This window comes from Coregonus lavaretus (assembly GCF_964263955.1).
Source record: "Coregonus lavaretus genome assembly, chromosome: 12".
Lineage (NCBI taxonomy): Eukaryota > Metazoa > Chordata > Actinopteri > Salmoniformes > Salmonidae > Coregonus > Coregonus lavaretus.
The window spans coordinates 52,268,992-52,387,163 of record NC_139999.1 but is presented as its reverse complement, the minus strand read 5'-3'; the positions used below and the strand labels follow the sequence as shown (position 1 = coordinate 52,387,163).

The window sequence follows — 118,172 nt, the reverse complement described above, 5'->3', positions numbered from 1 at the left end:
TCTTCAGGGCAATTTAACTGATTCCAGCGGCTGACCCAAAACAACTCCGGTGGAGGAGAGGCACTCGGAGCGGCCTGCTGGTTCGACTTAGGAGGCGTGCACACCACCCACCGCTTCCAAGTATACTACTCGCTAATGTTCAGTCTTTGGATAACAAACTCGATGAGCTCAGGGCAAGGATTTCTTTTCAGAGAGACATCAGGGACTGTAACATATTTTGTTTCACGGAAACATGGCTCTCTGGGGATATTCTGTCGAAATCGGTCCAGCCAGATGGGTTCTCAGTTCATCGCACAGACAGAAATTAATATCTCTCCGGGAAGCAGAAGGGCGGAGGTGTGTGTTTCATGATTAACGACTCATGGTGTAATTGTAGTAACATACAGGAACTCAAGTCCTTTTGTTCACCCAACCTAGAATACCTCACAATCAAATGCTGACCGTATTATCTCCCAAGGTAATTTTCTTCGGTTATAGTCACGGCCGTGTATATCCCCCTCAAGCCGATACCACGACGGCCCTCAAAGAACTTCACTGGACTTTATGCAAACTGGAAACCACATATCCTGAGGCTGCATTTATTGTACCCGGGGTTTTAACAAAGCAAATTTGAGGACTAGGCTGCCAAAGTTCTATCAACATATCGACTGTTGTACTCGGGCTGCTAAAATCCTTGAACCGTTGCTAATCGAACTTCCGGGATGGTTATAAGGCCCTCCCCCGCCCTCCTTTCGGCAAATCTGACCACGACTCCATTTTGCTCCTCCGTTCCTATAGGCAGAAACTCACAGGAAGTACTCGTGCTAAGGACTGATCAACACTGGTCTGACCAATCGGAATCCATGCTTCAAGATTGTTTTGATCACGCGGACTTGGATATGTTCCGGGTAGCTTGCGAAAATAATTTAGACGAATACACTGAAACGGTGACTGAGTTTATCAGGAAGTGTATAGGAGATGTTGTGCCCACTGTGACTATTAAAACCTACCCTAACCAGAAACCGTGGATAGATGGCAGCATTCGCGCAAAACTGAAAGCGCGAACCACCGCATTTAACCATGGCAAGGTGACTGGGAATATGTCATAATACAAACAGTGTAGCTACTCACTCCGCAAGGCAACTAAACTGGCAAAATGTCAGAATACAAACAGTGTAGCTACTCGCTCCGCAAGGCAATTAAACTGGCAAAACATCAGTATAGAGACAAAGTGGAGTCGCAATTCAACGGCTCAGACACGAGACGTATGTGGCAGGGTCTACAGACAATCACGGACTACAAAAGGAAAACCAGCCACGTCGCCGATGCCAACGTCTCGCTTCCAGACAAGCTAAACACCTTCTTCGCCCGCTTTGAGGATAACACAGTGCCACCGACGTGGCCCACTACCAAGGACTGTGGGCTCTCCTTCTCCGTAGCCGACGTGAGTAAGACATTTAAGCATGTTAACCCCCGCTGCCGGCCCAGACGGCATCCCTAGCCGTGTCCTCAGAGCATGAGCAGACCAGCTGGCTGGTGTGTTTACGGACATATTCAATCTCTCCCTATTCCAGTCTGCTGTCCCCACATGCTTCAAGATGGCCACAATTGTTCCTCTACCCAAGAAAGCAAAGATAACTGAACTAAATGACTATCGCCCCGTAGCACTCAACTCTGTCCGGACGCTTATAAGAAATCCCGCTATGCCCTCCAATGAACCATCAAAGAGTCAATACAGGACTAAGATTGAATCGTACTACACCGGCTCTGACGCTCGTCGGATGTGGCAGGGCTTGAAAACTATTACAGACTACAAAGGGAAGCACAGCCGCGAGCTGCCCAGTGACACAAGACTTCCAGACGAGCTAAACCACTTCTATGCTCGCTTCGAGGCAAGCAACACTGAAGCATGCATGAGAGCACCAGCTGTTCCGGATGACTGTGATCACGCTCTCCGTAGCTGATGTGAGTAAGACTTTTAAGCAGGTCAACATTCACAAGGCCGCAGGGCCAGACGGATTACCAGGACGTGTACTCCGAGCATGTGCTGACCAACTGGCAAGTGTCTTCACTGACATTTTCAACATGTCCCTGACTGAGTCTGTAATACCAACATGTTTCAAGCAGACCACCATAGTCCCCGTGCCCAAGGACTCTAAGATAACCTGCCTAAATGACTACCGACCCGTAGCACTGACGTCTGTAGCCATGAAGTGCTTTGAAAGGCTGGTCATGGCTCACATCAACACCATTATCCCAGAAACCCTAGATCCACTCCAATTTGCATACCGCCCCAACAGATCCACAGATGATGCAATCTCTATTGCAGTCCACACTGCCCTTTCCCACCTGGACAAGAGGAACACCTACGTGAGAATGCTATTCATTGACTACAGCTCAGCATTCAACACCATAGTGCCCTCAAAGCTCATCACTAAGCTAAGGATCCTGGGACTAAACACCTCCCTCTGCAACTGGATCCTGGACTTCCTGACGGGCCGCCCCCAGGTGGTAAGGGTAGGTAACAACACATCTGCCACACTGATCCTCAACACGGGGGCCCCTCAGGGGTGCGTGCTCAGTCCCCTCCTGTACTCCCTGTTCACCCATGACTGCATGGCCAGGCACGACTCCAACACCATCATTAAGTTTGCCGACGACACAACAGTGGTAAGCCTGATCACCGACAACGATGAAACAGCCTATAGGGAGGAGGTCAGAGACCTGGCCATGTGGTGCCAGGATAACAACCTCTCCCTCAATGTGACCAAGCCAAAGGAGATGATTGTGGACTACAGGAAAAAAAAGAGGACTGAGTACGCCCCCATTCTCATCGACGGGGCTGTAGTGGAACAGGTTGAGAGCTTCAAGTTCCTTGGTGTCCACATCACCAACGAACTATCATGGTCCAAACACACCAAGACAGTCGTGAAGAGGGCACGACAAAGCCTATTCCCCCTCAGGAGACTGAAAAGATTTGGCATGGGTCCTCAGATCCTCAAAACATTCTACAGCTGCACTATCGAGAGCATCCTGACTGGTTGCATCACTGCCTGGTATGGCAACTGCTTGGCCTCCGACCGCAAGGCACTACAGAGGGTAGTGCGTACGGCCCAGTACATCACTGGGGCCAAGCTTCCTGCCATCCAGGACCTCTATACCATGCGGTGTCAGAGGAAGGCCCTCAAAATTGTCAAAGACTCCAGCCACCCTAGTCATAGACTGTTCTCTCTGCTACCGCACGGCAAGCGGTACCGGAGTGCCAAGTCTAGGTCCAAAAGACTTCTCAACAGCTTCTACCCCCAAGCCATAAGACTCCTGAACAGCTAATCATGGCTACCCAGGCTTTTTGCACTGCATGTGGCCAATACATTTTGATTTGATTTGATTTGTCATCATGAAGTGCTTTGAGAGACTAGTCAAGGATCATATCACCTCTCCCTTACCTGTCACCCTAGACCCACTTCAATTTGTTTACCGCCCCAATAGATCCACAGACGATGCAATCACCATCACACTGCCCTGTCCCATCTGGACAAGAGGAATACATATGTAAGAATGCTGTTCATTGACTATAGCTCAGTATTCAACACCGTAGTACCCTCAAAGCTCATCATTAAGCTCGAGGCCCTGGGTCTGAACCCCGCCCTGTGCAACTGGGTCCTGGACTTCCTGACGGGTCGCCCCCAGGTGGTGAAGGTAGGAAACAATATCTCCATTTCGCTGATCCTCAACACTGGGGCCCCACAAGGGTGCGTGCTCAGCCCCCTCCTGTACTCCCTATTCACCCATGACTGCGTGGCCAAGCACGCCTCCAACTCAATCATCAAGTTTACAGACGAAACAACAGTAGTAGGCTTGATTAGCAAAAATGACGAGACAGCCTACACGGAGGAGGTGAGGGCTCTGGGAGTGTGGTGCCAGGAAAATAACATCTCACTCAACATCAACAAAACAAAGGAGATGATCTTTAGGAAACAGCAGAGGGTGCACCCCCCTATCCACATAGACGGGACCGCAGTGGAGAAGGTGGAAAGCTTCAAGTTCCTTGGCGTACACATCACTGACAAACTGAAATGGTCCACCCACGCAGACAGTGTGGTGAAGAAGGCGCAACAGAGCCTCTTCAACCTCAGGAGGCTGAAGAAATTTGGCTTGGCACCTAAAATCCTCACAAACTTTTACAGATGCACAATTGAGAGCATCCTGTCGGGCTGTATCACCGCCTGGTACGGCAACTGCACCGCCCGCAACCGCAGGGCTCTCCAGAGGGTGGTGCGGTCTGCCGAACGCATTACCGGGGGCAAACTACCTGCCCTCCAGGACACCTACAGCACCCGATTTCACAGGAAGGCCAAAAAGATAATCAAGGACATCAACCACCCGAGTCATGGCCTGTTCACCCCGCTATCATCCAGAAAGTTTTGTCAGTACAGGTGCATCAAAGCTGGGACCGAGAGAATGAAAAACACCTTCAATCTCAAGGCCATCAGACTGTTAAATAGCCATCACTAGCACATTAGAGGCTGCTGCTGCCTATTGAAATCACTGGCCACTTTAAGAAATGGAACACTAGTCACTTTAATAATGTTTACATATCTTGCATTACTCATCTCATATGTACAGTGGGGAGAACAAGTATTTGATACACTGCCGATTTTGCAGGTTTTCCTACTTACAAAGCATGTAGAGGTCTGTAATTTTTATCATAGGTACACTTCAACTGTGAGAGACGGAATCTAAAAAAAAAAATCCAGAAAATCACATTGTATGATTTTTAAGTAATTAATTTGCATTTTAATGCATGACATAAGTATTTGATACATCAGAAAAGCAGAACTTAATATTTGGTACAGAAACCTTTGTTTGCAATTACAGAGATCATACGTTTCCTGTAGGTCTTGACCAGGTTTGCACACACTGCAGCTGGGATTTTGGCTCACTCCTCCATACAGACCTTCTCCAGATCCTTCAGGTTTCGGGGCTGTCGCTGGGCAATACGGACTTTCAGCTCCCTCCAAAGATTTTCTATTGGGTTCAGGTCTGGAGACTGGCTAGGCCACTCCAGGACCTTGAGATGCTTCTTACGGAGCCACTCCTTAGTTGCCCTGGCTGTGTGTTTCGGGTCATTGTCATGCTGGAAGACCCAGCCACGACCCATCTTCAATGCTTTTACTGAGGGAAGGAGGTTGATGGCCAAGATCTCGCGATACATGGGCCCATCCATCCTCCCCTCAATACGGTGCAGTCGTCCTGTCCCCTTTGCAGAAAAGCATCCCCAAAGAATGATGTTTCCACCTCCATGCTTCACGATTGCGATGGTGTTCTTGGGGTTGTACTCATCCTTCTTCTTCCTCCAAACACGGCGAGTGGAGTTTAGACCAAAAAGCTATTTTTGTCTCATCAGACCATATGACCTTCTCCCATTCCTCCTCTGGATCATCCAGAAGGTCATTGGCAAACTGCAGACGGGCCTGGAACTTCTTCCATTTTCTAATAATTGCACCAAGAGTTGTTGCCTTCTCACCAAGCTGCTTGCCTATTGTCCTGTAGCCCATCCCAGCCTTGTGCAGGTCTACAATTTTATCCCTGATGTCCTTACACAGCTCTCTGGTCTTGGCCATTGTGGAGAGGTTGGAGTCTGTTTGATTGAGTGTGTGGACAGGTGTCCTTTATACAGGTAACGAGTTCAAACAGGTGCAGTTAATACAGGTAATGAGTGGAGAACAGGAGGGCTTCTTAAAGAAAAACTAACAGGTCTGTGAGAGCCGGAATTCTTACTGGTTGGTAGGTGATCGAATACTTATGTCATGCAATAAAATGCAAATTAATTACTTAAAAATCATACAATGTGATTTTCTGGATTTTTGTTTTAGATTCCATCTCTCACAGTTGAAGTGTACCTATGATAAAAATGACAGACCTCTTCATGCTTTGTAAGTAGGAAAACCTGCAAAATCGGCAGTGTATCAAATACGTGTTCTCCGCACTGTATATACTGTATTCTATAGTATTCTACTGTATCTTAGTCCATGCCGCTCTGTCATTGCTTGTCCATATACAGCTGCAGAAAAAATTAAGAGACCACTGCAAAATTATCAGTTTCTCAGGTTTTACTATTTATAGGTATGTGTTTGGGTAAAAATAACATTTTTGTTTTATTCTATAAACTACTGACAACGTTTCTCCCAAATTCCAAATAAAAATATTGTCATTTAGAGCATTTATTTGCAGAAAATGACAACTGTTGTCAGACTTTGAATAATGCAAATAAAATAAGTTCATGTGTATTTTTAAACAACACAATAGTAATCAATATTTGGTGTTATAACCCTGATTTCCAATCACAGCTTTCATGCGTCTTGGCATGAACTCCACCAGTCTTTCACATTGATGTTGGGTGACTTTATGGCACTCCTGGCGCAAAAATTCAAGCATCTCAGCTTTGTTTGATGGCTTGTGACCATCCATCTTCCTCTTGATCACATTCCAGAAGTTTTCAATGGGGTTCAGGTCTGGAGATTGGGCTGGCCATGACAGGGTATTGATCTGGTAGTCCTCCATCCACACCTTGATTGACCTGGCTGTGTGGCATGGCGCATTGTCCTGCTGGAAAAACCAATCCTCAGAGTTGGGGAACAATGTCAGAGCAAAATGAAGCAAGTTTTCTTCCAGGACAACCTTGTACGTGGCTTGATTCATGCATCCTTCACAAAGACACATTTGCCCGATTCCAGCCTTGCTGAAGCAACCCCAGATCATCACCAATCCTCCACCAAATTTCACAGTGGGTGCGAGACACTGTGGCTTGTAGGCCTCTCCAGGTCTCCGTCTAACCATTAGACGACCAGGTGTTGGGCAAAGCTGAAAATTGGACTCATCAGAGAAGATGACCTTACTCACTTGATGTCATCCTACAGTTATTGAGTGACATTCAAATGAGTTGGCGGTCATCCCGGTCAGTAGAGAGTCGTTTTCGCCCTCTGCCGATCTGTAGCTTTGTTGTCCCCAATGTCTGCTGCTTGACCTTGTTCTTATGAACCGCCGTCTTTGAAATTTTAAGGATGGAAGCAACCTGACGCTCACTGTATCCCTCTGCCAGTAAAGCCAGAATTGAACCCTTATTTTCCTCACTCAAAACTTCCCTTTTCAACTCTTTTGGTATGGTCAATAGTTATTTTTTGATTAATATTACTTTTGAGGTACTATTAGCACTGTTTTTTCCATCCAGCTGGTCCTATTGCAAGAGGATAGTGATGACCACAGCAGTGGTTTTTATACTTTTCCTCGTTAAATAAGATTTGGTTCATGTGATCACCTAATCAGTACCCAATTCAGTAGAATGAGGTGTGCCTGTGTTGGAATTCAACAGACACTGGAATGGAATGGCTGTCATACATGTAGAGATGCTGATTTAAGAAAAATATGCAGTGGTGTCTTAATTTTTTCCAGAGCTGTATGTATATATTCTTAAATTCCATTCCTTACTTAGATTTGTGTGTATTGGGTATATGTTGTGAAATTGTTAGATATTACTGCACTGTCGGAGCTAGAAGCACAAGCATTTTGCTACACCCGCAATAACATCTGCTAAACACGTGTATGTGACAAATAACTTTGATTTGATTTGTTAGTGAGAATTTCTCCTTTGCCAAGATAATCCATCCACCTGATTTAAACAGCATGATCATTACACAGGTACACCTTGTGCTGTGAACCATAAAAGGCCACTCTAAAATGTGCAGTTTTGTCACACAATGCCATACAGTGGGGGAAAAAAGTATTTAGTGAGCCACCAATTGTGCAAGTTCTCCCACTTAAAAAGATGAGAGAGGCCTGTAATTTTCATCATAGGTACACGTCAACTATGACAGACAAATTGAGAGAGAAAAAATCCAGAAAATCACATTGTAGGATTTTTTATGAATTTATTTGCAAATTATGGTGGAAAATAAGTATTTGGTCATCTACAAACAAGCAAGATTTCTGGCTCTCACAGACCTGTAACTTCTTCTTTAAGAGGCTCCTCTGTCCTCCACTCGTTACCTGTATTAATGGCACCTGTTTGAACTTGTTATCAGTATAAAAGACACCTGTCCACAACCTCAAACAGTCACACTCCAAACTCCACTATGGCCAAGACCAAAGAGCTGTCAAAGGACACCAGAAACAAAATTGTAGACCTGCACCAGGCTGGGAAGACTGAATCTGCAATAGGTAAGCAGCTTGGTTTGAAGAAATCAACTGTGGGAGCAATTATTAGGAAATGGAAGACATACAAGACCACTGATAATCTCCCTCGATCTGGGGCTCCACGCAAGATCTCACCCCGTGGGGTCAAAATGATCACAAGAACGGTGAGCAAAAATCCCAGAACCACACGGGGGGACCTAGTGAATGACCTGCAGAGAGCTGGGACCAAAGTAACAAAGCCTACCATCAGTAACACACTACGCCGCCAGGGACTCAAATCCTGCAGTGGCAGAAGTGTCCCCCTGCTTAAGCCAGTACATGTCCAGGCCCGTCTGAAGTTTGCTAGAGTGCATTTGGATGATCCAGAAGAGGATTGGGAGAATGTCATATGGTCAGATGAAACCAAAATAGAACTTTTTGGTAAAAACTCAACTCGTCGTGTTTGGAGGACAAAGAATGCTGAGTTGCATCCAAAGAACACCATACCTACTGTGAAGCATGGGGGTGGAAACATCATGCTTTGGGGCTGTTTTTCTGCAAAGGGACCAGGACAACTGATCCATGTAAAGGAGAGAATGAATGGGGCCATGTATTGTGAGATTTTGAGTGAAAACCTCCTTCCATCAGCAAGGGCATTGAAGATGAAACGTGGCTGGGTCTTTCAGCATGACAATGATCCCAAACACACCGCCCGGGCAACGAAGGAGTGGCTTCGTAAGAAGCATTTCAAGGTCCTGGAGTGGCCTAGCCAGTCTCCAGATCTCAACCCTATAGAAAATCTTTGGAGGGAGTTTAAAGTCTGTGTTGCCCAGCGACAGCCCCAAAACATCACTGCTCTAGAGGAGATCTGCATGGAGGAATGGGCCAAAATACCAGCAACAGTGTGTGAAAACCTTGTGAAGACTTACAGAAAACGTTTGACCTGTGTCATTGCCAACAAAGGGTATATAACAAAGTATTGAGAAACTTTTGTTATTGACCAAATACTTATTTTCCACCATAATTTGCAAATAAATTCATAAAAAATCCTACAATGTGATTTTCTGGAGAAAATAAATCTCATTTTGTCTGTCATAGTTGACGTGTACCTATGATGAAAATTACAGGCCTCTCTCATCTTTTTAAGTGGGAGAACTTGCACAATTGGTGGCTGACTAAATACTTTTTTCCCCCACTGTAGATGTCTCAAGTTTTGAGTGAGCATGCAATTAACATGCTGACTGCAGGAATGTCCATCAGAGCTGTTGCCAGAGAAATGAATGTTAATTTCTCTACCATAAGCCACCTCCAACGTCGTTTTAGAGAATTTGGCAGTACGTCCAACCAGCCTCACAACAGCAGACCACGTGTAACCACACCAGCCCAGGACCTCCACATCTGGCTTCTTCACCTGCGGGATTGTCTGAGACCAGCCAGACAGCTGATGAAGCTGTCAGTAATAAAGACCTTTTGTGGGGAGAAACTCATTCTGATTGGCTGGGCCTGGCTCCCCAGTGGGTGGGCCTATGCCCACCCATGGCTGCGCCCCTGCCCAGTCATGTGAAATCCATAGATTAGGGCTTAAGAATTTATTTCAATTGACTGATTATCTTATATGAACTGTAACTCAGTAAAATCGTTGAAATTGTTGCATGTTGCGTTTATATTTTTGTAGTTTCATCATTACATGAAGCTGAAGTGGTGATAGTGAATGAGGCAGACATAGTTTCCATGGTTACCATCCCCAACCAGCTTTTGTATCCAATCTGGAAGAAAAAAACAAACATCATATTCTAGCATTCTCAATCAATGGCTCAGTACATACAGAGGAACTGCTAAACTCGATTGTGAATCATCACAACCAACGTTCTCTTACAAAAGAGACTATACGAACAAACACCTCTTTTCACTAGGTTGTGAAAAGAGGTGTCTGCTTCGTTGTTTATATAATTTTAAAAAGTGTGTAATTGACTATTACAGGTCTAGCTGGTGTTGCCAGTCGTGTTAGAAAGTCAGTCTGTGGAAAGCAGCTGGTATGTCTGTGGACTGTATTGACAAGATGGACACCACAGTGTGGGTTGGGGTGGAGTGTCTCGCTCCTGTCATAATTGCCCATGGCGGCTTCACTTCACCTCGTCACATCTGGCCATCAGGGACAAGAGAGACAGAGAGGAAGAGGCCTTATTGTTCACTGGGTTAGTTGTCCTGGAAATGCAGCCTTAATAGATTAAAACCAAACCCAGACCTTAAAACCAGGCTGGGTCCAATCTCAAAAAAAATTTATATCGCCATCTTTCTTTCTTTTTCTTTCTCTTCACTAGCTACGTTTCCATCCAATAGGCAACAGATTTTTATGTGAATATTCTAAAATCTGCATAAAAGCATTTTCCACCAGAGGGGTATTTCCATCAAATGGACTTGTTCAAATCAAATCAAATGTTATTGGTCACATACACATATTTAGCAGATGTTATTGCGGGTGTAGCGAAATGCTTGTGTTCCTAGCTCCAACAGTGCAGTAGTATCATAAAAATTCACAATACACAAATCTAAAAGAATGGAATTAAGAAATATAAATATTAGGACGAGCAATGTTGGAGTGGCATTGACTAAATACAGTAGAATACATATATACTTATGAGATGAGTAAAGCAGTATGTAAACATTATTAAAGTGACCTAGTGTTCCATTATTAAAGTGGCCAGTGATTCCATGCCTCTAAGGTGCAGGGCTGAGTAGCCGGGTGGTAACCGGCTAGTGATGGCTATTTAACAGTCTGATGGGGCGGCAGGTAGCTTAGTGGGTAAGAGCGTTGTGCCAGTAACCGAAAGGTCGCTGGTTCTAATCCCCGAGCCGACTAGGTGAAAAATCTGTCGATGTGCCCTTGAGCAAGGCACTTAACCCTAATTGCTCCTGTAAGTCGCTCTGGATAAGAGCGTCTGCTAAATGACTAAAATGTAAATGTAAAAATGATGGCCTTGAGATGGAAGCTGTTTCTCAGTCTCTCTGTCCCAGCTTTGATGCACCTGTACTGACATCACCTTCTGGATGATAGCGGGGTGAACAGGCCGTGACTCGGGTGGTTGATGTCCTTGATTATCTTTTTGGCCTTCCTGTGACATTGGATGCTGTAGGTGTCCTGGAGGACAGGCAGTGTGCCCCCGGTGATGCGTTGGGCAGACCGTACCACCCTCTGGAGAGCCCTGCGGTTGCGGGCGATGCAGTTGCCATACCAGGCGGTGATACAGCCCAACAGGATGCTCTCAATTGTGCATCTGTAAAAGTTTAGAATTTGTCCACCTTCTCCACTGCGGTCCCGTCGATATGGATAGGGACGTGCTCCCTCTGCTGTTTCCTGAAGTCCACGATCAGCTCCTTCATTTTGTTGACATTGAGAGAGAGGTTATTTTCCTGGACCCACTCTGCCAGGGCCCTCACCACCTCCCTGTAGGCTGTCTCGTCATTGTTGGTAATTAGGCCTACTACTGTTGTGTCGTCTGCAAACTTGATGATTGAGTTGGAGGCGTGCGTGGCTACGCAGGCATAGGTGCACAGGGAGTACAGGAGGGAGCTGAGCACGCACCCTTGTGGGGCCCCAGTGTTGAGGATCAGCGAAGTGGAGGTGTTGTTTCCTACCTTCACCACCTGGGGCGGCCCGTCCGGAGTTCAGAACCCAATTGCAGAGGGTGGGGTTCAGACCCAGGGCCCCGAGCTTAATGATGAGCTTGGAGGGTACTATGGTGTTGAAGGCTGAGCTATAGTCAATGAACAGCATTCTGACGTAGGTATTCCTCTTGTCCAGATGGAATAGGGCAGTGTGCAGTGCAAAGGCGATTGCATCGTCTGTGGATCTATTGGGGCGGTAAGCAAATTGAAGTGGGTCTATGGTGTCAGGTAAGGTAGAGGTGAAGTGATCCTTAACTAGCCTCTGGGCCAGCAGTCTTGCAAGGGTTAACACGCTTAAAACGAGGGCCCACAGTCCTTGGGAGTGGGCTGCGTCGGTGGCACTGTGTTATCCTCAAAGCGGGCGAAGAAGGTGTTTAGCTTGTCTGGGAGCAAGACATCGGTATCCGCGACGTGGCTGGTTTTCCCTTTGTAATCCGTGATTGTCTGTAGACCATGCCACATACGTCTTGTGTTTGAGCTGTTGAATTGCGGTAAAAGCCTGTGGGTGATGTTTTTGCGGTTAAATTCCCATGTATTGAATAAAAATACAAGTTAAATGGGTTTCCATCCCATTTTCAACTCTACTGATGGTTTTGTCGGTAAAAATGTGTTATATAGCGACAGGGACGGCTTGTTCAATAGGGCGATATGGGCGACGCACTGCCAAACGGGAAAAGGAAGGGATTTTTTTTCTAATCAATTATATCACGGCAACAGTAGTTATCAGTGTTGTAATCTGATCTGACTGCCACTAAATGTCAAATCAGGCTAAAGTCGTGCTTCAAATGGCCCCGCCCGTTTTTGGGGCGATTTCAGTCAGGTTGAAAATCGCCCAGAAGTCTCTCATAGCCTGTCATGTAAAATCTATTTTTTTCAAATTTCTAAGCTCTCAATACATTCTCTATGGGTGTCTGTGGGCTTGCACTTACGCGCTTTCGTCATACGTGACGTAACCATGAACGTAACTAAGACAATAGCGGATAGCAGCGTCTCTGTTGCGACCTGCAGTGTGGCGTTATTTTATGTTTTTAATTTGTAGACTTAGTTTACAAACATTCTGCCAACCATGGATTTCCAGTGGTTGGTTTTGGACTGATCTTGTTGATCGTGTACATACCCGCTACGAACGGACTAAATAATGAAAACGCTGCTGGCAGCGGAATCCCAATACAGCTGGGAGACTTGGCTGGATGACAGAGTCCCGGACAGAGAAGTGGAGCCGGCCGGCTTCACCCTGGTCAGAGCGGACCGCGATCCTGGTAAGAGAGCGACTCTGTACCCCGACATTGAACTGCTTTCTGTTGAACTTGTGTCATCCGTGAGTTCCCCCAATTGTTTGTTACCGTTGTGTACTGTTGATAATCACAAGTTTACTGGAGAACTGAGACCAAGTAGAGACTTTGGACAGGGTGGATATGGTATAATAAAGGCAGTTTATTCAGAGGTAAAGATATCTGGAATCGCGTGCACGGACTCGTTCGTCAAACTCTTAGGGAGAAGAGAGCCCCGAAAACATTGTGTGCAGACATTTTATACAATAAATGATGTAGGTTGAATCTAGTAGTTCTGATCTTCTGATTGGTCCTGATGAGTTGGGCGAGGTCCCCTCCACTGTTGCATTGGCTCTGAGTCGGGTTCTCTGTCTTCAAATGTTCAGCCTAAAGAGAGGGGATTTTTGTGTGTGTGTGTGTGTGTGTTTAACAGTGATGATGTGTGTGTGTGTGTGTGTGTGTGTTATCAGTGATGATGTGTGTGTGTGTGTGTGTCCTCAGAGCAAGAACTCGTGAGTTGGAAGAACTGAGAGACCTATGGCGTGGGTGTTGTCCTTGGCCACCTGCTGACAAGGCTGACAAGATAGGACTCTTTTGTCCATTGTTATAGGATAGGAACAGCATTGATTGAAAACAAACGCCCAACACAAAATGGGTCATGCACAAGATTTTAGTCAGACCAAGCTATAACATTATATATTTACTACGACAGTACATTCAACCAAAAGCTAATATAACAAAGGCATCAGAGATTATTTATAATCTGTCACAGAAACTGGAATCCATCTCCCCAGATCAGTCAATAAATGCTTCTGGTATTGACTTATATGCTGCCCCTGTCTTCATGTTGTTGCTGGACATATCTTTTTTAAAATGTGTGTAGGTCACCTAAATCATCAGAAAAATTGCCCCTCCTGAGAATTCTTTCAGGAGCCGCCACTGTATAGCGATTGTGCCCACTCTGGTCTTGGCACGTGCACTCTAACTAACAGCTCGCAGATACAGTGCGGGTATAGCGTACATGATGAGATTATTATGGACAAAATAATTAGGTTATTTTTATTTGTCAAACGGCAGCCAAGCATCGATCATCATGTCACCAGAATAAGACCCTCTATGTTTATTTGAAAGGAGCATCAAGCTCATCACCGTGCACTTTCACCACCCTGTGAAGTTCATCATAATTTATTTAATCTGTAGCCTAATAAACTGCATGCTTTCCCCGAGTCGTAGTGGGAGAACATATCATCGCGTGACTTCAAGTTCACTTCGATATGATGGTTATTATATCAATATTTGTGCATAAAGGATTTTCCACTACCATTTTTCGCATAATACATTTCACAGACACAAAAAGATCACACCTTTTCTAGCCCATTTTCTTTTGTCGACATTTGATAAGTTTACCGACAAATTAGCTGTTTCCATCAGGCCGGTTGTGACGTTTACTCGCAGAAAAAAGTTGGCTGGAAACCTGATCTTGTGATTTTTATTTTGTATCTTTCTCCGTCTCTCTCCCTACCTCTTTCGCTCTCTCTACGTGATAAGCTACATGTAGGAAGCCTACTACCATTTATTGCTGAATAATGCATTACTACTTAATCTACATTTGCAAATGTTCAAAGTTCTGAATAGCTTTACTCCAAATATGATCTACATTTGCTTTTAATAAACATTCATATTTCTGTAACAGGTTTTATGTATGTTACGATATATCATGCCCCAAATAGTTTTACTGAAGGATTACCAAATCATAAGTCAGTATATACCGCATGTGAACTGATTCTGTTCTTTACCCTTTAAAGACACTTTTTTTTCATTTGTGATTCATTTGGGGTAACAAAACAATAAGGCCTATATCATTAATTTAAAAATCCATATAGATGTACCAATCACAGAGTTAACCTTTAAGGCCTTAAAGTTAAACAACTATGTTACTAGCAAAGATTTTTTATAACTAACTTCCCCTTTTATCTGTGGTATTGTTGCCATATAACATGTTAGGAAGTACAGTATCCAATACATCTCCAACTATACTGATTCCATTTCACGTTGTAGAGTTTAACAGTACAGTAGTGCTACACCATAGAGACCATAAATCAATATTTATACATATGAAAGTCTTGCTCAAGTGTTGGTTTTCAGTCATTGGTTTATGTGCCCACCACAAAACATACATAATGAATATAGATTGAACCCCTGGGTCTTTGGTTGTGGTTTCTTTTAGATAAGAGGTCAGGGATGGACTGGGACCAGAGATTGGCACAGGCATTTTTAATATACCGGTCTAATTTTTTTTCCTCAAGGCCTCCATTATTAGCCAAATAAAGATAATTCTGCTCATCTGACCTTTGCCCGAACGGCCACTCAGCCTCTGTAAGAGGTTGATTAAATATAAGAGGTTGATCTAAATCAGGGTTGCCCAACCCTGTTCCTGGAGAGCTACCCTCCTGAAGGTTTTCGCTCCAACCCCAGGTGTTACTAACCTGATTCATCTTATCAACCTGCTAATTATTAGAATCAGGTGTGCTAGATTAGGGTTGGAGCAAAAACCTACAGGACGGTAGCTCTCCAGGAACAGGGTTGGGCAGTCCTGATCTAAATCATATTGCTTGACAAAAAAGGTTTAGTACTGTACATAGGACACTGCAGCGGCTTAGGTTTGACTTTAAAGTGGGGTGGGGGGGATACTGTATCATAAGAGAGAACAATTTAGCCTATGACAGGGGATCTTATGTTGGGGTATCTAACACCCCCACATATAGTAGGAGACTGTAGAATAAATTAAATTAAATGCCTAAACTAGCTTACTCTTAGCCTTAACCTCCATTCTACAGTGTATTAGTGCTAACAAACTTCGCCACAGATGAGACGTGTTATTGTACATTGTAATGGATACGGTGTCGTCTTTGGTAGGTAGGTTGCTGGCAGGCTTCGGCTACGGTACAGCAAAGCCAAGTCAGCCCATTCTCATGGTTTCTCACAGGGGAAGTGAAATAAATGATAGCCTACAATTACTTTACTTATGATGCACGTTGCAAATGACATGTAACAACACCCTGAGCGAATCGGACATGAAACACCATTACAAATGTAACAACAGTACAACAAAATAAGTTCCTTGAATTTTGAATTTTCTTCCGTGGGTGCCACTTGGGGCGACACGGGGAGCAGGGTTTGCAAAATGCAATTATACCATTTGTAAAATTGTCATGTATATGTTTTTATACAGACTAGCTAAAAAATAAGTGAACATTTTCAAATGGCTTGGAGGTGCAAAAGCATACGTTTACAGACCCTATTTTAATTTGCTTCATGGCTCAGGCGGCCAAGTGCAGGCTACAGCGAAAAGCTGTTTTGCTCATTTGCGACTCGCAAAGAGGAACTACTTTGCAGGTGTTTCTGATTAATAAACAATGCCATGCTGGTGGGTGATAACATTCAAATAAAACCCAGCCCTGAAACGAAACGTAGGCTAAAAATAATTTACACGTCATCTCATAGGAAAATACATATAATTGACGTGCATTTGCACAAAGTGGACAGTTCGGATTTGTCACTTCAAGCCCAAATGTCATACTTTGACTAAAACTATGACTTATTGACTTAATAATAATTGTGCAACATCATGGGTAAGCTCTGGCCATCGTCTTTCAGCTGGTGTTTAAAAATAATAATACTTACGTAGTCGCCAAAGTTCCCAAACGGCTCTTTAAGGGTGGTACTACCACTGCTGTCATTAGGTGTAATTAGGTCTGTGTCATAGTGCAGGGCTCCTTGGGGAGGCCCCTGGGGGCCTAAGGGGAAGATGGGGGGGGGGGATTTTGGATCGAACACTTGAAGAATCTGAATACTGTAGCAATCCTATGCATCTCAGACTAAAAGTGCTTATCTAGGATCAGTTTAGCCTTTAATAAGATCCTAATTAATAAGATTACTCGAACAGGGGGGACATTATCCTAAAGCAGTACTACTCTGGGACGCTTTATGAATATGGGGCAGACTGTAATTCAAGCACTATAGAATAGTTGTTGTATTTGCTTATGGCATTAGTTTGGAGCTTTGGGCAAATTAGGACAGTAGCCTACCACATGAACACTAACTTATGAAGTACTTTGCTATTATTGCTTGAACAATACGTGACGAGTGGTTCTAACCTTGAATATAGCCTATTTCATTCTGTAATATAATTTTTTAAGATGGATAGCCAAACGTGGAGGAAATCATATGTACACTTTGAAAGGCCTCTAACGATGTACAAAATTACCCCAGTAAAAGTATCTCTGAAGGTGGCAAATGAGCGAAAGGTTCTCCACAATCAGGGTGCATTTTGTGTTTGTAGCCTTTAGGCTACACTGCAAATCAAACAACTGAGTGTCAGTGTTTACATTGTTTATATATAGGCTATAAGAAAAACATTTGTTTTCCCCTATTTTTCTTTCTGTTGTCAGGTGGCCGGAAGACGCTGAGGTAGAAGAAGTATGTTCATTGCAGATTCTTCTCTGCATTTCAATTGGCTTCTCATAGAAGCAGGGTAGCCTCAGCCACGCGCACAGTCAGGGGCTCCGCGGCTCTACGGATAATCATATACGCCCAGCACTGCGATGCTGGTACCTGGTAAAGGGCTGAAAAAATCTCCAAGCTCCCCATGACTGTATTTCGATAGAATGATCCAGAAATCCGGCAACGGCGGTGTTTACACCGGTCCAGCTGCGGAGAAAAAGCTCAAAGTAGGCTTTGTCGGGCTAGAACCTGGGGCTACGGACTCGAACAAAGATGCAGCGCTCCTCATAGCAGGTGCAGACGTAGACGCGAAAACGCGGGGCAGCATCCTTAGCAAACCGAGATCCAGCCTCTCCGGCAAACCCAAGCCTCCGAAGAGAACTGTCTTCTACAGAAGACTGCAGAATTTTCTTTACAATGTTTTGGAGAGACCAAGAGGATGGGCATTTATTTACCACGCATACGTGTAAGTATTTGTTTAAATGGGTTAAAAAGCAAGACCAGGGGTGCAAAAAATTGCACCCAGGTTCCGACACGGTCTCGGGAGGCGTCTGAAACATTGTTTATTATTGTTTTCTTTATATAGGCAGTGAAGACATTAAAACTATGGACTCACGGAGAAGTGTAGCGGGAGGGTTGGGCGTGCAGTCACTCAGCATTAATGTATAGTTTCCCAACTGGGCACACCACCTCATTTCAACGTGGATATTGGGTAATATTTGGTTAAGACGTTGAGCATGCCAAAATTAAGGAAACATTCCAGTTAATGAGTGATACAAAGTATATTGAAAGCAGGTGCTTCCTGAGTTAATTAAGCAATTAAAATTCCATCATGCTTAGGGTCATGTATAAAAATGCCCAGTTGCCCATTATTTTGGCTACCATGGCTAGAAGAAGAGATCTCAGTGACTTTGTAAGAGGGGTCTCAAGGGAGCATAGGGGGTTTAAAAGTTGTTTGTGTGTCAGTCACCAGATCTCAACCTAACTGAACACTTATGGGAGATTTCTGGAGCAGCCCCCTGAGACCATGTTTTCCACCACCATCAACAAAACACCAAATGAGGGAATTTCCTGTGGAAGAATGGTGTCACATCCCTCCAATAGAGTTCCAGACACTTGTAGAATCTATGCCAAGGAGCATTGAAGCTGTTCTGGTAGCTCGTGGTGGCCCAATGTCCTATTAAGACACTTTATGTTGGTGTTTCCTTTATTTTAGCAGTTACAGTGGCTTGCGAAAATATTCACCCCCCTTGGCATTTTTCTTATTTTGTTGCCTTACAACCTGGAATTTAAATAGATTTTCTGGGGGTTTGTATCATTTGATTTACACAACATGCCTACCACTTTGAAGATGCAATTTTTTTTTGTGTGAAACAAACAAGAAATAAGACAAAAAAACAGAAAACATGAGCGTGCATAACTATTCACCCCCCCCCCCCCCCCCCCGCCACCCCAAAGTCAATACTTTGTAGAGCCACCTTTTGCAGCAATTACAGCTGCAAGTCTCTTGGGGTATGTCTCTATTATCTTGGCACATCTAGCCACTGGGAATTTTGCCCGTTCTTCAAGGCAAAACTGCTCCAGCTCCTTCAAGTTGAATGGGTTCCGCTGGTGTACAGCAATCTTTAAGTCATACCACAGATTCTCAATTGGATTGAGGTCTGGGCTTTGACTAGGCCATTCCGAGACATTGAAATGTTTCCCCTTAAACCACTCGAGTGTTGCTTTAGCAGAATGCTTAGGGTCATTGTCCTGCTGGAAGGTGAACCTCCGTCCCAGTCTCAAATCTCCGGAAGACTGAAACAGGTTTCCCTTAAGAATTTCCTTGTATTTAGTGCCATCCATCATTCCTTCAATTCTGACCAGTTTCCCAGTCCTTGCCGATGAAAAACATCCCCACAACATGATGCTGCCACCACCATGCTTCACTGTGGGGATGGTGTTCAAGGGGTGATGAGAGGTGTTGGGTTTGCGCCAGACATAGCGCTTTCCTTGATGGCCAAAAAGCTCAATTTTAGTCTCATCTGACCAGAGTACCTTCTTCCATATGTTAGGGGAGTATCCCATATGCCTTTTTGGCGAACACCAAACGTGTTTGCTTATTTTTTTATTTTATCAATGGCTTTTTTCTGGCCACTCTTCCGTAAAGGCCAGCTCTGTGGAGTGTACGGCTTAAGGTGGTCCTATGGACAGATACTCCAATCTTCGCTGTGGACCTTTGCAGCTCCTTCAGGGTTATCTGTGGTCTCTTTGTTGCCTCTCTGATTAATGCCCTCCTTGCCTGGTCCATGAGTTTTGGTGGACAGCCCTCTCTTGGCAGGTTTGTTGTGGTGCCATATTCTTTCAATTTTTTAATAATGGATTTAATGGTGCTCTGTGGGGTGTTCAAAGTTTCTGATATTTTTTTATAACCCAACCCTGATCTGTACTTCTCCACAACTTTGTCCCTGACCTGTTTGGAGAGCTCCTGGAACTACATGGTGCCGCTTGCTTAGTGATGTTGCAGACTCTGGGGCCTTTCAGAACAGGTGTATATACAGTTGAAGTCGGAAGTTTACATACAACTTAGCCAAATACATTTAAACTCAGTTTTTCACAATTCCTGACATTTAATCCTAGTAAAAATTCCCTGTCTTAGGTCAGTTAGGATCACCACTATATTTTAAGAATGTGAAATGTCAGAGTAATAGTAGAGAGAATGATTTATTTCAGCTTTTATTTATTTCATCACATTCCCAGTGGGTCAGAAGTTTACATACACTTAATTAGTATTTGGTAGCATTGCCTTTAAATTGTTTAACTTGGGTCAAACATTTCAGGTAGCCTTCCACAAGCTTCCCACAATAAATTGGGTGAATTTTGGCCCATTCCTCCTGACAGAGCTGGTGTAACTGAGTCAGGTTTGTAGGCCTAGTTGCTTGCACACGCTTTTTCAGTTCTGCCCACACATTTTCTATAGGATTGAGGTCAGGGCTTTGTGATGGCCACTCCAATACCTTGACTTTGTTGTCCTTAGGCCATTTTGACACAACTTTGGAAGAATGCTTGGGGTCATTGTCCATTTGGAAGACCCATTTGCGACCAAGCTTTAACTTCCTGACTGATCTCTTGAGATGTTGCTTCAATATATCCACATACATTTCCTTCCTCATGATGCCATCCATTTTGTGAAGTGCACCAGTCCCTCCTGCAGCAAAGCACCCCCGCTGCATGATGCTGCCACCCCCGTGCTTCACGGTTGGGATGGTGTTCTTCTCCTTGCAAGCAACCCCCTTTTTCCTCCAAACATAACAATGGTCATTATCGCCAAACAGTTCTATTTTTGTTTCATCAGACCAGAGGATGTTTCTCCAAAAAGTACGATCTTTGTCCCCATGTGCAGTTGCAAAACATAGTCCTCCTTTTTTATGGAGGTTTTGGAGCAGTGGCTTCTTCCTTGCTGAGCGGCCTTTCAGGTTATGTCGATATAGGACTCGTTTTACTGTGGATATAGATACTTTTGAACCTGTTTCCTCCAGCATCTTCACAAGGTCCTTTGCTGTTGTTCTGGGATTGATTTGCACTTTTTGCACCAAAGTACGTTCATCTCTAGGAGACAGAACGTGTCTCCTTCCTGAGCGGTATGATGGCTGCTTGGTCCCCTGGTGTTTATACTTGCGTGCTATTGTTTGTACAGATGAACGTGGTACCTTCAGGCGTTTGGAAATTGCTCCCAAGGATGAACCAGACTTGTGGAGGTCTACAATTTTCTTTCTGAGGTCTTGGCTGATTTTCCCATGATGTCAAGCAAAGAGGCACTGAGTTTGAAGGTAGGCCTTGAAATACATCGACATGTACACCTCCAATTGACTCAAATGATGTCAAGTAGCCTATCAGAAGCTTCTAAAGCCATGACATCATTTTCTGGAATTTTTCAAGCTGTTTAAAGCACCGTCAACTTAGTGTCTGTAAACTTCTGACCCACTGGAATTGTGATACAGTGAATTATAAGTGAAATAATCTGTCTGTAAACAATTGTTGGAAAAATTACTTGTGTCATGCACAAAGTTGATGTCCTAACCGACTTGCCAAAACTATAGTTTGTTAACAAGAAATTTGTGGAGTGGTTAAAAAACATGTTTTTATGACTCCAACCCAAGTGTATGTAAACTTCCGACTTCAACTGTATACTGAGATCATGTGACAGATCATGTGACACTTAGATTGCACACAGGTGGACTTTATTTAACTAATTATGTGACTTCTGAAGGTAATTGGTTGCACCAGATCTTATTTAGGGGCTTCATAGCAAAGGGGGTGAACACATTTGCACGCAGCACTTTTCCGTTATTTATTTTGTATAATCTTTTGGAAAAAAAATTCACTTCACCAAATTGGACTATTTTGTGTATGTCCATTACATGAAATCCAAATAAAAATCCATTTAAATTACAGGTTGAAATGCAACAAAATAGGAAAAACAAGAAGGGGGGTGAATACTTTTGCAAGGCACTATACCTGTATATTCACCCAATGAAAAAGACAGCCAAAAGTTAATTGAGTTGCGAATGTGTTATAACTGTGCTTTCAACCATTTAAAAGCACAGCAAAGTTCAAATGGGAATACAATGTCAGATATTTTGTTTATTTATACAACAGATTCATGTGTTATAACAGTGCTGCATCTAATAGCAGAACCAATTACTTGGATTGCAGTTGAAGTTACCTTTTTAAGTACATGGTGCAAGTGATCAATGCTGTTCAAGATTCTGCTTATTATTATTATTATTATTATTATTACAGCAATTTTGAAGGTCTCCACAGACCCGCGACGACCTATTTTGTTAACTTGTCAACAAGTTAATAGGCTACTTATTGTATTTCAAATGTGATATTTAATTCTGTTTGGTTGTCAACGCAACCAAATATCAACATTTAAAGGAGATGTATCTTCTGCTTGGATAGTTCCATCTGTGGAACTTAGTCTGGCTTGAATTCCAGTTAGTCTACAAATTAATAATTGATATGTTGGATTCACGCCTCCATATCAACCAAAAATCTAAGCTAAAGAGTAGGACCAACTACTTTATAACATTTGGCCAACGCGATAACGTCACAGCTATTGCATGTACAGTAGCTAGCTGTGTGATGCAGCACTCGGCGCACTTATCACGGCAGAACAGAAACTGCCTTTTCATGAAAACTCATTTGTGCTATTAGCTAGAGTGTCACTACACTAGCTAGAGGGAGTATTCAGCATTGTGTATGAACTGCCATTTTTAGCATCCCATTAGCATCCCTTTCATTTCATTATGGATTGATATGAGACTGTAAAAACTTGACCTGTAATCAGTTACGTTACCAGAAAAAATATTGCAAACAGATTGCAGATACTTTTGAAAAACTAGATGATTACTTCTTGGATTACTTTTAAATGTTTGCGAAAGAAACAAATACATTATGACACCTTTCTGTTTTCTAAATGACATTCAATTCAGCTTTGAAAAAAGGCGCAAGTTTAAGTTTGTTCCACCTGAGCGAGTCTGACCACAAGTCAGAGACCACTATGATGACGCACCTAATGTGCTTGATGGATCATTTTTGTCTTCTTCTCATGCTTCTTAAGGGAAAAGTAATCAAAAAGTAACAAAGTAATCCGATTACATTACTGAGTTTGGGTAATCCAAAAATTACGTTACTGATTACAATTTTGGACAGGGAACTAACTACTAACTGTACATTTAGAAAGTAACCTACCCAACAGATGCTAACGTTAGCTAGGTAGCACATTTTCGTGCACATTTTTGAATTTCATAAATACTGATTCTACAACCACAAAACACCTTAGCTATATGTAGAATTAGGTAGTGAAAACTTGCTCATGAAAAAAATAATCAATATTAACTACAGGTTTATCGTTTATGGTAAGATTAACTCTGACTTTTTAGAGGATGAAAGGGGTTTCAGAGGACGACGTCGCCTTGGTAATATTTTCTAGTGTTAGAACAGTACATTGTAGCCAAGCTCCTTTTGTGTTATGTGAGTGTTTGCGAGTTATCAGACAGATCCGTGCAGATGGCCGTAAGACAATGACCCTGGATGGGAGACCAAAGGGTAGCTGTAGATAGATCAAATCTCCAGTAGGAGGTGCTGCCAGCTTATAGTTTTTTAAATTTTTATAGTGGATATAAGATCTGATGTTGTTCAAAGGTACAAATTCAAAGGTTTGTCTCTGTTGAAATTTGGTGACATAATGACATAATCCTGTGGTTAAAATTTCACACTCAAAACAACGGTTTAGACTTTTGATGACCTTTCTCAAATCCAATGTATTTTCCACTTAGATTCCACGTCACAATACGTTGACAAATTACATGGAAACGACATTGATTCAACCAGTTTCTGCAAAGTGTCGGCGCGCGCAGAAATCATTTTAATATAATCATACTTATTAATTTGCCATACATATCTTTTTATATGGGTGTGAGTGGTGGTATGGGCTACATTGTTATTAGTTTGTGATAACGATCTACTCTGGGCTACTTGGCATCACTTTGAAATCAGTCATTACTTTACATTTTTGTTAATGTTGTTGACATTGCCTTTTAAATGGATAAAGTACAATCAATAGGCTACCTAGGCGATCCATGCAATTATGCTTTTAGGAACGTGGATTATGCATTTTTATATCAGAACATAGGCTACTGCTGTGTCGGTGTGAATATGGTGTGAATTCCTTAAATTACACAGATATGTCTCATGTTGAATTGTCAACGCTTTACCAGTGGCAGACGCGCCAGAATTTCCCCTCTAACCATAGTTACTACTCTCTGTTGATTTAAGGTGATTCCGACTGAGCTAATTGAGCGTACTGCTGCAACCCTTCCAGGGCTTTTGTCAATTCAGCACCAAAAGCAACTGGACAGCTCCACTAGCTGCTACTTTGTGCTCCTGTAAAGCAAAGCACATGGCTCGAACACTATTGCATTTGTGCCTAGAGGCAAATGGTTCCTACGATAGGAACCCAATTATTAAATCATTATATTAAGCTTTTTTTTCGGTCTGTATGTTTTCATTTGTTTTTCAATGCAGTATGGATATTTTTTATACCAGAGTAGAGCTTCTGATCAATGAGCATTGAAGGATGGAAGAGCAGTGAATCCTCACATTTTATTCATGTTCGTCTCTAATCTAGAATTTATACACTTTGTCTCTCCGCCTTCCCATCGCTCACATCCTGTTTTCTACATAAATACCGTTGTGGCCTCAGTAAGAAACATGAGATTCACATCCTTAGGCAGTTTTTCTATTTCTCTTTCCCAATGAACACAGTATTATTTGATCAAGTACTGTTATCCAATAATAGGCCTATGCCATTTATCTCTCTTTCTCCTTTCTATAGATTGAACATAGTATACCTTTATCAAGTAATATGCAGTTAGTCTCTCTATTTCTCCTTCCCATAGCCAAACACAGTAATAGGCTTTTATCAACATTATTACCTGCAAATGCACTACGTCTAGTCATTTGGCATCTTGGTCCTAGCAAATGGACTGCATTAGAATCAATCTGGGGATGCATAAAACATTGATTAGAGACAAATTAAAAGTCTTGCAACTGCTATGGGCATTTTCACACTGGCACAGATGTCACCCAGGCTAGTGGGTTCAGACCAATGATTTATATATACACTAGATCAGTGGTTCTCAAACCTCTACTCGGGACCCCCAGATGTTTCACCATTTTGTTGTAGCCCTGAACTAGCACACCTGATTCACTAATCAAGGGCTTGATGATTAGTTGACAAGCTGAATCAGGTGTGCTACCTCTGGAATAGTTCAAATACATGGAACGGCTGGGGATCCCCGAAGAGAGGTTTGAGAACCACTGCACTAGATGACTGACGCTGTGTTGAAGCCACCGCGCCTCCATCTTGGCGCACCCCCACCATTGTAAAAAATATTTTGGAAGCTATAGAAATGCATGAATTAATGTCTACATTTGTTTTTGCCACATTTATTATATTACAGACAGCTTAATGCATACTTTTAAATTATATTATGTGAGCTAAACAACAAATATATGTATAAAACCATTTTCCTTAAAGTATAATTTTTAGAGATTGCTAATGTTATTGTCCCCACTACAACAGAAAAATACTTAAATACATGTAATTTTGTGTCATTGAAATACTATACAATTCACAGGAGGTTGGTGGCACCTTAAGGGCGGCAGGTAGCTTAGTGGTTAAGAGCGTTGTGCCAGTAACCGAAAGGTCGCTGGTTCTAATCCCCGAGCCGACTAGGTGAAAAATCTGCCGATGTGCCCTTGAGCAAGGCACTTAACCCTAATTGCTCATGTAAGTCGCTCTGGATAAGAGCGTCTGCTAAATGACTAAAAAATAAATAAATAAATAATAATAATAATTGGGGAGGACGGGCTCGTGGTAATGTCTGGAGCGGAATAGGTGGAAAGGTATCAAATACATCAAACACATGGTTTCCAGGTGTTTGATGCCATTCCATATGTGCCGTTCCAGCTATTATTATGAGCCGTTCTCCCCTCAGCAGCCTCCACTGGTAGAATTCCATTCATTCATTCCTATGGAGGACTGCTTCTACTGGGGAGTGCCAATATGGCCTCGCAATGGCCAATACATAGCATCAGCAATTCAGGGTTTATATACGCCATTGGTTCAGACACATTGGCATTTTCGCCCAGTGGCGAGAGTTTGAACCCAGGTTAACCTGCCCAGAGGTGAAATGGTCAATGTGGAAATGCTTATTAAACAGAAAATCTAATGACAAGACACTTTAAACAACATGCTTTTATCTAGCATAAAACTGCTATCTATTCCAAGCCGACAATAACATAACTGTGAATGCTGTTTTGTTTTAGTTTTTTTTACTAGAACTCTGTGTTGCCAAGGATCCGGTATGCTGACCTTCTAGGCAGAGTTGCAAAGAAAAAGCCATATCTCAGACTGGCCAATAAAAAGAAAAGATTAAGATGGGCAGTCTGATATGGCTTTTTCTTTGCAACTCTGCCTAGAAGGTCAGCATCCCGGAGTCGCCTCTACACTGTTGACGTTGAGACTGGTGTTTTGCGGGGTACTATTTCATGAAGCTGCCATTTGAGGACCTGTGAGGCGCCTGTTTCTCAAACTAGACACTCTAATGTATTGTCCTCTTGCTCAGTTGTGCACCGGGGCCTCCCACTCCTCTTTCTATTCTGGTTAGAGACAGTTTGCGCTGTTCTGTGAAGGGAGTAGTACACAGCGTTGTACGAGATCTTCAGTTTCTTGGCAATTTCTCGCATGGAATAGCCTTCATTTCTCAGAACAAGAATAGAGTGACGAGTTTCAGAAGAAAGTTATTTGTTTCTGGCCATTTTGAGCCTGTAATCAAACCCACAATTGCTTATGCTCCAGATACTCAACTAGTCTCAAGAAGGCCAGTTTTATTGCTTCTTTAATCAGCACAACAGTTTTCAGCTGTGCTAACATAATTGCAAAATGGTTTTCTAATGATCAATTAGCCTTTTAAAATGATAAACTTGGATAAGCAAGCACAACGTGCCATTGGAACACAGGACTGATGGTTGCTGATAATGGGCCTCTGTATGCCTATGTAGATATTCCATTAAAAATCAGCCGTTTCCAGCTACAATGGCCATTTAAAACATTAACAATGTCTACACTGTATTTCTGATCAATTTGATGTTATTTTAATGGACAAAAAAATGCTTTTCTTTCGAAAATAAGGACATTTTGGGAAAATTGGGTTGAGGTTGGGGGATTGTGGAGGCCAGGTCATCTGATGCAGCACTCCATCACTCTCCTTCTTGGTAAAATAGTGCTCGTGCTAATATTTATATATTTCTTAATTCCATTCTTTTACTTTTAGATTTGTGTATTGTTGTGAATTGTTAGATACTACTGCACTGTTGGAGCTAGGAACACAAGCATTTCGCTACACCCGCAATAACATCTGCTAAATATGTGTATGTGACCAATAACATTTGATTTGAGATAGTGAGCTCACCTGAGTAGGACTGATAAGACTAAGGCACTGCCAGCCAGGCTAAATATTACATCTGGCTGCCTGGTACACTAACACCCCACATGGGTGATAACAACGGGAGAAATGGATTCCTCCTTCAACATGAGAACAGTGCCTGAAAGCCTGATTGGCATTGCAGTGATAAAGCAAGAGGAAAAAGACAGAAGAGAGAAGGAATTGTTTTGCAACACATTGGAAGATTGTCAAGGGATGAGAGGAGAGTTTCACAGCAGTCTCATAACGGCAGACTATTGTCAGCGTACATCAGATTGTACTGAGAGGGAGAAAGCAGCCACAATAAAAGCTTTGAGTGATATAAAGATCGATGCCAGGCACTCCTGTCAAATTGGTCCAGGCATTCGATCAGATTAGATGTTTTAGTTTTTTGTTTCCTAATCACCCAATACTGATAAGGATTCTCAAAATGACGTCGTCCCCACAGTGACCGTACGTGCCCCAACCAGAAGCCATGGATTACAGGCAACATCTGCACTGAGCTAAAGGGTAGAGCTGCCGCTTTCAAGGACCGTGACTCTAACCCGGATGCTTATAAGAAATCCCGCTCTGCCCTCCGACGAACCATCAAACAGGCAAAGCGTCAATACAGGACTAAGATTGAATCGTACGACACCGGCTCCGACACTCGTCGGATGTAGCAGGGATTGCAAACTATTACAGACTACAAAGGGAAGCAAAGCCGCGAGCTGCCCAGTGACACGAGCATACCAGATGAGCTAAATTACTTATATGCTCGCTTTGAGGCAAGCAACACTGAAGCATGCATGAGAGCATCAGCTGTTCCGGACGACTGTGTGATGGACAAAAGGAACACCTACGTGAGAATGCTGTTCATTGACTACAGCTCAGCGTTCAACACCATAGTGCCCTCAAAGCTCATCACTAAGCTAAAGACCCTGGGACTTAACACCTCCCTCTGCAACTGGATCCTGGACTCCCTGATGGGCCGCCCCCAGGAGGTAAGGGTAGGTAACAAACATCTGCCACGCTGATTCTCAACACGGGGGCCCCACAGGGGTGCATGCTCAGTCCCCTCCGGTACTCCCTGTTCACCCATGACTGCATGGCCAGGCATGACTCCATCACCATCATTAAGTTTGCCGACGACACAACAGTGGTAGGCCTGATCACCGACAACGATGAGACAGCCTATAGGGAGGAGGTCAGAGAACTGGCCATGTGGTGCCAGGATAACAACCTCTCCCTCAACGTGATCAAGACAAAGGAGATTATTGTGGACTACATTCTCATCGACTGCGTTGTAGTGGAGCAGGTTGAGAGCTTCAAGTTTGGTCACCATCACCAACAAACTAGCATGGTCCAAACACACCAAGACAGTCATGAAGAGGGCATGACAAAGCTATTCCCCCTCAGGAGACTGAAAAGATTTGGCATGGGTCCTCAGATCCTCAAATAGTTCTACAGCTGCACCATCGAGAGCATCCTGACTGGTTGCATCACTGCCTGGTATGACAACTGCTCAGCCTCCGACCGCAAGGCACTACAGAGGGTAGTGCGTACGGCCCAGTACATCACTGGGGCCAAGCTTCCTGCCATCCAGGACCTCTATACCAGGCGGTGTCAAAGGAAGGCCCTAAAAATTGTCAAAGACTCCAGCCACCCTAGTCATAGACTGTTCTCTCTGCTACCGCACGGCAAGTGGTACCGAAGCGCCAAGTCTAGGTGCAAAAGGCTTCTAAACAGCTTCTACCCCCAAGCCATAAGACTCCTGAACAGCTAATTTAATTGGCTATCCGGACTATTTGCATTTTTCCCCCACCCCTCCCCTCCACCCCCTCTTTTACGCTGCTGCTACTCTCTGTTTTTTTACCTACATGTACATATTACCTCAACTACCTCAACTAACCTGTGCCCCCGCACATTGACTCTGTACCAGTACCCCTAAATATAGCCTCCCTACTATTATTTTACTGCTGCTCTTTAATTATTTGTTATTTATTTTTTTTGTTATCTATTTTTTACTTCACTTATTTTTCTTTAAACTGCATTGTTGGTTAAGGGCTTGTAAGTAAGCATTTCACTGTAAGGTCTACACCTGTTGTATTCGGCGCATGTGACAAATAACATTTGATTTGATGTCCTTTTTCCACCTCTGGGATTTACACCGGTGCATGGCCGAAAGACTCAGCCTTTTGTGTTTCCATGGCTGAGGCTGAGGCCAAAGAAAAGTATTGGCTGGGCCCACATTGGTCCTATTCTGATTTAGTGCCACTAGGAAGTCTCATTATAATGTAGCCGAAGTGTGATTCATTTCAGCTCATTTCAGCTAAATTACCAAAATGTACAACAAAAATCTTCTTGGGAACATAGAGAAGGCGTAATCACAGCTGTTGCAGCATATAGAGAGGCAACATCTGTCTGGCAAACGGCTGTGGGCCAAGTGCCTAATGAGGCTGAAAAACAGTGACTGCCATTGGGTAAGGGTGCTACCAGACCCAGTCTCCCAGTTGGACCGGTGTGCCTGCCGAGCGCAGACTCCAGGCACTCTCACTGCTAACAAGGAAGATGGGTGCAGTATGTAGCAGGTGGTAGTGTGGTAAGCTCGTTCCCAGACCCTTCCGCCCAATGCTTTGCCCAATAGCCTGGGGACAAGGTTTTGTAGCGTGGTAACACTTTACTTAAAGCCAACAGGTAGGTTATATGCATGATGATGTGGTTATGTATTGTAAGACTTAACATGTATGACCCTTTTATAATGACTTAGTATCTTTTTATAATAACTAAATGCCTGCCATTTTGAATAAGTTGACATTTTGATACATTAGAAAAGAATAATATATGCCATTTAGCAGACGCTTTTATCCAAAGTGATATATAGTCATGCGTTCATACATTTTACGTATGAGTGGTCCCGCGAATCAAACCCACTACCTTGGCGTTACAAGCACCATGCTCTACCAACTGAGATACAAAGGACCACTTTCATTGGTGGACTTGTCATTAACATGCATGAGCCTTTTATAATGACTTAATTTCTTCTCATAATAACTAAATGCCGGCCATTTTGATCAGTTGAAACGTTGACACATAGATAGACAAAACATACAGTATAAGCTTTATTATAAGAAGTTACAAAGGCTCATACTGGCTTATAAGAAGTTATAAACTAAACTATGATAGCTGAAGACTTGAAGTAAGTGTTACTGGTAGTTTTACTGTACGTAGTTCTGTGTTTGTGCGTATGTTTGAGAGCATGTACAGAGCCAGTCTATGTACGAGGCTGTACATCTATGGGTGTGCAACCATACTGACATTCATGTGTTTATGTGTGCTTTCATGTGTGTGATGGCCGCAATGTGGACCGCAAAGTAAAACCCAGGCCATTTTAATTTTATGCACATGAACACTCACTTTGCACTATACACATGGCAATACACATAATATACATTACCAGTCAAAAGTTTGGACACACCTACACATTCCAGGGTTTTTCTTTATTTTTACAATTTTCTACATTGTAGAATAATATTGAAGACATCAAAACTATGTAATAACACATATGGAATCATGTAGTAACCAAAAAAGTGGTAAACAAATCAAAATATATTTTATATTTGAGGTTCTTCAAATAGCCACCCTTTGCCTTGATGACAGCTTTGCACACTCTTGGCATTCTCTCAACCAGCTTCACCTGGAATGCTTTTCCAACAGTCTTGAAGGAGTTCCCACATATGCTGAGCACTTGTTGGCTGCTTTTCCTTCACTCTGCGGTCCGACTCATCCCAAACCATCTCAATTGGGTTGAGGTTGGGGGATTGTGGAGGCCAGGTCATCTGATGCAGCACTCAATCACTCTCCTTCTTGGTAAAATAGCCTTACACAGCCTGGAGGTGTGTTGGGTCATTGTCCTGTTGAAAAACAGATGATAGTCCCACTAAGCCCAAACCAGATGGGATGGCGTATCGCTGCAGAATGCTGTGGCAGCCATGCTGGTTAAGTGTGCCTTGAATTCTAAATAAATCACAGACAGTGTCACCAGCAAAGCACCCCCACACTATAACACCTCCTCCTCCATGCTTTACGGTGGGAAATACACATGCAGAGATCATCCGTTCACCCACAATGCGTCTCACAAAGCCATGGCGGTTGGAACCAAAAATCTCAAATTTGGACTCCAGACCAAAGGACACATTTCCACAAGTCAAATGTCCATTGCTCGTGTTTGTTGGCCCAAGGAGGTCTCTTCTTCTTATTGGTGCCCTTTAGTAGTGGTTTCTTTGCAGCAATTCGGCCATGAAGGCCTGATTCACACAGTCTCCTCTGAACAGTTGATGTTGAGATATGTCTGTTACTTGAACTCTGTGAAGCATTTTATTTGGGCTGCAATTTCTGAGGCTGGTAAATCTAATGAACTTATCTCCTGCAGCAGACGTAACTCTGGGTCTTCCATTCCTGTGGATGAGAGCCAGTTTCATCATAGCGCTTGATAGTTTTTGCCACTGCACTTGAAAAAACGTTCAGAGTTCTTGAAATGTTCCGTATTTACTGACCTTCATGTCTTAAAGTAATGATGGACTGTTGTTTCTCTTTGCTTATTTGAGCTGTTCTTGCCATAATATGGACTTGGTCTTTTACCAAATAGGGCTATCTTCTGTATACCACCCTTACCTTGTCACAGCACAACTGATTGGCTCAAACGGATTAAGAAGGAAAGAAATTCCACGAATTAACATTTAAGAAGGCACACCTGTTATTTGAAATGCATTCCAGGTGACTACCTCATGAAGCTGGTTGAGAGAATGCCAAGAGTGTGCAAAGCTGTCATCAAGGCAAAGGGTGGCGATTTGAAGAATCTCAAATATAAAATGTATTTTGATTTGTTTAACACTTTTTTTTGTTGTTATTTCATAGTTTTGATGTCTTCACTATTATTCTACAATGTAAAACATAGTACAAATAAAGAAAAACCCTTGAATGAGTAGGTGTGTCCAAACTTTTGACTGGTAGTGTATAAATGCATACAATTATCTGTATGGTCCCGTTTCTTATAACGTTATCACATACATAACTTTATAGCAGAATTACAAGTCATGACATTTGTTATCATTGTTTCTGTATGTTGAGTGCACGCTTCATAGTTTACGTGGTAAGTCACTGGTATAATTTAACTCTATCATCTAACTTTATAATTTAACCATTATTATTCTCAAACAAACAGTCAAAGTTCTATGCAGTGTCTTGTTTACCTCTGTGTCTCAGCAGAGTTACCGGCACCATGCCTGCAGCATGTATGCCACTGTGTTCTATCTAGTAAAGGAGGTCCGACCGGAATTCCGATGTTAAAGTATGGTTCTGGAGGGGTGTTGAAAAACGCCTCTGTTCACCGCAGGGGCGTGTTTAAAATAGCCAAATACAGTTATACATTGATATTGTGTACTGTTAATGCTAAAATAATGCTTGTATTTAAGAACCTGATAAGTATATCAAAACTTTATATCATTATTGTCTGTATTGAAAATGTATGTTTTGCAGACTCCCTTGGAACAGAGAATTGGACTGGCCACTCCCCTTATAGTCTCTGTGTAACCAAAGACTATGGATATACTGACAAGATACAGGTCTCTCCGCCCTAACAATTGGAGTTGTTGTCCACAAAGCGGCACGGAGGGCTGTCTAGCTCCCGCCTATCCTTTCTTTGGATTGGTGGATAAATCTCATTATTGTAATCCTTTTTTGTAATATTTGATGAAGGTTGTTGACATCAACTGCCTGTATTCAATGGAGAGAGATGCTATGCTACTAGCCTAATCCCATGAATATGCATAGCCATCTTGAGACAACTCCGATATAAAGTGTTTTTTCTAAACGTTGCCCGAATGTCACGTGTCCTAATTATATCAGAACAGTCGTAACAACTTAAGTATTATGAAACTTCTATTCGATCAAATAAACCTCACGTAGCAAATAAGTCATAAATGTTTTTATTTATTTATTTTTGAACCAAATTCGACACTCATTGACCTCCATACAAAAACACCTTTCTTGGTGTGCGAAACAACGAAAATACGCCACCTGCTAGATGGAGATAGATTTTCCGCCGAGTTTGGCCTCTCTCATCCTCTTCCTGTCTGGTGTAATGTCCCATTCTGTTCCTGCACTTTAGACCTCAGTTCTTTTTTAAGTTGAGACTTTATAGGACAGTCAGTTCTTTTCATTTAATTGATCAATTTAGTCTGTTTTAAAGCTGGTTTATTTTCTCCTCATCATTTGTATTTTTCTATTTTGAGGAATAAAACCCTTACATTGTTTGCACGCTACTCGGTTGTCTCTCGTTGCCTGCTTGGTCATCATAACAATGAGCGTAGGCGCGTTCGGTGGCTTGGGCTCGGCAATTTAGTGAAGGTCTATGGCTACGCTGTGTAGAACCACTCCTCAGAGCTGTCTGTCACACTGCGCAGATAGGCCATCAATTGTGCCAGTGAGGAACCCAGCCTGTGTTGTGTGTTGAACGGACGGCTAACCAACGACCGTGGCTTGACCCCAATCAGGCAAGGTGAGGCGAGACATCGATGGAGAAAATATTGGCCATGTCATTTCCTCCCGGCTTCTGAGTAGTTTCACATATTGCCAGTCCATTTTGGGTGTTTAGATTCTCTAGAGATGGAATAAGCTTATTCTGATTTAGTGGGTTTTGTGGTACAACACTGGCTGGTAATGTGGTAGTTTGGTGTTATGGTAACGCTGACTGCATTTACATGGAGTGTTCAAATCGAAGGCTTGAAGGAAAGCCTTGAAATTTATAGAAAATTATTGAGTACGCCAATATTATCAGGAAAAAATAGGCCTACGCAAGCACTTCTGTAACCATATTCACAAAGAGTTGGAGTGCTGAACTAGGGGCAGGTTCTCCTTCTTATTCATTCTGATTTAAAAGGCAAAACAGATCCTAGATCAGTACTCCTACTTTGAAACACTTAATGAATACAGGCCTTAGTCATCCATTTCTACCCTTATCGTCCCTTATTTGCTCAAGATGGCGCTGTATCCTTAAAAGTGCGATCGTATTCTAGGGCAGATTGTGCTGAGAGGCTGTGTAATTACAGCCTATTAGGAGACCAATACATTATGCATTCAGGCAAAACTTGCTGTTCTCTCAGCTTGGTGTAAAACAGGCTAAAAACCACCCTGAAAAGTGATGTGCTCAGTCACCGTGACTTGTTTTCCTCAGGAAATACATCCAGCCTTGCAACTCATTCATTAAACATAATCAGTTAGCCACTTGTAAGGAGAGAGGTGAGCTCAAGTGTTTTATGAGTGTGTCAAAACCGACGACATTATGGAGAGACATTATTAGAGTTGACAGTCATTTGAGTTGGCAGTCATAAGAGTTGACAGTCATTACAGTGGTGACAGCCTTTGGTTGAGAGGGCTTGACGAGCCCCGGTTTTAAGTGTGTGTGCGTCTGCGTTGCAATGTGCTTACACACAGTATATGGAGACTAACAGACACAATTTGCACCTCGATGTAGTAGCTGACAGGTATCAGCCTGCCTCCGGTACGTTAGGGTTTAGTAGTGGGAACTGGATTACTAAGATTTACTTAGATTTCCCGCCCAAACCCACTTCTGTTTCCCGCGATAAATACAGTGCCTTGCAAAAGTAATCATCCCCCTTGGCGTTTTTCCTATTTTGTTGCATTACAACCTGTAATTTAAATGGATTTTGATTTTGATTTCATGTAATGGACATACACAAAATAGTCCAAATTGTTGAAGTGAATTGAAAAAAATAACTTGTTTCAAAAAATTCTAAAAAAATAAATTACAGAAAAGTGGTGCGTGCATATGTATACATCCACTTTGCTATGAAGCCCCTAAATAGGATCTGGTACAACCAATTACCTTCAGAAGTCACATAATTAGTTAGATTGCACACAGGTGGACTTTATTTAAGTGTCACATGATCTGTCACATGATCTCAGTATATATACACCTGTTCTGAAGGCCCCAGAGTCTGCAACACCACTAAGCAAGGGGCACCACCAAGCAAGCGGAAGACCAAGGAGCTCTCCAAACAGGTCAGGGATAAAGTTGTGGAGAAGTACAGATCAGGGTTGGGTTATAAAAAAAATATCTGAAACTTTGAACATCCAACGGAGCACCATTAAATCCAATATAAAAACATTTAAAGAATAAGGCACCACAACAAACCTGCCAAGAGAGGGCTGCCCACCAAAACTCACGGACCAGGCAAGGAGGGCATTAATCAGAGAGGCAACAAAGAGACCAAAGATAACCCTGAAGGAGCTGCAAAGCTCCACAGCAGAGATTGGAGTATCTGTCCATAGGACCACTTTAAGCCGTACACTCCACAGAGCTGGGCTTTACGGCATGTGGGAGACTTCCCAAACATATTGAAGAAGGTACTCTGGTCAGATGAGACTAAAATTGAGCTTTTTGGCCATCAAGGAAAACGCTATGTCTGGCGCAAACCCAACACCTCTCATCTCCCCGAGAACACCATTGAAGCATAGTGGTGGCAGCAGCATGCTGTGGGGATATTTTTCATCGGCAGTGACTGGGAAACTGGTCAGAATTGAAGGAATGATGGATGGCGCTAAATACAGGGAAATTCTTGAGGGAAACCTGTTTCAGTCTTCCAGAGATTTGAGACTGGGACGGAGGTTCACCTTCCAGCAGGACAATGACCCTAAGCATACTGCTAAAGCAGCACTCAAGTGGTTTAAGGGGAAACATTTAAATGTCTTGGAATGGCCTCGTCAAAGCCCAGACCTCAATCCAATTGAGAATCTGTGATATGACTTAAAGGTTGCAGAACCCATCCAACTTGAAGGAGCTGGAGCAGTTTTGCCATGATGAATGGGCAAACATACCAGTGGCTAGATGTGCCAAGCTTATAGAGACATACCCCAAGAGTCTTGCAGCTGTAATTGCTGCAAAAGGTGGTTCTACAAAGTATTGACTTTGGGGGGGTGAATAGTTATGCACACTCAAGTTTTCTGTTTTTATGTCTTATTTCTTGTTTGTTTCACAATCAAAAATATTTTGCATCTTCAAAGTGGTAGGCATGTTGTGTAAATCAAATGATACAACCCCCCCAAAATCAATTTTAATTCCAGGTTGTAAGGCAACAAAATAGGGAAAATGCCAAGGGGGGTGAATACTTTCGCAAGCCACTGTAACTGTGAGAAACCAGTAAATTATAATAAATTATTTATATGAACAACATGATGTTAAATGGAACTGTTACATTATATGCAGTGTCTACATATTGCTTCTCTACAGCCTGCTCTGCTAGCTGCATGATCAATCATCAACGCTCAAATTATTTTTCGACATAAAAACACGAGCAAATCAGCTCTAATTTTGGAAATCTGTTCCAAAGTATTCCCACTCATAATAGAGAGAGAGAGAGAGAGTGCATGTGATATTCAAATGTAAGGTTTGAAATGATTATGTTTAAGTCAAATGTTATACAGTTGAATTCGGAAGTTTAGCCAAATACATTTAAACTCTGTTTTTCATAATTCCTGACATTTAGGATCAACTCTTTATTTTAAGAATGTGAAATGTCAGAATAATAGTAGAGAGTGATTTATTTCAGCTTTTATTTCTTTCCTCACATCCCCAGTGGGTCAGAAGTTTACATACACTCAATTAGTATTTGGGAGCATTGCCTTTCAATTGTTTAACTTGGGTCAAACATTTCGGGTAGCCTTCCACAAGCTTCCCAAAATAAGTTGGGTGAATTTTGGCCCATTCCTCCTGACAGAGCTGGTGTAACTGAGTCAGGTTTGTAGGCCTCCTTGCTCGCACACGCTTTTTCAGTTCTGCCCACAACTTTTCTATAGGATTGAGGTCAGGGCTTTGTGATGGCCCCTCCATTACCTTGACTTTGTTGTCCTTAAGCCATTTTGCCACAACTTTGGAAGTATGCTCTGGGTCATTGTCCATTTGGAAGACCCCTTTGCGACCAAGCTTTAACTTCCTGACTGATCTCTTGAGATGTTGCTTCAATATATCCACATAATTTTCCTTCCTCATGATGCCATCTATTTTGTGAAGTGCACCATTCCTTCCTGCAGCAAAGCACCCCCACAGCATGATGCTGCCACCCCCGTGCTTCACGGTTGGGATGGTGTTCTTCGGCTTGCAAGCGTCCCACTTTTTCCTCCAAACATAACAATGGTCATTATGGCCAAACAGTTCTATTTTTGTTTCATCAGACCAGAGGACATTTCTCCAAAAAGTACGATCTTTGTCCCCATGTGCAGTTGCAAACTGTAGTCTGGCTTTTTTATGGTGGTTTTGGAGCAGTGGCTTCTTCCTTGCTGAGCGGCCTTTCAGGTTATGTCGATATAGGACTCATTTTACTGTGGATATAGATACTTTTGAACCTGTTTCCTCCAGCATCTTCACAAGGTCATTTGCTGTTGTTCTGGGATTGATTTGCACTTTTCGCACCAAAGTACGTTCATCTCTAGGAGACAGAACGTGTCTCCTTCCTGAGCGGTATGACGGCTGCGTGGTCCCATGGTGTTTATACTTGCGTACTATTGTTTTTACAGATGAACGTGGTACCTTCAGGCATTTGGAAATTGCTCCCAAGGATGAACCAGACTTGTGGATGTCTACAATTTGTTTTCTGAGGTCTTGGCTGATTTCTTTTGATTTTCCCATGATATCAAGCAAAGGGGCACTGAGTTTGTCACCTCCAATGCTTAGCTCCATTCCGTTTATTTTTTATCCTGAAAAACTCCCCAGTTCTTAACGATTACAAGCATACTCATAACATGATGCAGCCACCACTATGCTTGAAAATATGAAGAGTGGTACTCAGTAATGTGTTGTATTGGATTTGCCCAAACATAACACTTTGTTTTCAGGACAAAAAGTTAATTGCTTTGCCACATTTTTTGCAGTATTACTTTAGTGCCTTATTGCAAACAGTATGTATGTTTGGGAATATTTGTTATTCTGTACAGGCTTCCTTCTTTTCGTTCTGTCAATTAGGTTAGTGTTTTGGAGTTACTACATTGTTATTGGTTCATCCTCAGTTTTGTCCTATCACAGCCATTAATCTCTGTTTTAAAGTCACCATTGGCTGTATGGTGAAATCCCTGAGCGGTGTCCTTCCTCTCCGACACCTGGGTTAGGAAGGACGCCTGTATCTTTGTAGTGACTGAGTGTATTGATACACCATCCAAAGTGTAATTAATAACTTCACCATGCTCAAAAGGATATTCAACATCTGCTTTTTTTTCTACCCATCTACCAATAGGTGCCCTTCTTTGCGAGGCAATGGTAAATCTCCATGGTCTTTGTGTTTGAACCTGGTTCACTGATGAGCTGTGCAGAATGAAGACTCACGGCAGTAAGCTTGAGAGACATTGGAGGAAGGATGGCCTCACTGTCCACCTACTGGCCTATAAAGACCTACTGGCCTATAAAGACCACCAGGCAAGCTAACCCCACAACCCTGTTCAACGCCATCATCCACCTTTTCAACCCTGCAAACTCATGCTGTCCAGCAGCCTCATCTGCGCAGTGCAATCACTTCTCAGATTTTTTCAAGACAAAGATTGACACCATCAGGACAAACATCATGGTCTCTAAGACGGCCTGCATCCCACCTCCTGAGCCCTCAACCCAGACTGCCCCTTCCTTCAGCAACTTTACAGAAGTCACATCCGCTGCTGTGCAGTCAATCATCTCTAAAATGAAGGCCACCACTTGCTCCCTTGACCCTATCCCTACATCCCTACTCAAAACCTGCTCATCTAGCCTGCTTATGTTTGTCACCACCCTGATCAACAAGTCTGTGCTGACCGGAGAGGTACCATCGATCTTCAAAACAGCTGCAGTCGCCCCCTTACATTAGAAGCCCAACCTTGGCCAGGACATCCTTTCCAACAACAGGCCCATCTCCAACCTCCCCTTCCTATCAAAAGTACTGGAGAAAGTGGTTACAAACCAGCTTCAATCGCAACTGTCATCTAATCAGTTGTACAAGGTTTTCCAGTCTGATTTCCGGCCCTTGCACAGCACCGAAACAGCTCTGGTTAAAGTTACCAATGCCCTACTGATGGCTGTTGATTCTGGATCTCAGTGCTGCTTTTGACACCGTAGACCACATCATCCTCCTGCGGCATCTCAGAGAGCACACTGCTCTCTGGAACACCTCTGAACTGATTCTCCTCCTACCTCTTCAATAGGAAGCAATACATCACTATTGGAGAGTCCAGATCGGAGGAGTCTGCAGTCATATGCGGTGTCCCACAGCGTCAGTGCTGGGGCCTATCCTGTTTTTAATTTACATCCTCCCTCTCGGATAAATCCTCAGAGATTATAACATCAACATCCACTGCTACGCTGACGATACCCAGGTTTACATTAACACCAAACCGTACACCATCTCAGTCCTAGCAAAGCTGCCTAGAGGACATCAGGGCATGGATGAAAGAGAACTTCCTCCAGTTGAACAGTAGCAAGGCTGAAGCTATGCTTATGGGAACACCCAAGCAGTTCACCAGTGCTGGAAACATTTGCCCTACAATCAACAGCCAGGCCATCCATCTGTCATCTCCAACCTAGGAGTCAAGTTTGATCCTTCTCTGTCCTTCGATGCCCACATAAAACAAATATTTAAAACATAATTTTTCCATCTAACAAATATTGCCCGGGTCATACCAAAGCAGACAATAAGTGCTCAGCATATGTGGGAACTCCTTCAAGACTGTTTGGAAAGCATTCCAGGTGAAGCTGGTTGAGAGAATGCCAAGAGTGTGCAAAGCTGTCATCAAGGCAAACGGTGGCTATTTGAAGAATCTCAAATATAAAATATATTTTGATTTGTTTCACACTGTTTTGGTTACTACATGATTCCATATGTGTTATTTCATAGTTTTGATGTCTTCACTATTATTCTACAATGTAGAAAATAGTAAAAATAAAGAAAAACCCTTGAATGAGTAGGTGTGTCCAAACTTTTGACTGGTAGTGTACATCCTGTATACCAAATGCATCTTGATACTACAACACTTTCCAAAACAACCCTATCGTACAAGTAGCCTTCGATTCAATGTACAGAGTGCTTTTAGTTATCATGTTTCATGAATCCTCCCCATGTTAGTCCTTGACCGTCAGATTACATAGTTCACTACCACGTTATCCAATTTCACCTTCCGGGTTATGCTACAATAACCTCACAGCGCCAAACCTAGCCGATCGATCGCCCCAGCGAGCAACACTCCCTCACAGTTCAAAGCGGACCTCCATTTTAAACCGGGCCATGTTCGACTTCAGACAGAAACGTTGGCGGTGGCACCAATTAGCTCGGTCTCCTCAAATCCAATCAAAGGCTTCGCCGGAGTCGCTGTGCTAAGATGGGAGCGCAAACCTTCAACCTGACACGACGCTTTTATTCCCTGATGGAGAGCGCTTTTCCATGAACTAATTTGCATGGCACAGTGCGGTGGAGAAGTGCTCGGCTTACTGAGGGGACTCAGCCAGAGGCTTGTGGCTGTAGCTGCAGTAATTGATTGCTGCTTCACCAGTCACCTGCTTAACTACAGACAGTGTCACAGGGAGAAATTGATGTCTGGGATGACTGCATTAGGATGACTAAATACAAACACACCTATACACGCACACATGCAAATTAGGATTTGTGCCGACATACTTGTGCAAAGACACACAAATGCATACATGGACGGAAGATGCAAAGACACACACAAACCAAAGTGAGACATCACTGCAGGGCTACCCTGCTGAGGGAGTGATGGATTTTCAGCTGTCTGTAATTTTTTGGGAGCGTGGAGTTGAAATATTGTTTTTGGTCCCCCGAGCTGCTATCTGGAGCACTGTGGGGGCTTGTGTGGAGTGCACTCACTCTCTTTTTTTCCTCTCTCATTTTCTCTCCTCCCCTTGCTCTCTCTCCCTCTCTCTCCCCCCCCCCCTCCCCTCTCCTCGGGGCTGGCAGGGATTCAGTGGTGCAGATCTGAAACAGGCCAGGCTTTTCCTCTGGCTCCTGATCCATGTACTCCCTGTGCTACTGCTGTTACTGCTTCTGCTGCTGCTGAGTGGGCTGTATTTCTTCCAGCCTGTCTGGCAGCATCTGTCTGAGCCCGAGGCGAGATGACGTGACCACTTACTTTGACACTGAGGGAAAAAGAACATCCTTCTACCACTTCTACTACAGAAACGGCCAGAGGAAATGGTTTATCAATGACCAGAGCCTGGTGAAAGATAAGAGAGAGGGGAGAGAGAGGGGGAGAGAGAACAAGACCGAAGGAGGGAGAAAATTAAAGAAAGACTAAATAAAATTAAGAGGGAGAGAGAAAGAGGGATACCATTCTCTAGGACCCTGACTAATACTTTAAGGCTGAGATAAGCGATACAAAAGGAAAATCCCCATCCGTCAAAACCCTATTGGTCATCCTTTACAGAGGAGCAGGCCCAGACATGAAACACAGAATGGCCTATAAAGTTTTAGGCTATATTCCTATTATCTCCCTCCAGCCAAACTTGCAACAAGCTAATGCTTGAAAGGGAGTGAATGAGTGTGCACTTCTGGAGAATGGGAGAGCCACAGTTTCTCTTTTTCAGGGGAGACATGAATGGGTCTTGCTGGTCATGAAACATTTTGAAAATGACCTGTTTATCAATGACATCAGTTCACTGATCCGTTTCTTTTGTTTTTATTTGCGTAATTGCACTTAGCATCCAGCACCTGTGGCAAGTTATTTGATGTTTCACGTCCAAGCCTCTATCTTCTTGGTTGTGGTCCATAGACAGTGATTTCAAAGACAAATGTAAGATTCTTATTAGGCACCAAACGGAAGAAAACAGACTGAAACATGGAATCGGAACTACCTGAACTTGCCCAATAAGAAACGCTTGGTTTCATTTTCCGTTGCAAAACGGTTTGCTACGGTGTGCCCTAATGAATAGAACCCAGGAGAAGGGGACCACCTTGGTGTACTCAATGCACTCCAATCAAAATCGGGTCAAGGACATACAATCTGCTGTTTCCTGTGTCCAATGCCCTCAGGTCGACCAATGTAATCTGTTCAGAATCAATGGGCTAAAAGTAGAGGAGATATCTCTTCTCATCTGGTGTCACTTAATACACTGTTCACCATGTCCTCCATGTCTGTTTTCAGTTGCTCTTCTATCTGAAATGACCCACACCAAAATGCTCACTGTAAACTGAACCACTGCATGGTTCAAATATGGAAATCCCAAAACAAGTGTCTTTCTAAAGATCAACTAATTACTATCTTGGTTTTTCAAATGTATTGTAGCAAACAGTTACATTGCACCACCCCTTTGTGGGTCTCGAACCCAGGTCTCCTAGTCTGCAGGCATTTTGATTCAGTTGAAATGTTGCTACATAGAAACATAACATATAAGACTTATTACAAGCCATTGTAAAGGTTCATACACACTTATAAAAAGTTGAAATGGTTATATGTACAGGTTTTAACTAGTGTTACAACTTATTTTTTCTCTAGTCATCCTTGACACAGCACCAATGATTCATCAGTTTATTTTTCAAATGGTGTCACTGTAAACACACTGACGTGGGATTTTTTAAATCGACATACCCGACAACTGTTTCCGAGTAGTCGAGTGAACTGTCGGGAGGCCTAATTAATCATCTTGCAGCGACCCTGCAGTATAAAGCCGGGAATAGGATGCCATTTGGGACTCAGCCTCTGTCATGGTGACGAGCAAGTATCCATTTACCCTGGTTTGTAAAGTTTTGCGTCACACATTGATGTCCCAAGGCAAGCATTGTCAGTCATAATAGACACTTCCTAGCAGATGTCTCGCTCAATGTCCTTGAAAGATATAACATTTTACAATGAAGTCATTTGGCAGACGCTCTTAGAAAGTCTTCAGAGCGACCTACATTGACTGATACCGGCAAGAAGATAAATCAACCACATATCACTGCAAGGAAAACTTTAAAAGTAGCAGCTATCTGCCAAAGCAGTGCCAACAAGAGTAATGGGAAAGACAAATACAAGTGTTATGTGTTTGGGGGAGAAAATGGGGTGGGGGCCTCTGTTTTGGATCCATTTTGGTTTAATATGTGGTTTATTTAATTCTGAGATCTGCAAAAGGTGAAAGCGCCACTGGTCGCTCTAGGCGCATTTGTTATAGTTTTTGTTTTGTTGACTAAACAGAGCTGAGATGCATCCAAAAGGAGGTGAGCAGCGTGTACATTTTAGTTTTGTTTTTTTGCTGTACATTTTCTGCTGTACTATTGCGCGTGCACTGACGTCTGAGGGGGGAAAAAACAGTGGTCTTGACATTTGACCACTTTTGAGGCATGAAAACATTAGACAAACATTAGACAAACATTAGACAAACATTGATTTTGGAGTGAACTTTCACTTTCAGACTCCATTTTTTATTTGTTTTTACCAGGAAGTTCCATTGAAGTCAGAATACCTTATTCCCAAGGGAGACACCTGTGGTGTAGTGTTCTGGAAATACCAATACTGTCTTCAATATTTTTCTCATTGTATTTCCTTTTGCCTTTTTCAGTTTATTTAACTTACTCTCCTCGTTTATTTCCCCCTTGCCCCAACCCCGACCTTCGCATCACTGTCTACTATAACATTGAGCCCACTACTCACCATTTAAATCTGTTTAACCATAGAGCGAAAAATGCCAATATATTACCTTTTCCCCTCCTCCCCAGCTCTGATCTATAGGACTCAAACCCTCTTGGGTTCCTAACCAGCTACTGTCAGACTAATCTCCTGCATCTCCTGCAAAAGCTCATATGTCTCTTTATGGCCTGGGAGAGGGATACCGTGAAGCTCAGCAATTCCATATTATCAATTGAATTTGTGAAGCCACTGAAAACCCATCAGATCTCTCTGCGTGTGAAATTACTTGCAGGTTTATTGACTTGCCTGTGGTATATAGGGGTACTTATAGTTATTATCGGTGGAGACAGAACACAATTTGTAATTTAAGTGTATATTGATTGGATTGGACATGGTACAGATTGACCTTTAATGTGTTTTCTCTGATCTTGTTATCCACAGTTTTCTGCTGGTCTTCTCCTGTCTGGTCCTCTCTGTGTTTTCCACCATTAAGGAGTATGAGAAGAGCTCCGAAGATGCCTTGTATATACTGGTAGGCACTCGGTCTTGCACTTACAGTTCATGAAACTTATAAGTAACACTGTTATGTATATGGGGCATACAACCATCTCAGCTCTGCAGATTTTGCTGCGTAGAGACAGAATCATTAGATCACTGATTCTGGTATTGCCCATATGTAGAATGTTTCTGGTCACAGGTTCAGGAATGGCTGAAAAATCACAACATTTACCTAAAATTAACCCTACAAATAGCAGTGTTGGGAGATTTGGAAAGCCATAGTCAATCAATCAACAATATAATAATACTTTTAGTAAAATATTCATCTTTACACATGCAAATCAAAAGAAGGCAGTTTATGGAGATGGGTGGGATGGACTGAGAGTAGCTGAAGGGTGGGGTTTAAAAGCTCATGTTGTATAATAGTTATGAAAAAAACAATATATAATGTATACTGTACAGCCCTCAAACTCAACTCTGGACTGGTTCCACTGCATTTTTTTATTGTTACCCTCTAATCAGGGACTGATTTAGACTTGGGACACCAGGTGTGTGCAATTAATTATCATCTAGAACAGAAAACCACCAGGCTCCGGGCCTCGTAGGGTAAGAGTTGAGTTCCCTTGCTGTACAGTATGTGTTTGGATACTGTCTATCCAAATGTGATGTATGTCAAGTAACTATATTCTTGTCATGTAACTACTGTGAAGAAAAGAAAGAGAGCAGTGTATGTAAAATGTGTGAAGAATATACATGTAACAAAGTAACATGTAACACAGACACATGGGATGAATGGGATTTATTATCTGTTAATTTCATCACCTATTCATACTTTAAGCAAGGAGTTGCTAATTGTTTACCTCAATGTTGGTTATATACAGTGCATTCGGAAAGTATTCAGACCCCTTCACTTTTTCCACATTTTGTTACGTTACAGCCTTATTCTAAAATTGATTAAATAGTTGTTTTCCCTCATCAATCTACACACAATACCCCATGATGACAAAGCAAAAACCGTTTTTTCATCACCTATTCATACTTTAAGCAAGGAGTTGCTAATTGTTTACCTCAATGTTGGTTATATAGAGTGCATTCGGAAAGTATTCAGACCCCTTCACTTTTTCCACATTTTGTTACGTTACAGCCTTATTCTAAAATTGATTAAATAGTTGTTTTCCCTCATCAATCTACACACAATACCCCATGATGACAAAGCAAAAACAGTTTTTTATATTTTTTTGCAAATGTACACTACCGTTCAAAAGTTTGGGGTCACTTAGAAATATCCGTATTTTCGAAAGAAAAGCAATTTATTTGTCCATTAGAATAACATCAAATTGATCAGAAATACAGTGTAGACATTGTTAATGTTGTAAATGGCTATTGTAGCTGGAAAAAGCTGATTTTTAATGGAATATAGTACAGCGCAAACTGTCTCTAACCAGAATAGAAAGAGGAGTGGGAAGCCCCGGTGCACAACTAAGCAAGAGGACAAATACATTAGAGTATCTAGTTTGAGAAACAGATGCCTCACAGGTCCTCAACTGGCAGCTTCATTAAATAGTACCCGCAAAACACCAGTCTCAACGTCAACAGTGAAGAGGCGACTTCGGGATGCTGACCTTCTAGGCAGAGTTGCAAAGAAAAAGCCATATCTCAGACTGGCCAATAAAAAGAAAAGATTAAGATGGGCAAAAGAACACAGACATGTGTTCTGGACAGACAAATCGAATTTTGAGGTGTTCGGATCACAAAGAAGAACATTTGTGAGATGCAGACCAAATGAAAAGATGCTGGAGGAGTGCTTGATGCCATCTGTCAAGCATGGTGGAGGCAATGTGATGGTATGGGGGTGCTTTGGTGGTGGTAAAGTGGGAGATTTGTACAGGGTAAAAGGGATCTTGAAGAAGGAAGGCTATCACTCCATTTTGCAACGCCATGCAATACCCTGTGGACGGCGCTTGATTGGAGCCAATTTCCTCCTACAGGACAATGACCCAAAGCACAGCTCCAAACTATGTAATAACTATTTAAAGAAGAAGTAGTCAGCTGGTATTCTGTCTATAATGGAGTTGCCAGCACAGTCACCGGATCTCAACCCTATTGAGCTGTTGTGGGAGCAGCTTGACCGTATTGTACGTAAGAAGTGCCCATCAAGCCAATCCAACTTGTGGGAGGTGCTTCAGGAAGCATGGGGTGAAATCTTTTCAGATTATCTCAACAAATTGACAACTAGAATGCCAAAGCTCTGCAAGGCTGTAATTGCTGCAAATGGAGGATTCTTTGACAAAAGCAAAGTTTGAAGGACACAATTATTATTTCAATTAAAATTCATTATTTCTAACCTTGTCAATGACTACATTTCCTATTCATTTTGTTATATTTCCTATTCAAACTCATTGCATGTATGTTTTCATGGAAAACAAGGACATTTTTAAGTGACCCCAAACTTTTGAACGTTACTGTATATATATATATATATATATATTTAAAAAATGAAATATCACATTTACATAAGTATTCAGACCCTTTACTCAATACTTTGTTGAAGCACCTTGGGCAGCATTTACAGCCTTGAGTCTTCTTGGGTATGACGCTACAAGCTTGGCACACCTTTATTTGGGGAGTTTCTCCCATTCTTCTCTGCAGATCCTCTCAAGCTCTGTCAGGTTGGATGGGGAGCGTCGCTGGACAGCTATTTTCAGGTCTCTCAAGAGATGTTAGATCGGGTTCAAGTCCGGGCTCTGGCTGGGCCACTCAAGGACATTCAGAGACTTGTCCCGAAGCCACTCCTGCGTTGTCTTGGTTGTGTGCTTAGGGTCGTTGTCCTGTTGGAAGGTGAACCTTTGCCCCAGTCTGAGGTCCTGAGCTCTGGAGCAGGTTTTCATCAAGGATCTCTCTGTACTTTGTTCTGTTCATCTTTCCCTCGATCCTGACTAGTCTCCCAGTCCCTGCCTCTGAAAAACATCCCCACAGCATAATGCTGCCACCACAATGCTTCACCGTAGGGGTGGTGCCAGGTTTCCTCCAGACGTGACGCTTGGCATTCAAGCCATATAGTTCAATCTTGGTTTCCTCAGACCAGAAAATCATGTTTCTCATGGTCTGAGTCCTTTAGGTGCCTTTTGGCAAACTCCAAGCTGGCTGTCATGTGCCTTTTACTGAGGAGTGGCTTCCGTCTGGTCACTCTAGCATAAAGGCCTGATTGGTGGAGTGCTGCAGAGATGGTTGTCTTCTGGAAGGTTCTCCCATCTCCACAGAGGAACTTTGGAGCTCTGTCAGAGTGAGCATCGGGTTCTTGGTGACCTCTCTGACCAAGGCCCTTCTCCCCCGATTGCTCAGTTTGGCCGGGCGGCCAGCTCTAGGAAGAGTCTTGGTGGTTCCAAACTTCTTCCATTTAAGAATGATGGAGGCCACTGTGTTCTTGGGGACCTTCAACCTTCAAATTGTTTGGTACCCTTCCCCAGATCTGTGCCTCGACACAATCCTGTCTCTGAGCTCTATGGACAATTCCTTCTATCTCATGGCTTGGTTTTTGTTCTGATATGCACTGTCAACTGTGGGACCTTATATAGACAGGTGTGTGCCTTTCCAAATTATGTCCAATCAATTGAATTTACCACAGGTGGACTCCAATCAAGTTGTAGAAACATTTCAAGGATAATCAATGGAAACAGAATGCACCGGAGCTACATTTTGAATCTCATAGCGAAGGGTCTGAATACTAATGTAAATAAGGTATTTCTGTTTTTCATTCATAATACATTTGCAAACATTTCTAAAAACCTGTTTTCGCTTTGTCATTATGGGGTATTGTGTGTAGATTGATGAGAATTTGTATTATTTAATCATTTTAGAATAAGGCGGTAAGGTAACAAAATGTGGAAAAAGTCAAGGGGTCTGAATACTTTCCGAATGCACAGTATGCACATGTCATATATTATATTGACAACTTTCAAAATTAAAGCATATACCAAACCATTATCATAATAGATAATATGCATGATCGATGATGATCAAATGCCTTGGGCAACTCTGTGATAACAGGAAGCCTTTGTCGTTAAACAGGAAATAGTCACTATTGTAGTGTTTGGGGTGGAGTACATAGTGAGGATATGGGCCGCCGGATGCTGCTGCAGATACAGAGGATGGAGTGGCCGTCTGAAATTCGCCCGCAAGCCCTTCTGTGTGATCGGTGAGTTTTACCCCCTGCCTGTTCTGAGTCATCAGTGAGATAAAACTGTCCACTAGCGGTCACTTAACCCTTTACACTCGTGGGAATTGGTCTATATGGATAGGGATAAATTAAAATGTTTTTTACAGAAGAAATATAAAATGCATACGCATTAGCATGGTAGTAATTAAAAGGGAACTGTTTGGAGAATATGGGAAAATTATTAGACCAAAGTTGAGGACACAACAGTACACCTGACACAAGACTGAATCCAAACATTACACTATTGATTTTGATGTGCATTTTACATTTACTGTACTTTTCGCTGTATTTGTTGATAAAGAAATCTGAAAATACTCTGGATACATTCAGTAACAAAATAATATTCCTGGAAAATGTAGGGTAGATGCAACATAAGACAAAAACAAGGGTTGGAGTGAGAGGACTAACTGGTGTCTACAAGTGACCACACACCTCTTCCTGGAAGATGAAATTGTCCCAGTTTTTCCATGGCCTGCATACTCACCAGACATGTCACCCATTGAGCATGTTTGGAATGCTCTGGATCGACCTGTACGACGTCCTGTGATAGGAAAAGATAAATACATATAGCCTATATACATACAGAACATAACATAAAAAAAATATAAAAAATGTATCTCTTTCCCAGATGTCATGGTGCTGATTGCGTCCATCTCTGTGCTGGCGGCTGGAACCCAGGGGAATGTATTTGCTACTTCTGCCATCAGGAGTTTGAGGTTCCTGCAGATCTTGCGCATGATCCGGATGGACCGCCGTGGAGGCACATGGAAACTCCTGGGATCTGTCGTCTACGCTCACAGCAAGGTAATAAATGGCTGTGGCCGGATCTTGTGGGTGGGTGCGTGCGTGCATACATGTTTATATATGTGTGCACGTGTGTGAGATTTGATTAATTTAACTGATGCATGTACCTCACCACCCCAATCTGGCTCCTTGCCCGCATTGCAGCATGTTTCTATAAATCCAAAATCCGGACTCAAGTGTCAAGTGTATTGATCCAAGTTCATTGATCACACTGCCATATGACATAACAGTGTCCCCTCCCCGTAACCAGATTGATTGACAGGCTGCTCAAACAAATAATAACTTCTGGGAACATTACGGCTCTCAGATTGTTCTACTACACCCGCACAGAAAACAATACGCTCATCCTCGAGCTCTCCACGGGACATGCTGTGACCAATCCCATACCCACTATAATTAACTGTACCCTCCAATTTGTCAAAGGCTCCCGAAGCTTAGATTGCATTCCAAATGGCACCTTATTCCATATGTAGTGCACTACTTTTGATCAGGACCCATATGGCTCTGGTCAAAGGTAGTGCACTATACAGAGAATAGGGTGCCATTTGGGACACACTTGGTCTGATAAATGGAACACTCTCAGTTGGGAATTAAGAGTGTCTCCCTCTCCCAGTCCCAGAGATGCATAGCAGCAGAATCCCCATAGCGAGCCAGAGAGAAAGAGCAGAGGGCAGTGAAGTGCAGAGAACCTAAGGAGATCTCCTGTTAGAGGAGTGTCAGGGCAAAATGGATCAGGTCTGGAGTCTGACAAAGGCAGAAGCCGAAGCGGCCATGGACTATTTCCTCTTATTGAATTTGGCTCACCACACCGTGTCTGTCTTCTGCCTGCCTGTGAGATCGAACAGCTAGATTGCTGTGCAGCCTTGTCGTGATCTAATATATTAACAATGATAAAGGCAATGTTATTTCCTGGTCGTTGATCTTTTACAGAGCCTTGGGATTGAGCATGAGCAGAATGCACCAAGGCAGGTGGTTGTGATTGTTATTACTGGTGTTCTGTCTAAGCTTAATACATATTGTCGCTAATTACCTCATATATACAGTGCATTCTGAAAGTATTCAGTCCCCTTCCCTTTTTCTACATTCTGTTACATTACAGCCTTATTCTAAAATTGATTAAATAAATAAAAATGATCATCAATCTACACACAATACCCTATAATGACAAAGCGAAAACAGATTTTTAGAAGATCTTGCAAATTTCTTAAAAATAAAAAACTATGAGACTCGAAATTGAGCTCAGGTGCATCCTGATTCGATTGATCATTCTTCAGATGTTTCTACAACTTGATTGTAGTCCACCTGTGATACATTCAATTTATTGGACATTATTTGGAAAGGCACACACCTGTCTATATAAGGTCCAACAGTTGACAGTGCATGTCAGAACAAAAACCAAGCCATGAGGTTGTAGGAATTGTCCATAGAGCTCTGAGACAGGATTGTGTTGAGGCACAGATCTGGGGAAGGGTACCAAAAAAGTTCTGCAGCATTGAAGGTCCCCAAGAACACAGTGGCCATCATTCTTAAATGGAAGAAGTTTGGAACCACCAAGACTGAGTTGGTCCGCAGAGTGAAGGAAAAGCAGCCAACAAGTGCTCAGCATATGTGGGAACTCCTTCAAGACTGTTGGAAAAGGATTTCTCATGAAGCTGGTTGAGATAATGCCAAGAGTATGCAAAGCTGTCATCAAGGCAAGGGTCACTACTTTGAAGAATCTCAAATATAAAATATATTTGTTAAACACTTTTTTTGGTTACTACATGACTCCATATGTGTTATTTCATAGTTTTGTTGTCTTCACTATTATTCTACAATGTAGACAATAGTAAAAAATAAAGAAAAACCCTTGAATGAGTAGCCTTCTAGCCAGTGCCGCTCCTCATCTCATCATTCCATTTGTTTTGTCTTGTTTATTACACACACCTGGTTCATATCCCCTCATCAGTACCTGTATAAGTGTTCCCTCTGCCCCCTTGTCTTTGTGTGTTATTGTTTATTGTGGAGATGATTATAGCTCGGTGGAGCTCTTTTGTATTGCCGGGATATTCTCCTGTGTGCCGTGTTGTTTTCCAGTGCGCCGTATTTCCGCACTAGAGTGTTTTACTCATTGCTGCGTACCGCTGTGTTACGGAATAAACCATTTATTCTGTGATTAACCCTCCTGCGCCTGACTCCTTCGCCTGTCTGAGTGGACTAATCCATTGTGGAGGCCGTCGGGATGGCATAGTCCATCACTCTTAAGACGTGCTACTGAAATTGTATATTGTTATATTACGTAAGAACAATGGTGCAACACTAATAAAAATATTATTGTTTTTTAACAAATGCGTTTTCTCCTGCGTTGGATAGCGGTCGCTATCAGTGGTTCTGAAACACATCAGTGTGCTGTTGAATTAGCGCCTTTTCCTAGACCATGTTGCTACGTGTATAAAAGCAAAGTTCACCAGCATATTGGTGTTGAGAACAATGCTGTGGAGTTAGGAAACAAGAAAACAGCCCTTGCCTTATTTGTCTAAGAAAAGTGAGGAGAGAGGAAACCCCAACTTAATTAGGTCTATAATCAATAGCCTAACTGTTAAATGTGCCTGGCTTTATAAATCATTCATATATATCTAAAGAAATAAGACAGATCCTGCTCATGTTGAGTGTTTGTTTAATAGCCTACTGATTCCGTGAGCACCATGCCTCACTGTCACGACTTCCTCCGAAGCTGCCTCCTCTCCTGGTTCAGGCTTCGGCGTTCGTCGTCACCGACCTTCTAGCCACTGCCGCTCCTCATCTCATCATTCCATTTGTTTTGTCTTGTTTATTACACACACCTGGTTCATATCCCCTCATCAGTACCTGTATAAGTGTTCCCTCTGCCCCCTTGTCTTTGTGTATGATTGTTTATTGTGAGGAGAGTGAAGCTCGGTTGAGCTCCTTGTATTTTGTATTGCCGGGTTATTTTCCCTGTGTGCCTTGTTGGTTCCAGTGCGCCTGTTTTGCTCACTGGACTGTTTTGACGCATTACTGCGTAACTCTGTATTACGGAATAAACTCTGTTATTCTGTGATTTACCCTCCTGCGCCTGACTCCTTCAAATCACCCATCACACTCACACAACCATGACAAGTCGGATAAACAATTTCACAAATCCGGCAGTTTTTCATCTTTTCTATGCCTCTGGTATTATTTATAATTGATTTAGTGTTGTTTAAACTGTTCCAAATTGTCAGGAAAATGCAATTTATAATAATAATAATAACCTTCCTTTTTCTTTATGTCCTTATTGTTATTATTGCTATTATTGTTATGATCATCATTATTATAATAATAATAAGGAATGTCATTATCATTAGTAGGCTTAGAATAACAGCCTTGTATAACCACCATCGAGCTGTAGGCCTAAGAGTGCATCCTGTTTAGTCTTAATACATACAGTGCATAGGGAAAGTATTCAGACCCCTTGACTTTTTCCACAATTTGGTACATTACAGCCTTATTCTAAAATTGATTGAATTGGTTTTTTCCCCTCGTCAATCTACACACAATACACCATAATTACATAGAAAAAACAGGTTTTTAGAAATTTTTGCAAATTTTAAAAACTGAAATATCACATTTACATAAGTATTCAGACCCTTTACGCAGTACTTTTTGAAGCACCTTTGGCAGCGATTACAGCCTCGAGTCTTCTTGGGTATGATGCTACAAGCTTGGCACACCTGTATTTAGGGAGTTTCTCCCATTCTTCTCTGCAGATCCTCTCAAGCTCTGTCAGGTTGGATGGGGAGCGTTGCTTCACAGCTATTTTCAGGTCTCTCCAGAGATGTTCGATCGGGTTCAAGTCCGGGCTCTGGCTGGGCCACTCAAGGACATTCAGAGACTTGTCCCAAAACCACTCCTGCGTTGTCTTGGCTGTGTGCTTAGGGTCGTTGTCCTGTTGGAAGGTGTACCCTGGTGGCACAAAATAATCAAAAGTCTGACTGCACAGAGATGCTTGGGAAAATGGTCACAACGGGGGACCAGCGTGTGTGTGTGGGGAAGGGGGTGGATCTGATCTCCATCACCTAGGACTTGACATTGGTTAATCAAATCTCAAATGTTTGCACATTTTTGCTCAATCTCACATGCTTTCTCAAACAGCTTTTACTGTATATGCATTTGTAAATTAGGTCCTTTCTTGAGTTTGGCTCTGGGATGTAACAACCGTTGAGCATCTGAGCTTATGGTTGATTGTGGGGGAAAGGGGTTGAGTGTGTAAGAGTATGTGTGTGTATGTATACCACATTGTTAATGATAGAAATTAAGATAAGAAAGATATTTTAATATATATATATATTTTTAATAGCTATATATAAACCAAATTGAGGTGAGAGCATTATAAATACTTTTAGCAGTTGATCTGCTTCTGTTCTGTGGGTGGCACTGTGTGCTGTTTTCGAAGGATGGGTCCTGGCCTCTCGGGGGGCCTATGGATCCGGGGGGACGGGGGTGGTCTACCGGTCTCTGGGATGACAACCCAACTTGAGATGGGGAGGGGCTTTAGCGGGTGGAATAGTGGAGAAGAATTGGAGGGTTACTTAGTAGCAATGCAAATATCATGGTACAGCTAAATCGACACTCAATCACTATGGTACTTTTTAATGGTCAATTTACAAACATATATTATGATAAATAAATATAATATAAATTATCTCACTATGGTAAATGGTGAAATAAGGATAGCCAGTTACAATTGTAATGGCTTAGCAGATAATAAGAAAAGAAGAACAATATTTACCTGGCTCAAAGAGAAGGAATGTAATATCTATTGTTTACAGGAAACTCATTCAACAATTTTAGATGAAATTGTGTGGGAAAAGGACTGGGGAGATGAAATATACTTCTCCCATGGGCAAAGAAACTCAAAAGGGGTGATGATATTAATTAACAGTAATTTTGATCCAATTGTGAAATTATCCAAATAGATCCGCAAGGTAGATGGATGATTTTAAATATGTTATTGGACCACAAACAGATATGTCTCATTAACCTTTACGGACCAAATAATGAGGATCCACGCTTCTTTGAAAATATATATCATAAATGATCAACCCTGCAAGCAATACAATACTCTATTATTATGGTGGGCGATTATAATACTGTTTTAAATACCTCAATGGACGTAAAGGAAATCACACCACAAACTATCACCCTCATGCTCTTAAGGAAATCATGAATGTCATGGATATATTGGAACTAGTGTATATATGGAGGCTTAAATATCCTGACCTAGTGAGATATACATGCCGGAGGCTCAATCAAGCTAGTCGTCTTGACTTCTTTCTTATGTCATTCTCGTTGGCACCAAAAGTTTAAAAAGTGTTGATAGGGGACAGAATGCGGTCGGACCATCAGATAAAAGTGCATATACAGTTGAAATCGGATGTTTACATACACATTAGCCAAATACATTTAAACTCATTTTTTCACAATTCCTGACATTTAATCTTAGTAAAAATTCCCTGTTTTAGGTCAGTTAGGATCACCACTTTATTTTAAGAATGTGAAATGTCAGAATAATAGTAGAGAGAATGATTTATTTCAGCTTTTATTTATTTCATCACATTCCCAGTGGGTCAGAAGTTTACATACACTCAATTAGTATTTGGTAGCATTGCCTTTACATTTTTTTACTTGGGTCAATCGTTTCGGGAAGCCTTCCACAAGCTTCCCACAATAAGTTGGGTGAATTTTGGCCCATTCCTCCTGACAGAGCTGGTGTAACTGAGTCAGGTTTGTAGGCCTCCTTGCTCGCACACGATTTTTCAGTTCTGCCCTCAAATTTCCTATGGGATTGAGGTCAGGGCTTTGTGATGGCCACTCCAATACCTTGACTTTGCTGTCCTTAAGCCATTTTGCCATAACTTTGGAAGTATGCTTGGGATCATTGTCCATTTTAAAGACCTGTTTGCGACCAAGCTTTAACTTCCTGACTGACGTCTTGAGATGCTTCAATATATCCACATAATTTTCCTTCCTCATGATGCCATCTATTTTGTGAAGTGCACCAGTCCCTCTTGCAGCAAAGCACCCCCACAGCATGATGCTGCCACCCCCGTGCTTCACGGTTGGGATGGTGTTCTTCGGCTTGCAAGCTACCCCTTTTTCCTCCAAACATAACGATGGTCATTATGGCCAAACAGTTCTATTTTTGTTTAATCAGACCAGAGGACATTTCTCCAAAAGGTACGATCTTTGTCCCCATGTGCAGTTGCAAACTGTAGTCTGGCTTTTTTATGGAGGTCTTGGAGTAGTAGCTTCTTCCTTGCTGAGCGGCCTTTCAGGTTATGTCGATATAGATCTAGTTTTACTGTGGATATAGATACTTTTGTACCTGTTTCCTCCAGCATCTTCACAAGGTCCTTTGCTGTTGTTCTGGGATTGATTTGCACTTTTCGCACCAAAGTACGTTCATCTCTAGGAGACAGAACTTCCTGAGCGGTATGACGTCTGCGTGGTCCCATGGTGTTTATACTTGCGTACTATTGTTTGTACAGATGAACGTGGTACCTTCAGGCGTTTGGAAATTGCTCCCAAGGATGAACCAGACTTGTGGAGGTCTACAATTTTTTTCTGAGGTCTTGGCTGATTTCTTTTAATTTTCCCATGATGTCAAGCAAAGAGGCACTGAGTTTGAAGGTAGGCCTTGAAATACATCCATAGGTACACCTCCAATTCACTCAAATGATGTCAATTAGCCTATCAGAAGCTTCTAAAGCCATGACATGTTCTGGAATTTTCCAAGCTGTTTAAAGAACTGTCAACTTAGTGTATGTAAACTTCTGACCCACTGGAATTGTGATACAGTGAATTATAAGTGAAATAATTTGTCTGTAAACAACTGATGGAAAAATTACTTGTGTCATGCACAAAGTAGATGTCCTAACCGACTTGCCAAAACTATAGTTGGTTAACAAGAAATTTGTGGAGCGGGGCGGCAGGTAGCTTAGTGGTTAAGAGCGTTGTGCCAGTAACCGAAAGGTCACTGGTTCTAATCCCCGAGTCGACTAGGTGAAAAATCTGTCGATGTGCCCTTGAGCAAGGCACTTAACCCTGATTGCTCCTGTAAGTCGCTCTGGATAAGAGCGTCTGCTAAAATGACTGAAATGAAATGAGTGGTTGAAAAACGAGATTTAATGACTCCAACCTAGGTGTATGTAAACTTCCGACTTCAACTGTACATTACTCTTACTGAATTTATATTGGAAATTTAATCAAAGCCTATTGGATGATAACTTCTTTTTAACTAGGACAGAGGATTTTATAACTGAATTTTTCCGACATACGATGGGTACAGCAAATCTCCTTATTGTATGGGAGACTTTTAAATGTGCCTTTAGAGGCCATGCAATTCAGTACTCGTCTCTAAAACAAAAGAGTCCATACTAACAAAGTAAATAGAAGGTCTAACAGAACAGATAGATAGCAATAAAACTGTAACATAGAGGCTCTGAATAAGTTAGAGGAAAAACAAAAAGAAATGGAGGAACTTATTCAAGAAAGATGGATGCAAACTGGATGGAATATGGGGAAAAATGCACCAAATTCTTTTTTAATCTTCAACATAGAAATGCTAACAAAAAGAATATACTGAAACTGGTTACAAATGACGGAGTCACCCATGATATTTTGAAAGAGGAAGCAAAGTACTTTAAGCATATGTTTTCATTTCAGACTCCTCCATCTCCTCTAACCGAAGCTAATTGTATGGATTTTTTTTCTATTTTTAATGTAAAATTAACAGCCGTACAGAAAGATGAATGTGGCGAAACTACAGAGGAGGAACTTCTTGATGCAATTAAAGCCTTTAAGTCCGGGAAAACTCCAGGGCTGGATGGCATACCAGTTGAGGTATACCAAACCTTTTTAGCATGTTTTAACCACTCCTATGTAAATGGTAGGTTATCAGACACTCAACAAGAAGGTCTAATTGTATTATTACTGTAATGGGATAAAAGTGGGAAATATAAAGATCCAGTCCATTCAAAAAATTGGAGGCCCCTTACACTTCAGTGTTGTGATGCAAAAATTCTAGCAAAATGTATAGCGCATAGAATTAAAAAAGGTATTGTCGGACATTATTAATTCTAATCAGACAGGTTTTTTACGTGGACGATACATTGGAGATAATATAAGGCAAGTACTGAAAACAATAGAACACTATGAAAAATCTGGGAAACCAGGCCTGCTATTCATAGCTGACTTTGAAAAGGCTTTTGCTAAAGTACGACTGGAGTTTATATATAAATGCCTGGAACAGTTTTGGAGAATGTCTTATCAAATGGGTTAAAATCATGTATAGTAACCCTAGTTTTAAAATGGCAAATAGTGGCTACTTCTCCAGAAAGTTTTAAACTCCACTATTAGCATATCTACAGTGGGGGGAAAAAGTATTTAGTCAGCCACCAGTTGTGTATGTTCTCCCACTTAAAAAGATGAGAGAGGCCTGTAATTTTCATCATAGGTACACGTCAACTATGACAGACAAATTGAGAAAAAAAATTCCAGAAAATCACATTGTAGGATTTGTAATGAATTTATTTGCAAATTATGGTGGAAAATAAGTATTTGGTCACCTACAAACAAGCAAGATTTCTGGCTCTCACAGACCTGTAACTTCTTCTTTAAGAGGCTCCTGTGTCCTCCACTCGTTACCTGTATTAATGGCACCTGTTTGAACTTGTTATCAGTATAAAAGACACCTGTCCACAACCTCAAACAGTCACACTCCAAACTCCACTATGGCCAAGACCAAAGAGCTGTCAAAGGACACCAGAAACAAAATTGTAGACTTGCACCAGGCTGGGAAGACTGAATCTGCAATAGGTAAGCAGCTTGGTTTGAAGAAATCAACTATGGGAGCAATTATTAGGAAATGGAAGACATACAAGACCACTGATAATCTCCCTCGATCTGGGGCTCCACGCAAGATCTCACCCCGTGGGGTCAAAATGATCACAAGAACGGTGAGCAAAAATCCCAGAACCACACAGGGGGACCTAGTGAATGACCTGTAGAGAGCTGGGACCAAAGTAACAAAGCCTACCATCAGTAACACACTACGCCGCCAGGGACTCAAATCCTGCAGTGCCAGACGTGTCCCCCTGCTTAAGCCAGTACATGTCCAGGCCCGTCTGAAGTTTGCTAGAGTGCATTTGGATGATCCAGAAGAGGATTGGGAGAATGTCATATGGTTAGATGAAACCAAAATAGAACTTTTTGGTAAAAACTCAACTCGTCGTGTTTGGAGGACAAAGAATGCTGAGTTGCATCCAAAGAACACCATACCTACTGTGAAGCATGGGGGTGGAAACATCATGCTTTGGGGCTGTTTTTCTGCAAAGGGACCAGGACGACTGATCCGTGTAAAGGAAAGAATGAATGGGGCCATGTATCGTGAGATTTTGAGTGAAAACCTCCTTCCATCAGCAAGGGCATTGAAGATGAAACGTGGCTGGGTCTTTCAGCATGACAATGATCCCAAACACACCGCCCGGGCAATGAAGGAGTGGCTTCGTAAGAAGCATTTCAAGGTCCTGGAGTGGCCTAGCCAGTCTCCAGATCTCAACCCCATAGAAAATCTTTGGAGGGAGTTGAAAGTCCGTGTTGCCCAGCGACAGCCCCAAAACATCACTGCTCTAGAGGAGATCTGCATGGAGGAATGGGCCAAAATACCAGCAACAGTGTGTGAAAACCTTGTGAAGACTTACAGAAAACGTTTGACCTGTGTCATTGCCAACAAAGGGTATATAACAAAGTATTGAGAAACTTTTGTTATTGACCAAATACTTATTTTCCACCATAATTTGCAAATAAATTCATTAAAAATCCTACAATGTGATTTTCTGGATTTTTTTCCCTCATTTTATCTGTCATAGTTGACGTGTACCTATGATGAAAATTACAGGCCTCTCTCATCTTCTTAAGTGGGAGAACTTGCACAATTGGTGGCTGACTAAATACTTTTTACCCCCACTGTATTTATTATGGCCATCGAAATGTTAGCTTTTAAAATCAGATCCAACAATAATATCAGGGGCTCTTTTAAATGTAACCAGAAATATTGCACAGAAAAAGTATTTTGTTGACACAGCTTCCAAAATGGAGTATTACGTCAAGCATTTCATTAACTGCAAAACCACTCATGTCATCTTTAGATTGGAATGTCCGCAGTGCAAGGTGTTCTACATTAGACGGACAAAGAGACGCCTTCGAGACCGCTTAGCGGAACACAAATACGCCATACGGGTAGGCAATGAAGACTACCCCATGGCAAGGCACTACAAGTCCTTACACCATGGTAACCCTGCCTCCCTACAAGTTATGGGTATTGATCATATTCCGGCCTCTATTAGAAAAGGGGACCGTCTGAAACAGTTAAACCAAAGGGAAAGTTTTTGGATTTACAAACTATAGGCCACTAAATACCCTGGTTTAAATGAAGATATGGATTTCTCACCCTTCCTGTAGGGTTATGATAGGTCCATTTGCTGTCATCTAGTGGATATTGTGCTCAATTGCCCTCAGCTTTGTTTAGACTGTTGTTGTTCATGTTTTTTGCCTGTATATATTGCTTTCTTATTTTTTACACTTTTCCCAGTCATATTTAAGGTTAGAACTACCTTTCTAAGTGTTCTGATACTTCTAACTTGGAGTTGTATTTGTATGATAACATAGTTACAGTATTTCACTTTTTAATGTGTATAGTATTGCTTACTAGGTGTGTCCAATCAACTTTGTAACCACTCCCTCTTCAAATTAAGGCTAATTGGAAAAGGTGTTCAAAAGATGACATTGTATTATTTCTTTGTACTCCCTGACGAAGGCCATGCAGCCGAAACGCGTCAGATTTTAAAAAAAATCTTGTTTCTATTGAACATGCCATACTAATAAAGGCATTTTAATTAATTATATGAAGAGTGCCTTGGTCCTCCTTTCTTTTTGATGACCAATTCACCACTTTGACCAAAGAGCACCTTCTGTCTACCAACATGTACTATTGTGTACCTTAGTAGCTCTTCCCTTCCTCCTCTTTCTAATAATATCAGGGGATTAGAAATCCAGGGCTTAAAAAAAGGTGTCATTGTACACTGATGATTCATGTTTTCTTTTAAATCCACAACTTGGATCCCTCCACAGCCTCATAGAGGATCTAGAGAATTTTTCTAACCTCTCTGGATTACACCCAAATTATGATAAATGTACTATATTACGTATTGGATCACAAAAAAAAAAAAACTTTTACATTACCGTGTAGTTTACCAATAAAATGGTCTGATGGTGATGTGGATATACTCAGTATACATATCCCGAAAGAAATAAATTATCTCACTCCAATAAATGTTAATAGAAAGTTAGCAAAAATAGATAAGATCTAGCTACCATGGAAAGCTAAATACCTGTCTATTTGTGGGGAAAATCACCCTGATTAACTCTGTAGTAATATCCCAGTTTACCTATTTGCTTATGGTCTTGCCTACACCTAGCGAACAGTTATTTTTTAAAATTATATGTGAAAAAAATATTAAATTTTATTTGGAACGATAAGCCAGACAAAATATAACGGGCCTATTTATATAATGAATATGAATTCGGAGGGCAGAAATTATTAAATATTAAAGCATTAGACCTCTCACTAAAGGCTTCAGTCATACAAAAGTTATACTTAAATCTGAACTGGTTCTCTAGCAAATTAGTAAGAATGTCTCAACCTATGTTCAAGAATGGCCTTTTTCCCTTTATTCAGATTACAAAATCTCACTTTCAGTTATTTGAAAAGGAAATCATCTCCCAAATATCACTATTTTTAAAACAAGCCATAGAAAGTTGATTGCAATTTCAATTTAATCCACCAGAAAGGACAGAACAAATAATGCAACATATATTGTGGTTAAACTCAAATATATAGTATAATCTTCGTAAATGATATCATAGGTAGGACTGGTGGAGTTATGTCGCACATGCAGCTAACAAAAACATATGGAAATGTCTGCTCTACCCAAAATTACAACCAACTAATTGCAGCATTACCGCAAAAATGGAAGAGGACAGTGGAAAGGGGAAAGAGTAAGGAACTTGTCTGTCGGCCATGCATTAAAGACCATAATTGGTTAAAGAAAATTGTGATAAATAAAAAAGTATACCAGTTTCATTTAAGGACCGAAAAATTAACAGCCGTGCCATATAGATGGCAAAATAGTTGGGAAGAGAATTTTTGACGTACCGATTCCATGGCCCATGGTTTATGACGCCGGATTCAAAACGTAGAATGTTTCTATTTACATGTTTTACTATTTACATGGTGCTGCCACCACCATGCTTCACCGTAGGGATGGTGCCAGGTTTCCTCCAGACGTGACACTTGGCATTCAGGCCAATGAGTTCAATCTTGGTTTAATCAGAGAATCTTGTTTCTCATGGTCTGAGACTCTTTAGGGGACTTTTGGCAAACTCCAAGCGGGCTGTCATGTGCCTTTTACTGAGGAGTGGCTTCCGTCTGGCCACTCTACCATGAAGGCTTGATTGGTGGAGTGCTGCAGAGATGGTTGTCCTTCTTGAAGGTTATCCCATCTCCACAGAGGAACTGTGGAGCTTTGGTTCTTGGTCACCTCCCTGACAAAGGCCCCCTTCTTCCCCGATTGCTCAGTTTGGCCGGGTGGCCAGTTCTAGGAAGAGTCTTGGTGGTTCCAAACTTCTTCCATTTAAGAATGATAGAGGCCGCTGTGTTCTTGGGGACCTTCAATGCTGCAGACATTTTTTGGTACCGTTCCCCAGATCTGTGCCTCGACACAATCCTGTCTCAAAGCTCTACAGACAATTCCTTCGACCTCATGGCTTGGTTTTTGCTCTGACATGCACTGTCAACTTTGGGACCTTATATAGAGAGGTGTGTGCCTTTCCAAATCATGTCCAATCAATTGAATTTACCACAGGTGGACTCAATCAAGTTGTTGAAACATCTCAAGGATGGTCAATGGAAACAGGATGCACCTGAGCTCAATTTTGAGTGTCATAGCAAAGGGTCTGAATACTTATGTAAATAAGGTATTACTGTTTTTTATTTTTTATAAATTTGCAAACAATTCAAAAAACATGTTTCGCTTTGTTATTATGGGGTATTGTGTGTAGATTGAGGATTTGTATTTATTTAATCAATTTTAGAATAAGGCTGTAATGTAACAAAATGTGGAAAAAGTAAAAGTGTCATTCGTTCATTATCATCCCGAGTGGCACAGTGGTCTAAGGCACTGCATCGCAGTGCTAGGTGTGCCACTAGAGATCCTGGTTCGAATCCAGGCTCTGTCGTAGCCGGCCGCGACCGGGAGACCCATGGGGCGGCGCACAATTGGCCCAGGGAAGGGAATGGCCGGCAGGGATGTAGTTCAGTTGGTAGAGCATGGCGTTTGCAATGCCAGGGTTGTGCGTTCGATTCCCACGGGGGGCCAGTATGAAAAATAAAATAAAAAGATAATGTAAGTCGCTCTGGATAAGAGCGTCTGCCAAATGACTAAAAATCTAAATGTAATACGAGTCATTCATGATTTGAAATGCAATCAAGCATTTTAGTTTAAAATGAAATAACAAAGCGACCTTTGAATAATTAGCGTAAACAATAAATAAACCGTTCCATTTCGGGAATTGCCTTCACGAATGAATGCAACTGCTTTTAGTCTGCTGTAATAAAGGCTTTACAACAACAACAACAACAACAACAACAAAATCGTTTCAACAGACTCACTGGTACGTTTATGATTTATTTAGTGTTGTTTACATTGTTCCAAACAGTCAGAAAAATTATATTGTAATCTAACAGCGCCTGTTTGGCACACATAAGATGCATGCAACGCTTGCTCCTTACCTTCTTTTTCTTGATCTCCAGTATCTTTCTACAACTATTCAAATTTATTCCACACATCTGACTTCCCCTTTACCTCCTGAGCAACCAGTAAACATTCCCCCGTTTCGAGTTTATTTGTCACATCCTCTGTATCCATTTTGCTGTCACATGCGTTCGGATGTTTGTTATGACCAATTTATTGATTATGATATGCTATAGGTCAGGCCCTATTGGACACGTACATGTGATGGATACATGTTTCACGTAAAGAGAGTAAGGGTTAAGGGATTAGGGAATGTTAAACAAATGAGGGATTTCGGTAACAGAACTTTTCAGTCAGAAATGGCTGTAATGATGTTGCATCTTCAGCAACACAGCGCGATAAACACTGTTGATGTTCTGTGGTGGTCGCTGCAGCAGGGAGGAGAGAGAGACAACGGGTGCTAGTCACACAGTCACTCGCTCTCATTTTTTTTAACATAGTGCAGCAAGTCTGAGCCCACTTAAGTGCCTTGTTGCGGACAGGATGCATGTTTTGGAATATATTTATTCTGTACAGGCTTCCTTCTTATCATTCTGTCATTTATGTTAGTATTGTGGAGTAACTACAATGTTGTTGATCCAGCCACAGTTTTCTCCTATCACAACCATTAAACTCTGTAACTGTTTTAAAATCACTGTTGACCTCATGGTGAATTCCCTGAGCAATTACCTTCCTACCCAGCAACTGAGTTAGGAAGGACGCCTGTATCTTTGTAGTGATTGGGTGTATTGATACACCATCCAAAGCCTAATTAATAACTTCACCATGCTGAAAGGGATTTTCAGTGTCTGTTTTGTTTTGTTTTACACATTTACCAATCGGTGCCCTTCTTTGTGAGGTATTGAAAAACCTCCCTGGTCTTTGTAATTTAATCTGTGCTTGAAATTCACTACTCGATTGAGGGACCTTACAGATAATTGTATGTGTGGGGTACAGAGATGGGGTAGGTATTCAAAAATAATGTTAACCACTATTATTGAACATGGAATGAGTCCATGCAATTTATTATGTGATTTGTTAAGCACACTTTTATTCCTGAACTTATTTAGGCTTGCCATAACAAAGGGGTTGAATACTTATTGACTCAAGACATTTCAGCTTTACATTTGTTATTCATTCCTAACATATTCTAGAAACAAAATTCCACTTTGACATTATGGGGTATTGTGTGTAGATCAGTGACACATTCAATCTCAATTTAATCCATTTAAAATTCAGGTGGAAAAACTAAAGGGGTTTCTATACTTTTTGAAGGCACTGTAGCCTATATGATCTATCAATGACTGATGCAGGCTCTCTTACGCTTTGTGTTCTCACAAACCTGGTACAGAATTCCACGTGAAACAGCCCAGAAAGTGGAGCCTATTTTTAGCCCAACTAATTATGTTACTTGTTCGTTTTTGTCGTCTCAGCAGTTTCTCGTCTATTCTAAACCAGTGCTTGCCGCAAGGGGAATAGGGAAGCTGTTGTGTCAGTGAGAAAAACCCTGTACATTTCTATCTTTAACAAATTGATAATCATCTTGGGTAGCGTTGTGTTTTGCATTGTAAACATATGTCACAAACGTTTATGGAAGATACGGACCAAGGCGCAGCGTGATAAGCGTACATTTTATTAAGTAATTAACTCACGACAAAACAACAAACAAACGAAACGTGAAGTCCTAGGTTACGCAAAACAAACCTTAACGGAACAAGATCCCACACCAAGGCGCAGCGTGATAAGCGTACATTTTATTAAGTAATTAACTCACGACAAAACAACAAACAAACGAAACGTGAAGTCCTAGGTTACACAAAACAAACCTTAACGGAACAAGATCCCACACCGACTAGTGCCAAACAGGCTGCCTAAGTATGGTCCCCAATCAGGGACAACGAGATACAGCTGCCTCTGATTGGGAACCACCCTGGCCAACATAGATCTAAACGATCTAGAACATCAACATAGAAAATATAACACAGAAACTACACACCCTGGCTCAACATTTCAGAGTCCCCAGAGCCAGGGCGTGACAGTACCCACCCCCCCCCCCCCCGGCTCCGGGCGTGACCACCACTTTCTCTCCACCTCCCCGTTGCGCCCCTGATCTGGTCTGGCACTGCTGACTGGAGCTGGACCCGACGACGGTGGATCAAACCGTACAGGCTCCGGACTGGAGCCGCTGGCCGGAGCTGGACTGGACACCGGTGGAGCGGATTGCTCTGGCTCCGGAGTGGATCCGCTGACCGGAATTGGACCGGACTGCTCTGGCTCCGGAGTGGAGCAGCTGACCGGTGCCGGACCAGGCACCGGTGGAACAGGCACGGGCCGTGCCGGACTGGACACACGCAGCACTGGCTTGGTGCGGGGAGCAGGAACGGGCCGGACCGGGCTGACGACGCGCACCACTGGCTTGGTGCGGGGAGCAGGAACGGGCCGGACCGGGCTGACGACGCGCACCACTGGCTTGGTGCGGGGAGCAGGAACAGGCCGGACCGGGCTGGCGACGCGCACCACTGTCTTGGTGCGAGGGGCAGGAACAGGCCGGACCGTGCTGGCGACGCGCACCACTGGCTTGGTGCGAGGGGCAGGAACAGGCCGGACCGTGCTGGAGACGCGCACCACTGGCTTGGTGCGAGGGGCAGGAACAGGCCGGACCGTGCTGGCGACGCGCACCACTGGCTTGGTGCGAGGGGCAGGAACAGGCCGGACCAGGCTGGCGATGCGCACCACTGGCTTGGTGCGAGGGACAGGAACGGGCCGGGCTGGACTGGGAATACGCACCACTGGCTTGGTGCGGGGAGCAGGAACGGGCCGGACCGGACTGGGAACACGCATCACCGGCTTGGTGCGGGGAGCAGGAACGGGCCGGGCCGGACTGGGAACACGCACCACTGGCTTAGTGCGAGGAGCAGGAACGGGTCGGGCCGTACTGGGATCACGCACCACTGGCCTTGTGCGGGAAGCAGGAATGGGTCGGGCCGTACTGGGAACACGCACCACTGGCTTAGTGCGGGGATCAGGAACGGGCCGGACCGGACTGGTGACACACACCACTTGCTTGGTGCGAGGAGCGGGACTGGGTTTCCTTATAAACCTCCGCTCCTTCTGCTGCCTAACCAGTTCCTCTCGCCGTGCCTCTACACTCTCCCTCTCCCTTAACGCCTCTTGTAGCTCCTCCCTCCGACCAATTAACTCCTGCTCCCTCTGGACCAATAGCCCCCGTAACCTGGTGGCCTCCTCTCCTAGTCTGCAGATTCGCCCTGTAGCTGCCTCCTGCTGCCCCGTCGTCCACGCCGTGTGCCCCCCCCAAAGAAAATGTCTTGGGGTTGCCTCTCGCGTGTCCGTCGTCGGCACGGTTGGCGCCGTTTCTCCTCTCCTGCCTGGGCATTTACCTTTGCCCATGGCCCTTTCCCCGCGAATATCTCCTCCCATGACCACCATTTGCCCACCTGAGACATCGCTATCTTCTCCTCCTGGGCACGCTGCTTGGTCCTCTTTTGGTGGGATCTTCTGTCACGATCGTTAACGGAAGATACGGACCAAGGCGCAGCATGATAAGCGTACATTTTATTAAGTACTTAACTCACGACAAAACAACAAACAAACGAAACGTGAAGTCCTAGGTTACACAAAACAAACCTTAACGGAACAAGATCCCACACCGACTAGTGCCAAACAGGCTGCCTAAGTATGGTCCCCAATCAGAGACAACGAGATACAGCTGCCTCTGATTGGGAACCACCCTGGCCAACATAGATCTAAACGATCTAGAACATCAACATAGAAAATATAACACAGAAACTACACACCCTGGCTCAACATTTCAGAGTCCCCAGAGCCAGGGCGTGACAACATAGTTTAAATATGCATGAGTTTCCACTGCATCGTCTGCTTACTCATTCAATTCAGGGTTTTGGACTTGAATAAGAGTGGGTTAAAATTGTACGTTGGTTGTTAGTCACTGTCTAAAGTGTAAAGTGAGTTTTTCTCACTTTCAAAGAGTTTCTTCTGTGATAAGCTCCTTTTTTTCTGACTTGCTTGCAAAATGTATTTTGGTCAATAAAATATATCATCTTTATCACTTCATTTCAAGGTGCCTAATCTTATTTATTTATCCAAGCAGATGTTAATATTATATCCTCTAATATGAAACCGCATACATAAAGCTATGAGCCAGCTTCTCTCCTCAAGACAACCAATATTCCTAACACAAATAGTACAAAAACACGTCCTTTTTAGGTATAAAAAAATCCCAACTCTGCCAACACTGAAGGGACAACACAGGGAATCAAGGATAATTAACCAACATGTCCATCTCTGTGATCTTGAGCTGTGCCTATTTCCACACAGCCGTCAGGGTCATGACTATTTTGCCGCATTGATGTTTCACGTTCAGGAATGCCACCTTGCACTTTCATCATTCTGACCTTTCAGTCAGTCATTCCTTCCTCTCGCTCTCGCTCTCTCTCTGTTTCTCTCTCTGTTTCTCTCTTTCTCTCTCTCTCTTTCTCCATCTCCATCTCATCCCCATCTCTCTGTCACTTATTCTGCATCTGTCTCTCTACCTTATTCTGCATCTGTCTCTCTCCCTCTCGCTTACCTCCTCCTCCCTCTCTCTCCATCTCATCCCCAACTCTAGCACTTATTCTGTCTCTCTATCTCGCTCCTCCCCGTGGTTAAATATGGACAATAGTGGTATCGGGGGAGCTGCCTCAGCAGCCGGAACGATAGGTAATGCCAGGGCATGCCCATCCTATTTCTCAGAGTAGCTAACCACGGTATTTCCTCGTGCTGACTTCAGCACCAGTCAGTCCCTCAAACAAAGTGGACCTGATACTCTATCTATCCAGAACTGGATATTTTATTACCAGATTATAACCTGACATATTTATAGGTTACAAAATTTGCTGGATTGAAAAAATATGAGGTTTCAAATAATTTATTGTGGTAAAAAATCAGACTTTTAGTTGATGTATTTTGGGTTTACGTACAGGTTTTTATCATGCTAGTCACTGCTCAGTGATACTCAATAAAATTGTTGTTTCTCATCGGTAGTAAAGCGTCAAGCTTTACAGCACTTTGAGAATTGATATCGACCTTCATTTCCCTCAAATAGGAACTTCCCTATATGAGGTATTTACTCCTAAACCTCATTCTTTGGGTTGACCGTTTTATTGAAAGACCTGGTCCCTCTGTGTATGTGAGTTGTAGGTCAAACCCATTACATCAGGTTGTTTTTATATTGATTCATCAATTGACTAATGGTGTTTACTATACTGTATACACTGACTGTACATAACATTAGGAACACCTTCCTAATATTGAGTTGCACCCCCTTTTGCCCTCAGAACAGCCTCAATTTGTCGGGGCATGGACTCTAGAAGGTGTAGAAAGCATTCCACAGGGATGCTGGCCCATGTTGACTCCAATGCTTCCCACACTTATGTCAAGTTGACTGGATGTCCTTTGGGTGGTGGACCATTCTTGATACACATGGGAAACTGTTGAGCATGAAAAACCCAGCAGCGTTGCAGTCATTGAGACACTCAGACCGGTGTGCCTGGCACCTACTACCATACCCCGTTCAAAGGCACTTAAATATTTTTTCTTGCCCATTCACCCTCATGTCTCAATTGTCTCAATGCTTAAAAATCTTTTTTAACCTGTCTCCTCCCGTTATCTACACTGATTGAAGTGGATTTAACAGGTGACATAAATAAGGGATAATAATTTTCACCTGGTCAGTCAATGTCATGGAAAGAGCAGGTGTTCTTAATGTTTTGTACACTCAGTGTATAACCTCATGTAGCTGTGGCTTTCTGTTCTATCAATATTTGATCATGTAGATGAATGTAAGGGTTGGTGTGAGGTGTGACCCAAGTGCGGTGCAGGATATACAGTAGGCAGTAGGCAGAGATGGTGAAACAAGGTTCTTTACTGGTGGTCCCGAAGCCAGAATACAAAATAACAGACTTATCACGATAAAAGAAAGGTGGAGCAAATACACTACCGTTCAAAAGTTTGGGATCACTTAGATATGTCCTTGTTTTTGAAAGAAAAGCAATTTTTTTGTCCATTAAAATAACTTCAAATTGATTAGAAATACAGTGTAGACATTGTTAATGTTGTAAATGGCTATTGTAGCTGGAAACGGCTGATTTTTAATGGAATATCTACATAGGCGTACATAGGCCCATTATCAGCAACCATCAGTCCTGTGTTTCAATGGCACGTTGCGTTTGCTAATCCAAGTTTATCATTTTAAAAGGCTAATTGATCATTAGGAAACCCTTTTGCAGTTATGTTAGCACAGCTGAAAACTGTTGTGCTGATTAAAGAAGCAATAAAACTGGCCTTCTTGAGACTACATTTTTACATTTTAGTCATTTAGCAGATGCTCTTATCCAGAGCGACTTACAGTTAGTGAGTGCATACATTTTCATACTGGCCCCCCGTGGGAAACGAACCCACAACCCTGGCGTTGCAAGCACCATGCTCTACCATCTGAGCTACAGGGGACTAGTTGAGTATCTGGAGCATCAGCAATTGTGGGTTCGATTACAGGCTCAAAATGGCCAGAAAGGGGAGTGGCAGGCCCCGGTGCACAACTGAGCAAGAGGACAAATACATTAGAGTGTCTAGTTTGAGAAACAGACGCCTCACAGGTCCTCAACTGGCAGCTTCATTAAATAGTACCCTCAAAACACCAGTCTCAACGTCAACAGTGAAGAGGCGACTACAGGATGCTGACCCTAGGAAGAGTTGCAAAGAAAAAGCCATATCTCAGACTGGCCAATAAAAATAAAAGATGGGCAGTCTGAGATATGGCATGCGCGTTGGCTAGAACTAAAGGCTTGGTACTCGTAATGCCCACTGGGTCTGTTAAAAGCCGTCTTCCACACGTCCCCCCCCCCCCCCCCGAATCCTCACCAGGTTATAGGCATTGCGTAAGTCCAGCTTGGTGAAGACCAGGGCTCCCTGCAACAACTCGAATGCCGTCGTCATCAGGGGGAGTGGGTAGCGGTTCTTAACAGTGATGTCGTTGAGCGCCCGGTAATCACTGCACGCCTCTTACTAAACACCTCCCCCAAATCCCAATACTCCTGGGGAACGCCTGCCAGGTCTGGGCCGGTGACGGAGTCTGTAGCCGCCGTCCTCCCCGCCGCTAGGGCGGTAGGCGGTTCGGAGTGCGGGACCTGGGGAAGAGGTGAGGACTGGTAGGTGGTCTGGGACGGTGGTTTGGGCTGATGAGTGGTCGGTGGAGACCAGAACAGGACGGCGGCAGAGCCTCCCTCCAGGATGTGCCGCCCCGTGGACCAGTCTATCCGGGGATTGTGGGCGACCAGCCAGGGGTGCCCGAGGATGAGGGGACACTCCGTAGAGTCCACAATGAAAAACTGGATATCCTTCTATAGCCCCCCCTCCACCCGGACACGCACAGGGCCAGTGCGCCTTGTGATGAAGCCCGACCCCAACGGCCAGCCGTCCAGTCCCATGACCGGAACCGGCTCGGAGAGGGAGAGTAACGGAACGCTCCACCCTTGGGCCAGCCCCGCGTCCATCAGGTTTCCCGCGGCCCCAGAATCCACCAGTGCATGCGCCCGACGCACAGCGTGGGCCCACTGAACCCTGATGGGGAGAAAAGTCCGGGAGTCTCTGGAGTTGGGGTTTCGGTTTGGTGGCTCTCCATCCTGGACAAGCGCGCCGCCCCCAGCTGCATAGCCTACTCCTGAGGCGTCTCCTCCCTGAATTGGCGGAAAGCGTCCGGGTTGATAGGGGGACGCGGAGGCGCGCCTTGCGTCATCCCTCTCTAATGCGCCCTCTCACGACGCCGATTGTATACCTGCACCGAGAGTTCGACGAGGCCGTCCAGTCGCTCAGGCAGCTCCCTGAAGGAGAGTTTGTCCTTCATCCCCTCCGATAGCCCCTATGCGTAAAGGACGACCAGGGCGGCCTCCTCCCATCCCGTCCTCTTGTTCCATACACCCGTTTTTTTACTTTGTAGCCCTTTTCACTCACAGCTTCTGTCATCCCGTATACGGGTTGAAAATGGCAGGTTTTTCATTGATACGTGCCTAAATTGGCTGTACAGTACCTCCATTCCTCCCGCTGATTAGGCAACTTTTACACATTTTGTTGTTGTGAGGGAAATGCTGTAAATCGATGTGTTCTGAAAGATGACACGTTGAGGATTATAATAAATACCGTACAAACAAACCACACACCCGTTAGTCTAAGTGTGCACTTCACTTTCCTTATTTAAAAGCTCATGTCATTTACAGTATCAACGTTTATGATCTCTATGTTTGAGGATGACATGCAGAAAGCATATGCTTTTTATAGTTCTTCTTTTAGAAACATTTCAATTTGGCCCTATCCATATAGGCCGATTTCCACTAGTGTAAGGGGTTAAGTTAATATTGCTTTGGTACTCTGGTCATAACATAAATATGCAGTACCTGGCATCTATTGATTTGATAAAGCAAGGTTTTCCTTCATAAGTATTATTGCTTCGATACTCTTGTTCCTGAAATAAATGAAGTAGCTACAGTATATTGTTTAGTCCTTCCTGACACCTTGACCTTTTGCAGGAGCTGATCACAGCGTGGTACATCGGCTTCCTCTGCCTCATCCTGGCGTCCTTCCTGGTCTATCTGGCAGAGAAAGAGGACAACGACCAGTTTGAGACCTACGCAGACGCACTGTGGTGGGGCCTGGTAAGTCATCACTCTAAGCCTTGTTTCACTGGTCCTCACAAACCATGCTCAGCGGTTGTTAATAGGACAATGTTGGCATGTCCCAACAACACACTCAGTGGTTGGAAAGGAGTATGTCTGCAGGTCCCACAAAACACTCAGCACTTATTTATAAGATAATTTCTGCAGGTCTCCACAAAACATTCAGCACTTGTTTAAAGCCAAATATCTTAATGTCCACAGAAAAATATCCAGTGCTTGACAGCAGAATTTCATCAGGTCCCCACAAAACACCCAGCATTTCTTAATAGGATAATTTATTACATTTTACATTACATTTTAGTCATTTAGCAGACGCTCTTATCCAGAGCGACTTACAGTTAGTGAATACATATTTTTTTATACTGGCCCCCCGTGGGAAACGAACCCACAACCCTGGCGTTGCAAACGCCATGCTCTATCAACTGAGCTACATCCCTGCCGGCCATTCCCTCCCCTACCCTGGACGACGCTGGGCCAATTGTGCGCCGCCCATGAGTCTCCCGGTCGCGGCCGGCTGCGACAGAGCCTGGATTCGAACCAGGATCTCTAGTGGCACAGTTAGCACTGCTATGCAGTGCCTTAGACCACTGCGCCACTCAGGAGTCCTCATAAAACACCCAGTACTTGTGTGAAATCTAAATCTAAAGGATATTAGTGTGATTCAACCTTGGGACTTAACATGTCGGTGGTATTTCACCCACTTATGTCACACTTCCACAATTACCATGATGTTGAATTATATTGAACAGCTTAGCGTGAGATGAAGAAACACTGTGAATATTTATAAAAGGTGTCATTCAAGATGTCTGCCGATTGCCTTCTCAGATCACCCTGACTACCATTGGGTATGGAGACAAGTTTCCAATAACGTGGAACGGGCGTCTTCTGGCCGCAACCTTCACCTTGATTGGAGTGTCTTTCTTTGCACTTCCAGCAGTAAGTCAAAGACTATTGATTTGTGAAGAAATGGCTGAGCTAAGTTATTAATGTGCACTGAATGCAAGGAAATGGAGTGCTTCTGAGGAAACTCAGGAAATGAGTGCCTGAAGCATCTGCCATTTGAGTCAAGTGCTACTCTGAAGTAATTCACTGGACTTGGCAATTTAATTGTGAATCAATCATGTTTTCCAGAGGCTTGTTGTTGTGACTAATGGTTTCTCTGTGTCTCTAAGGGTATCTTGGGCTCTGGCTTTGCCTTGAAGGTCCAAGAGCAACATCGACAAAAACACTTTGAGAAGCGGCGGAATCCTGCGGCAGGGCTTATTCAGGTAAACAAAGCAGGGCGCTTACCCACTCTAAAAACCAACAACATTTAGAGCGTTGGTGTCCTGGTGGGGTACCTTAGACCGTTACTGGGAATTTCACTATATAGTCTTTGATCCACAAGAACTGAAAATAACGGTTTCATGGTACGCTTTTCAAGACACATTCTACATGATGTTACTATGCTCGCTTGTCTATACACTACCGTTCAAAAGTTTGGGGTCACTTAGAAATGTCCTTGTTTTCGAAAGAAAAGCAATTTTTTTTGTCCGTTACAATAACATCAAATTGATCAGAAATACAGTGTAGACATTGTTAATGTTGTAAATGGCTATTGTAGCTGGAAACTACTGTAATTAGTCAACTACTGTAATTAATTTTGGGCAGTATTCGTTTGGGTTTTTACAAAAACATAACACCCTTGCCTTTCTTGCACTAACACTCATGCTTGTCTTTTCTAGCACTGACTTTGCTGGAAGCTGCTTTATTGAGGAAAAGTTTTACTTACTATGACTGTGATATGTGGTTGTCACACCTAGCTACCTTAAAGTAACTGTCCAGTGTTTCCAGATTTCTATGAAATATGACCTATAATTAATTACAATACTAGTGAAATAATTTTCCTTCCCAAAAATTGTAATAATGTGCATGCATAGATTTGTATGATCTCGTTTATTTCAAAGGACTCTCAGAGCACCGAGATAGATAGTAGCAAAGCGAACATAAAGAAAACGCTGTATTCATTACCTACCCTTCAAAACCATGCACTGCTCTCTCGCTCACTCTCTTTCTATTTTTCTCGCTCACATTCCCTCACTCTCTCTCTCTATTTTTCTCTATCTCTCTGCATTTATTATTCATCAATTTCTCTATACTTCCCTATTTCATCTCTCTCTCTCTCTCTCTCTCTCTCTCTCTCTCTCTCTCTCTCTCTCTCTCTCTCTCTCTCTCTCTCCCCTCAGGCCGCGTGGCGCTTCTACGCCACCAATCTCACCCGGCCAGACCTGGAGTCGACGTGGGATTATTACGAGCGCACCGTATCCGTGCCGATGTACAGGTATTGATCACATAGTAAATCAGCGCCTAGATTTACATTGAGCCTGTCTGCACCTCTCCAGTGTCAGCTGAGACGATCCAGCCATCTCTGCCACCATCGATCCTTTGCACACTGCTTTTTCCCCTCAATCTGAAGGTTAATGAAGATGTCCAATCAGCATCTACAGTACATAGAGGCCACTGACCCAATGGATTATTATTGGTCCAAGCCATATTACCATCAAAACAGTATATGCTTTTAAAACTCACCTCACTGTGATCGATCAATTTGAAGAAAGAAGTTCAAAAGCAGGTTGAAACTGAGTGGAAAACATGGTCATTGTGGATGTTGTTTCAAAGCCTGACACAGCAAAATGGACAACACCTTGTAAGGTGATGATTAATTCAAACACCCATAGAGCTTATGCATAGGCTTATGAGCCCGAAAAAAAACAAACTGAATTGTGATTGTGCTGTTATACAATACATAGCCAACTGCATATTACGCATGGCAGAATTTTTTTTTACTAAACTGATTTAAGATGTCTTTGGTACGTAATTGGTCTAGCCTATACTCTAAAATTAAACAAAATTAAGTAATGGCCTTTGAGTGTGGACTGTATCATTATGCATACTGGATGGACTGGGTTGCCTTATGCTATCCTCCAAAATTTCTATCCACGAGTCTGGGAGAGAATGTATAGCCCTAGGCGATTCTGTTGGTTCATTGATTGTGCAGGGCGGCTTACAATTATAGTACATTTGTATAATTTTCAATAGCCTAGTAATAGGGAATGTTTTATATTTTCATAATTAATAGGCTGACATATTACCTTTAGCTACAGAATATCTCACCACCATGCATTCCCATCTCCTCCTCTCTCTCCTTCATTCCTTTCTCGAGCGCGCAGAGGGGCTGTCAATAGTTTAGTGAAATATGTTTCGTTACGAACAGATTTCACGTGGTTTCCCAAATTAAGCACTGGATAACTGCAGGAACAGGGTTGGAGAGCCCAAGGCATACAGAGTTTGAAGCTGGTTGAGAGAATGCCAAGAGTGTGCAAAGCTGTCTTCAAGGTAAAGGGTGGCTATTTGAAGAATCTCAAATATAAAATATATGTTGATTTGTTTAACACTTTTTTGGTTACTACATGATTCCATATGTGTTATTTCATAGTTTTGATGTCTTCACTAGTACTCTACAATGTAGAAAATAGTCAAAATAAAGAAAAACCCTTGAATGTGTAGGTGTGTCCAAACTTTTGACTGGTAGTGTATAGTAGACCAACTCATATTCTGTTCATCTAAAATACATTTTATTCATATCATAATGTTTCATTAGACCTGACTAAAATAAATAATGGATTTATTGTGATGGTGTATATTAAATTGATTTATTAGACTTTTTAAATGTAGATGTTCCAAAGGTGTGCATCAGCGGCTTGAATGCAGCTTGTATGCGTGGAGGCCTGGAGATGCTAAACTTGTTTATGTTAATTAACGGTGAATTACCGTGAGACCGGCAGGCTTTTGCATGACAATAACCGGCTGACAAAATTTCATGACCGCCACAGCCCTAGATTTAGCCAGTCAAGATGCTCTCAATGGTGCAGCTGGGGAACTTTTTAAGGATCTGAGGGCCCATGCCAAATCTTTTCAGCCTCCTGAGGGGGAAGAGGCATTGTCGTGCCTTCTTCATGACTGTGCTGGTGTGTGTGGACCATGATAATTCCTTAGTGATGTAGACACCGAGGAACTTGAAGCTCGACGTCCCGCTCCACTACAGCCTTCAATGTGGATGGGGGAGTGCTCGAGCCCTCCGTTTCCTGTATTCCACGATCAGCTCTTTTGTCTTGCTGACGTTGAAAGAGAGGTTGTTGTCTTGGCACTACACTGCCAGGTCACTGACTTCCTCCCTATAGGCTGTCTCATCATCGTCGGTGATCAGGCCAACCACCATCATGTCGTCAGCAAACTTAATGATGATGTTGGAGTCTTGCATGGCCATGCAGTTGTGGGTGAACAGGGAGTACAGGAGAGGATTAAGCACAAACCCCTGAGGGGCCCCCGTGTTGAGGGTCAGCGTGGCGGATGTGTTGTTACCTATTCTCACCACCTGGGGGCGGCCCGTCAGGAAGTCCAGGATCCAGTTGCAGAGGGAGGTGTTCAGTCCCAGGGTCCTGAGCTGCTTGGAGGGAAGTATGGTGTTGAATGCTGATATTACAGACTGGGTCAGGGAGAGGTTTAAAATGTCAGTGAAGACACTTGCAAGCTGGTCAGCGCATGCTCTGAGTACGTGTCCAGGTAATCCGTCTGGCCCCGCGGCCTTGTGAATGTTTACCTGTTTAAAGGTCTTACTCAGTATATGTGGTCCTCTGCAGCTCAATTGGTAGAGCATGGCGCTTGTAACGCCAGGGTAGTGGGTTTGATCCCCGGGACCACCCATACGTAAAAATGTATGCACACATGACTGTAAGTCGCTTTGGATAAAAGCATCTGCTAAATGGCATATTATTATTATTACTCGCATTGGCTACGGAGAGCGAGATCACACAGTCATCCGCAACAGCTGGTGTTCTCATGCATGGTTCAGTGTTGCTTGCCTCAAAGCGAACATAGAAGAAATGTAGCTTGTCTGGTAGGCTCGCATCACTGGGCAGCTCGCAGCTGGGTTTCCTTTTGTAATCCGTGGTAGTTTGCAAGCCCTGCCACATCCTACAAGCATCAGAGCCGGCGTAGTAGGATTAGATTTTAGTCCTGTATTGAAGTTTTGACTGTTTGATGGCTCGTCGGAGGTCGTTGCGGGATTAGTGTCCCGCTCCTTGAAAGCAGCAGATTTAGCCTTTAGCTCAGTGTGGTTAATGACTGTAATCCATGGCTTCTGGTTGGGATATGTACGAATGTACGGTCACTGTGGGGAAGACATTGTCGATGCACTTATTAATGAAGTCGGTGACTGATGGGGCCCCGTGTAGATCAGTTGGTAGAGCATGGCGCTTGCAACGCCAGGGTTGTGGGTTCGATTCCCACGGGGGGCCAGTATGAAAATGTATGCACTCACTAACTGTAAGTCACTCTGGATAAGAGCGTCTGCTAAATGACTAAAATGTAAATGTGGTAATGATATCAGATGAATCCTGGACCATATTCCAGTCTGCTATCGAAATAGTTCTGTAGCTTAACATCCGCTTCATTGGACCACTTCCATATTGAGCGCATCACTGGTACTTTCTATTTGAGGGCCGTGTATGCGTTTTTGTGTGTAGAGTAAAGGTGATCTAGAGTTTTGTCGCTTCTAGTTGTAAAGGTGACATGCTTGTAAAAATTAAGTAAGACAGATTTCAGTTTCCTTGCATTAAAATCACCGGCAACTAGGAGCGCCACCTCTGGATGTGCATTTTCTTTTTTTTTGATGGCCCTATACAGCTCGTTGAGTGCGGTCTTAGTGCCAGCATTGGTTTGTGGTGGTAAATAGACAGCTATGAAAAATGTAAATAGTATGGTCTGCGGCTTATCAAGAGGTATTCTAACTCGGGTGAGCAAAATACTTCCTTAACATTAGAGACTGCACACCAGCTGTTGTTAACAGAGACACACACCTCCACCTTACCCGAAGCTGCCATTCTGTCTTGACGATGCATAGAAAAACCAGCTAGATGTATATTATCCATGTCCTTGTTCAGCCACGACTCCGAGAAACATAGGATATTACAGTTATTCAGGTTCCGTTGATAGGATAGTCTCGAAAGGAGCTTGTCCAGTTTGTTCTCTAGTGATTGTACGTTCGCCAATAGAACGGAGGGTGGAGGCGGTTTATTTACTTGCGGACGTAGTCTTGTCAGGGAGCCCACTCGTCTGCCTCTCTTGCGCCGTCTCTTCCTTTTTCGAGTCCCAGGGATTAGGGCCTGGTCCAGAATGAGCAGTCCACAGCTGCTGACTCGTTGAAGTAAACATCGTCATCCAAATTCAAATCAAATGTTATTTGTCACATGCGCCAAATACAACAGGTGTAGACCTGCTTACTTACAAGCCCTTAACTGATAATGCAGTTTTAAGAAAATAGAGTTAAGAATTGAGGTTAATGATCACTGTTTTGATGTCCCCATAAGCTGTTTTTTGTCATAGGAAATGATGTCAGAAATATTGTGTACAAAAAAAGTTAAGATCAGCGTGAAGAAAACACACAAAAAAGCAGAATTGTTCAGCTATCCACTGCAGCACCATCTTCTCATCATATTCACTTACTAGAGGCAAGAGACAGAACTAGTCTGTTTGGTAACATCGCTAATAGACCAGACACTAACTAGAGGCAAGAGAAAGAACTAGTCTGTTTGGTAACATCGCTAATAGACCAGACACTAACTAGAGGCAAGAGACAGAACTAGTCTGTTTGGTAACATCGCTAATAGACCAGACACTAACTAGAGGTAAGAGACAGAACTAGTCTGTTTGGTAACATCGCTAATAGACCAGACACTAACTAGAGGCAAGAGACAGAACTAGTCTGTTTGGTAACATCGCTAATAGACCAGACACTAACTAGAGGTAAGAGACAGAACTAGTCTGTTTGGTAACATCGCTAATAGACCAGACACTAACTAGAGGCAAGAGACAGAACTCGTCTGTTTGGTAACATCGTTAATAGACCAGACACTAACTAGAGGCAAGAGACAGAACTAGTCTGTTTGGTAACATCGCTAACAGACCAGACACTAACTAGAGGTAAGAGACAGAACTAGTCTGTTTGGTAACATCGCTAATAGACCAGACACTAACTAGAGGTAAGAGACAGAACTAGTCTGTTTGTTAACATCGCTAATAGACCAGACGCTAACTAAAGTCTATTAATCTAAAGTGGAAGTTGGGAGAGTTATATTTGAGTGTTTCAGTGAAACGTGAGGGAGGCCCCGCTCTCTCGCTTTCCCAGATGCTTAGTTAATTTCATTCCGATCTCCTTTGCATTATTGTAGCCTTTTCTGTAGCCTGTCAACTATGTGTCTGTCTATCCCTGTTCTCTCCTCTCCGCACAGGCCATACAAACGCTTCACACAGCGTGGCTGCTGCCACTCTAATCTGGTGGTCCCTGCGCGCACGACCCACGTGGAGTTCCAGGTCTCCGGTAGCCTCTGGAACTGCCATTCTGCGGCCAACAAGGCAGAGTTCATCTCAGCCTATACCACCCTCCAGTCCCTCGACTTCTTGGCGCTGACGGAAACATGGATTACCACAGAAAACACTGCTACTCCTACTGCTCTTTCCTCGTCTGATCATGTGTTCTCGCATACCCAGAGAGCATCTGGTCAGTGCGGCGGTGGCACAGGAATCCTCATCTCTCCCAAGTGGACATTCTCTCTTTTCCCCCTGACCCATCTGTCTATCTCCTCATTTGAATTCCATGCTGTCACAGTCACTAGCCCATTCAAGCTTAACATCCTTGTCATTTATCGCCCTCCAGGTTCCCTTGGATAGTTCATCAATGAGCTTGACGCCTTGATAAGTTCCTTTCCTGAGGATGGCTCACCCCTCACAGTTCTGGGTGACTTTATCCTCCCTACGTCTGCCTTTGACTAATTTCTCTCTGCCTCCTTCTTTCCACTCCTTTCCTCTTTTGACCTCACCCTCACACCATCCCCCCTTACTCACAAGGCAGGCAATACGCTTGACCTCATCTTTATTAGATGCTGTTCTTCTACTAATCTCACTGCAACTCCCCTCCAAGTCTCCGACCACAACTTCATATCCTTTTCTCTCTTGCTCTCCTCCAACACTACTCACTCTGCCCCTACTCAGATGGTAATGTGCCGTCGCAATCTTCGCTCTCTCTCTCCCGCTACTCTCTCCTCTTCCATCCTATCATCTCTTCCCTCTGCTAAATCCTTCTCCCTCCAATCTCCTGATTCTGCCCCCTCAACCCTCCTCTCCTCCCTCTCTGAATCTTTTGACTCTCTATGTCCCCTATCCTCCCGGCCGGCTCGGTCCTCCCCTCCTGCTCCGTGGCTTCACGATTCATTGCGAGCTCGGAGAACAGGGCTTCGGGCAGCCGAGCGGAAATGGAGGAAAACTAGACTCCCTGCGGACCTGTCATCTTTCCACTCCCTCCTCTCTACATTATCTTCCTCCGTTTCTGCTGCTAAAGCCACTTTCTACCACTCTAAATTTCAAGCCTCTGCCTCTAACCCTAGGAAGCTCTTTGCCACCTTCTCCTCCCTGCTGAATCCTCCTCCTCCTCCCCCTCCCTCCTCCCTCTCTGTGGATGACTTCGTCAACCATTTTGAAAAGAAGGTTGACGACATCTGATCCTCTTTTATTAAGTCAAATGACACCGCTGGTCCTGCTCACACTGCCCTACCCTATGCTTTTACTTCTTTCTCCCCTCTCTCTCCAGATGAAATCTTGCGACTTGTGACGGCCGGCCACCCAACAACCTGCCCGCTTGACCCTACCCCCTCCTCTTTTCTCCAGACCATTTCCGGAGACCTTCTCCCTTACCTCACCTCGCTCATCAACTCATCCTTGTCCGCTGGCTATGTCCCTTCCATCTTCAAGAAAGCGAGAGTTGCACCCATCCTCAAAACACCCTGTCGTTCTCCGCTAACATCAAAGCTGTGACCCGATCCTGTAGGTTCATGCTCAACAACATTCGCAGAGTACGACCCTACCTTACACAGGAAGCAGCACAGGTCCTAATCCAGGCACTTGTCATCTCCCGTCTGGATTACTGCAACTCGCTGTTGGCTGGGCTCCCTGCCTGTGCCATTAAACCCCTACAACTCATCCTGAATGCTGCAGCCTGTCTGGTGTTCAACCTTCCCAAGTTCTCTCACGTCACCCCGCTCCTCCGCACACTCCACTGGCTTCCAGTTGAAGCTCGCATCTGCTACAAGACCATGGTGCTTTCCTACGGAGCTGTGAGGGGAACGGCACCTCCTTACCTTCAGGCTCTGATCAGTCCCTACACCCAAACGAGGGCATTGCGTTCTTTCACCTCTGGCCTGCTTACCTCTGTGGAAGCACAGTTCCCGCTCAGCCCAGTCAAAACTGTTCGCTGCTCTGGCACCCCAATGGTGGAACAAGCTCCCTCACGACGCCAGGACAGCGGAGTCACTGACCACCTTCCGGAGACACTTGAAACCCTACCTCTTTAAGGAATACCTGGGATAGTATAAAAGTGATCCTTCTACCCCCCCCCCCCCCCCCCCACCACCCCAAAAAAATAAAAAAAAGGATAAGGAAACATTTATAAATATACTCAAAAATTAAGAATGAAAAGAAAAAAATAAATAATTGTAAAGTAGTTGTCCCACTGGCTATCATAAGGTGAATGCACCAATTTGTAAGTCGCTCTGAATAAGAGCGTCTGCTAAATCATGTAAATGTAACTGTAAATATATTAGATGGGTGTTGTCCCCCACTCAATGTCCAGTAACGCGCGCGCGCACACTCGCACTCGGTCTCGCTCGCTCTCTCGCTCGCTCTCGCACACAAGCACACCGCTCGGCACAGCATACCATTATGCACACACAAACACACACACGGTAGATGAAGACAAATGAAAAAGACTGATGTATTCCGCTCTGTTCCATTTCAAATTAAATGTTGATGAATTATGGTTCACAATTTCAGTTAGTTTGTGACTATTTGGTCCCCTGTTAGGATGTCACAGGCTTGTCTAAGCATATTGTTAGTGATTAGTCTTTCTTTATGTTAATGAACTATGCCAGGTGTATAGATGGCTGACTTGAGCTTGAGTATTGATTGATGGTGGAAGGGAAAAATGCGAACAGGCAACTGGGCCATATCTGATTGTCGCATGGTGGGCCCAGGGCCAAAGGACTGGGTACTTTTTACCTCATATGCAGAGAAAGGTTTCCATTGGATAGGTACTGCAAGTCTTAGATAAATTAAAGTGTGCCGGATGCGGAACAACAGGCTACTTTGGAAGTTGGGGGGTGAAATTAAATTGAAAGGCTGTATGACTACAGTCAAGTTCAAACATAACGTTACGTAAGACAAGTATCTTTTACAAAACTATGGACGATTACTGAACGGGATAGTTATGCAGTTGTTTGTTACTGTGTCACATTCTCTTATCTGCATTCCCCAAAAATTATGAAAATGCCATCTTAGTTCTGGTTACAAGGCAATTGAAAACATCCTCCCAGAATTCAAGCTTTTGGCGAGGGTTCAGCCTCATCGCTGCCCGGATGTACTCCAGGCTATGGTGGTCAGTCCAGACGAGGAAAGGGTGTTTCGCCCCCTCGAGCCAGCGCTCCGGTTCCACCTCAGGGAGCGGCGAGTGCATCCAAGCCACCTGTTCCCGTGCTATCACCCACTTCTGCGGGAACCCTCGGCCTACCGGAGCTATGACGGTAAAACTACTAAATGTAGCGGCTTCCTGCTACAGGTTTCACTTTATTTGGCGCGTCAGCCTGGGGCATATCCATTTGACCAAGCCAGGATAGTGCTGGTGATTTCGCTACTTAAAGGAAAGGCGCTGGATTGGGCCACGGCAGTCTGGGAAGGAGTGGAGGCAGTGGCGCATCCCTACCCCACCTTCCTCGCTCGTTTCAGGGCGGTGTTTGATCATCCCACGGAGGGAAAGGATGGCGAGAAGGGCCCGCGTCTGAGTACTCTCTGAGCTTTCGCACGGTGGCGGCGTCTTCCGGCTGGAATGAGCGTGCTCTGCACATGGCCTTCAGGAGAGGCTTACGGGAGGACATTAAGACGGAACTCGCATGTCGGGACGACGAGATGGACCTTGATACCCACATCACCACGTCCATCCGTCTTGACGACATGTTGAGAGAGAGACGGCGTTCCCAACACCTCCCGGAGCCTCGACGCTCACCCCATCTGAGCTATGGAAGCCGCCCTGCTTCCGAATCCTCACCCATGGAGGTGGGCAGCACCCCCTACACCACCACGGACCACAGATCTCCTGGCAGCTCCCTATCTAGGCGGTATGACTCCTGCCTCCGCCAGCTTCTTCTTCGTGGCCAAAAAAGACGGAGGACTGAGACCATGCATTGACTACAGGGGGCTGAACGCAGTCACCACCAAGTACCGGTACCCCCTCCCTCTGGTTCCGTCGGCCATCGAGCAGCTACGAGGGGCCCGATACTTTACCAAGTTGGACCTGAGGAGTGCTTACAACCTGATCCGATTCCGGGAAGGAGACGAGTGGAAAATGGCATTCAGCACTACCTCAGGCCACTATGAATACTGCGTCATGCCCTATGGCCTCGCCAACGCACCTTCTGTGTTCCAGTCCTTCGTCAATGACGTGTTCCGGGACATACTGAGTAGACAGGTGGTGGTGTACATCAACGATATCCTGATCTACTCGGCTACGTTCGAGGAGCACGTCAGGGACGTCCGAGCTGTCCTACTCCGCCTCCGTGAACACAGCCTGTTGGTGAAGGGGGAGAAATGCGAATTCCACAAACAGGCCATCTCCTTCCTGGGATACAGGATCAGTCCTCGGGGTGTTCATGGAAGGAGTGAAGACGGACGCCGTCAGGTCATGGCCAGTCCCCACCACCATCAAAGGCCTACAGAGCTTCCTGGGCTTCGCCAATTTCTACCGGCGTTTCATCAGGTCCTTGAGCTCCATAGCCACCCCGCTCAACTCTCTCCTTAAGGGTGGACCTCAGAATCTGGCCTGGAACCCTGAGGCTGACGCTGCCTTCAAGAGACTGAAGGAGAGGTTCACCACAGCGCCCATCCTAGAACACCCAGATCCATCTCGTCCTTTCATCCTGGAGGTGGATGCATCGGAGGAGGGCGTGGGTGTGGTCCTCTCCCAGCGGGACAGTAAGCCAGAGAAAATGTATCCCTGTGCCTTTTTCTCTAAAAAGCTTACCCCCGCAGAGAGGAACTATGGAGTTGGAGACAGGGAGCTGTTGGCAGTGGTCCTCGCTCTGGAGGAATGGAGACATTGGCTGGAGGGCACAGTCCATCCATTCCGGATTCTTACTGACCACCGGAATTTGGAGCACATACGGGCAACGAAACTCTCATCAAGCCAGGTGGGCCCAAATTCTTACTCGCTTTCAATAAATTCTGTCCTACCACCCAGGATCCCAGAATGTGAAAGCGACACACTCTCCAGGATGCACCATACCGGAGGATCTGGGGGGTCTTATCCTGCCCTCGTCTCTCATTGTTGCACCTGTCATTTGGGAAGTGGACAAAGACATCCGCCTTGCGGCTCAGGAGGACCCAGCGCCTGCCAATGCCCCTCCGGGGCGCGTGTATGTACCCACCTGTATCCGTGACCGCCTGCTGATCTGGGCGCACAACACCCTTACGGCAGGGCACTCTGGTATTACGCGCACCCTGCATTCTCTAGCCCAAAAATACTGGTGGCCCACCTTGGCTTCTGATGTCTCCCGCTATGTCAACTCCTGTTCCGTATATGCCCAAATGAAGACACCTCGGAATGCCCCGACAGGCAAACTAGTTCCTCTCTCAGTGCCTCAGTGACCTTGCTCACACCTGTCCATAGACTTTGTCACCACCCTTCCACGTTCTGACAGCTTCACCACAGTCATGGTGGTCGTAGATCGGTTCTCCAAATAATGCAGTTTTCCTTCTGCTCTCCAGGTCGCTGAGGTCCTGTTCCAATAGGTCTTCCGGCATTATGGAAGACCTATTGGTCTCGGACCGTGGCCCCGATCTTCTCCAGGAAAGCCTTCCACACTCGGGAGGTTAATTGGGGGCCACGGTCCGAGACGATGTCCTCCGGAAGTCCATAATGCCGGAAGACCTGTTGGAACAGGACCCCAGCAACCTGGAGAGCAGAAGGAAGACCAGCCTCACTTCCGGGTATAGGCCTCAGTTGAATGGGCAGGTGGAGCGCATGAACCAGGAGCTGGGGAGGTTTCTTCGTTGCCACTGTCAGGACGGGCAGGGTGAGTTGGCGAGGTTTCTTCCCTGGGCAGAATATGCCCAGAACTCCCTCGTTCACTCCTCCATGGGGCTCACTCCCTTCCAGTGCGTCCCGGGGTACCAGCTGGCCCTGGCCCCTTGGATACACAGCCAGACCGATGCACCCGCTGTGGACGAGTGGTTCCACAGGGCCGGACAGGTCTGGGACGCCGCCCATGTCCATCTCCAGAGGGCCATTCGTCGGCAGAAGGACCAAGCCGACCGCCACCGCAGTGAGGCCCTGTATTCCAACCTGATGATCGTGTCTGGCTGTCCTGCAAGAAACAGAGCCCCCGGTTTGTGGGGCCGTTTAAGGTCCTCCGGCGGATAAATGAGGTATCAAACCGGCTGCTCCTTCCCCCTCCCTACCGTGTCTCACCCACTTTTCATCAGTACTTGTCACAATAATGCCCATTCGTCCCCTTCCCAGATACGCACCAGGTTGTACGCACTCCTAAGATCTAATTTTGTGAAGAAGCGCACCCCATGCATTGATTCGATAACAGAGGAAATGAGGGGTAGAGGGTAACTATAGTGAATGGTAGTTTGATTAAGTGCACGGTAATCAATGCAAGGGCGCAGACCCCCATCTTTCTTCTTCACGAAAAATAAAGTTGAGGAGGCGGGTGAAGTGGAGGGACGTATGAGACATATGTCTCCATAGCCTCAGTTTCAGCCTGCGACAGGGGATATACAGTGGGGAGAACAAGTATTTGATACACTTCCGATTTTGCAGGTTTTCCTACTTACAAAGCATGTAGAGGTCTATAATGTTTATCATAGGTACACTTCAACTGTGAGAGACGGAATCTCTAAAACAAAAATCCAGAAAATCACATTGTATGATTTTTAAGTAATTAATTTGCATTTTATTGCATGACATAAGTATTTGATACATCAGAAAAGCAGAACTTAATATTTGGTACAGAAACCTTTGTTTGCAATTACAGAGATCATACGTTTCCTGTAGGTCTTGACCAGGTTTGCACACACTGCAGCAGGGATTTTGGCCCACTCCTCCATACAGACCTTCTCCAGATCCTTCAGGTTTCGGGGCTGTCGCTGGGCAATACGGACTTTCAGCTCCCTCCAAAGATATTCTATTGGGTTCAGGTCTGGAGACTGGCTAGGCCACTCCAGGACCTTGAGATGCTTCTTACGGAGCCACTCCTTAGTTGCCCTGGCTGTGTGTTTCAGGACATTGTCATGCTGGAAGACCCAGCCACGACCCATCTTCAATGCTCTTACTGAGGGTGCAGTCGTCCCTTACAAGATCTCGCGATACATGGCCCCATCCATCCTCTCCTCAATACGGTGCAGTCGTCCTGTCCCCTTTGCAGAAAAGCATCCCCAAAGAATGATGTTTCCATCTCCATGCTTCACGGTTGGGATGGTGATCTTGGGGTTGTACTCATCCTTCTTCTTCCTCCAAACACGGCGAGTGGAGTTTAGACCAAAAAGCTCTATTTTTGTCTCATCAGACCACATGACCTTCTCCCATTCCTCCTCTGGATCATCCAGATGGTCATTGGCAAACTTCAGACGGGCCTGGATATGCGCTGGCTTGAGCAGGGGGACCTTGCGTGCGCTGCAGGATTTTAATCCATGACGGCGTAGTGTGTTACTAATGGTTTTCTTTGAGACTGTGTTCCCAGCTCTCTTCAGGTCATTGACCAGGTCCTGCCGTGTAGTTCTGGGCTGATCCCTCACCTTCCTCATGTTCATTGATGCCCCACGAGGTGAGATCTTGCATGGAGCCCCAGACTGAGGGTGATTGACCGTCATCTTGAACTTCTTCCATTTACTAATAATTGTGCCAACAGTTGTTGCCTTCTCACCAAGCTGCTTGCCTATTGTCCTGTAGCCCATCCCAGCCTTGTGCAGGTCTACAATTTTATCCCTGATGTCCTTACACAGCTCTCTGGTCTTGGCCATTGTGGAGAGGTTGGAGTCTGTTTGATTGAGTGTGTGGACAGGTGTCCTTTATACAGGTAACGAGTTCAAACAGGTGCAGTTAATACAGGTAATGAGTGGAGAACAGGAGGGCTTCTTAAAGAAAAACTAACAGGTCTGTGAGAGCCGGAATTCTTACTGGTTGGTAGGTGATCAAATACTTATGTCATGCAATAAAATGCAAATTAATTACTTAAAAATCATACAATGTGATTTTCTGGATCTCTACATGCTTTGTAAGTAGGAAAACCTGCAAAATCGGCAGTGTATCAAATACTTGTTCTCCCCACTGTATGTAGACTAAGAGCTAAAGACCTGTCCATAAAGTTCCCAGCTGCGCCTGAATCTACCAGCTCCTTAAACTGGAGAATTACCGGGTAATCAGGGAAGTTGATGTGGATGGTGAAATGCGCAGCAGAGGGCTCTGAACGAGTGTGGGTTTGCGCTACCTGGGGTGACGCGAGAGTGCCCTGCCTGCCGCCTCCAGAACCAGAAGAACTCTGACGACATCGTGCAGCAGAATGTCCTCTCTTGCCACAAGTGTGACACTGGATCTGTCGTCCTCCATTCTCCCAGAACGCTGCACCACCTAGCTCCATCAGAATGTGATACAGGTTGAAGGGGGGTGAAACGAGCAGGCCCCTTCCAGGACGTCCTCTCAAAGCCAGCAGGTTGTCCTACCGGATGGCCATGTCCACCAGTTGGTTGAAGGTCAACGTGGTATCCTGGCAGGCTAGCTCCCTACGGACGTCCTCACGCAGGCTGCATCGGAAGTGGTCGATGAGGGCCCGCTCGTTCCACCCGGACCCAGCCGCTAGAGTTCTAAACTCCAGGGCAAATACTTGCGCGGTCCTCGTCCCCTGCCTCAGATGGACTAGACGCTCGCCCGCCTCTCTTCCTTCGGTGGGATGATCGAAGACTGCCCGGAAGAGGCGAGCAAACTCTCCGTAGTTGTCCAACGCGTCTCCTCCTTCACTCCAGACCGCGTTGGCCCACTCCAGGGCTTTCCCCTAGAGGCAGGAGACGAGGGCGGACACCTTCTCCCGATCCGATGGAGCAGGGCTGATAGTGGTGAAATAGAGGTCCAGCTGCAGGAGGAAACCCTGGCAGCGGGCCGCTGTCCCATTGTATTCCCGCGGTCGAGACAGGTGAATACCTCTGAGTGCTGGTGTGTGGGTGGCTGGATCCGGTCGCTCAGCTGGTTCTGCAGGGTCGGGTCCTCTCCTCTCCAGGCGCTGGACGGCCTGGAGAACCCGATCCATCGCTTCACCCAAGCTGGCTAATATGTTGTAACGCTCCCGGACCCGCTCAAAGACTCCAGGCATATTCCCCACTCCTGCTGACTCCATGCTGTTGGGTGTGTGATTCTGTAGCCGGTGATTTGTCAGGTGCAGGAGGTGTAAATCACAGAATAATGGTTTATTCGGCCAATACAGTGGTTCGCAGCAATGCGTAAAACAACTACAGTGCGACTTAACGGCGCACTGGGGAAAACAAAACACATGGGTGAATATCCCGACGATAAAGTACATAATGCTCCACCTAGCTATCGACACCTCCACATGGAAACAGTCACACACAAAGACATGGGGGGCAGAGGGAATACTTATACAGGGACTGATGAGGGGATATCAACCAGGTGTGTGTAAAAACAAGACAAAACAAATGGAATGATGAGAAGTGGAGCGGCAGTGGCTAGAAGGCCAGTGACGACGAACGCCGAAGCCTGCCCGAACAAGGAGAGGAGGCAGCTTCGGGAGGGTAGTCGTGACAATATGAAATTAAATTAAATTGAAAACTATAGCCTACTACCCATAAATGGCAGTGATTGCATCGGGAATAATATACATTCATACAGAAAATTTGAAATAAAACAAAGCCATTCTATATGCAGGGAAGCTATGCTGAGGTATGTTTTTCTTTCTCCCTGTAACACCAACACGTCTTTTGTATTTTATTTATAAGTAGACTGATCCCGCCACTAAATCAACTGGATCTACTAAGAAATCTGAAGAGCAAGTCGGGACTGTCATTCAGGTCAGAAACAAAATCAGAATTCATCACCTCCTAAGATGCAATGTCTTTATAACATTATGAAACATGATGGAAAATAAAGTGTGCTACTACATCTATAAAAAATATAGCATCAATACTACTATATCAGATTTGACAGATTATTGACAATTGAATGTACTGTATGTGCGTTTGTCTGTTTTTTGTTTGTTTATGTGTGTGTGTATCTTTGCGTTTCCTGCCCAAACAGGAAGGAACCCCAACCAGAACCCTCCCCAAGGTCAGTATCAAAACTTTATTTTACAACAAGGTCAAAAAAATCTATTTCACTCTCATCTCCAACCCATTTTCCGGTCAGTTCCAAAGTCGACACTGAACCTGAAGACTGTTCAAAACAGTCACTATCATTAAGAGTACCATCCCATGTCATATTATCACTAAGGTGGCCAACACTCGACCAAACAAGTCCTACAGGCTCTAGTTTTATCACATATTGACGATTTCACGGTTGTATGGTCAGGTGCAGCAAAGGACCTAAGAAAGCTTCAGCTGGCCCAGAACAGAGCAGCATGCCTTGCCCTTCACTGTACTCAGAGGGTTCATATCAACACTATGCATGCCAGTTCTTGTTTTTATGAGAAGTATCTCTGTTGTAAATCCCAAATTGTTTGTTTAAACAACTCAATTCAGAAAGACTTACTCACCCCACCAGACATGTTACCAGGGGTCTCTTCACAGTCCCCAAATCTAAAACAAATGTAAGGCAACGCACAATTTTACAGTGCCTTCAGAAAGTATTCACACCCCTTGACTTTTTCCACATTTTGTTGTGTTACAGCCTGAATTAAAAATGGATAAAATTTAGATTTTGTTGTCACACACATTACCCCATAATGTCAAAGTGGACGTGAGAGAACTGGGGAAGGTTGAACACCAGACGGGCTGCAGCGTTCTGGATGAGTTGTAGGGGTTTAATGGCACAGGCAGGGAGCCCAGCCAACAGCGAGTTGCAGTAATCCAGACGGGAGATGACAAGTGCCTGGATTAGGACCTGTGCCGCTTCCTGTGTAAGGCAGGGTCGTACTCTGCGAATGTTGTAGAGCATGAACCTACAGGATCGGGTCACCGCCTTGATGTTAGCGGAGAACGACAGGGTGTTGTCCAGGGTCACGCCAAGGCTCTTTGCACTCTGGGAGGAGGACACAACGGAGTTGTCAACCGTGATGGCGAGATCATGGAACGGGCAGTCCTTCCCCGGGAGGAAGAGCAGCTCTGTCTTGCCGAGGTTCAGCTTGAGGTGGTGATTCGTCATCCACACTGAGATGTCTGCCAGACATGCAGAGATGCGATTTGCCACCTGGTTATCAGAAGGGGGAAAGGAGAAGGTTAATTGTGTGTCGTCAGCGTAGCAATGATAGGAGAGGCCATGTGAGGATATGACCGAGCCAAGTGACTTGGTGTATAGCGAGAATAGGAGAGGGCCTAGAACTGAGCCCTGGGGGACACCAGTGGTGAGAGCACGTGGTGCGGGTACAGATTCTCGCCACGCCACCTGGTAGGAGCGACCTGTCAGGTAGGACGCAATCCAAGAGTGAGCCGCGCCGGAGATGCCCAACTCGGAGAGGGTGGAGAGGATGATCTGATGGTTCACAGTATCAAAGGCAGCAGATAGGTCTAGAAGGACGAGAGCAGAGGAGAGAAAGTTAGCTTTAGCAGTGCGTAGAGCCTCCGTGACACAGAGAAGAGCAGTCTCAGTTGAATGACCAGTCTTGAAACCTGACTAGTTGGATCAAGAAGGTCATTCTGAGAGAGATAGCAAGAGAGTTGGCTAAAGACGGCACGCTCAAGAGTTTTGGAGAGAAAAGAAAGAAGGGATACTGGTCTGTAGTTGTTGACATCGGAGGGATCGAGTGTAGTTTTATTTTACAAGGGGTGCAACTCTCGCTCTCTTGAAGACGGAAGGGACATAGCCAGCGATCAAGGATGAGTTGATGAGCGAGGTGAGGTAAGGGAGAAGGTCTCCGGAAATGGTCTGGAGAAGAGAGTAGGGGATAGGGTCAAGCGGGCAGGTTGTTGGGCAGCCGGCCGTCACAAGTCGCAAGATTTCATCTGGAGAGAGAGGGGAGAAAGAAGTCAAAGCATAGGGTAGGGCAGTATGAGCAGGACCAGCGGTGTCATTTGACTTAACAAACGAGGATCGGATGTCGTCAACCTTCTTTTCAAAATGGTTGACGAAGTCATCCACAGAGAGCAGCAGTAAAATAACAGTGGTGAGGCTATATACAGGGGGTACCGGTACAGAGTCAATGTGCGAGGGCACAGGTTAGTCACGGTAATATGTACATGTAGATAGAGTTAAAGTGACTATGCATAGTGTAGCAGTTTCAGGGGTTGTGTTGTGGATGGACGTTATGTGCCTGCAAGTTTTTTTGTTTTTTGGCTGCCAGGACCACGGACAGCAATGCGAAGTATTCCCACAGAGGCAGGACCATGGACAGCTCCGGGGAAACTTCTAGACTGCAGCAGAGCAGCCACACCTGTCTCCAGTTATAATCAGAGCCAAACTGCAGACAGGTGAAACCAATCAGTCTCTCTACTTTAACCGCGCCCTGGGTTTCTTTCTTTGTCTTTGTTTTGATCCCGGCAGGTGAAGGAGTAGGAGGCAAAGCGTACGGAAGGAAAAGGAGGCTTTAAAAGACGAAAGGAAAATAGGCTTTTAACAAGGGTTGATTTCCGCTAAAGACAAAGCTTGGAGGACCTTCCACGGGAAGCGAAGTATTTACTTTGTTTCTTTTGGGTATGATTTGTCAAGAACGCTGCCAAAGCCTGATCATAATAAACAGGTTTCACCTTTTCGTTGGACTTGTGTTGTGTGTGTAAACCCTGCCTTGCAAAGTACCCGGCCCCGAAACCGCTACACGCAAAGAAATATATATATATATTTTGTGGTTTAAGGGCTGACAACCATGGAAGATCTGTTGAAGCAATTGGTCACTTCCAATAACATGCAACAAGAAGCAAATCGCCAGCAAGCGGAAACCAATCGCTTGTTATTGGACGAACAAAGGAAGTGTCAAGTGCAGATGGATATGGAAATGCAAAGGTTAACTGCTGAAATCACTGCGGTGAAAATTGCTCAACAGACTGCGGGTCTACCCATCGCGGTATCTACAGAAAATGACGCCAAATGATGACGTTAAGGCTTTCCTAAAGACATTTTAGTGTATGGCCACAGATAGAGTGGGCAGGAATACTGGCTCCATTTCTTTGTGGGGATTTGGAAGCGACAGAAGCCAGTGACTATGACACACTGAAGAAGGAAATATTAGCCCTGTTGGGAGTCCCTGTTTCTTTGAGGGTGCAGTGGTTCCATACGTGGACGTATCAATCCGAGAAGACACCCAGGGCACAGATGTTTGACCTGGTCCACCTAGCGAAAAAATGGCTGGACCCCGTGACCCTCAGTACTGGGGCCATGGTGGAAAGAATAGTGATTGACCACTACATCCGGGGCTTACCTTATGAGCTAAAGAAAGTTGTCAGCCAGAGCAGTCCCACCACGGCGGACAGAGTGGTGGACCTCGTTGAGAGATGTTGAGCAACGGAAGAACTGCTCAAAACCAGCCATCAGAACCGAACCACCCATGAACAGGGAGGCCTCAAAGAAGGTGGAAGAAAAATAGCAGCCACCCCTGGGTTTGGAAATAAATAATCCAAAGGACGGATGGGGAACATGGATGCCAGGAATAGGTTTTACAGCCTGAAGCAAGGTGAGGTATAGAGGGGTTGATACCGACACCCGGGAGTGCTGTCGTGAAATAGGACACATCGCATGGAACTGTACGAAGAAGGAGGAACCCATGCAGGTCGATATTTCCAATCTACACCACTGCCATGTCAATTCTGCCCATGTCCAAGCCCACCGCCACCCACCGCACCTCAGTCGGGTACATGTACAAGGGAAAGAAGTAGATGCTCTTCTAGACTCCAGGAGCATGGTCTCCCTCATCATACCTTCCCTACTAACCCAGCCGCATAGGGCTGCAGCTCCACCCATGGACATCACCTGTGTACACGGGGACACCAAAACTTATCCAACTGCAGTGGTAGACATCAACACCACCAAAGGGCGGTTCAGAGGTAACCTAGGGTTGATTGAAGATCTACCATATCCCGTGATACTGGGTCGTGACTGTCCGTACTTTCAAGAATTGTGGAAAGTACTACAGGACAAAGGAGATGGCTGTGCCAGTTATATGGCATGCCAGGTACCATTTACATTTTCCAGTGAAACGAAAATGAAACCGCTACAAAAGACCTCCCTGTCCTATGAAAGAAAAAATAACAAATTGGTACTTACATGCCGGCCTCCCATGGCCAACACTTGTGTTCTCCTGGGAGAAGAAGGGGAAGAAGCCGACGAAGAGACGGGAAACCTAAGGGGGATAAATGGTCCCGAAATGGGGGAAGAGGAGGAGTTTGAAGAGCAGGGCGAGGGGCCTGGAAATTTGGTGACAAATTAGTTTTTTCCTCCTGAGTTTCGTACGGCTCAGCTGGAAGACCCCACGCTACAGAACACAAGATAGAATGTTAAGGTAATAGATGGCATACCTATAAATCCGGCTAATGTACTCACTTTTCCTCATTTTTCCATGAGAAATAATATCTTATACCAGGTCACGGAATCCAATGACATTACAGTGGAGCAGCTGTTGGTTCCAACCCCGTTTCGGCGAACAGTGCTGAACCTGGCCCATAGCCAGCTATTGGGAGGACATTTACGGAGAGAGAAAACACAAGAGCGGGTGTTACAATGTTTCTTCTGGCCGGGGGTGTATGCAGATGTCGTAAGGTGTTGCCAGGGGTGTCCTGACTGTCAGAGAACCTCACCCCTTCCTGATTTACGAAATCAAGGAATCCCGTTGCCAGTGATAGACACACCCTTCGATAGAATTGCTATGGATTTAATTGGACCATTGCCACGGTCTGCGAAAGACTTTCAACATATACTGGTTGTGGTAGATTATGCCACCAGGTATCCCGAGGCCATACCCCTGTGTAGTGCCAACACCAGGAGCATCGCCAGAGAGCTGTTACAGATGTTCTCCCGGGTGAGAAATCCTGACGGACCAAGGCACAGTGTTCATGTCCAAGATAATGAAAGATCTATGTAAATTGCTTCAAATCAAACAACTGCACACCTCTGTATATCACCCCCAGACTGACGGCCTAGTCGAGAGGTTTAATAGAACCCTGAAATCTATGCTCAGATGGACCATGGAGCGGGATGGCGAAACTGGGATCTGCTGCTTCCGTTTCTGATGTTTGCCATAAGAGAGGTACCCCAGGCATCCACTGGTCTTTCACCCTTTGAGCTATTGTTTTCCCACAGGCCCAGGGCATTCTTAGATGTGACGATGGAGAACTGGGAACAACAGCCCAGCCTCCACAACACTGTCATAGAACACATTGAAGGAATGAGAGAACGCATAAACAGTGTAATGCCCATCGTGAAGTAACATTTACAGCAGGCCCAAGAAGCCCAAAGTCGAGTGTATAATCGGCCCGCTCAACCCCGAGAGTTCGCCCCAGGGGTTCGGGTTATGGTGTTAGTACCCATGACAGAATGTAAGTTCCTGGTCACATGGCCATGGCGGGGTCCCTATGAGGTGTTGCAGAAAATGGGGCCCGTGAACTACCTCATCCGTCAGCCAGGGAGACGGAAGCTAGAACAGGTGTATCATGTTAACCTGTTAAAGAAGTGGGTAAGTCAAGAAGCACTGTGGGGGGGGGGGGGACCAACATTCAGACTTCACTATTTTCGGCCACTTCCTCTTCTTCAGAGAACCTGCTGGAAGAAATTGCCTTCGGAGATGTAACGCCTTCCCAGACCCAGGAGCTATGTGAGTTGGTTGTGAAAAATAAAGATGTGTATTCTTCCTAACCAGGGCACACCCATCACATCCAACATGACATCATCACGCCTCCGGGGATACGGGTCCATCAAAAACCTTATCGGACGCCAGAGGCGAGGAGAGTGGCAATAAAAGAAGAAGTGAGGAAGATGTTGGAGCTGGAAGTCATTGAAGAATCACACAGTGCGTGGTCCAGCCCGATAGTCCTGGTATCAAAACCAGATGGTACAGTACGATTCTGTAATGACTTCCGTAAGTTGAATGCCATTTCGGAATTTGATGCTTATCCCATGCCACGAATAGATGAGATGATGGAGAGACTGGGATATGCACGCTTTATCAGTACACTTGACCTAACCGAGGGGTATTGGTAGGTTCCTCTGACCCCTGCAGCTCGGGAGAAGACTGCATTCTCTACTCCAGAAGGCCTGTTCCTATATGTGCGACTGCCCTTTGGACTTCAAGGAGCCTCTGCCACATTTCAAAGGCTGATGGACCGCATTCTGCGCCCACATCAATCCTATGCTGCAGCCTATCTGGACGTTGTGATCATCCACAGCCACACTTGGGAGGAGCACCTAATCCGGTTAACAGCAGTCATCGATGTACTTCGGCAAGCAGGGCTCCTGGCCAACCCAAAGAAATGCACGCTGGGGGTAAGTGAAGCAAAGTATCTGGGCTATTCCATAGGGCGAGGGTTCATCAAACCACAAGAGAAGAAGGTCGCGGCAATCCAGGATTGGCCTCGACCAGTAAACAAGTAACCGGTACGTGCTTTCCTGTGAATAACCTGTTATTACAGACGTTTCATCCAGGATTATGCAATAATTTCAGGAACCCTGTGTGACCTGACGCGGAATGCCCAACCTGCCATGGTAAAGTGGAACCCTGAGGCCGAAGAGGCTTTTCAAAAACTGAAAATGGCCTTATGCACTGCCCCTGTATTGTATTCTGCGGATTTCTCGAAGCCTCTGATTGTACAGACAGATGCATCGGACACGGGAATTGGAGCTATACTCTCGCAGGAAGTGAATGGAGAGGAACATCCAGTGCTGTACATTAGCCGTAAATTGACTCCCTGTGAAACCAAATATGCAACAATAGAAGAAGAGTGTCTGGCGATTAAATGGGCTCTGGAGTCCTTGAAATATTAAGTTCTGGGTCGCAAGTTTGTATTGATGACAGAGCACGCTCCTCTCACCTGGATGAAGCAGAATAAGGACACTAACGCCCGGATCACCCATTGGTTCCTCAGCCTCCAGCCTTTCCACTACCAAAATCGTCCACCGTTCGGGTTCTAAACATGGTAATGCTGATGCCCTGTCTCTTCAACCGCTCTGACCCCAGTGTCAACGCTGAGGGGGAAGGTATGTAGCAGTTTCAGGGGTTGTGTTGTGGATGGACGTTATGTGCCTTGCAGGTTTCTTTGTTTTTTGGCTGCCAGGTCCATGGACAGCATTGCGAAATATTTCCTCAGAGGCAGGACCACGGACAGCCCCGGGGAAACTTCTAGACTGCAGCAGAGCAGCCACAGCGTGGCAGATGTGTTGTTACCTACCCTTACCACCTGGGGGCGGGAGGTGTTTAGTCCCAGGGTCCTTAGCTTATTGATGAGCTTTGAGGGCACTATGGTGTTGAACGCTGAGCTGTAGTCAATGAATAGCATTCTCACGTAGGTGTTCATTTTGTCCAGGTGGGAAAGGGCAGTGTGGAGTTCAATAGAGATTGCATCCTCTGTGGATCTGCTGGGGCGGTATGCAAGTTGGAGTGGGTCTAGGGTTTCTGGGATAATGGTGTTGATGTGAGCCATGACCAGCCTTTCAAAGTGCTTCATGGCTACAGACGTGAGTGCTACTGGTCTGTAGTCATTTAGGCATGTTACCTTAGTGTTCTTGGGCACAGGGACTATGGTGGTCTGCTTGAAACATTGGGTGCAATGAATATGGGACCAAATACTAAACTTTTGACTACTTTAATACACATACAGTGCATTCGGAAAGTATTCAGACACCTTGACTTTTTCCACATTTTGTTACGTTACAATGAATATGGGACCAAATGTTTTATTCCCCCTCATCAATCTACACACAATACCCCATAATGACAAAGCAAAAACAGGTTTTTAGAAATTTTAGCAAACTTATTTTATATTATTCTTATTTAAAATGTATGTAGCTCTGTCCTTGAGCTGTTTTTGTCTATCAATGATTTGTATTATGTTATGTTTTTTGTGGACCCCAGGAAGAGTAGCTGCTGCATGAGCATAAGCTAATGGGGATCCTAATAAACAAACAAACTGCGTCCCAAATGGCACCCTATTCCCTATATAGTGCACTACTTAGGACACAACAACACAGAGAGCCTGTGGCTACTACTGACACTCATGTTTTACCCATCACATTTCTAACTAATGATGCAGGATGGCGTGACGTCAATGACAACGTTATTTATGAGCATGGCACAATGTCGTGCTCTGACCTTGTCCTCTCATGGACTCGTGGCCATGCTCATAAGTAGTGCACGTGCTTACTCAAGTGATTTAGTCATACAGTCACCAATATGTTGAGCTCATGAGTGTGAAAAGGCCTGGGTAAGATGTTTCTGTTTTAGAAAAGTCCTATAAAATGAGAAGATTTATTGAAAAACGTTATTTGACTGATTACTTACTGCCAAGTAAATAGAGGTTATGACTCTCCGTCAATATTCAGTTGGGGCTGAATGAATGCAATACCAAAACATAGCCCATAGGTTGTGGGTTCGATTCCCACGGGGGGCCAGTATGAAAAAATGTATGCACTCACTAAAACTGTAAGTCGCTCTGGATAAGAGCGTCTGCTAAATGACTAAAATGTAAATTGTACGGCTAGTAAACCACTAAATATTGCGACATCAATAGCATCTGATTACCATAACTGCATATTGGTAAGTAAAGATGTGCATGGTGTGCATGAATACACAGAAAAACACTGACTTGTATTGCTTGAGTGATAATCACATGACATATCTCCTCTCAACATCTCTTGATCCCCTGACCCCTCCAGTCAGAAGGTCAGCCTGAAGGAGCGCGTTTTCTCCAGTCCCCGGAGCTCGGGGACAAAAGGGAAAGGTTCACCCCAGGGCCCCAGCAGACAAGGCAGCCAGGGTCAAGGCCAGGGGGGCCAAGGCCAGGGCCAACCCATCCGCCAGTCCCCCAGCGCGGACAACACCAACGAAGACAGCCCCAGCAAAGTGCCCAAGAGCTGGAGTTTCGGAGAACGCAGCCGGGCACGTCAAGCCTTCCGCATCAAGGGCGCAGCCTCGCGCCAAAACTCGGAAGGTAGGATTATCTTTACGCTATGTGTTTCTGTGGTACTTGATATGTTGAGTTCAGTCTAGCTTTTGAATGATGTGTTATTCTTTGTGGCTTTAGTGTTGCAATGAGTTTGTGTGGTGTGATGAGCTGTGCTGTGAGAGTTCAGATCGTACGTGTTATGTACTGTATCTATTGTGGGCCTGTTTTTTCCCGGGGGTCATACCTTTTTCTCTGTTATCTGTAGTATCTTTGTTGCCTTGCTGTTTGGTTCATTTGAAACAAACTTGGAACAGTACAATTAGAGAAAGACATGATTATGTTCTGCTGATGTAGGTGATGTATAAAATGTTAGGTGACATTGACAAGTTACAACAATGGTCATAATGCCACTTTATGCTATCATAAGGATTTGGTTAGCTACATTACTCAGACTATGGCTGGTTGAAACAAACCTTTGAACTGATAACAGTGACAGTGTTATAACCGCTGTTGAACTCATGTTCTCACTACATGTCCTATAACAATGCTATTGGCAGTATATTATTGGCATTGGCGTTGTCACCACCTCTTAAAGTATTTTGATGTTCAAGTCTTAAATTGTTTAAGTGTTACTGTTAATTAATCGTAGATATTAATCATGAACTAAACAGCATGGCAGCATATGTTTGCCCTACATGATGCAGTTCTGTTAAACATGTCCGGTCTGTTTTATGTGTCTGTATTCATGCAATTGTTGCTCTTGATGGCGTTTTCTCTGTACGTTGACAGAAAACAATCATTTGATGCACGATTGGCAAAATGCAATCCTCATCGATTCCTTTTTCGTTTCTCTGTTTGACGCTGTGCTAAAGTGCTGATTGAGATGCAGGATGAAGAATTCAGACAGAAGAGGTCACCAGGTCAGGCAAACAGGGATGATTGTTTCAACATCCACGATCAACACATCAATATATATATATATATATATATATATATATATATATATAGGGATTTATTACCTCATGTACAGATATGCTATCATGTTTTGTTTTTGGTTTGGTATGCTTTTTGGACACAGAAGCCCAGTCCCTGACTAAAAAGCGTGCTCAATGGAGAATCTCCATTTAAAGTGCTTTCCAGTCCAGGACTAGGCTTAATCTGTGTCTGAGAAACCAGCCCATGTTTGGATTTTTTGTTGTTGTTGATTTGTTCCATTTGACAAACAGCTGTAAAGAGGTTAAAGTATAGTACAAGATAACATAGATTTTATTTGCTGGCAATGGCATCACCTTCATGTTGTCTGTTTGATTTACTTTTGTTTTTGAATATGATAACATCATAAACCATGTACTATGAATACTAATCTATACTAATCACCAGAACTGATGTGAGAAATCAGATTTTTCTAATTTCATGTCCAAATTCTCCCAAAGTGTCTAAAATTGATTGTGTAGCTCAATAAAGTTACTTTAAGACGATTTGGACATGAAATGAGAAAAATCTGTCTAAATCTGATTTCTCACATCAGTTCTGGTGATCATCCAGATCAAAATAAAGGCTAAATGATGCTTAAAACTATTTCCTAAAGTCATTCTATGGAGTTAAGTTAGTGCCAAAAACCGAGTGTGCATGTAATCAGTGTTGTGCACATATTAGCTGATAACTGTTGAAAAATTATTTGGCAGAATTGCAGCAATCATTTAGTAGCATGGTTAAGATTTCATCTCAACCCCAGTAACAAGCCATAACAATCTGTCATTTTATAGTAATAATCTGTTGATATGTTTGTTATGTCATGCAAATTATTAGCTTGGTAAAACAGAGCAATTCAGTTTGGATTCCGAGGCTAACAAAAAAATAAGACTTTAGAGGACTCAAGTAAACTGTTCCATTTAAGTTAGCCTGACATGATGCCTCTATAACATGATCATGACAAATTATAGTGTCAAAATGACGACATAAAACCGGTCATGATATGTCATTACCGTTACGCAAAGTGACATAGCACATACAACGCAAGGACTGTAAGACATTTTCGTCTGATTGTATGTTTCGCCATGTCATAATGCCAGCTTGGCTTACATGTAATGGTCAACTGTAGCAGGCCTAATGCCATTTCTATGGTAGCCTTATGAAGGCATTAAGATGCTGCATTTACTGATTTCCACTGCCCGTAACTCTAATGCAGCAACCAGTTGTGACTTGGGAATAATCTTCAACTGCACACCTTTTGGAAAAACAAAGATCCTACATGCCTACATGTTAAAAAGCGCAGTTGTGAGATAAAGTAGGCTATTTATTATTTTATCATGTCTACTGATCATTTATCACAAAACCTACAAATATGTTTCATAGTTGTAACGCAATGCACATAATATGTTCAAGTATGTGACATTAGATTGATCCATCCTTTGGGGAAAGACTTTTGAATATACTGATTTGGCACTATTTGACTATTGTACAATACATCACATCTTGTCATATCTGAGCAGTGGAATTAATTCAAATCTGATAAATATACCAATTTTGTATACTGCTGAATAAGTTGGCAGCTTTGCAGAGTTGCTGCTTTAGCCTCATTCTGATACTGTATCAGTTGGGTCATGCTCATATGAAGCCATAGCTTAAACGGCTTTGGAACCTTGTTTTCAGAGTGACATTTTGATTGAGTTTGCTAGCTAACTTCTTGTACATCCAATGCAAATTTCCACAGCATTATCACCGGTTGCTGCATGACAGTGTAGGGTTTTCACTGTCAAATTACCATTGTGTCACAACATGCCTTTTCACAATTTTGCAATAGAATAAGTGACTGCAACCAGTATGAAAATCTTGGTAACACTTTCTGTGAATGCCCTAATCATAATGAAATGTAAGCGCCAATGTTTTGCATTATAATTTTTTTTGCATATTTCTTAAGGGGTTATTAAAACCTGTTGCTGCAGTCCTTTCTTCTTCAGTCCATTCCACTAATTACTGTACCAAACTACATTTGATGGCCATAATTATTACTTATCACCCCTCCCTTTCACGATGCAGATCTGGCCAATACCCTTGCAGTCCTTATTGCATTGTACCTTCAGAGAGTTTCTGTAATACATGACAAGATACAACCTGACACAACTGAATATCACCACTGCCCTCGGGTTCTTTACATCATGATATTGTATACCATTTCCTAATAAGCCTGTTTTTTGGTGATTGTATTATGATTTTTTCCACAATTTAACCAGCTTTATCTTATTGTCTTTTCCTTCTCCTCTACACCTCCTTTGCAGCAATTGAGGGGTTAATCAGTAAGAAGAAAATCCCATGTCTGCTAGGGGGATGGTCACCAGATCAAAATGAATAAAAACAAGTGTTTATATGATAGAAGCAATATAATGCATGCCCAACTGTAGACCCATTCCATGAGCACAGTAGTGGGTGGGCCCCATCATTTCCATAATAGCCCACTCCAACTCCAAGCAAGCAGCCCGAAAGCCATGCACTCAACTGAAAATGGCTGCCGCTGCTGCATTCTAACCTGCATGAAGGAAGCTGTCTGATCTTTGTCAGTTGGCCTTCGACGCCCACTAAGGGCCTTTAAACATAGCACTATAGAACCGTGACACTAGATCCCCTCCCCTTAAAATGGAAGCCATGTTGGGGAAGACGTGTTGCAGTTTCACGGCTCTGTAGTTTGGTTGGCATTAGGTGCACAATGTTTTTGTCTGTTGGAGTGAAACTGGGATAGGTCAATGCTGTGACCCAAAATGATTGACACCTTCAGGCAAGTTCAAGCTCTTTATTTGTCAATACAGATATCTGCTTCAAATTTCTTGAGCTCAGAGTTCACATAGACATACTTGATTATGCTAGATACACATACTACATACACTAGATACATAGAACCAAAGACAAACAAATCCTCTTGCACACCATAAAACCATTATGGTCTTGAAAAGGGAGAAATCCATACCCTCTCAAATACAGCACCAATATTGAAATATGTAGGGAGAGATTTACTCAGCCTTGTCACCAGTCTGAACCTCCAATTTCACTGATGCAAATTGCTGCCAACTCGAGTCTGGCCTTTAGATCCCCAAAAATAGAAAAGCAATCCCTTACAATAATTGAAAGATAAATGTGTGACTGCACAAGCCAATATCCAAACTCCTTCTCGGCTCACTCCTCACAGTCAAATTTACAGTAAATCCAGTGACTCAGCCACACAAAAAAGTTTGATATCGAAAGGAGTATCAGAAATGTTTGATGCTTAATATAATGAATTATATACAGTAGGACCAGTTTACACTGTTACACTGTTTCCACTATTACGTTTTACTTCAAGATATAGCTAGATACATTGATTGCGGAGTTAGCTGTCCTGCTATGGCTTCTATATAGGTGCTTATTGAGCATCCATGTTTTGTACTGTTACGTCTCTGTCTCTGCATTGAACCTCATGTAGGCACATAGTCCCCCTTCTGCCATAATAGGCATTCAGCAGTTTGAAACACTTGAACGACTATCCCACTCTGCATAGGCCTGCACCTTGAACTCAAGTGTCTCAAACTGCAGATTGACTAGGCTGTGGTCCACTGCAGTGGACTGTCTACTGACTGTCTCAGTGTCATGCACAACGATGCTAGCTGCTAGCGTAGCTTAAGATAAGAGCACACTGGCTTTGGCACGCCACGTCACGCCTCCATATTTTTGGGTCACAGTAGTCAGGTGAAGCCATTAACCTCTGAAACTGGTACCGCTATGTCCCCCCTTCTTCCCAATCCCCCCCTTTCATTTTCCTTATCCTGCATCAGCCAATGAGATGAACCGACACTGCCATTAAGCTGCCCTCAATTCGACGCCCAATCCCTCACTGTAACCCTGGGCTGTGCAAGTTAATGGCTGTGCCTTCGCTTGGTTCCATGCAGACTGGCATCCTTAAAGACTGAATGAGTGGAGGTTAAGGGAGAGTGCAGATGACAGTTCAGTGTTTCCCTCCACCCCATCCCACAGGAACACGCTAACACCGGAGCTCTCGTGTGCTTGTTGTGTTTCGTAGAAGCCAGCTTCCCTGGAGAGGACATAGCGGACGACAATAAGAGCTGCCACTGTGAGTTTGTCCCTCAGGACTTGACTCCCGGACTTAAGGTCACCATCAGGTCCATTTGGTAAGCCAAGACAAGTTTTGTCTTTCAGAGTGGGTCTGGGTCAGGTGAATCTCTATCTCTCATTATCTGTATAATTTTTTTGTTCATATCACCCTCTTGTTCTTCCATCTCAATCTGGGAAAATCGTTTCATACTGTATACAGACATGTAAGAAGTTGAATTGAGATATCTCACGGCCCACATAATTGTCCCAGACCCTAGTATAATGATCTATGAAATGTCCCATTTAAAATATCCTATTGAGGTTGTGTTCATATCTCAAACGTCGCTCTCTCCTCAGCATTATGAGGTTCATGGTCTCCAAGAGGAAGTTCAAAGAGAGCCTGCGGCCGTATGACGTGATGGATGTCATAGAGCAGTATTCAGCTGGCCACTTGGACATGCTGGCCCGCATCAAAAACCTCCAGTCCAGGCAAGATACCCTCCCTCTCCTATTCTCTCTCTGAGACCTGTCTTTTGCCACACTTTTAGATCCCTGGGTACAGCAAAATTCCAAATTAATAAAAGATTAAGACGTATTGATTGCGTATGTCTTCACACCGCAGAGTTAATACTTGGTGGAAGCACCTTTGGCAACCATTACAACTGAATCATTTTGAAAATATTCTACCAACCTTCACAACACATCAAAATTGCTCAAGCTCAGTACATTTAGTTAGGAATCATTAATGGACAGCAATATTCAAAACTCAAGCAAATTTAAGTCAGAACTGAGACTGAACCACTCAGGAACACTCAACACCTCTTGGAAAGCCATTAAAATGTGTGGCATTAAAATATGTGTAATTGTCCTGCAAAAAATTAAAACTCTATCCCAGGGTTAGGTTTACAGAAGATTACGGCGGGTTTTCCTCTAACTTTTTACCTGTGCTTTGCTACTTTCATAATTTCTTCTGATCCTGACAAACTCCCCAGTCCCTTGGACTGAAATAGATGCCGGTACTATTTTGACTGCTATTATGATTGTCTGTTTATTTCATATCCGCAAAGTAGTTAAAACACTGTCAGTTCCACTGTTCCTGAGTGTTCCACAGGTGTTCCACAGGGGCGTAGGCACGGGTAGGACTGGGTGGGCGTAGGCCCACCAACTGGGGAGCCAAGCCCACCCAATCAGATTGAGCAAAAAATTCATAATTATGCTCTACTTCTCAGTGTTCCAAATGGGACTGAGAGATGACCATTAGTCCAGTGAGTTGCATGTTAAATGCAAGAGTCATGTATTTAAGTAGGCCTACAAGACTACTTGGTCTGTAATACTATATTATATATTTTTTTACTTTTCACCCCATTTTCTCTCCAATTTTGTGATATCCAATTGGTAGTTACAGTCTTGTCCCATCGCTGCAACTCCCGTACGGACTCGGGAGAGGCAAAGCCATGTGTCCTCCGAAACACGACCCTGCCAAGCCGCACTGCTTCTTGGCACAATGCTCGCTTAACCCGGAAGCCAGCCGCACCAATGTGTCGGGGGAAACACCGTACAACTGGCGACCGAAGTTAGCGTGCATGCGCCCGGCCCGCCACAAGGAGTCACTAGAGCGCGATGGGACAAGGACATCCCGGCCGGCCAAACCCTGCGAATTGACCACAAAAAGCCAAACAGATATATTTGACTAAAACATAATAATTTAAAACCTTGCTTGCATATTTGTATACAATCACATATACTGTATCTCTCTAATTACGTGGGAATACTTTGAAACGGATTTCCAAAATTAAAATCACTTGGATCTTTACAGTCTTATTTATGTCCAACAACAAAAAATGTCAGGGGCCAAATAAAATATTGTTACTTTTACTTAAACAGGTAAGTTACTGAGAACACATTCTCTTTTACAATAACAAACTAAAATAATGACACTTGAGTCAGTGCCATGCTTTGATGTCACACAATTCATAGCTCAATTCAATTCCTTAAACCTATTGTTGACGGTGTTATGATAGTCTGTCAATCAAATATTCCTAAACCAAATGGCATGTTGTTAATGCTGTGAGCAAACAACAGCCACTGTTGGCTGGAATCATAGGATGATTGATAATTCATGATCTTCCTGAGTCCCACCCACATCACTTTATAGGCTACTGTACCTCAAATAATTACACGAAAAGATCAACTCGCAATACGGATTCAGTGAATCAGTGATGATCAGTGATTATTTCAATGAAACGTTGATGTAGTCTGCTTCTTTGTAACTGTCCTGTATGCATGTTAATACAACTGTTATCAAGACAATTAGCATTTGGCTTGACCTGCTCCCTGCATATTTTATGATGTTAAGAGACTTACCATAAAGGGTCCAATTTCCAGAGACACAACCCTGATACCCATGACCAAGCAAATTTTCCGTGAGGTTGTTCTTACCAAGTGAACCCAGCAATTTTTTGTTGTTGTTGCAATTATGGAGTTGTGAGTTTTGTTCCCCCAAAGGTCAGAACGCATTGAATCTGAATTCAACGTCTATACGCATTACACAACAATAGTAAGTGTCTGTCCACCATGTATAACACAAAGGCGACATCTTGAGCATATTCAGTCTCATCTCAGGGGCAACGTTGTCGAATAAGTACAATATATGTTGTGAGTTTACAAATGATACCACATATATGTAAATATATTCCTACTTAGAAGAGAAAAAAATGTAACATTCAAATCTCCTCCCTATTTGTTTTAAAATGATGGCTTCACTGTCATATCATACATCTGCAGTACAGAGGCTGATTAATTTACCAAATGAAAACAGCAATTTGCTGTTTTACTATTGGCAAATATGTTTGGAATATATTTTCACTTATTTGTCCTTGTCTTTTGTCTCCTGGTTCTGTTGTTTTGGTTTCGTTCATTTGATGTGCGCCTGTCGGACTGGTCCTTGTTGCGCCGTCATCCTGCATTGTGCTGGTGTCTTCTCTATTCACTTTTGCCAGGATAGATATGATTGTTGGTCCCCCTGGGCCCTCAACTCCCCGCCATAAGAAGTATTCAACTGATGGACCCAAAGAGTCACCAAAAAACTCTCCTAGGTTAGGCCTCACCAGACTACCTCTCTCTCATCAAGAGCTTATCCCTCAGTTCATTATCTATTGTCTTGACAAGCAGCGAGAAACCTTTTTTTGGCTCGGCCTACTGTGACAGCGTGTTACTAGCGGTGTCTACATCGCAGTGTGATGCAGTGACTTGATCAAAGTAGCAAACGTCTTGCAGCAATTATTCAGTTATTCTCAGCAAAGAATTACTCAAACTCAGTGAGTCATAGTCTCTTTGATGCCCTTTGAGTGCTGATCAGCTGTATACACATGTGTATACGCATACACAGAGTGTACAAAACATTAGGAACTCTTTCCTAATATTGAGTTGCACCTTCTTTTACCTTCAGAACAGCCTCAATTCGTCGGGGCATGAACTATACAAGGTGTAGAAAACGTTCCACAGGGATGCTGGCCCATGTTGACTCCAATGCTTCCCACAGTTGTGTCAAGTTGGCTGGATGTCCTTTGGGTGGTGGACCATTCTTGATACACACGGGAAACTGTTGAGCGTGAAAAACCCAGCAGCATTGCAGTTATTGACACACTCAAACCAGTGCACCTGGCACCTACTACCATACCCCGTTCAAAGGCACTTAAATCTTTTGTCTTGCCCATTCACCCTCTGAATGGCACACACACACAATCCATGTATCAATTGTCTCAAGGCTTAAACACCCTTCTTTAACCTGTCTCCTACCCTTCATCTACACTGATTGAAGTGGATTTAACAAGTGACATCAATAAGGGGTCATAGCTTTCACCTGGATTCACCTGGTCAGTCTGTGTCATGGAACGAGCAGATGCTCCTAATGTTTTGTACACTCAGTGTATCTAACACATACAACAGTAAAAAATATATATATTCTTATTTGTCTTGCGCTATACTGCTACGATTTAACTAGAGAATTAATAAAAGTAGAATAAAAGTAAAAGAAGACTATGGTAAATGCTCCTGTAGGATATAGGAGAGCTTATGCTCCTGTAGGACATAGGAGAAGCGAAGCTCATAGGTAAGTAGTCAAGTCATGTAGCCAAACAAAAAAGGGTTGCGCTGCTGGTGTAAAAATGGCTTTATAAATAAATGTGATTGATTGATATTGCCTGCAATGCATTGACAATGTGAAGGCCTTCTACGTAAAGATAGCGAAATGAATCTACAGCCTATGACCTGTGAGGCGGCTATGAACAATACAGTATATTCTTCGGTTTTGGATGCATGTTGGCATGAAGTGTATTGAAGCATGCCACGAGATGCACAATGTACCTTTTAGAAGTTGCATAGTTTCTAATCTTGGCCGCTTTGAATGCTTGCAAAATTGGTAAGCATGTTTTGCCTAACCATGGAGCCGTTCTGTTAATATCTATTTTTTCTACTGAGGATATTGCTCTCTTATTCAGATGTTTAAAATGGTAGTTCAGTGCCAACCCTCTTATAAGTAGGCCTCAGTCAGTTTTCAATCTTGCATAGATGTTATGGATGGTTTTTAGAAGGTTCATGGTGCTTTACAACCTGGTCTCAGAGCATTTAGTATTATTCTTTATGTAAATCCGGACCACACCATTTATAATGTATTAATTTGTGGATGACCATCATCCATCTCGTATGATATGTTACAAATTACAATTCGTATGATATGTTACAAATTTGCTAAATGTACGATATGTTATGTTTTTGCAAAAAGTACAATATGTTACCAATTCCAATTTGTTGTAGCTATGTTAGCTAGGTGGCTAATGCTAACGTTAGCTAGCTGGCTAACGTTAGCTAGGCTAGGGGTTAAGGTTAGGGTTAAGTTTAGGAGTTAGGTTAAAGGGTTAGGGTTAGCTAAAAACGTTAGGGTTAGGGGAAGGGTTAGCTAACATGCTAAGTAGTTGCAAAGTATCTAAAAATATACTAATTAGCTAAAATGCTAAAGTTGTCCGTGGTGAGATTCGAACACGCAACTTTTGGGTTGCTAGACGATCACGATATACGCCCACCCATCCAACCTGACCAACCACCCTCCTTTCGTTTTTGCCTTAAGTTACATTCTGTCTTATGTAACCATACCAAATGTAACATATTTGAGTATCCCATACTATGTTATGTCTAGTCTGAGACCAGGCTGTGCTTTAGGGCAATAAGTATCGCTGATCCAATATGTCCAAGCAATGTTTTCAGTGACACTTTACTTGAAGCAACCTTCCCTTGAAGTGTAAACATTCGATTCACACTTTACCTTTAGAATGCGTACAGAACCTTTGTCATAGCAGTCAAAGATTCCTTGTCATGACTGTTTGTGACAACTTGCCTTACACTTCTGACAACTGGCATGCCAATGTTATAAAGCAGACCATCTATGGCAACCATATTACCATCCCTGGCAACTTCATAGGGTGTTACTTCCTTTGCAGAACCTGTAATACCCACTTGAGACAGGTATTATGTCATTCTTATAACAGCTTTAAGTAGGCATACAAACATAAAGTAATGTGTTGCTGTATTGTCTTGCTGGGTTCAAGAGCCAATGATGAGTAGTTGAAATAAAAGATGACCCTAACCCTGCACCCTGTAAGGCCCTGGGTCCTCCTCCTCCTCCTCCATCTCTCCGTATGCCATCCCATGCATGTGCCCATCCCACTCCCACTGTGCTCAGCGCTCGGCAGGTGAGAGCTATACCTGAGTGATCTCCTCTCTACACCTGCACTCCTCTACATCTTGCAGAGAAAGTATTGGGTTACATACATTCTTTACAATTGTGGACATTCATTACTTTTGAAGGTTGATTTTATTTTTGCTGTGTCAATTTCAAACAGGTTTTCTTCAACGCTGTTGGCTTTATTCTAGACATTGTCCGTTTGTGTTTTGAATCGGTAGAGTTGACCAGATTGTTGGTCGAAGTACTCCAATCACAGATAAAGACCGTCCCAAAGGAACCACTGACGGGGGGGTTGAGGAGGACCCAAGCATGATGGGGCGTTTGGGGAAAGTGGAGAAAAAGGTAAGGTATACCATTAGCAATTAATGGCAGTATTCACTGTGTCCCTGTGTTTCCCTTGGGCTTTCCAATTCTCCATCACGCCATGGTGTCTTCCCTTCTGGGCAGGTCATGTCAATGGAAAGAAAGCTGGACTTCTTGGTGAACATCTACATCCAGCGCATGGGCATCCCCCAGTCGGAGACTGACGCCTACTTTGGGTCCAAAGAGCCCGACCCGGCACCACCCTACCACAGCCCCGTGGACCACATGGAAAAGAGAGGCTCCATCACCAAGATCATCCGCTTCAACAGCTCGGCCGGACAGAAGAACTTCGACCCCCCGCCAGCCTGCTCTGGCCTGGGGGGCCACTGCCCCCCCTCCACCTCCTGGCAGCAGCACCCTGTCAGCGAGTTCCACCAGCGCAGCCAGGGCAACTCGCCTTCCCCCGTAGGGGATCCCTCCCTGGTCCGCATCCCTCCTCCACCGGCCCATGAGCGCTCATCTGGAGGCCACAGTGGGAGCAATCGGGGGTCCCACCGCAACAACGGTGGTGGTGGCAGTGGCGAGGGGGATAGAGAGGGCAAGGCAGACAGCGACACGTCCATCTCTTTCCCCTCGGTGGACCACGAGGAACTTGAGCGCTCCTTCAGCGGCTTCAGCATCTCCCAGTCCAAGGAAAATCTGGACTTCCTGAACAACAGCAACTTCAGTGTTGTAGCCCGCTGCGCCAAAGTAAGGCCCTATATCGCAGAAGGTGAATCCGACACTGACTCGGACCTCTGCGCCCCCTCGCCCCACTCGGCCACCGGGGAAGGCGCTTACGGGGACAGAGGGTGGTCAGGATCCAAGTAGGCCAAAATTGGAACTGCTTATATAAATGCCTTGGAGTTCAGAGCTGAAGGTCTGATGTGCTAGGTGTTAGGCTGCTACCACCAATGATACTTGTGAGAACCAAATAACCTGGCTCCTCTTGAATGACTGCAGCGGAGAATGAGGAAAAAAGTTATCACGCTCCAACGGTTTTTACTGAGAAAGCGCCTGTAGTTTTTCAATTTGACTTAAAGCACACACATTTGTTCTCATGTATTCGCACACTCATTAACTCAAGGTTAAGTTTGCCAGTGATTGTTTTGATCTTTTACTCAGGAACGGAATGCAGATTAATTGCCAACCTTCTATATTATCATTGAGATGGTTAAAGAGTTAAAGAACACACTTGAATTTGGACAAAACTATGACATCCATATTCTTTTGTTGCATTTGATTGTTTTTGTGGCATAAGAGATTCCCAATTTCATCTAACATGTCATGTATTGTATTTTTATCCCAAATGACTTAGTTCTTTACAGTGGATAACAGATTACATGTTTTGCTTTATGGTTGATCAGCTAAATATATATATTTCAAAGGAATGTCATATTATAGTCAACATTATGGCTCGTGTCCATAAACCCTATGGGATGTAGGGACATGTGATAACCAGTTCTATGTGCACTGTTTTAGTAGTGATTGTTGTACACAACCCTATAAGGCTTATTTGCATAAATGTGTACAAGGCACAAACACACTGATGATATTCACATTACACTACTTACTATAGAGATTGCACATATTCTATTCGATACACACAATATTACATTTGTGATATCCACAAAAATGCTTTCTTTGGCAAGAGGTGGAGTACAACCAATATTGGGACATTTTGTTTTGTCTTTATATGATCTGTAAAAATGTATTTTATTGATTTTTATATTACATATTTGCAATTATATTTATTTGTTTATTCATTTGCTGTAAGACACATTTGTGACATTTAGGAAAACATGCCGCTTGTGCAAGCACAAACACCTTGCAGCTGTCTTGATTTTTATATTTTTGTTTAATTTAGCCAAATAGTATTCAAATGCACTAATTGTCAACTAGATCCATGATATGACACTAATATAAAATTACAACAGCTATAGTTTGATGAACGCTTTGATATTTTGTTGAATTGCATCAAATTTTTATAAAAGCATAAAATCTCATTTCATGATGCTACATTTTTGTACAAAATATTCAGGCATCCTATTTAATTAACATCACATATTTTTGCAAAAGCCTCACTCACAGGCTTTGACATGATATATTTGATGTGAGCCAAATGGGGGCATTTAACAAACGGTTTTATCCTTTGAAAAAGCCCCTTGATCCATTGATACGGCAACATTTTGAGTGTAATTTTTTTTATTCATTGAGTGATGTTCCATTATTGTCCTTTCAAAGTCAAAATAATTTAAGAATGAATGTGTAATGTTTTCCTTTCACTTTATTATTTATTCAAACTTCCGTTCGCTCTGCCAATATTTTTGCTGCTGTTTTCCCTCCATTTTCTCCAGTGCCGATCAGAATATCTAGACAAATATTGAGGGCAAAGGTACACACGTATGAATTACTAACAGCATATTTTTTTTTATTCACACTTTGTATTGTGGATGCACAATGATTGAACTGATACAGTCTGCAACTGGATCTAAATAGTTTCATCCAGAGATTAAAAAGTATTGTTAAATTACTCCATGAATTATTAAATTAATCCTCAAATAGAGAGCTACCTTCGAACCCTTTAAAATGCAGTCTTGCATGAGGTAAAATGATATTTTCAGCAACTGCCTTGTAATTGTCCTGGTGACATACAGTTGAAGTCGGAAGTTTACATACACCTTAGCCAAATACATTTAAACTCAGTTTTTCACAATTCCTGACATTTAATCCTAGTAAAAATTCCCTGTTTTAGGTCAGTTAGGATCACCACTTTATTTTGAGAATGTGAAATGTCAGAATAATAGTAGAGAGAATGATTTATTTCAGCTTTTATTTCTTTCATCACATTCCCAGTGGGTCAGAAGTTTACATACACTCAATTAGTATTTGGTAGCATTGCCTTTAAATTGTTTAACTTGGGTCAAATGTTTCGGGTAGCCTTCCACAAGCTTCCCACAATAAGTTGGGTGAATTTTGGCCCATTCCTCCTGACAGAGCTGGTGTAACTGAGTCAGGTTTGTAGGCCTCCTTGCTTGCACACGCTTTTTCAGTTCTGCCCACAAATGTTCTATATGATTGAGGTCAGGGCTTTGTGATGACCACTCCAATACCTTGACTTTGTTGTCCTTTGCAACTTTGGAAGTATGCTTGGGGTCATTGTCCATTTGGAAGACCCATTTGCGACCAAGCTTTAACTTCCTGACTGATGTCTTGAGATGTTGCTTCAATATATCCACATAATTTTCCTTCCTCATGATGCCATCTATTTTGTGAAGTGCACCAGTACCTCCTGCAGCAAAGCACCCCCACAGCATGATGCTGCCACCCCCGTGTTTCACGTTGGGATGGTGTTCTTCGGCTTGCAAGCCACCCCCTTTTTCCTCCAAACATAATGATGGTCATTATCGCCAAACAGTTCTATTTTTGTTTCATCAGACCAGAGGACATTTCTCTCTCTTTCTTTTAATGACTCCAACCTAAGTGTATGTAAACTTCCGACTTCAACTGTATCTGTACTCCTGTCATTCTAAATGAAAAGACCCAGAAGTCCCAAGAAAATTATATTTCCTAGGTTCAACTTGCAACACAATTTACTGCAGGGGAGAATACACATTTTCAACAACTATCATCTCCGCTAAAATATAAAGAAATATCATGTTTGTTTTGTTTGTTACATATTTTTACATCTACGCTGCCTTGCTTGCTTATTTACAGAAAAATATTTTCCAAAGAGTATACTTCTAAAATGCCTTGGATGTCTTTTATGGGTTTTTTTTTCAGCCTTTATTACAGGCCACGTTTGAAAGGTGCAGATCTATTCTGAACACAAAATATGCTTCTGAATGTATTTTTGAATGTTGTCTCACTCAAGCTATTACTCATCACTGTTAGCACACAGCATGCTTAAACGTTAATTTTTGTGGGGGGTGGGAGCACTTATCATACTATGTGTTTACAGCATATATACATTTTACTTGACTGAAGTATTAATTTCACAGTCACATGGTGTTTGTGACATGCTGTAAGCCAGGGTCGGCAGCAAGCAGCCCGCAAATGTGTTTTTTTTGGCCCCCCAAAGTTTTTAGTAAAATTAACTTTGTTATTTTGTTAAAGAACAATACAAAAATCACCAGGAATTCAGCATAAAATAAAATGAGGAAGTCTGTATTTCCACAAATAAAAAAAGAGCTATGAAATTATTGTTATTTTGAAATACAGTCTCTTTTTGGGCTTAGTAGTGGTCAATTTGCAGTGCACAAATTATTATTATTTTCCGGCCCCCCGACCATAAACTCTGACAAAAATCAGGCCGCGGCTGAATCTAGTTGCCTAACACTGCTGTAAGCGTTTCAAAGCTGTAATGAAAATGTTGACTCTGATTTCAGCCATGATTGGTTTTGTTTTTTTACTGAAGTACTCCATCTTTTGGAATCAATGCTTGCCAGCATGTTTTGAACCGTAGTATGCCATGAACATATATTTTACTTATTATGTATCATTACCGTGTAGTAACACTCAAATCCATGAACCTATGGAAACTGTATAATAAACGTTGTTTATCATAAGATTTACACGTGTTTTAGACTGTTTTCATTGATTCGATCAATATGGTTTGAGTACAGTGAACGGTTCAGTCTCTAACTAACCAGACTTAATTTTCATGTTACAGAGAAACAAGACTCGACGTGTAAAAACAAAAAAATCACAGGGCGCAAGTTATTCCAAATTCATCTCATGAAGGTGAGTTTCACCACAACCCAGAATTAGATTAGACACATGATTAAAACCTGAAGATATGCTTCTGACCAATGGCATAGGAGCTGGGGTGGACATGTCCCCCGCCAATGTTAGAAGCAGGTTAAATGGTCCTCCCCAATGAATATATTATTTTGAAAAACGAGTCGCCGTATTCCTTGAGGGACATTTATTTTGAAAAGGCATCCGCTGCTAGAACATGAGTCACTTCTCCCGCCCCCACTGGCTGCTTCATTCTCACCCTTGGTTGGTTGTTACCAGCAGTGTGGCAGTGTGTGAGTGAGAAAAAAAGCACTATTCGTCACATGCTTTGTAAACAACAGGTGCAGAGTGAAAAAAAATGCAAAAATGTAACAGTGCACGAGCAATAAATAAACAATGAGTAACGATAACTTGGCTATATACATGGGGTACCAGTACCGAGTTGAGGTAGATATAGGTGAAAGAGACTAGGCAACAGGATAGATAATAAACAGTAGCGGCAGTATGTGTATGTGATGAGTCAAAAGAGTTAGTGCACAAAGGGTCAATGCAGATAGTCCGGGTAGCTATTGGTTAACTATTTAACTAACTATTTAGCCGTCTTATGGCTCGGGGGTAGAAGCTGTTCATGGTGCTCTTGGTTCCATACTTGGTGCATCGGTACTGCTTGCCGTGCGGTAGCGGAGAGAACGGTCTATGACTTGGGTGGCTGGAGTCGTTTACAATTTTTTGGGCCTTCCTCTGACACCGCCTGGTATAGAGGTCCTGGATGGCAGGGAGCTCGGCCCCGGTGATGTACCGGGCCATACACACTACCCTCTGTAGCACATTGTGGTCGGATGCCAAGCAGTTGCCATACCAAGCGGTGATTCAGCCAGTCAAGATGCTCTCAATGGTGCAGCAGTAAAACTTTTTGAGGATCTGAGTGCCTTCTTCACGACTGTGTTGGTGTGTGTGGACCATGATAATTCCTTGGTGATGTGGACACCGAGGAACTTGAAGCTCTCGACCTGCTCCACTATAGCCCCGTCAATGTGAATGGGGGCGTGCTCGGCCTTCCGTTTTCTTTAACTCCTTTGTCTTGCTGATGTTGAGGGAGAGGTTGTTGTCCTGGCACCACACTGCCAGGTCTCTGACCTCCTCCCTGTAGGCTGGCTCATCGTCGTCGGTGATCAGGCCTACCACAGTCATATCGTCTGCAAACTTAATGATGGTGTTGGAGTCGTGCACGTGTCAGGTTTTATCTAATTAACTAACGCTGTGTAGTTTTGGCTGTGTGAAACTGATAGTGAATATTTTGAAGCCAAGACTTGCTAGCTACAGAATTACTTGCTCAATCACTGTCTTAGTCTTCATCATATAGTCAGCAAGTTAGCAATGGATGTGCCACCAGTCAAGAAGAGAGAAAAAAGAGGACATAAGAGTTTTATTTCAAAGGAGTGCATTTTGCTTCTCCCTTCCTATAGGCAGAAACTCAAACAGGAAGTACCCGTGCTAAGGACTATTCAACGCTGGTCTGACCAATCAAAATCCACACTTCAGGATTGTTTTGATCACGCAGACTGGGAAATGTTCCGGGTAGCTTGCGCAAATAATTTAGACGAATACACCGATACCGTTACTGAGTATATCAGGAAGTGTATAGAAGATGTCGTACCCAGTGTGACTATTAAAACCTACCCTAACCAGAAACCGTGGATAGATGGCAGCATTCACGCGAAACTGAAAGAGCGAACCACCGCATTTAACCATGGCAAGGTGACTAGAAATATGGCAGAATACAAACAGTGTAGTTATTCACTCCGCAAGGCAATCAAACAAGCAAAACGTCAGTATAGAGACGAAGTGGAGTCGCAATTCAACGGCTCAGACACGAGACGTATGTGGCAGGGTCTACAGACAATCACGACTACAAAAGCAAAACCAGCCACGTCGCCGAGACCAACTTCTTACTTCCGGACAAGCTAAAGACCTTCTTTGCCCGCTTTGAGGATAACACAGTGCCACCGATGCAGCCCGCTACCAAGGACTGTGGGCTCTCCTTCTCCGTGGCCGACGTGAGAAAAACATTTAAACGTGTTAACCCTCGCAAGGCTGCCGGCCCAGACGGCATCCCTAGCCGCATCCTCAGAGCATGTGCAGACCAGCTGGCTGGTGTGTTTACGGACATATTCAATCTATCCCTATCCCAGTCTGCTGTCCCCACATGCTTCAATATGGCCACCATTGTTCCTGTACCCAAGAAAGCAAAGGTAACTGAAACAAACGACTATCGCCAGTAGCACTCACCTCTGTCATCATGAAGTGCTTTGAGAGACTAGTCAAGGATCATATCACCTCTACCTTACCTCTCACCCTAGATCCACTTCAACTTGCTTACCGCCCCAATAGATCCACAGACGATGCAATCGCCATCACTCTGCACACTGCCCTATCCCATCTGGACGAGGAATACCTATGTAAGAATGCTTTTCATTGAGTATAGCTCAGCATTCAACACCAAAGTACCCTCCAAGCTCATCATTAAGCTCGAGGCCCTGGGTCTGAAACCCGTCCTGTGCAACTGGGTCCTGGACTTCCTGACGGGCCGCCCCTAGGTGCTGAAGGTAGGAAACAACACCTCCACTTAGCTGATCCTCAACACTGGGGCCCCACAAGGGTGCGTGCTCAGCCCCCTCCTGTACTCCCTGTTCACCCATGACTGCGTGGCCAAGCACGCATCCAACTCAATCGTCAAGTTTGCAGACGACACAACAGTAGTAGGCTTGATTACCAACAATGACGAGACAGCCTACAGGGAGGAGCTGAGGGCTCTGGGAGTGTGGTGCCAGGAAAATAGCCTCTCACTCAACGTCAACAAAACAAAGGAGATGATCGTGGACTTCAGGAAACAGCAGAGGGTTCACCCCCCTATCCACATTGATGGGACCGCAGTGGAGAAGGTGGAAAGCTTCAAGTTCCTTGGCGTACACATCACTGACAAACAGAAATGGACCACCCACACAGACAGTGTGGTGAAGAAGGCGCAACAGAGCCTCTTCAATCTCAGGAGGCTAAAGAAATGTGTCTTTGCACCTAAAACCCTCACAAACTTTTACAGATGCAAAATTGAGAGCATCCTGTCGGGCTGTATCACCGCCTGGTACGGCAACTGCACCGCCCGCAACCGCAAGGCTCTCCAGAGGGTGGTGTGGTCTGCACAACGCATTACCGGGGGAAAACTACCCACCCTCCAGGACACCTACAGCACCCAATGTCACAGGAATGCCAAAAAGATCATCAAGGACATCAACCACCCGAGCCACTGCCTGTTCACCCCACTATCATCCAGAAGGCGAGGTCAGTACAGGTGCATCAAAGCTGGGACCGAGAGACTGAAAAACAGCTTCTATCTCAAGGCCATCAGACTGTAGAACAGCCATCACTAGCACATTAGAGGCTGCTGCCTATAGACATAGACTAGAAATCACTGGCCACTTGAAGAAAT

At 43.7% G+C, this 118,172-nt stretch overlaps 1 protein-coding gene across 1 annotated transcript; it reads left to right on the top strand.

Annotated features, from left to right (window-relative positions):
• Positions 1-17,755: 17,755 nt before the first annotated feature.
• On the top strand, positions 17,756-110,776 carry LOC311138882 (potassium voltage-gated channel subfamily KQT member 2-like; the record flags this gene model as incomplete). The annotated part of the gene is made up of 15 exons (XM_084173674.1): positions 17,756-18,057; positions 44,696-44,786; positions 48,821-48,947; positions 49,597-49,772; positions 72,259-72,384; positions 73,231-73,341; positions 73,578-73,673; positions 74,631-74,725; positions 89,554-89,622; positions 89,849-89,882; positions 98,559-98,829; positions 103,832-103,940; positions 104,221-104,352; positions 109,822-109,945; positions 110,051-110,776. The coding sequence occupies 15 exons, from the start codon at positions 17,756-17,758 to the stop codon at positions 110,774-110,776; spliced, it is 2,589 nt and encodes an 862-aa protein (XP_084029800.1).
• Positions 110,777-118,172: the final 7,396 nt, after the last annotated feature.